This window comes from Protopterus annectens, chromosome 1.part2 (assembly GCF_019279795.1).
Source record: "Protopterus annectens isolate FY-2018-M chromosome 1.part2, PAN1.0, whole genome shotgun sequence".
Lineage (NCBI taxonomy): Eukaryota > Metazoa > Chordata > Ceratodontiformes > Protopteridae > Protopterus > Protopterus annectens.
In genome coordinates, this window is record NC_056727.1 from 1024843449 (window position 1) to 1024987627 (window position 144179).

The window sequence follows — 144179 nt, forward strand, 5'->3', positions numbered from 1 at the left end:
GTTTTGGAAGTGGGAGCCCCCACCGCTTAGTCTTGTGTGTACCCTGGGATTGAAGCCTGGGTGTCTTGCTGGTTCTGGATTTGAATTGAGAAGGCCTGGAAGAGGCAGGAAAGAACCAATTCTTAGAGGGCCAATGCCTACTAAATCTGGGAGGCTGTACTTGCAGGAAATATTTTACAGTTTGCATAGATTTAGCTTTTTCCTCCATCTTTGTAAGTACTTCTGCTTTGTTGCCAAACAGGCGGTCCTGGTTTAAGGGAGCATCCAGCAATTTAGCTTTAGCATGATCTGGCAAAGATTGCTCCTTAAGCCAAGCATGCCTTTTAAGTACAGACTCAGTGACAGCAGCCCTGCAAGATGCCTCTAGTGAATCAAAACCACATTGCAAAGTATGCTTTCCAACTTGTTCAGCAGAATGCATTAAATCCTGTAAATCTTTATTTTCAGCACAGTCAGGAATCAACATCATTTTCTGTTTAAGCAATCCAGTAATATGCTGCTGGTACTTCAACATATGAAACTGACAGTTTAAGGCTCTGATGGCTAAAGTTGCCAAAGTGTAAACCTTCTTAACCCATCTATCCAGCGCCCTGGAATCTCTATCAGAGGGGGTAGGATTTTTGGCAGTAGTAGCCTTAATGCCCTTGGGTCCCTGTGAAATGGTCTCAGGATCTGCAGCAGGATTTTTGAAGAGGAACTTGTGAGAGTCAGGAACACTGTAATATCTATCTGGTTTTCTGGGAGCAGGAGGTAAGGAGTCAGGGGCCAAGCTAGATTCCGAAAAGGCATCATCAACAATGTCCAGTACCGGCGGAATAGCTAAAGGCCTGTGTTGGGGCAGGAGTAAGAAATCCCTAAGCCTCTTTTTAGAATCAGAGTAACCCTGGCTTTCCCATTGAAAATTCTCCTTCAGCATGGGCACCAGAACCATGGAGCACAGGGGGAGGGGACCCCCCCCACTTTTGCAGATCACCTCTGCCCCTTTCATTTTCTCCCAGCTGTTTTTTGCAAGCGGTTTCATTTGTCGCAATGACATCAGCACATTTTCGAGTGGAATATTCAGAAGATGTTACAAGCAGGAGCTGCAGAATGGAGTATGTGTGAAAATGCCCCCAGCGGGGTACATCTGGTGGCTAGAGGCACTTAGGCTCAAACCCTGTACCTTGGGTACAGGTAAAAAGAGCCTAAACTCCCTAGCCACCATCAGTTGTGAATTTATCCCTCACATTTTTGTTCTGTTTTTTCTGGTTTGCAGGAGTGGTAAAACAAAACCTTTTATAGCAATTTTCTAAGGTTATAAAATCAGTATTTGAAATGTGTCCTTATTTTGGGGCTGTATTCCCCCATTATTGGCTTTGTTCTGTATTGTTGTGCTAAGAGGTTGAGAGGTATGGTGAGAAGTGAGGACTGAATTCACTAAATAATATGATAGCCATTTAAGTTTGTCTTCCTGTCTTTTAAGAAACTGGTGGTTTTGTTTAGTGGTATGTTGCTCTGACTATAGTGCACAGTGTTCTGGGTTCAAGACTTGGCAGTGAAATGCACGGTGGTAATGTTTTATGCAAGCAACTTTGCAAAATTATACACACAATGTTTAAAATGTCCCTGGTTTTTGGCCTTTTGCCCCCCCCCCCCCCACCACCACCTCCAACTGAAAATAAGTTCAAGAAGCTGTACAACATGCCTATGGCTTACAATACTGTGATTCTGTATTTATATATTGTGTGTAGTAGACTGTTATCATGGAAATGTTCTGAATAGGGCAGCTTTGTCATTATTGGTGCATGCATTTTGCTTCATTGCCTACTGGAAAAATGTTCAAACAATAAATTTAAAATACAATTGTGTGTGGAAGTAGACTGTTATCATGGAAATGTTCTGAATACGGCAGTTTTGTCATTATTGGTGCATGCATTTTGCTTAATTGCCTACTGGAAAAATGTTCAAACAATAAATTTAAAATGCAGTTGTGTGTGGAGGTAGACTGTTATCATGGATATGTTCTGAATAGGGCAGTTTGTCATTATTGGTTAATGCATTTTTGTTTCATTGCCTACAGGAAAAATGTTTAAACAATAAATTTAAAATGCGCTCTAACTTAAGTCTAACAAGTGTGCTATATTATACAAGGAATATAATTTAATACAATCAGGAAGGTGAATCAATGAATGCATACATGTATGCATGGCCCTAAAAATGTGTTTGAAAACAACCCAGAGGAGTGTGAAAAGCTCAAAATTATGGGCAAATGTTAAGCTTTACTCTTGTTACCAAAGCAATGGATGAAGGTAAAACAGTTCACACCACATTACCTTGACCTGGCCAAGCCTTTTGACACAATCCCCTACTCAGGTGTAGTACAAAAGATGAATAATGTAGCAGCAAACACTTACATCACCAGCTGCATTGTCAACTTGGCTCACAGGATGCAGGAGATCAAAACAGGGGAAGAGACCAGTCACCAATGGAGTCCCCCAGGGTTTGGTGCTGAGACTTTTTCTGTTTGGCATATACATCTCAAAAGTAAAAGGAAATACCAAAGAGCTTTGGCCAGCTAAGTTTGAGATGACTGCAAGCTAGGAGAAGTTATTGAATCCCCAAATGACTTAACCATCATGCAGGAAGGTTTGTCCCAAATAATAACTGGTGTCAAAATCATGACAATGCCCTCTGACAACTGATCCAGTTGTTTGGCATTGGGAACTGTGTGTACAGTGACCTAACTTTTGACCAACATGTGCCCAGAGTCATAAAGCCTTCCTATATTGCACATCTTATAAACAAATTGATTGTTACTAGATCTAGAGATGATGTTGTCCCCCTTTACAAAGCTCTCATTATTTATTTTATTTCTTTATTTATATATTTATTTATTTATTTAGTTATTTAGATGTGTTGACCGGGAGTGTCTGACTGGACATAGGTCCATTTTCAGCGACGGCCCGGGGAGAAAAGCTCCACAGTTAAAATAAACAGACAGTAGTTACATTGGATTACATAGCGATTAACAATTTACATAGCAATTACTTACAACATATTTACAGATGAAGAACATAGTGCATCAGTAGACAACTAGAATCTTTATCTGTGGAGTACATAACAGACATTAACAAATGTTACAATAAGAAGTTCCTGCTGTATAATAAGTACTAGGATTATGAGCATCTGAGCTTGCTATAATCAAGGTAGTTAGTGGAGTGGAAAGAAGGGTAGTGGTTGGATGGGGTGGGTGATATTAAATGATATTAGGTGATATTATTATCAAGTTGTCAATCATTTTGTATAATGCCCACTTTGGCATGCATCTGTACAGCCCCATGCAACAGTTGGAATACCTTCAGAGATACCTTACTAAAAGGATACAAGTCCTAAACAATAGGTCTTGCATGGACCACCTCAAAGATTTATTACTATACTCAGTATCCTACAGAGTGCTTTGAGGTGACATGACTGGCATGCAAAGCATCCTTCCAACATAATACAGATGGACCTACTGAACATCAGCAAGTCAAATGGCATCAGAAATACTCAGTCCAGGTATCTAAACTGAATGTTGTGGAGAGATGGATATATATCACAGAGGCTACCACTGTTCCAGAACAGACTATCCATAAAAATAAAGCAAAGCTGATCCATCCATATTCAAATGCAACATGGATCTAAGGATGGGTAATAGAAAATGTACTCCAGGATTTCCCCTCATGCCACTAATGGCTAGAGGCAGTTCTTAAATGCTGCATCCATTACATGGCCCCCTCAAATTATCTATGGTATGATCACAGTTGTTCTCACTAGGGCTAATACATAATTATCAGCCATGGGGATAGCTAAGACCAATCAGAAAATGTTAATTCGAGCAACAAAAGGGAATTGGCTAAGCTTAAAATGTCCTCCAAATGAACCTATGTTGTGGGAGCAAATAGTTATAAAACAATTACCCTTTTTAGTTCACTAAGTGCCCCTGTCACCCTCTGCCCCCCCCCCCCCCAGTCTTTAACAGCTTCCGGTGCCTATGTCCTTAAGAGGATGCAAGGTTTCACCAAAAGAGAAATCCTCTGGAGGGGAAGCAGAGGGAACAGAGTCCTCTGCATCAGAATCCTCATAAGTAGATAGGGGTAAATCCTGGTCATCAGAGGAAACATAAATTTCAGAATCCTGATCAGAAGAACCAAAGAAAATTTAGTCCTAGGTCTCTTAGAGGGGGAAGGTTGGCTTCCCCTGATTAAAGTAATAAGGTCTTCATCCATTCTTATCATTTGCTTTTTAGGCATAGAGGCTTAACCATGCAGTTTGGGCATTGGTTTTTGTTAGAAAAATCTACATGCTGCCTAGAAAAATATATTTACAATGTGTGCTGCTTAGAAAATATATTTACATACATGCTGCCTAGAAAAATATATTTACAATGTGTGCTGCTTAGAAAATATATTTACATACATGCTGCCTAGAAAAATATATTCACAATGTGTGCTGCTTAGGAAGATGTGTATTTAATCATTCAAACACATATAAGTTGTATGATCAAATATATAGAGAAATGTGTGCTTTAGTTAGGAATAAATGTACTTAAATCCATAAAGGTTAGGTAATGCATTTAATTCTGTCTTGCTAGAATAATAGAAGAAATAAACCTGCATATTATTGCTTGAAGCACAAGCTGCAGTGTAATCAGAAATTTGACCTTGGCAGCTTGCAGATGCAGTCTGGCTCATGTCTTTCAAGTAAAGATTATTTTGCAAAGTTGGAAAATAATAAATCTGTTTGCATGTGTGTCTTCTTTCCTGCCTCCACCAGGGAAGTAGCCTTGTGCGCACTATCTCTGATAGTGCGCAGCTGGGGACAAGAGAAACAAAAGGAGGCTTTAAGGAAGACTTACATCTATTGTATTTGAACTAATCAGAGAACCTTGAATTGGCTACATCCTCAGGAGGTCATCGTGACTGACCAGCTGTCTGCAAGGCTGCAACTTTCTCATGGGAAAAGGACTTTTTGAAAAACACAAAATCAGCACTTTTATGAATAACTATGATGTAAAGACCCTGTCACTGACCACACCAGTAAGGTGGGCAAAACTGATAATGAAATGTATATAACCAATGTGTTTTGGTCAATAAAGCAGTCAAAATTCTATACAAACTTTGTGTATGGTTTTTTGCCTCCTAATGTACATTAGTGATATCTGAGTTGCTCCTGCATTATTGTTTGTTATTAATTGACATTGTGTTTGAATAACTCAATGATTTTTACAGTCTGACTCTAACAAATTTATTTAACATCTTGGTCCTTTGGACCGGAATTCCCTTGGTAAGCTACAGGTCAGAATATATAGGTGGTATTGAAGTCTGCGCAGAAGAAGGAAAGACCTCCGACTGAATTGTCGTGCCCAAAGAGGCTGTCCACTTGTCTGATCTGTGGCCGAAAAGCGGAAAACTGGGTCCTAAAAAGCCTATCAAACATAAGCAGGAGGCTCGGGTAAGCAGAATTCCTCTCTTTGTTTTTGTTTTAGATCGGGGACCAGGTTACACTGTGCTATTGCTAAGGTTTGTGATAGCAGGGAGAGAGGTAGTCGAAGTATTGTATCTTGAGTCATAGATCAGGAAATAAAGCAAAACAAAGTAAACAGTCATTCTAGACACTACTGTGAATACGGGGAATAGAGATACCACGTGGTACAAGAGAAAGGGTTACGTAACAGTTCTGTTTTTTTTCTCTCTCTCTCTCTCTTCTTTTTTTCTCTTTCAGAGACATGGGAAATGAGTGCACTAAAGGGTCACGTGACCCGCCCTAACAGAAGATGCAAAATATATGCAATTACAGAGAGCAGATAATGTGAGATATTTTGCAACATGGGTTAACAAGTATGACTTTGATGGTAAATTGGATAAAATGGCATTAATAAAACTTTTAAGACAGTTAAAATCTGACGCAGAAGGTCAGGCAAAAAAGCAACGACAGTTGGGTGTTCCTCAAGCACATAGGTGGATTGAGGAAGCGAACCGAAGGAAACAGAAAAATAAAAATGCAAAGGCATTATTTTTAGACAAAGAGGATAATAATGTAATAGTAGCATCGGTCCCTCCCCTACCACGTCCACCGATGCCTTACTCAGAATATGAAGCGGGAGGGCGGGCTGACCCCCCCCCACGTTACCCAGAGACAACAGGGATATTAAGACAACCATTTGTAAGAGAACCTATCGGGACTAGATCCCGAACACGTCAAACACTTGTAGATGTTCAACCAAGCGGGAATTTATTAGATGAAGGTGAGGAAATCTGTCCATTAATAGAAGTACCAAACCCGCAGGCAGGACAGGAGGGCCAGGCCTCAACTCTCTTAGTATACAGACCATGGACACCGGAAGACATCCGAAAAGCTACAGAAGGAATTCCCCATCCAAAAATTAACTTTGAGAAATTTTTACAGGATTTACAGGGTATGAGATTAAGTTACCACTTAAATGGGGAAGAGGTAGAAAGAGTAGTTAGACAAATTTTAGGTCCAGACTGGCACATGATTTGTGGCACCTGGAATGCCCGTGACGCACAACACAGGCCACTCCTACATAGTGACGCAGAACTAGATACTAGATTGAAGGGTCTTACAGACCGCATTACTGAAAAATGGAAACCTAGGGCAGACTGGACTTGCATTAACCAGTGTGTACAACAAGATAATGAAACTGTGGATGCATACTATGGTAGATTGTTAGAATGTTTTAATAACCATAGTGGCATGCCTGTTCCTGAAAATCAAAAAAATGATAGTTCATATGAACAACAATTAAAGAATGCATTTTTGAAAGGTTGTATTGCCCCTGTCAATAGCTTCATCACGAAGCACATGATAGATCACCGAACAAGTAGGCTTCAAGCCTTGTTAGAATATGCTAGACATGCCGAAAAACATTTTAACAGTAAAAAGAAAAAGAAAACGCAGGTCTTCACAGCTGAAGACGGTGCGGAAGGTTTTGTAGTACAAGCAGCCAAAAAGGGCAAGCAAAATATTCAGGGTAACAAACGCTCTGACAAAAACTCAGAAATTTATGAGAGCAGAAAGAAAAAAGGTGAATGCTTCAATTGCGGTAAGAAGGGACATTTGGCAAGGGATTGCAGGAGCAAGGCACCTGCGGAAAAAAGGATAAGGAAGATGAGGATTGACTATATGACAGTTATGCTGCTCAGCAGTCTTCAGAAGAGACTAATGAGCAGGGGGATGATGTAAATACCTTAGAAGAAGCAGATGACATGCAACTGGATGTAGAAGTTGGGGAAAGTGAAGTTTTAGATCTGGCACTACTGAGCTTAGAGCTCTATTTAGCAGACACGAAGCCGGAAGTTACACTTCTGGTAGAAGGGAGAGAAATCAAATTTTTGTGTGATTCAGGAGCATCACGAACTTTGATACATCCTTCAAAGTTACCGAACACTCTGAGTCACCTGATTTCATATTAGTGAAAGCAGCAAACGGACAGTTGTACAGGGAACCACTTTCCCATGACATAGCAATAACTGATCCAGTCTCGGGCATGACCCAGAGAAGTAAAATAGTACTTTCTGCCAAATGCCCCATGAACCTATTAGGGAGAGACCTTATGCAACTTTTTGGCATAGCAGTAGTCCCTACCATGAACGGTATGGAGGCACAGAGACAAACTGACACCTTTGTAGTACGGTCGGAGGGGGAGGCTTATTATTGGTACAGCCAGGATCTGGTTACAACCGGACCAGGGGCAGTGACCGAGGAGCTGATGAATGTAGCCACCAGCAAGGTGCCTCCCCTCGATACTGACCAGCAACATTTATTACATTGTACCCTATATTATTGTAGCACACCAGGACCTGATAAAGAATACGAACAAAAGTTGTTCAGGAATCCTGCAAATAGACTGATATTACGGACCCTATATTGGGACACTGAGGGCAACAGTGTGGTGAGTTGTTCGTTACCTCAGGAGTTTTTGGAATTGTACAAATCCAATAAACTACCACACGTTAGCCTAACTAAAAACAAGAACGTTAGGTGGGTAGACTTGGGTGACAAAGTGACAGGATGGGAGAGACTAACTGACTCAGAGTTATCGGACTTAGGAGTACAGAAACAGAAACTGAATTGGTTAGCATAAGCACGCCCAGCTGTACACTTACAACAGAGTGAAGACAGCTGAATGGCGTTCTTGATAGAAGAAGAAGAAAAAGCTTTGAGTGAAATACCAAATGTTCTTTGGTCAACAGGAAAATCAGATGTAGGACTTATTCGTACAGCAGGGCCAGTAGTTATTACACCAAAATCAGCCTTTAGACCAAGAAAAAGACAATATCCTTTGAGCAAGGATGCAGAACAGGGAATCAAACCTATTATAATGGCATTACTCAAGGAAGGGATACTGGTGGAATCTTTAGATTCACCATGTAATACTCCTCTATTTCCTGTAAAAAAGCAAACGGGAATGGCGGATGGTACAAGATTTACAAGCTGTAAATGATGCAGTGATACCAAGAGCACCTACGGTGCCAGACCCACATACTTTGTTAAATGATTTGAAGCCGCAACAGAAATATTTCACCGTGGTAGATATTAGCAATGCATTTTTCTCAATACCTATCCACCCTGACAGCCAGCATTGGTTTGCATTTACATTTCAGGGCAAAAGGTATACGTACACCCGACTACCACAGGGATATAGTGAAAGTCCAACAATATTCGCACAAGAGATGGCTAGCAACCTGGCGGGGTTTTCTCCACCAGGGGGCAGCCAAGTACTACTTTATGTAGATGACATCTTGCTTGCAGCTCCTACCCAGCAACAGTGTAGGGAAGACACAATAGCATTACTGAAATTCTTAGCTGAGCAAGGGCATAAAGTGAATAAACGTAAATTGCAACTTTGGAAAGAACAGGTTAAATACCTGGGATATGTGATATCCAAAGAAGGCAGAACATTAGATGAAGAACGAAAAACAGCTATTTTACAAGCACCCAGACCAACTACCAAGAAAGAAATGATGTCTTTCTTGGGAACGACTAATTTTTGTCGAGTTGGATACCGAATTATGCTTTAGAAACGGCTCCATTGGCTGATTTAATATTTAAAACCAATGGCAGCACAAGAAACACTACACTGGAACACGTGAGCAGAGGCAGCCTTTTGCAGACTAAAAAAACTGATAGTTTCATCATTAGTTTTAGGGCTTCCGAATTACCATAAGAGATTTTTCCAAACTGTAGATTGTAGGCGGGGATATATGACGTCAGTACTGACGCAACAACATGGCGGCAAGCAACGCCCCATAGCTTATTATTCATCACAGTTAGACCCGGTGCCACGATCATTACCACCCTGCGTACAAGCAGTAGTCGCAGCAGCTATGGCAGTGCAAGCTTCAGCCTCAGTGGTGTTGTTTCATCCTCTCACGTTGAGAGTACCTCATGCAGTTGCAATAATTTTGCTGCAGGAAAAAATAGCATTTTTATCCCCTGCCAGACATCTTTCTTGCATGACCATACTATTGAGTCAACCCCATATGACAATTGAACGTTGTACAACATTAAATCCGTCAACGTTACTTCCAATTCCTGTGGATGGCATACCGCACAGCTGCCTACAGGAAATGGAACAAATAACCACACCCAGACAAGATCTTACTGATATACCTTTAGCTGACGCAGAGGTGACATTTTTTGTGGATGGGTCCTGTAGACGAGGTCCTACAGGGAAGAACCTAGTGGGCTATGCAGTAGTGACTGATGACGAAATCATAGAAGCACAACCCCTGCAACATAACCTGTCAGCTCAAGCAGCAGAATTGATAGCTTTGACGTGCTTGCACTCTAGCGAAAGGCAAATGTGTTAACATATATACTGACAGTCAGTATGCTTTCTCTACAGTGCATGTCTTTGCACAACAATGGAAAAACAGGGGAATGATAACATCTACTGGCAAACCGATTAATCATGCGCAATTAATTCTGAACCTGTTAGATTCTATTCAGTTACCCACTAGAATAGCTATCTGTAAATGTGCAGCCCATACAAAACAACAAGACAGAATTTCAAAAGGGAATGCTCGAGCTGATGCAGCTGCAAGCAAGCTGCCTCAGACCCAGAAACTGTGCTTTTAAATGAAGAACTACAACCTTCTGAGACTTTAGATTTAGAAATGTTAAAAACAATGCAGACATTAGCTACAAAAGCAGAAAAGCAAAAGTGGATAAAACGAGGAGCAATCCTTAAAGAGGGACTGTACATCTCCAAAGAGGAGAAGCCCATATTACCATCTAATTTATTTAGATATGCAGCTTTGTTGAGCCATGGGCAGAGCCATGTCTCAACAGGGGGGATGGTACAGTTAGTTAACAGAACATTCCAAACATATGGATTTACAATTATACACAAAAATTTTGTGCAACATGTCATATTTGTAGCAAACATCATGCACAGGGAGCATTTAAACCAAAGCGAGGAGTTTTCCAACACCACCCTATCCGTTCCATACTATTTGTATGGATTTCATAGAACTGAACAAATGTGAAGGGAAAAAGTACTGTTTAGTAATCATAGATATGTTTTCAAAATGGGTAGAAGCTTTTCCAACTAGAAATCCGGATGCAGCAACAGTGGCAAAGGCCCTAGTGAAAGAAATCATTCCTAGATTTGGCATACCGGAAAGAATCTATAGTGACAATGGGACACATTTTGTTAACCAAACGATACAGCAGCTTGGGAGATTTTTGGGATTTCTTTGAAAACCATTGTGCTTATCACCCTCAGTCAGCAGGACTGGTGGAGAGGTACAATGGAATTTTGAAAAACAAGTTGAGAAAATTAATGAGTGAGACTCAAAAGACTTGGATTTGCTGTCTGCCTTTAGCACTGCTGAGCATGAGAACTGTTCCAAATGTAAAGGGCTTGACCCCTTTTGAAATAGTGTTTGGAAGGGCATATTGTGTGCCACAATGGAAGGCCCTCATGCCTGCAGAGCTGGAGGCCGATGACTCATTAGCTAGTTATATGAAAAGTTTTAACAAATAAGACTGTTTTGCAGTTGAACTCTTTTCGGATAAACAAGAAACGAAACCAGAAGCCGTGCTGACCCGGGTCCTGGATTTGGCTGAAAATCATAAAGAGAAAGAACTGGGCGAGTCCAAGGTGGGAAGGTCCGTACCAGGTACTGTTGGCAACACCCACCGCAGTGAAAATCGCTGAGAGATCATCTTGGGTTCATTTAACCCATTGCAAACCTGTTAAGAAATTTAGTTTGGACATACCACAGGATCAGAATGGCCAGAGGCAGAATGAATAAAAATGTGAAACAACCCCAGAGACACTGGTTCACTGGCCTACTGATCATACACTTAATAACTATGTTTGTAGTAACCTTTTTGTTGTTATGGTTTTTCTTGCATATAACTACAGAAGTGAAATTAATAAAACGTGATGAAGGACTGGCCACAGACTGGCACCCAAACTTTAACACATACCTGGCTATGAAACGAGTTTATGTAGAGACTATGAACGTTTCAAATTGCTGGGTCTGTACTGCAATACCCACAGCATATGGAGGACTTTTGATGTCTGCTGTCCCCTTGGGAATAAATGCAACTTGGGAAAACCTGTTATTTGACACTGGTACTGTGAGATCACAAGACAAAGTGGCATTACATTTGCCTGTTACTCAGAAAGGAATTGTTTGTTTTGTTAAAATGATACACTCCAGGTTGGTTGGAGTAACTGTAACATAACTGTGTCTTACAAATGTTATATAAAACCTATAGACCAAGGTACTAGTTGCAGCACGAATTATGATTCATATTTAAGCTTGATGAAAACAACATTGAGAAATGTGCAAAAATCTCCTGAAATATATAGACAATTCTCTGTTATAGATAAGAAAATGTTTCATTCAGGGTTAACCCGCATCAGTACAAAAGTAGAAAACTGTTATTTTGTTTGTGGGAAAAAGCCTATAAATGGTTACCTGAGAATTGGTCCGGCAGTTGTTTTTGGGTTATCTGGTTCCAGCCATAAGACATACTGCGGAATTGCCCTGGGTAAAATCGTAATGTAAGAGATGTAGCTCACCGAGCTGAAAATACAGTCAGAAAACCTACTAATCCAGTGGGTAAGATTGAAGCAAGCTGGAAGGATCATTCGTCTGTGAAGGACAAAGAAAAATTGACCCATATGGACTTGAGTGACAGTGTTATATCCTGGGCTGGAATATTCCCAACCTATGGAGCAGTCAAATCGATTTGGGAATTGAGAAAATTGTCAAAACTTCTCGAAGTAATGAGCAATGCGACTTTTTCCGCTCTTGAACTTGTGACTGATGAGATGAATGCAATGAGAACAGTTGTATTACAGAACCGAATGGCTCTCGACTTCACCCTAGCGGCGAGAGGTGGTACGTGCGCGCTTATCAAAGAAGAATGCTGTGCGTTCATTCCAGACAACCAGCATGAAATCAATGACCACCTGGAGGTAATACAGCAGGTGTCAGCAATGGCAGAACCAGGCCCAAACCCACTGACGAACTTTTTCCAGAATCTGTTTGGGGGGTGGGGGTCGGTCCTTATGAACATTCTGATTGCAATTTGTGTGGTACTGCTCATAATTGGAGCATGTGTCTGCTGCGGGATACCCTGTGTGAAAAAATTAGTTAAAGAATTAGTTGATGTATCCGTGACTGAAACTATGTACCAAGATATAGAATTGAATTTATTGATACCGAGTGAAAGTCTATCTGAAATATAAAACAAATGACTTACTTAGCTGAAAGTCCTTGAAAGGAAAAGGCTAAGAAATGAACTAACACTGTTTATGTTTCAGGTAGTATTAAATGCATTAAAAGGAGGGAGAATGTTAGAAAAATCTACATGCTGCCTAGAAAAATATATTTACAATGTGTGCTGCTTAGAAAATATATTTACATACATGCTGCCTAGAAAAATATATTTACAATGTGTGCTGCTTAGAAAATATATTTACATACATGCTGCCTAGAAAAATATATTCACAATGTGTGCTGCTTAGGAAGATGTGTATTTAATCATTCAAACACATATAAGTTGTATGATCAAATATATAGAGAAATGTGTGCTTTAGTTAGGAATAAATGTACTTAAATCCATAAAGGTTAGGTAATGCATTTAATTCTGTCTTGCTAGAATAATAGAAGAAATAAACCTGCATATTATTGCTTGAAGCACAAGCTGCAGTGTAATCAGAAATTTGACCTTGGCAGCTTGCAGATGCAGTCTGGCTCATGTCTTTCAAGTAAAGATTATTTTGCAAAGTTGGAAAATAATAAATCTGTTTGCATGTGTGTCTTCTTTCCTGCCTCCACCAGGGAAGTAGCCTTGTGCGCACTATCTCTGATAGTGCGCAGCTGGGGACAAGAGAAACAAAAGGAGGCTTTAAGGAAGACTTACATCTATTGTATTTGAACTAATCAGAGAACCTTGAATTGGCTACATCCTCAGGAGGTCATCGTGACTGACCAGCTGTCTGCAAGGCTGCAACTTTCTCATGGGAAAAGGACTTTTTGAAAAACACAAAATCAGCACTTTTTATGAATAACTATGATGTAAAGACCCTGTCACTGACCACACCAGTAAGGTGGGCAAAACTGATAATGAAATGTATATAACCAATGTGTTTTGGTCAATAAAGCAGTCAAAATTCTATACAAACTTTGTGTATGGTTTTTTGCCTCCTAATGTACATTAGTGATATCTGAGTTGCTCCTGCATTATTGTTTGTTATTAATTGACATTGTGTTTGAATAACTCAATGATTTTTTACAGTCTGACTCTAACAAATTTATTTAACAGTTTTCTAGGCATGGAGCGAATTTTAGGCCTTGAAGGAGAAGATGGCATCAGTTTAATATGCAAGTCAGTAGGCCTGAATACACCCTCAGAAGCCAGTGCCTGCGCAGCAGCTCTGGACCCATCCAAGGTAGAGACATCCACAGGTTCCACAGTTGAAGCATCTCGTGGCATACCGGACTCCAAATGGGTCTCAGTAGAGGCCTACGAATCTGAAGTAGCGGGTATCAAGGGCTGTGAAAGCGCCTCACTGAGTACCGGTGAACTGGTGAGTAGCTTAGGAAAAGTGTTGTCCACAGCTTTGGACCTTTGTGGTCTGTCTCTGTCTTTATCTTTGCATTTTTTCAGAATGTTGGTAGTTGGGTGGCTTACTGAAGCTACATCTGGATAATTGAACCGAGTACCAAAATATTTAGAAGTGTAAATATACCAATGACAAATAGTTTGTTGCTTAAATAAGGCACAAAACTGGCAGCAAGGTACATCGTGGTCAGGGCCTAGGCAAGAAATACAGCACAAATGAAAATCTTTATGAGGTATTTGCTTTCCGCAAGAAATAAAATTATTGACTTTTACTGACATTGGTTTAGAGCAAGAAAAGGTTTCCCCAACGGGGTACTTAGCTTTAGTTGAAGACTTCGGTTCTGAAACTCGAAAATGAAAATTTCAGGAGTCAGCTGACCAGCACTTGCGAACTGCTTCTGCTTCAGGCACTGCACAGCAAGAAAGACTGATGTAATGGCATTGGCTGCATGCTTTATACCCCTGAATACCTGACGTCATGGAACATGAGACAGCAACTGATGCAGGACCCAAGACTTTGATAATCAGGCTGACTGAGGGCTACTGCAAGCAGATAACCCAAATGTGATGACTGCAACAGTTAAACACAAAGAACATCTGCAATCTTTCAAATTCCTTCTCTAGTAGGTGAAAGACTCAGTCACTTCCAACCATTGAACCACCTGAGGCCTCCACTCCAATTGTTAGGGTCCCCCTTGTAAATGATCATCATTGATGGGGGACCCTGATGGTTGGAGTGGAGGCCTCAGATGGCTCTACTCCCACTGTCAGGGTCCCCCATCAATGATGATCATTTACAAGGGGGACCCTGACGGTTGGAGTGGAGGCCTCAGGTGGCTCCACTCCAACCATCAGGGTCCCCATTGTAAATTTTCATTATTGATGGGGTAATTGAAGTCCTATAGACCAGGGTGTTATCAGCACATCCCACCTTCTCACCTTCCCTTTCAGTGCCTATCAGTCATATGTATATGGTGTTCTCCATAATAGTGCTCCTGTCTGCCTTGTCTGTGTTTTATGTTTCACTATTTCCTAATAGGATAACTGGGGTGTCTGCCATCCACAAGAACATAGTATCTCTCCCACTTCCCCCAGCACAACCCTCTTAATGTCTTCATTCTGTGTGCCCTTCATTTTTCCAGCTTTTCTGTTTTTCTCCTTTCCAACATAATAAAACACAAATCAGGGTGTCCACATAAGTTTATAAAAAAATCTTATAGCTTTTTGAGTTTACTGCTGGATACATGGGATGAGCACAGTTCTCCACAGATTCTGACAGATATTGAGTGATCTGTGCAGGTATGTTGAAGCCACATAGCAAAAAAGCCAAAATAAATCTTGATATTGTGTGTGCTTAGTTTCCACCAGATATAACGATACTAGTTATAATCCATTTTACCCTATTGAACATGGGAAAATCTCTTGTTCGCATTTCAGTGTAGCATTGAGGTTTTCCATAATCAGTGCAATTTATTTGTGCTTAGCTAATTTACATGTGGGAGTAGCTGTGCTCTTTACTGATTGACCCCTGTGCATATGTGAACTGTGGGACTACACAAACCAATGGCAGACTTGACATTTCTCACAACTACGAACACAAAAGAATAAGAATATTCAAATAGCTTCACAATGGTATTAAAAGACAGTAAATGTTGTTGTTCCTTTATGCCACTACAAACCAGTGTTTAAAATACATTATATTTGTATGGAATTCTAGACTCAGAAGCAATGAAGATGTTATCAGAATATTCAGCAAACTTTCACAAAAATGTAAAGGTAATATAGATATTCACTTACAAAAACAGGCTGAGAAATGGAATGCTATTCAGCCAGAATTACAGAACAAAGAGATCAGACTTGTCAATATGATCAGAATCTTTTTAAGGTGAATCGGTTGGCTTGGGCCTAGAAGTGCCACTGGGCATCTTGCATATCTTGGTAATGAACAAGGCTTTTATTGCAACTAGTGCCCATAACACATAGAAAATTATACTCCTCCTATGATAAAAGAAGCCAGTAATCTAGACAGTTTCAAGAAAATCATATAAAACTACATTGAGAAAGTATTTTAAAGTTTTGGTATGAGTAGCCTTTGCAAGAATTATCACTGCCAGACAGTATTTTTTATTTATTTTATTTGTTAATGAGTTCAACTCACTAGGCATTAAGTGTCTCATTTTCTCATATGGACCAGGATTTACATCAAGTCAAGTGACCTGATCATAGTAGCGCACTAATCAAATGGAGGATGAGGGAATGAAATCCATGTCTAAACAATGAAGCCTATTCATAGCTAGTAACATTGATCCCTTGCACTAAATTTTGAAATCAAGTAGTCATTTATATATACATGTATAAAAATAGTAAAGGGTAAGAAAAAAAATTAGGATTCCACTACAAAGTGGGGCTTTAGGGATGTTCTAACAAGTAGCTCAAAGCATTAAATAAATTGCTTCTATTACAAAAGCTGCTGCAATCCTTGGGCAACAATAGCAGCAGACTTTCATTTGTATGTTTGACCAGGAGGTTATATCACAGGTTTCATCTTAGAGTGAAAGGCAATGCTTTGACAGAGCACTTAAAGTCTGAAGAGACGGACTGGATGTGACACAAGAAGGGAGAATGATGAACAATCCTATTGGTAAATCAGGGATAATGAAGAACATCCTATTAGCCAATCAGGGTTAAATATTAGAGCTTCAAGCAATATGTTATTTCCGTATAACATTTTGTTAGAAGAGTATCAGATATAATCATAAGACACACACTGCACTGCTATATAAATTCTGACAGAAAAATGCAGTTCAAGCCATTTAAAACCAAAACACAACAAAGTATGAGATTCAAAAGACAGAGCAGATAAAAAAACTGCATAAACTTCCATTCATTTCTTAAGCTGTCCTAATGCATGGCTTCAATTTTTCCCCAGAAAAAAAAACAAAACTTTCAAAAACCTTTCTTTCATGTAGAAATGTCTGTTTTCTAAGACAGATGCCTGTAAAAAACTCAGTTAATTAAAAAAAATTAAAAAGCACTGTTAATTAAAAAAGAAAAAATACCAAGTTCAGCATATAACAACTGAACAGCACACTGCATGCATGATAAGTAAGCTTCAGACTAATTAAAAATGAAACCACAAATTAATTGTATAATAAGAAAAACGCCTTGGAGAAGTAAGAGTCACGGCTGAGATTTACTCCCATCTGCCATGAGCATCTGATCCCACAATATTCACCATCAGAATGAAACTTGATTGCTCAAAAGTACATCTATTCATAACTTCCACAACCCCAGGACATTTTTCATATTTTATTCATCACTTATAAAAACAGTCCTGCAAACGGGTTAATCATTTGGCTAAATTAAGTCTTTTAGCACAGTAAACCTCAGTTAGTGCTTCAAAAAAATCCATTGAAATGATATGAAGTCTGGAAGTGAATATGCTTCCAATAACAATTAGATAGTAAATAGTATTGTAGGTAGCTCAACAGAAACCCTGGGATAGGTCAAAGGTCACCATATTGATGCCCCATCCCCCAAAAACAGATCTTCAAAGCACTTTGCTACTTACCTCAGTACAGTGAGCTTCACAAGCATACACACTGTATGTCCATTCATTTACAAAGCTCCAGTATCCTCAAAGCTTCCTAAGTAAATGCCATTTCCTCCCCCTCAGCATCTGCCAATCATACCCCCTAACAGCTTGCACACAGGGCAGCTGACCACTGCACCTGGCCTAAGTTACATCACTGGTGGCAAGTTTCAAGAGAACGATTTTCATAGCACCTCCATCTTTAGTTTCTGAAGTAGCTGCATTATAATACAAAGGAAGATATAGCTTAACAATACTAAACCAAGGAAACTGCACACATTGCCCCAGTATCTCACTATCACTGGCACAAAGTAATCTCCTCTAATCTCCAGTGAATTAGTGTTTGTGCAGCAGCTTCACCAAATGTATTTAATGAATTCTTCTAGAGCTCAGTAACGTTTAAAACAAATTATTTTATACAACAGACACATATAAAAAGACAAGGAATATATATCCTTTGCCCAGTAGCTACTAACAATAACCACTATAATGCCAATCAGTCATGTTGTTTGACCCACTCATGTTAAAATTTTCCATTCAGATTCACCCTTGCAAGTAAACTGACATGACTGATGTGGCTGGCCGTCATTATATGATCTAAGACAGGGGAATTAAGACTAAGCTGTCTCAAGATTGACAGTTACTGTCAGAATGTCACAAACACATGTGAAGGTATTATCATTGCATTATTAGAAGAGGGACATGTAATGTTTAGATTAAAGAGTTCTGCTGTAATGTAAGGGTGCCAGTAGTCACTATTTACCTGCAACAAGACTAACAGCCTTCTAAATTAACCCAAAGAAAATGAGCATTTTAAGCATCTTAGTGAAGATGTGTTCTGAGTTACTGTAGGGCTCTCAAGCACATTCACTGGTAATAAATATGTGCAGAGTACGTATCTGACCAGATTATATATTATGAGCAGGTTTGTCACCTGCATATATGTGGAAAATGTGCATAGCCTCCATAGAATACAAGTAAAGGTTAGTTTATTATTTATAAGTCACTAGAACTCAGTGCAGGTACAAGCAGAACTTTTAGACAATCATCACATCAGGTGCACATATGTAATTATAATATTTGCATGTTATACAGCACATTGTATTTTATTGTTGTGGAAATCATTAGTTTCATTGTATTGCATTATCATACTCACACTTTCCAAGAATGAATGCTGTAACATTTGTATAAAACTACACAAAAGATGTTGCAAAGAGTATAGTAGGCTTAGAAAATTTAGTGAAATTCTGTGGGAAATCACATACTGATCTTTCCATCAGAAAATATTTTTCATATACTTAATCTGAAATAAACATTTGCTGCTGTCTGAAACAGGTTGTTAGATATTATACAAGCATATATAGAATGGCATAAATAACCTAGTTTTATTCACAATTCACAGTATTGTGGCATAAATACTTCAAGAGTGAACCAGGGGATGGCTATTAATCCATCAGTAATATGGAACTGTCTTTAAAACACTGATAAACAGCTGAAACCTTTTCATCTTGTTATTTAAAAAAGAGCTAGCAGTCCCTACTTAAACCAAGTATTGTGGAATGTTTAAAAACAAACCACCCCAATGGTCTACCATCATAAATAAACTATCCAACAAAAGAAAGAAAATAATTACATTATTTAGTAAATCCAAAACTGATCTTCTCCAGGAAAATATTAAAAGCATTCAAAAAATGGAAGAACACTGCAAAGTCCACTAAATGAGCCTATAAACTTAGGCTGGCCTCCTAAGTCAAAGATAATTGTAAACCCTTCTTTAGTTATGTTAGAAAACTAAAAAGCATATTGCATTGCTTAGAACTTGCTCACAATGGAGCCTCCCATTTTGATCTAACTAATATTGTCAATGTACTTGAAAACAAATGTAGTACCAACTTCATCTTTCTATTCAAGGCATAAAAATATTGGAATACCCAACTCCCACAATAATTTCTAATGATCATTTACAAAAAGTGCTAACCAAGACCAAAAATACTTCCTCCATACAACCTGGCAATACATCTACTTGCTTAACTAATAGTGCTAATTGTACCCTCACAGACACACTCCTCAAACTGTTTAACTTAGGCTAAGCTTCTGCTTTTGTCACAGATATGTGGTGCATATCAGTGATGGCCTTACAAAAAGTCCAGGTGATATCACAAATTTTGTTAGACCTGCCCCCAAACAGCCTGGTTTTGTGACAAGTAGAACCTGTCTATTTAATCTGGTAAATTACTTTGAAGGGGTTATGGAAGCTGTAGATAGTGGCCATGCAGTGAATGCTTTGTATCTTGGCCTGTCTAAGGCAATTGATACCATTCTCAAAAGCTAAATTCTTTAAAAATCGACCATTATGTGGTAAGATGGATATCAGACTGTCTGAAAGACAGAACATACACAGTGGGAGTAGCATGTGCTTCATCAGAAAATGTGAAAGAGACCAGCAGTGTCCCTCAGGGCTAAGTGCTGGGACCTCTCCTTTTTGGTATTTACTTCTCAGGTCTCCAAGCAGGAAACCAAGACCAATAACAAGGTTTGCAGATGACTGAAAACTGGGGGATGCTGTCAATTCACCCTATGATACCCAAGCCCTCCAAAATGAACTTGCCCAGGTTAACACTTAGTGTACAAAAAATGGGCTCAAACTAAATGTAAAAAAGTGCAGTTTCATCACTGTTGGTAGACAAACCCTACATGCATCTTACTGACTAGACAACACACTTCTACAAAATGATAATCTAGTTAGAGATCTAGGTACTTAGAATGATGGCTTCCTGCATTTTGAACATCATGTAACAACGCTTGTCAGGAAATCTTTCTATTTAGCCCAATTAATTGTTAAAGGAATAATACCAGGGTTTGAAGAAGTAATCGCACTCTTATACTCAGCATTGATTAGTCCAATTGTCAAGTACAAAACATTCTTGGGATACATGTCACTAAACATGTGAAACAATTAGAATGTCCCCAAATGTTTCTAACCAAAATATCACGTTCATACATTATCTAAACCTAGCAAGAGAGGCAGGAATCTTATGCCTTTAGTCAGTGTCTTATAAACATGTCAGGGGAGAGCTCTGTCTCTTCTAACACCACTACAGACCTGATTTTCCTGGATCGCCTGTTTCTTCTTCTTCTTCTTCTTCTTCTTCCTCTTCTTCTTTTGGCTTTTCCTGGTTAGGGGTCGCCACAGCGGATCACTGTCCGCTCTCAGGCAAGTTTAATGTCTGATATCTCCACTAATACTACAATTAAGGACCTAAATCATCATAGACAGATGAACAAAATATGATGGAAGGATGGTTTACAACCCAGTGTCTCCCAAACCTCTAGAATAAACTTCTCCTGCATGTTCAGCACTATGACTCATTATCTTCTTTAAATATAAACTAGCTGGCTGAATGGATATCTGCAAGCTTAATCCAGAACTGACCAGGAATGCCTTCTTGGAGAAAGGAGGTGCTGGTTGAGGGAGTGAGGGACGGAGGGAGGGTGAGTATTGGCAAGGGGATACTATTAAGGAGACACAGTGGCCTTGACATATCTATGGATCTAAGAACAGAATCTGTAAACATTAATTATTACTCTACTGCAAATTCTGTAGAACATTTTCTTACTATAGCAATTATCTGAAAAGGGGAAATATTATGAAGTCACCAGCCACTGGTACACTATATTGCTTTTATGTTCTTCTGATAATATGCTTATATGACTTTTATTTTTTCCTTATGAACAAGGGAACAAGAGAACAAGAGTTATATGCTAACAAAAAAAAAGAATGTTGGTTAGTAAATTGCAGAAAATGGTACTCGGGTGTTAGCAAGTCAGCAAGTACATAACAATATAATTGCATGCTGCATATCAGAAACATAGCTACAGTAGGGTGAATGGGTGAGTTGCCATTGGTAATAGGTGTTAGGGCATGAATGGCAGGTAGATTTTTTTCTCTACTCTTCAAATAAATATGAGGGTATGACAGAGTTCTGATGCTCCTCCCTTCTCTCATTAAACAAGAGTTCTGTTCTAAATAGGTATACCAGCTCAGAGAATGGTTCATGCATTCATAAGTTCATGGTTGTATACAAAGCTATCTACCACCAGGGTCTTTTTTAAGTCTTGCCTCGACCTTTTCTCTTTTCTCCTCAACTTATTATTGAGGGGTGCTCATCTTACTAATTGCTCCTCAACTTACTGTTGTGGGATTCCAGATTAGGGAGTACCACCAGGTGCCATATGAGATGGATTCTGTTCTGCTGTGTACGTAGATGGAGTACGCTAAGCTAACGGCAAAGGGGAAACCCCTCAACTACAATCAGGATGGCACCATCTTGGCTTGATGTCTTCTACTACTGTGGTAGACCATCAAAACATACAATAAGAAAGTTCAGAAACTTGCAAGGCACTACTCCTGTAAAGTAAATGGAATTACGGTAAACATGTTCACAGTTATAATATCCATGTCATAGAAGATACACCATAACTGATCTTCAACAGAAAATCTTCTTTCAGTGTGCAGTTCTGTTTCTATGTTAGAAAAAAAGGAACATGAATCACAAAGCAACTGTCAATGCAATATTAGTCTGCATGTTATAGGACACGAAGTTTGTCTTGAGCTAGAAATAATTAACAAATGATGAAATACACCATCATATCAGACAAGGATGATAAACTAGAAACACATGCACTTTATATTTTTTGACTTTGGGATGCAGATGCATATTTTTTATCCTTAGCTTCTCAGACTCTTGTATGCATATGACAAAACTAACTTTCAGGTAACTTCTAATAATCGCTGCTTTTGCAGTTATCTTTTATTCAGCATATTGCATTAACTGCATTCGTTTTTTGATTACTCAGCACTGTGTACCCATTAATTAACATATCTCCTACTCTTAATTAGTTCTCAGGAAATAATGACTCTCATTGCTTTCTTGTGCTCTATTTTTAGTAGTATTTGTTGATCTAAGCCATTTTTAGTGAAAAGTGCAGCTGCCACTAAAATGTGATGTATGTAGAACCTTGCTGTCAGTATCCTGACCTTCTGATTAGCTGGCACGCATGTAGTCCAAGTAGAAACCAAGTTAACATTCTTAAAATATAGCTGTGCTATGACCTGTCATTACATTAAGAAAACATTTCAGTAAATCCAGACAAAGAAGTCAGTACTTTGACCTCAAACTGGAAATTACTTGGACTTTGATGTAGTATTCAACAGTCTTAGTATTGAAAAGAAATGGACATGCAGCTTTATTATTACAGGAGCAGTTAGTTGCATTTCCTTGTTATAATTATGAATGACATCATTAACATTAACCCATTTATTTTACATTAAGAAAGAAGAAGTTCATATATAACCCTTTCCCATTAAAAACAGTCTGTGTAATGCTATTTGTGGAACTCTTTGTTCCCTAGATTAAATGTTAAGACATTTGTAATGCAATTGAAAAAAAATGATATTTATTTAATACAATGATTTATTGATTGATTGGTTGACTGACTGACTGATAGAGTGTCTGAGTGAAAAACTCATGTATATGTAATATACCAGAGCTAAGCAAAGTGATCTGGTAAAAAGATGGCCTTAAGGTCATTTCTTTTGTGTCTGCTTGTGGGAAATACCTGCACATATTGAGTAACTGCCTTGATTTGAAGGTAGAAATATCAGTGAAATATGTTTAAAAAATTTGTTTACTAACTACTAGTCCATTTGTACAATAAATAATAAAAGTGACCATTTAGGGCCCCCCTAAAAATATTATTAACTGCAGAGAGCGTATTCCTCAGATTAGAAACATACTATGGAAGAATGGTAGTATGTATTGCTCAGAAAATATCTGTCTAGTTGCATTTCAAATTCTCATCTTTATTGCAATAAGGCAGTATCACTTTTTTAAAACCCACTGCAATAGCCTTCTTTATCCTTGATCCCATTTACACCTGCTTTCTCTTTTTCACTTGTTGAGATAAGGGTTGGATGAAATAATTAAGAAAGTAAAGCAAACAGAAGTTTACATCTAATGAAACTTTGGCAGCATTATAATCAGGCTTCCAACTGAAATGTTGATAATTATTTTGCAGAGTCCCGAGATTCAAAAAGAAGAGCAAAAACTGCAAGAGAAGTATAGATATTGGACATAGCTCTTCTCCTTTATTTATTTACTTATTTACAGGTATCAAGCACCCCGGCACATATATATATATATATATATATATATATATATATATATATATTTCTGGTTTCACTTCATATACTCGAAATTCTGAAATCTCGAAATTTCAGCATTTTGAGTGCATGAAGCCAAAACTTCAGAATAGCGAAAATGCATAAGCGCAAAAGTGAATATATTGAATCCGCACTTATGCAGTGACGCTGTGTTATGGGAAGTGTTTGTTTGGGATGTTTGTGTTCAGACTTTCAGGTGAGTAAGTGGATGTGAGCATTTTTGAAACGTGTGTGTGTGTGTGTGTTTGTGTGTGTGTGTGTGAGAGAGACTGTAGAATGTGCATGTTTGTGTTTTTTTTTCTCTGTTTGTGCAATCTCGGAGTTAGTATATATAAGTTGGGGGTGTGGGGGGTGCAGTGGTGCTTGCCTCCCTGCTTATGTTTAATGTAGGTATGTGTATGTGTGATGTTTTGTTGTGTTTTTGTTTTTTGTGGTGTAGGTGTTGTGGTTTGTATGTGGTGTAGTGTCTGTGTGTTGGGGTTTGTGATTTCGGCGTTGTGGGGTTTCGGTGTTGTGATGGTTTCGCTTTCATGCACTCGAAATGCTGATATTCGGGATTTCAGCATTTCGAGTATATGAAGTGAAACTATATATATATATATATATATATATATATATATATATATATATGTGTGTGTGTATACCACCATCAAGATCATCATAGCGTAGAGAAAAGGGAATATTCCAAGAAATAGCAATCTCTGACTTAGTATATGTAAGGCCCTATATTCGACTGTTCAATCTCCATATCTCGGGCCCTCGCAAAGTGGGTCCTGAGATTGCAAATGGTTACCTACTGATCGCTGTTATCTTAATGGTATAGGTTTCCTTTTGGACACCAATAAAAAGAACATCATGTACTTGTACACACAATTAAGTGTTGCAGGTACAGTGATATACCTTGAAAACAAGCATGCATATATCCATCCATCCATCCATCTTCAACTCTTTTTCTCAAATTTTGCACACGGGGTCAGGATAACTTTTAACAGTAACAATCAGCTAGAACCAAGGTTAACACTGCCAGGATGCTTTCTCTGCCACAGTTGTTCTTTAATTGCACTTACTCGCACATATGCTTACACCTATAGCCAAATTAGAGTATCTAATTCACCTACTGTTTGTTCTAAGGTGACAGCAACCCATGCATTTATATCTGTCCATCTATCTATATATACACTGGATATATATATATATATATATATATATATATATATATATATATATATATATATATATATATGTATATATACACATATACATCTACTTCAGACCATTGAAATGTTAAAATATCAAGATGAGAAAAATGAAAGCTGATAACATCAAAGACTGACATTATTGAAATCGGAAACATCGAACCACGTACACGAAATTGTGTAATTATGATCACGCTGCAATCAGAGCACCGTCTCCATTTAAAACTTTCATCTAACAACAGAATGCCCCAGTTTCAATAGTTTTGCAAGGAGAAAATCCCACCTACAACCCCCATGTGGGAGGCTACACCCCTCACATCCCCCATAAATTATTTATACCAACTCTGAAATTGCACTACAGAGGGGTGAGGGTAAATTTCCCGATCCCCAGTGTGCCGCAATCTCTATTGCAAATGTTAAAAATAAATCTGTTTTTGTTTAACACAGTTATTAAATGCAAAAGCTGCTCTGATGATTGAAGAGAGATCTCCAGTCCATAGTACTGTGTACTACCTGACATGCACAGTACCTGGTTCGATGTTTTCAGTTTTGAAAATGTCAGTCTTCAATGTTCTCAGCTTTTGTTCATCTCATTTTAATGTTTTAAGATTCTATAATCTGGTGTTTTAATCCTTTCAGTTAGACCCATATATATATATATATATATATATATATATATATATATATATATATATATATATATATATATATATATATATATATATATATATATATATATATATATATATATTTATATGTACTTTGATTCACTGAAAACTCATTTCACTAAATTTCAAAACACACCAAATCACTGAAAGTTCAAATCACTGAAATCTCATTTCACTGAATCACATTTCACTGAATGTAAGTAATGTTAGGCCTAGAGGGTGAACTGAAATTCAGTGAAATGAAATTTCGGTGAATCAAAGTAGACCCATATACACACACACAGACACACACATATACATATATATATATATATATATATATATATATATATATATATATAGCAACAACAGTCCCAAAGGATGGAAGACCACAAAATCAGTCCAAGGCAGCGTTACAAGATTTCACAAGACAGCGTGGCAAAAACGCTACTCACACTGTCCAAAACAAAGTAGCGAAATGTTGCAGATATCCCAATGATTCATAGAACAAATACCAGGAACTGTTCAAATAAAATAGCCACAAATTTATTAAAACACAAAACGTAAGCGCTTAATAAATTGTTTTATTTTTAGTTTAAAGAGTCTTGTGGAGGTCAGCGATAGGAGTTCAGAGGGAAGTCTGTTCTAGTGTTTGCCTATGGAGTTAGAAAACAAAGAATCTCCAGCTGAGTTGTTGGATTTGTTGATAGTAATAAGTGGCTTATTGGAAGAGTGTAGGTTCTTGAGATTGTTATAGGGGGTGATGAGGGTAGTCAGTATAGGTGTATAGGTGGGGTAGTACAAGCTCTTATGGATAATAGTGAGTTGCTGAGATAGTATCTGGTTTTGAAACTCTAGCCATCCTAGTTGTTTTAGATTGTTGCAGTGATGTGTTCTAAAAGGAGATCCTGTGGCAAATCTAGCAATGGAGTGATAGGCAGTAGCAAGTTTGTTTAGGTTATTTTTTTCTGAGATTGGTGTATATGGGTGAGGCATAGAGTAAGGGAGTGATTAAATGAGTTCTAGCTATAGCAGTTTTGGGTGAGGGAGTGAGGAAGGGTTTGATTCTGTAAAGGGATCCCAGTTTATTATTTACTGTTTTTATAGTGATGTTAGTATGAGTGTCGAAGTTTAGATTATTATCTATGGTTATTCCAAGAAGTTTGGTGGTTATGTCAGGAGATATGAGAGTCCCATTGTTGGATGTAAGAGTAAAGTGAAGAGGGGCAGACCTACAAGTAGGAGTAAAAAGTAGGAGTTTAGTTTTTTTAGGGTTAAGTAAAAGGCAGCGGTTTAAAAACCATTGTTCCACTGTGTTAAATGCATTTTGTGTAAGGGATTGTAGCTCGGTAGGGGTATTAGCTGAGCAAATAATAGTGGAGTCATCTGCATATTGAATGCAGGTAGCATGTGGGATTGCTAGGTGGAGGTCATTAATGAAAATGGAAAATAACAATGGGCCTAAAATGGAGCCCTGGGGGACACCAAGGGAAATAGGGAGGTGAGAAGATAGGTTACTTTCCCATAATACTGCTTGTTGTCTATTTTCTAAGTAGGATTTGAACCATTGTAATGCTAGAGTATCAAGAGACAGAGATTTAAGTATTTCAATAAGGAGCTGGTGATTAACCATATCAAAAGCCTTAGATAAATCAATGAAGACAGAAGAGGAAAGGGTATTGTTATTATGGTTAGAATTTATACAATCTGTGAAGGAGAGTAGGGCTGTGGTGGTGCTGTGGTTAGGTCTAAATCCATGTTGACAGTTGGCAAGTAAGTTATTATCAATTAGATGGGTGAGTACTTGCTTATGGACACATTTTTCCATTATTTTTGCCAGTGGAGAGAGTAAGGCTATTGGTCTATAGTTTGAGATGTCAATGGAGTTACCACCTTTATGAAGGGGGATGATGTGTGAGATTTTCCAGATAGATGGGATATTTCCTTTGGTTATAGTTCTGTTTATGAGTATGAAAATGGGGAGGGCTATGGCTTTGGCACCTTTTTGCAGGTACTCAGCAGGTAGATGGTCAGCAGAGGGGGTAGTAGGTTTCAGTTTTTCTAGAAGAGAGCAAATGAAGGATGTAGGAACTGGTTTTAGCTGAAATAATGGAATAGGGTAAGTTGAAGAGGTGGTTAGATTAGGGGAAGTTGGAGATAATTGCTTAGCTAGTGTTTGAATGGTATCTGTAAAGAAAGAATTAAAGGCATTGGCAGTTTGTGTTGGGTTGTCTTGGTTAGAGCCTTGTGGGATAGGTGTTATAGATTGGCCTGGGTGTAGGAGTTTGTTGATGCTGGACCAAAATTTTTGTGGATTTCTTTGGTTAGTTTGTTTTAGTTGGATATAAAAGTTTTTTTTATCTAGCAGGATAGCTTTTTTAGTAGTATTTCTAAGTTGTCTAAAGGTTTGGTGGTCTGTTGAATTCCTGGTAGTGTGCCATTTTGACCAAGATTTGTTTCTGAGGAGAATATTCTGTCTAGTTGCTTTGGTGAGCCATGGGGCAGGTTTAGTGTTACTTCTAATAGAGCGTACAGGGCATGTTGGTCAAGGATGGATAAGAATGTGGAATTAAAGTAGTCAACTGCTTTATCTAGGGGGAGTGTTTTTAGTGGTGACCAATCACAGTGTTTAAGTTCTAGCTGGAAAAGTTCAGGGTTGAAGGATTTTTTAGTCCTGATTGTACGATATGTAGTTGGGTTAGGTAAGTTAATTTTGTGTCTGATGATATAAGTGAGTAAGTGATCACTTAGATCATCAGGGAGGGTTCCTGCCTTGTATGTAAGATGTGGAGAGTTTGTAAGAATCCAATCTAGTATACTTTCTTTGTTGTTGGTTTTATTAATTCTTGTAGGGGAGGTAATAACTTGAGAGAAGCCATAAAGATTAATGTGGGTGGTGGGCTGAGGGTACTGCAGGACTTCCAATCGATGTTAAAGTCCCCAAGTATTAAAGTTTCTTGTGGAAGATTGATAGATATCCAGTTAAGAATGCTTTCAAGGGTATTAATGTTATTACCAAGGGGAAGGTAAATACAAGCGATGTTAATGGATTTGAATTTGTTGATTTGAAGTTTAGTGACTAGGATTTCTGAGTTATTAAATATAGGTAGATTTATGTTAGATGTGGTGACTTGTAGATTATTTATATTGTATGCATATATTATTAATATATTATTAATATATATAATAATATATATATATATATATATATATATATATATATATATATATATATATATATATATATATATACTGTATGCATATATTATTAATATATATATATGTATATATATATATATATATATATATATATATATATATATATATATACTGTATGCATATATTATTATTAATATATATATATATATATATATATATAGATAGATAGATAGATATATACTTATATATACATATATATATATATATATATATATATATATATATATATATATATATATAGAGAGATAGATAGATATAGATTTAGATTTTTATAATTTATGTTTGGGGTCAGTGAGGAAATGTAGGCATCATGGGACAGCATAATAATGTTGCCAGGGAGTGTTTTTTGCATATGCACCTATATTCTCACTCCGTTGCATGCAACAATTCATTTGACAGGTAGGGGCCTGAATTCCATAGTGACACAGCCAATGTCCTTCTTCCTGAAGGCAATGGCTATCATGTGTCTCTGGCATCCATCATGACACACCTTCTAGATGTGCCCAAATGTGTGCCCACCCCTCAGAATGGGCATATAATTTTCTTTGACTGCACTGTCAACTGCCTGAGTCACTAATTTTACTTGATCACCTTGGCCTTCTTGATGTCACTTAAATGCTCATATATTCTTCCTTTAATCTGCCTGCTAGTTTTACCCACATAAAAGGCATAACAATATTGACAACAAAAAATATAAACCACCCCCTTGGATTCACAATTTTAATGACCTAGGGCTTTATACATCTTCTCATTAATAATAATATTTTACTTGGTCAGCAAATGGGAAGCATGCGGCCCTGTCTTTGCTAATGTAGTAATGGCCTGGTGGGAAACACAATTCTTGTCAATAGTGGGTATGTACACTCCTGGTCATATTATATTCATTTTTTAGATGATATATTTATTTTATGGATAGATTCTGAGGCTAGGTTGAAAGGAGTTTTTGAATATATACAAAGTACTATGGAATTGCTAAGGTTCACCCAACAGTATAACTTTGATAAGATCACCTTTTTGGATGTAGAGTTAAAAAAGGATAGGGAATGTGGAAGATACCTATCCAACATTCATAGGAAGTCTACTTCCTCTAACACCTACATTCACTACAACAGCTGGCACCCAAGGCCCCAGAAAAAAGCAATGGTGAACTCCAGCTGGTAAGGTTAGTTAGAATAATTTCAGTGACATTTATTGAATGATGAGACCATGTGACTGAAATGTTTAAAAATAGAGGTTACCCTATGGAATTTATATTGGAAATAGGAAATTAAGTTATTGTAAAAAGAAATGAAGGGGTTTATATGCCCTTTTTAGGTAATGTGGTGGGTAATGTGGATGTTGTTTACTGTAACAGGGAAATGGTGGGAGTTGAGCCTTTTATTTCAGGTAATTTTAAGGATAGTAAATTGTTTGTTTCCAACTTTTATCTCTGGATAGTTATGATATTATAAGAATTTTGGAGAGAAATTGTGTGATTTTTTTTCAGTTAACAATGATGTTAACAGAATGGTGGGTGAAAAACCATTAGGTGTTTTTATGAAAGATAAGTCTATTAAACAGTTACTAGAAAGACCAAAATCTAGAAACAATATATGGTCAAGGGGAGTATTTAAGTATGGAAGGTGTTCCCAGTGTTCCAATTTGCTGACCAAAGAAAATATTATTATTAATGGGAAGATGTATAAAGCCCTAGGTAATTTCAATTGTGAATCCAAAGGGGTGGTTTATATTGTTTGTTGTCAATTTTGTTCTGAAAAAAAAAAAAGAATGTATGAGCGTTTAAGTGACATCAAGAAGGCTAGGAATACCAATGGTCTTTACAGACTTACATCAGTATTTTCTGCACGTTTTTTAAATTTTTATAATTGAACAAATAATTAAAAATGAAAGGGGTTATTTCATGGAGGAAGACCTGAACAGATGTGAGTTAAAATGGCAGTTACTTTTGAATGCTATGGACCCACCGGAGCTTAATGAGAGTTGTACTACTACTTCTATATTAAAATTGAGATAATTTTAACTTATCAAATTAACAGTATATGATTTATTTTAACTTATGGTATATTTATTTGACAGTAGTAGTGTTTTTTAAGAAGGTGGTTATAAAAGAGTGTATAACACCTAATTTTAATTGGTGTTGGATTGATTTAATAAAAAGTGCTGATAGGTTATTAGTGTTTTTTAGTTACTATATAAGTGGAATGTGACATGTGAATGTTAGTTCTGAAGAAGTCTTGTTGACAAAAGCACTTAACTCTGGTATTCTTTGTGAATAAAGTGCAGTCGTGAAAATTTTGGAGTTGGTATTTCAGTTGTTTAGTTGTTCCACAGGACTGGGGTTTTATAGATAAATATTGCTTATTACTGCATAATCTGACAAATACATGGTCATTGCCCAGAAAAAATGCAAGCATTATTGCTTTCATTAGAAATAATGAAATCTAGTATACGGGTCTCTCGTTTTGGCCTGACATTAATGGGATCCCTACTATAATCATTTATTTCCCCCAAGCAGATGATTTACTTATAACCCTCCTCTATCTTCCTTTTACTTTTAATAGACAAGATGTCAATGCTTCTGAAATTCAGAATTTGTGCTGTCTGAGGAGGGTATTAAAATTAGGCAAAGCATCTGTCTTTTTGGGGTACCTTTGAAACTTTGCATATCATAGGCATACCTTCTTCTTAGTTATACAATTTAGAAGTAAAATAGAGTATCTTCTTTAATTTTCATATTCCAACATTAACAAATCTAAAATGAGGAATTCACGTTTTAATGTGGAATAGCTTAAACCTTAAAGTGGTCAGAAACTGGTGACTTTGTCTCAATATCCCAGTCACTCTTTTACAAACAAAACTCACTTGCATTTTCAACATCTGCACCAGAATTATGCATTTCTCCTGCCCATCCTCCTTATCATTTGTTTAGACTCCCTTAATGGCATAGAGTTGTCCAAATATTTTTGGCCTGAGACCATGTTACTTTTATCTGTAGAGTTGATAATTTATTTTAAAATATCATTGTACAAGCATTGTGTAAGCACTCTGAACATTGATTTATTCAAGTACAATCCATCCCTTCAGTATTTATGATTCCTGGTCCATGCGAGATGTTATAATGATTTATTTGTTCTTGCTTTCTTTTTTGTTCAACATTTCTGATATGACAGCTTTTGGCACAGGAGACAAGAAGACAGTCTCTATTTATTTTCCTTGCAATTCCTTTACCAAAGCCGCATCTAATTTCTGTAAAAACACTTAATTCATTTTCTCTACTTCATTATTTCAGACCTGAGTGATAACCTGACCACATTCCCCTTTATCACCATTTTTTCTTATTGCAGATGCCCACCATTAGCGGACCGGAGTATCGCTGTGGCGACCCCTAACTGGGAAAAGCCGAAAGGCACAACAACAACAACATTACATGCCCACCATATGGGTGTCTCAGGTTTGTTGGTAATTTTCATTGGTGATTAAAATGGTTAATTGATACTACAGTCAAACTGCAACAGTTTGACTATAATGAACATTTAGTATTTACTCTCTTTCTCCACAGTTGTGTGACTGTGGAGTTAGTATAATTAATTTCCCACATAAAAACAAAGTTTGTGGTTATGTTTGTGATTGCAAATGTAGCAATTTTATTTACATTTGTGATCACTTCAGTTTGATTTTTTTAGATGAAATGCAAACATTGCTTTCATTAGAAATGAACGAAAAATGTTTGACATATTTACTGTCAATCAAAGTTTATCAGGGATCTAAAGAAATATATTCATACCTAGCTAGCTAGTTAGCTATAGTTCTAAGTTTGAAATGTTACTGTTTTGTTATAAATCTTAAATCTTTTGAAAGAAATTGCACATTTTCAGAAAATTAACATTAAATAATCTGTACATTATAAGTTTTTGTTCTGAAGAGTCATAATTACACAGGAATTAAAGCACGGAGGTTCATAACCACCAGAGTTAATTGCAAAGAGAATGTACAGTATTGTGGTAGCGAAGTCCATCTGCAAAGTTTAGGTGAAATGCTTTAAACTTGATTGTTAGTTTAGTCTACCAATCTACCTTTTTAAGCAATGCAATGATGATTCGTTAAGGAAGAAGTAGTGAAAATTTGTGTTGCCCTCTAATATGTTGTATTTAGTTGTGAGACTGACAAGAGAAAAGATAAATCTATTGAGTACCTTCATACAACAGTCTCAGAGGAGAGAGGTAGTTGAGAGGCTTACAATGCTATTCCTGCATTAGATAGGGATAAATATGGTAAAGCTACCCTAGGCTTTGACTGGATGTTTTTATAAGATCTCAAACTTGTTCCTCAGATTTTGGCAAATGTCCATTTGTGCAGTTAATCTATTGCCATGTTGATCAGTTCAGTGAAATATCCCTTTTAGAGAATGGACATGAAGAGTTGGTTGTTCCAGTTTCCTACATCTCCTACTACAAAAATAGCACAGTGTGCATGTGCATGTGTAAAGGAAGAGCACAGGACCCTCCAGCATGAGTACAAGCTAATGAAAACCTGAGTCATAAGCCTCTTACACTTTATGTAAACAGCAATCCTGAGAAAAGTGGAGTCATGTTTAATAGTGAATAAGGTAAACGTAGTAACCAGAGGAGGCTCCAAGATTGAGCCTTAGGAAATCTCCTTACCCACGAAGAAAAACTATAATAATCCTAGTCAGCTATGTTTAATCTTACCTACAGGTAAACCATAAACCCAGGCAGGCAGGATTGCCTGCAGTATTAGTGCAACAGACATGTAATAAAATGGGAGGGTGCAATTGTGCTCAAGTCTTTGGACATATCTAAGTCAACCTTTGTTAAAGAACAACTCAGTAATAAGTGAAGAACAGTCAATAAGAACTTTACACTTAGTACCATAAATATACAAAATGCAAACCAATACTTATTTTAGTAATCTACCTGGAGAGCCGAGAATACATGTTTTATGACTGACCATGCAGTTTCTATTATCCCAACTACCTCATTTGTGATCAAAAAAAACTTTTTTTGCAATTTATCTTACTGACCATAACTTTATGTTTCTCTAGATAGAACACATCACCTATAACATCTTAGATAAGGTTTATTTTTGTTTTCATCTGGCAAGCTATTTAATTTGCTTGCAAATACATATTGGAGTCTTGAAAAATGCTAATGTTTCGTGTTTAGCTGTCAGTGTCCTTGCAGTGTTAGAACAGACACTTCACTCATTTTGCATAGGGGTCTTTTCCCTTTTTTAATAAACCAGTTACTTTTCTTCTGACATTCTAGTCTGCAGGAAGAATCGTATTCCATATATCTGTCAATTCTTTTATTTAAGATTTATGTACAATTGTCCACTTAAGGCAGAGAATACTAATGTTGTCCTCTGTATATAATTATTAGGACCAGTAATGGTTGTGTTTGTATATTTCGATCTAGAATACACAGCTGAAGCCAAATATGAGATCATAAAAATGTGCATGTATTTTTTATATTTCAGATTCCTACAGTACCTATTAACATACACTGCTATTTTAGTATATATTATTATTTGCAGCTCAAAACGGCACTTTATAGCAAGTTGTTTATTCCTCTTGAAATGATATGCAAAGGTAAATATACATTTTCCTCAACTGGAATACATACCTAATATACTGGTGACTAATAATCAAAGAAAGTACACTGCTGTTAAAATCAAATGGCTGTTCTGCACTATAAATAACATGTAATGTAATGTAGTTTTCAATGATCAGGAAGTAAAATGATTTAAAGGCTAAATAGGTGACAAATCTTGGCTTGCCAAAGTAAAATAAATAATTGAATACAACCTTCAGGGTTATAGTAGGTATAAATTAATACACTTGCTTGAGTGGTAGCTTATTAGGCTGTGGGTGGCAGCACTTATTTCCTGAGTAATGGTTTATAGTTACATAAATCACCATTTCTAAAATGCTAGATTGAAGTATGGCTCAGTGTGATACTACCAGTATATTAATCACATAACTAATAAACAGTTATTCTGCACTGTGTTCTTTTTAGATTTAAAAAACATTACCAAAAAGACAGCAAAATATACTGTGAACCTAGGATTACCCTTAATTCCTGGTTTAGTTTGCAGCAGTGAAATTATAATAAACTTTCCTCTTCAGCTATTACAAAACAAAGGACTGAAATATGACTGAAATTGTAAATATGTTGTTTAATTAGTACTTTGTTAGGTGAACATTGACTACAAATAAACTGACACATTAGATAATAGTCTCTACCCGATGCAAGCCCTAGTAGCCTACATGCACAAATTACTTCACATTGTTAATTCGGTAATGATCCTTCAGGATCTGCAGGCCTGGGTGACATGATCTACTTATGCACTATTACTTATTTCTATTTGCTGGAGTAGTTATTTCTTTATGTAATCATCCATGGGATAAGTAAATCATCAGTTCTGAGAAGTTATAATGAATCATAGTTAAAGGAACAATATTATAATATAATATGCAGAGAATTAATAGTTTTGCTGCAGTATACATTTTTCTTATTTCAAATGGCCACACAAAAATAATAAAGGGTCTGATATAAGCAGTTGAGTGGTTCCATTTTCAAGAGCTCTGTGCAAGTGTAAAGCACTGATAAAAACTCTCCCTTTCAATTATTATACTACCACAACTGAAATGTGATGGAAACTGAAGAATATTATTTAGCAGATTGCTATGCTAAATAAATGCCAATGGAGTAGACAGCAAGCATCCTGTTTACATACTACAGCATCCAGTGCCTTGAAAGCACTGACAGTATTAAGTGTATTCTTGTCAGGATTCTAAAGATAATGTTATATCAGTCTGGTAAAGAGTTTTAAAATTACAGGTACAGGCAACACTTGCTGTTCATCACTAAAAGTATCAGAATGAACCAGCTGAAATTCAAAATTTCCCAGTACTCAATTAAAATACTAAAAATCCTTGTGGCTAAAATAACCCTGCTTTGACAATTCAAAAGAAACTCAGATGACAATGTTGTGGTAGAGTCTTCAAGCTGTTAAGAGGCTACTCATAAAAAAAATCAAAGATATTATTGCAGTAAAGCAGTGTACTTAACACCTCTGAACTATATACTTTTTTCAGAATGTCCAGATTTTTGTCTTATACTTTTGGTTTGTCTGTCATAAAATTTGAAGGATTTTTTTGGCAAATCACTGAGGTTTGAAGTCAATAATAGTGACAGACATTTGAGCTTCAGACTTTATATCCTTTAGAAAATGTATACTAATGCAAAGCCTACTTCACATACTTTCCAAGTTTATAAAAACAATATTAAAATACATCCCTAATTTTCAGTCTATGCCAATCACCCATCATTTTTGTTTTTTCCAGATATCTTGAGCCAAGCAGTTGTGAAATATGCCTGACAGCGAGTAAGCTACATTCCTTATAGTCTTTCTTAAAGTAATTGATATAGCAGTAGTGCCTTGTAAGTTCAATAAAGTTAAAGCAAAGAGATCCCGCAGTTCTTCACTCTAAAAAGTAAAGTTCCAGATGCCAGCTGAGTACTTAAATTCTGTTAGATATGAGGAATATACCTTTAAATGCTAATGAGCTAAATTCAGTGATTAGCGTGTTGCAGGTTTAGAGGTTCATAGGTTCATAGATAGTTACTAGGCTATTGATCCATGAGGATCTTTAGAAACCGCAAGTTAAATGTCACAAGCGTATCTTGCTCTAGGGATCTCAGCCTAGCTTATGATATTAACAGAACATGCTGGAGAGATAGATATGTCTCCCAGAGACTGCCGCTTCCCTGGAACAGACTTCCTATTCAAGTAAAGGAGAGCTCCTCACTGACCCTATACAATCGCAACCTAGATAACTGGATGGGAGACTGTAAATCTGACTATGGGGTGCCACTAATATCACTCATGGACAGGGGTAGTCGGTGATGATCACAGACCTGCTCTGTCCATAAATTCATTCTGAGAACTACTCAAAAAGAACAAATGGGGATACTTGGGACTAACATGGCTAGACTTGTAAAGGCTGTAGGGCTGTTTGCCTAGTACCGTCCTATGAACCTAGCCCTGATAAATTCTAATTAAATTTTAAGCCCTTGTAATTTATGTACAAATAATCCATAATCAGACAGAACATTCACATTGCCCCTATCTATAAGGGACAAAAGTGTCAAACCAGTATTAAAGTTCAGAAATAAATAACAGAGACTATTACCTTTTAGTCTTGTGTCAAGAATAACACTTCAAGATGTACAAAGTACTTGTTTACTCCATAAACAGCACTACTGCCTACTAAAATTTTTAGACCGGTCTCAAAGAAAGAGGAAAGTACCTCATGTATATAGTTTTTCTTATCAATTTCATGCATGCAGAACTTTGATCTAACATAGCTTTTAACAAATAACATTTTAAATATTTTATGTCCTTGTGATCCTCACTTAGAGTTTCATGTGAACACTTGACAATATGCCTTTTTAAAACAGAATACCTGTGCCTAAGATTTATTAGCTTGCAACTTTTTTTATATTTGGTACCAGTACACACTATCTCATGGGTCTATGTTAAATCAGCGAATGCTTAAAATAGTGAACGCTGATTTATCAACCCCTTAAGAGTGAAAGCTGACAATCTTGAAGACATGGAACAGCATTTTTTCCCCAGGGAATTCAAAACACAAAATAAAGTGGGGGTCTTCACCCCCCACACTCAATGATGTTGGGGGCTGTGCCCCCCATAACCCCCTACTTAAATATACCAACTACAAAATCGCACCACAGTGGAGGAAATGGCAACATCCTGAAAACGGTCCAGCGATTTTTTTTTCCCTGGGAAAAAAAACGCCATTCCTTGTCTTCAGAATTGTCAACTTTCTCTCCTAAAGGGCAGATAAATCAGTATTCACTATTTTAAGCATTTGCTGATTTAATATAGACCCTATCTCACAGACATCCTTGCAAAGACTCATCCCCAGCCTGAGAAGGCTAGAGCATACTGTTGATTAATCTGGTTTCCATGGAAAACAGACACTTTTAAACACAGCATCCCTTAACTCCTTCAGCACTTACTTTGCCTTCAACTATCTGTCAATACAGAAGGGATACAATTGTAAGACAGTTGAAATATAAAGCTACTGCATATGTGAAACTATATCTTGCGTAATCATACATCTATTTTTCATTTGGCTTTCGACAAAAACGTATTATAAACATTTTATCTGACTCATTTGTGAAGAAACTACAAGTTAATATGCATTTTGTGAAGAATAAACATGAAAATTAATAATCTTCCATAGCAGTGTGCCCTCTGACACTATGAGTGTCATCCACAATTATATTTTGATTCTTCTTAATTTGATAAAATATGCTTCGGCATCATAATATTGATCATCTTCGGTAACTTTTTTATCATTTGCTATCTTTATATATGTCATTATGTGTGCAGGTAAGATTAAGCATTTTGTAATCGCAGCCTTTAAAACAGAAAATATTAAAACAACTAAAAGAATAATACCAATTATTGTAATGGTACCTTGTAATATACTAAACCATCCAAAAAGTGCCTACTGTTTAGCTGTACTGTCTAGATGTTTGGCTCTTTGCTCCGTGAAACTGGCTATCTTTTCTTGTTCATCATGATAGTCACTTGTTGTTCTTTCAGCATTTCCCAGTTAGGGGTCACAACAGCGGAACTCCGGTCCACTAATGATTGGCAGTATATTTTTATGGTACCATGGTGCCATCTCGATGCCCAACCTTCAACGAAGGCACGCCCATCTTACACATGTCTTTCGAATGCCACTCGACTGCAAGGAGGACATGCAGACTCTACACAGAAGGCACTCCAGCCAAGAATTGAACGGGAGAACCTCTTGCTGTGAGGCAACAATGCTACCGCTGCACCACTGCGGCTTACAATGACTTCCTATAAGGGCACATGACCATCCCCCCTTCGCAGTTGGCATTATATTGAGTGCCAGCTGATTTTGTAATACCACAGTTCAAATTTCAGTCATTAGTTGATTTGCTATCCTGATATGATGTGAAATACCATTTGCTACCTCCTGGAGAATTTCAGCAAGCATTGTGATTTGAAGCATTGTCCTTTGCACTCCATACTCAGGAGTAAAGACTGAAAATACTTACTCTTCCTATTGAATTATACATTTATTTTTCATTCTGCCAACTGGAAGGTTCTAGCAGGAGTGATATAGCCTAGAAAACAATATCCAGTCCAGTTTGTTGGCAACCATGGGTAGGCATGATCGCTGTATATGTAGTAACAATCCTCTATCATGCCCATGCCATGCCCGCAGTCATAGTTTTTTAAGTATAAAGAGTATAAAGAGTTCAACACACTTTCATGCCCAGTGTCATTGCATTTGCTGGCTCCCACTGGTACAGCCCCATTTCTGGCATAACATGTGTCTCCATGATTTGTGGTTACAAGCTGAAAAGACACAACCTTTAAAAAGTCAGTCACATTACACCAAGATAGATTAATGTCACTAAGTTCCTTTTCAGATATCAATTGAGATGCAGATAGTGGGTCTCTGCCTTAGAATGAAGTGGTATATGTGAACACACCCAACAGTTTGTTACATTTAAGTGCACAGCATACTGTAGAAGAACCAACAGGAAACTATTTTCTCTTGACGAGTTTATAAAAGGAAACAGCAACAAAAACAAAGTAGCAGTACCTGTTGCCACTGGATTAATTATTGACTGTCATCTGAGTTGATTTTCTCTCTTAATCCTTTACTCGGGAAGATGGGTCATCCTTTGTACTTTGATCTTCCTTCTCTGACAAACATGATTTGTCTGGGGCCCCCACATGATAATTTTTTCTACAATGTGTTTAATGTTTCCAGGTTGCTAGCCCTGCACAGTAAACTGCATTATAAGTGATGAGCAGGACCTGAAAAGGAACTTTCCACTTCAGACTCAAATAGTTCTTTCTCTGGAAAGTTTTAACATAAGCCCAATCACTGTTCTACAGATGGTGACAGGGCTGGTCAGGAGGTTGAGGAAGAGCTTCTTGTACAGTTCTGTTGTACTGCTGCAAGAAATGAATACGTTTTGTGTAGTAAGACAATATAGTATCATATGTTAGAGTTAATTCTTTATTTGACACAGTGGGAGTTGCTGGAAAGTGTAGATCAGTGTGCATATTGAACCTAGTCAGCCACTGTATCTAGGCAGCACATAGTCATAGAGTCATAGATTAGTATTAGGCTAACTGCCCTTGTGGACCATTTTAAGCCAAACCAATTAACCCTTGTGAGACTCAAACCCTGCACCTTCTGTTTGTAAGGCAAACACCTTAACCATTAGGCCACCCTCCCAACATGCATATACGTTACTGAGCACATGTGAGAGATCAGTGTCATTTTGTGTAGTCAGTCACTGTGAATGTAAGCCTGAATGAAGATGTATTTGTCTGTGTTAGAAGTCACAAGTCAGTCAGTAAGCATGTAACGTACGAACTATATTTGCAGGTTACAGCTTCTGATGTGTGCATGTATAATAAATGACTTGAATACTTACCCAGTCTCAGTGTCTCAGTTGAATACGCAAGACATGTGACATGGTGTCAGAAGTGAGATCCAAAGCTGAAGTGGCCTGCAAACCATGAGGCAGCAGTAGAAGTGGAGTAATATCCAGGAATGAACTTGCAAACAGAACAGTGTTTATCCAAAGTTACTTAAATTTATAATTTTCAGTCATCATACATGTGGCATAGAATTGAAAGTGTTCAAAATAATTTCTGAAATGTTTAAAATATATGAGATAGTGGCATAATATTTAAAATGTTTGAAGTAATCTCCAAAGTGTTTAAAATGTTCAAAAAGGCTAAAATGCCTGATTTTTTCTCAGTGTTTGACCATTTCACAGTAACTAAGCTTTTTCGAAGTGTCCAAAGTGTTCAAGGTATTTGCAGTGTTAAAGTAAAGCATTTTTGGAGAGGTTGTTGTGCACTTGAGTAAAATTACAAATACTAGGTCTATACTTATGTTTAAAAGAACTTTGCTGTTAAGGCAGAGGGATTTCACAGAACTGAATCATAGGTTCATAGGTTAGTACTAGGCTATTTGCCATTTGCAGGCCATTTTAAGCCTAGTGAAATTTCCCAACACAAAGGTAAGAATCAAACCCTGTACCTTGTGTCTGTGAGGCAGACACTTAACCATTAAGCCAACCCCCAATCACTGCTGTTTGATAATAATATTGCTGAGAATTGGCAAGAGTTGGAGCAAGAATATGATATTTTCATACAAGCTGCATTTTCTGATAAAGACACGCATGCAAGAGCATTTATACTTTTCAATTTAGCTGTCTCAGAGGCCATTGAGTGGGAACATTCATCTGTGTACAGACCTGCTCTGTATGCGGGGGAGGGGAGAACTGCCATATTGTGTTGCAGGCTGAAACGCGGGAAGACCCTGAGTGCTTAAAATGTAAATTTAGAGAAATGTGTAACCCTCAAATGAATATTAGAACAGGAAGGCACAAATTTTACATAAGAAGTCAAAAGCCTGGTGAATCTCTTGCAGCATATATTACTGACTTAAGAAATAAATCAAAACATGCAGATTTGGTGATCTATGAGATGAGTTGATAAAGGACCATCTTGTATGTGGTGTTTATAACAAAGCAGTGAGAAAGACTTTGCTTCAAAATAGTGAATTAACATTGAGCAAAAACATTGAGATTTGTCAAATGCACAAAATTACAGAAAAGCATGCAGATATGCTTACGAATGAGAAAAGCATGTTTGCAGTATGTTCTAGTGTGAATTTTGATAGTGTGCAACAGGAAAGTTAAGATGGAAAAAATATATAAACTGAAAGGCAGTACCACACCGGGTCTATATCAGATCATCGAAATGGCTCATTATCGCATGCCGTAACATCGAACTGCAAAACCCGAACCCTAACAATATCAAAACCTCAAAACAGCGAATGTTTTCCTAGGGAAAAAATTTGCTGTTCCAAGAAACACACACACACCACAAACACACTAAAAATCAGCAAGCCACACACATACATTTAAAAGTTACATCTAACCCTACACTACACTGCACATACACTACTATCTATCCGCTTACCTTAACCCAGACCTAACCCTAAGGTCCGTCACTATCGCACACTCACCTTACCCGCGCCCTAACCCTAACTCACTTAACCTGCCCCTAACCCCAAATTCTCACTATCGCACACTTATCTGATCTGCGCCCTAACCCTAACTAACCCAACCCGTGCCCTAACCCGAACGTCCGCACAATCACACACTTACCTTAACCCAACCCGTAACTTTCCACCACATTGCTGAAAACAGCAAAGCCACAACAACGACCAACCAAATTCTTTCCCTAGGAAAGAATTTGGTTTTGTGCAGCTTTGCTGTTTTCAGCATTCGCGATATTGGGTTCGATATTAGATCATTCGAAATTCTGCCATTTCAATTATCTAATATAGACCCTGCCACACCCAACCTCACTGCTAACTGTCACAATTGTGGAGGCAGTCATGAACCTAAATGGGAAAAGTGTTTAGCTTTTGGTCGGCAATGTCACAAATGTAAAAAGTGGAATTGTTTCAAAAGGCTTTGCAAGTCTAAAGTGTCACAAACTTATATTAAAAGAAAGTATCCAAAGAAGAAAGTAGATCAGATAGAGACTGTAGCAAACTCCAAGAGCTGTGAGCAAACTTTCTATGCTGATGGTGTTTCTGTGGTTGATGAAACTGTTAATACAATAGATTATCAGTTGTCAGCAAAGAGTGAAATATTTTGTACTATACAAATTAATGGGAAACCTGTGGAACTTAAAGTAGACACCGGATCTAAGTGCAATGTTATATCAGCACAAAAGTTTGCTAAAGCAAAAGCTGGTGAGAAACTTGATTGTGCAGTAGTTCTTTCATGCCATTCTGCTGGAAACAGCTATGACTTGCAGTTTTACATGGTCAAAAGATGTGAAGTCACTATTTGGCTTCAAAGACAGTATAAGAATGTGATTTATTTAATTTAATAAAGAGGTTCACCATGTAATTCTGAATAATGATAGTTTTACACAGAATATTTTTGGTGAAAATGCTGATATTTTCAAAGATGAGCTTGGTAAACTTCCAATCACATATTCCATAAAGTTAAACCATGAAGTAAGTCCAGTTGTCAGACCAGCATGGAAGATTCCAGTAGGAATGTAGAGTAAAGTAAAAGCAGAACCAGACAAAATGACAAATTTAGGTGTCCTTACTCCAGTAGAAAAAACAACTGAATGGGGATCCTCCATGGTCATAGCTCATAAGAAAAGTATAGATGATATTTACAGTAGAAGAGGTAGCTGCTCTCGTGACAAATTCCACAGTTTTTTCAGTCTTCGATGCAAAAAGGCCTTTTTGGCAAATTTTGCTGGATTGCAAATCTTCATTGTTAATTTAGAACACCAGTTGGTAGATACAGATTTTTAAGAATGCCATTTGGAATAAATTCTGCCAGTGAAGTCTTTCAACGTGCCATGGAACAAATTTTTTCTGGTTATCTATGTGCTGTTACAGTAGATAACATTATTGTTGGAGGCAATGGTGAAGACAAACATGACAGAAATCTCAGGACAGTTCTAGACCATACACGTGAAGTAAATCTCAAAGTGAATCCTCAGAAATGTAAATTCAAACTGAAAGAAGTTACTTATGTTAGACATTTGTTTACAAGTTCTGTCTTACAACCAGATTCCAAATCTGTCTAAGCAAACAGCAATAGTTGAAATGCCAGTTCCAGCGAATGTCACATCTTTACAACATTTTATAGGTATGGTCGACTATTTAGGAAAGTTCATCCCAGACTTGAGTGAGCTTTCTGCACCATTACGTGTGCTGACAAGCAAAAATGTAAATTGGTCTTGGCTGGAACAACACCAAAGAGCATTTGATATTCTGAAGCAGAAAACTGCCAGTCTACCCACATTGAGATATTATGATGTTCACAAACCTGCAACTCTTTCTTGTGATGCTTCAAGGTACGGCCTTGGCACAATATGTCTTCAAGAAGGCATGCCTGTTGCTTATGCATCAAGAACCTTAACTCAAACAGAGATGCATTATGCACAAATATAGGTTCTATATTATATAAACGAAGCATTAAAATGTTAACTCACCTTTGATCGACCTTTATTTCTCGAAGCTGCACAACATTGAATGGCCAAATCATTGATATTTGTTGACCGTTCTTTTATATATGCCCTTTTCCTAACTGTAGTGTGATCTCGGAGTTAATATATTTACCTGGGGGGTGGGGGCACAGCACCCCACATTTGGGTGTGTGGGTAATAGTGTTTCTTGTAGTGCAGTTTGTGTGTTTGGGCTACCAATTTCTTTCCCTTGGAATGAAATCGATGATTTGTGGGTTTGATGTTGTGCAGTTTCGAGAAATAGGGGTCGATCAAAGGTGAGTCGACATTTTAATGCTTTGTTTACATAATATAGACCCCAAATATATATATATATATATATATATATATATATATATATATATATATATATATATATATATATATATATATATATATATATATAGAAAAAGAACTTTTGGCAGTAGTGTTCACATGTTAGACATTCATTGATTATATTTATGGCAGACCTATCCAAATACAGACTGACCACCAACCACTATTGACAATTTTGAAAAAGCCAATATATATATATATATATATATATATATATATATATATATATATATATATATATATATATATACAGCCCCAGCTCAATTGCAATGCATGATGTTAAAATTGCAAAAGTACAATTTTAATATTGTTTACAAAAAGGGCAAATATTTTTACCTTGCTAATGCTTTGTCATGGGGACACAGACAAATGACAAAGCAGCATAAAAATGAAACAGCAGACTTTGAGATCAAGGAAGTCAGAAATTTGTCATCATCACAGCTTGATGAGCTAAGAAATCATACAGCTTCAGACCCAATTCTCCAGAAGCTGAAAAACATTATCAGTCAAGTATGGCCAACACGACATACCATTTTACCACTTGACATTCATCAGTATTTTTGGGTCTATATTAGATAAACGAAAGTTTATTTTACCAAACGCTAACATGAGTGAAAATCCCGGAACCCGAAACCAGAATTGTGAGATCGCAGTACAGTGAAGATGGGAATATTTGCCCTTTCCTTACTGTAGTGTGATCTCAGAGTTGGAATATATATTTAGCGGGGGGTGTAGGGGGAACAACCCCCCACAATTGCAGTTTCGAGTTCTGGGATTTTTGATAATGTCAGCGTTTGGTAAGATAAACTTTCGTTTATCTAATATAGACCCGTATTTTCCTTACAGAGATGAGCTCATTATGATGAAAGATGAAATCATCATGAAAGGTACAAAAGCAGTAATTCCTAAAGCATTACAAAGGAATATATCAAAATTTTGCATTGTACTCACCCAGGTACTGATTCAACCAAAAGAAGGACAGGAGTCATAATATTTTGGCCTTGTATGTCTAAAGATATAGAGAAGAAACTCTAGCATGCTCAATTTGCAACAGCACCAAACTGCATCAACAAAAAGAACCACTTCAGCTACACCAAATTCCTGAATTAGCTTAGTCGACTGTTGCTACAGATATTTTCGAATGGAATGGTCATCATTACTTGGTGTTAATAGACTCTTATTCAAATTGGTTTGAAATTGACCTGCTTCCTAACCTGACATCCAGCACAGTCAGTACAAAACTGGAGACATTTTTCTGTCCATGGTAGTCCGCACAGTCATGTCTAACAATGGTGCACAGTTTACTAGTCAGCAGTTCAAGAGATTTGCTGAGACATGGGACTTTGTTCATGTTACCAGTACTCCTGAGTATCCACAAGCCAATGGTTTAGCTTAACGTGCTGTTCATAGTGCAAAACACTTGTTGGAGAAGTCCAAAAGAGATGGTACTGATCCAAGGGAGATGGTGCTGATGTTTTTCTTAACTTACTTAATCTCAAAAACATTCATCAAGACAGCTTGCTTGGTTCACCTGCTCAAAGATTGATGTCCAGACAAACATGAGCAACTCTTCCATTTAGTTAATAATTATTAGTATCAAACACAAAGAATAATAGAGTGGTCAAAGCTCAACTTTTGAGAAAATGTCAGTCACAAAAGTTGTGTTATGGTAAGTATAGTAAATCCCTTTGACCATTGTTGCAAGAAGTTGTGAGAATGCAAACATCCAAAGGTTATGATCCTGTAGGAATCATGAAGGACATTTGTGAGGAACTGAGATCTTACATCATACAATCTGAAGGAATGGATTATAAAAGGAATTGTAGACATGTGTTACCTGTCTCAGAACCAGTGCCACAGTAGATTGCCTGTGCCAGTGACTCTAATTTCCAGAGTGACTTGTCAACTGTTTGAATTCAGGACAGTGTGCTTTCTTCAAACACCTCTGATGTAAACCCAGATGTTCCAATGTTTAATGAATCCACAGAGACTGTTTCTGTTGCTAAACCCTGTCAGGATTTCTATGTAAATACATCAGGTAGAATTTGCAAACCCAATCCTACATATACAGCAACTTGGACTTGAAATTAATTATATTTTGTTGAAATGTTGAAATAATGTCTAGCTCTTAAATATGCCTTTGTTCTTGTATTTTGCAATATTAAACAAAATTAAAAAGGGAGGATGTAGATCAGTGTGTATACTGAGCCTAGTCAGCCACTGTAGCTTGACAGCACGTGCATATAAGTTACTGAGCATGTGCGAGATCAGTTCCATTTTGTGTAGTCAGTCAGTGTGAATGTAGGTTTGAATGGAGATGCATGTGTCTGTGTTAGAAGTAACAAGTCAGTCAGTAAACAAATGAAGTATGAAGTATATGTACAAGTTACAGCTCCTGATGTGTGTATGTATACTAAATGACTTGAACACATACCCAACCTCAGTGTCTCATTTGAATACACAAGACATGTGACATAATGGCCATGGGTCTCCCCATTTATATCTCATAGGGACTCAATCTCCTTGTAGTTTTCAATGTACTGCTCATACTCATCAGTGTTAAGGGAAATGCCTCTGCCCAGTAAAGATTGGTTTTAGCACACATTTTTGAAATCTTATTTTTAAGGGTCCTATTGAACCTTTCTACTTATCCAGATGCCTGTGGATGGTTGAGACAGTGAAAACTCAACTCAGTACTAAAAATCTTACATAACTCTCTAGTCAGAGAATTGTTAAAATGAGTTCCCTGATCATTACTGATAGCACAATGTACACCATATCAAGGTATAAATTTAAATACAAGGTTTTTTAACATATGTTACAGAATCTGCTTTGTGACATGGGTAAGCTTCCACCTATGCAAAAAACATGCAAAATACCACCAATATATATTATGGACCTTTGGCATCGGGACAAAGTTCAGCTGCACATTAACAAAAGGCCTGGCAAAAAAAGCTCCTCAGTTAACACATATGCAAAGTATAGTACAATATTTAAAAGTTATTTCTGTTTTATTATTCTGACATAGTATGGTGATTCCTGACTCCTTATAATTTGTGAAGGTGGTGAGGAAATGCAGCATTATTGTAATTTGGCTGCCATTCAGTCTAGGTATCTTGGACTCTCAGCATTCGCTTGGGTGGACATTCTCCACTCCAATGTCCTGCTTCTCCACAATTAAAATAAGGTCCATCAGATGAGGCAGGAGGGGCACTGCCAGCTTATTGTTGCCAGTCAGCTTCACCTTGTTTCCCTTGACCAGCACACTTACTAAATCCTCTAGTAATTTCTATCCCTCTTCCCCTGCTTCTGCTTCATCCCCTTGGGGCTTCTAACTGTCTTATTTGCAAAGTTAGCAGCTTATCCTTAGTATCCTTTCCCTATGTTTCCTGATACTTAGTACAGTGATTTACAGCACTTAGTATGAACTCCAAATACTTTCTCTGCCAGTCTATAAGCACTTGTTTCATTTGACTTTGTATAGGGGCTTGCAGACCCTGTACAAAAGCAGCTGCAGTAGCTGGCTACACTTGTTCCTCTGGATATGTTATTCCTGAATGTCTAGCAAACACTACTTTGAGGCAGAACAAATAATCTGCAGGTGCTTCACTTTATTTTGCTTTTCATGTACATGCCTGTATCTTAGACCAATCTGTCCTAACTTGACAGACTTCTATAATTTTTATTTAGCAATGCTGCCCTTTTTTCTATTAGTGCATTCCCCGTCAGAGTAAAATCTGTTATTTCAGTCTTTTCAAGAAACTGTTTCTTATTTTATGTGAATTGACTATCCAAAGCAGCTGGTTTAAATCTGCCAAAGTGGCGTTATAACATTCTGTTTTAATTTTTAATTCCTCCTTAATCCTTAATGGATCTTTTTTAATATCTGGAAAACTCTTGGACATAGTTTGCATATCAGCAGGGGTCCAAGGGTGATAACCATGCTCTCTGTTATTAGCCCCTAATATTTCTCTAAGAGGTGCCAAAAGATCGTCTCCAGAGGCAACAGCCTTTTGTCCTACCCTGTTGTGTGAGCATGTGTGGTGGGCTATGGGTGTATCAAATACTGGTGATCCTGTAAGAGAGGTAGTGGCTTGTTGGAAATGAGAAGGAGATGATGAAGAAGAAGAAACCACCCTGACTGCAGATGCCTTTTCTGACGATTAGGATTGAACAGCGGAATTAGGCTGAGATGTAACAGTACTGTGATGGCCTGGTGTCCACTGGACAGTTGTCAGAAATACAGGGGGTCTGAGAAACAGCAGAATGTTGTACAGGAGCCGCCCATACCAGTATATCTGGAGGTGGGGATGCAGTAGCTGCTGGAGGATTATCATTCTTTTCTGAAGTCTCTGCTTTTTGGCCATCCCCAGTTTCTTCCAAACCTGCCAAGACAGGATAAAGGGTTCATTTTTTACTGCTCTGTGCTGCCAACTTAACCTCTTTCACCAGTTGTAGCAACTTCTTATTAGCATCCTGTAATCCCGTTAATGCTGATTCCTTTTCCCTTTTTGAAGCTTCAGTATGCCAAGAATAAAATACTGCCCATTGTTACCCACTTATCTTGTTTTTCTTTTTTTTCCAAAACACCCTTCAAGTTCTCTAATTTGTTCTTATAAGTTCCATTTAATGGAAATACTTCACCAGGGCAATTTTTAGTAAGCTGAAGACACTCATTCAAATACTTGCAACTTTCCTTTCCATAATTATGATACATAAAATATGCAGGTGTTCCCTTTGAAGAAATTTGATTTTGCCTGCTTAACTTTGTTTTCATTTTCCTTTTAAGAATTGCCTTGTAGATCCTGGATCCTGGTAATTCATAAAAAATGATTACATCAATTCACATACCATTCAGGGAGGAAAGGGTAGGGGTTCTGTAATTTTGGAATGATAGAGGAAAGGTTTTGATCAGCCTTTTCCCACAGCACCCTCTTGCTTTTGTCCAGTCAGAAGCTCAAAATGTACAGCTCCAACATTGCGATTGGGATAATGGGGCAGATAGGTACTGTGTCCAGAAGTTACCACTCTTTTGGACCCTCGGAGGGTACTTTTGCACAGTCTCACCTGCGTCCCAACATGCTATGGGCTCATAAACTTGTAACCAGCACACCCACTCCTATGTCTCAATATGCTATGGGCTCATGAACCTGCTTTATCTATACACACACACCTATGTCCCAGCATGGTATAAGTTTATGAACTTGATTATCTCTACACACATGCCACACAGACACACAGACACACAGACACACACAGACACACACACACACACACACACACACACACACACACACACACACACACACCTATGTCCCAGCATGTTATAGGTTCATGAACTTGATTTATTCACAGACACACACACATGCATACACACACACACACACACACACACACACACACACACACACACACACACACACACACACACACACACACACAAGCATACACACACACACACACACACACACACACACACACACACACACACACACACACACACACACACACACACACACCTAAGTCCCAGCATGCTCAGGAACTTGATTTAACTTTAACTGCTTTTTTACCCTCTCTCTCTTTCGTTTCACTCATACATTAAACAACAAAAAACATCTCTCATGCCTCTTACATTTTGGTCTTGAGGGTACCACCCTCAACACAAGGTGCCTCCTTGTGTTAATTTTCTCTTTTGTTGTATGCACATACACATTAATAAACTTCCCTTTATTTCCTGGGGGGTCCTCCCACTATTACTTTACAAATATCTAACAAGCAAACTCAGTTCTTCAACAAAACAGTTACTTACTCATTCCACTTTTTTAATGACAATAATCTAAGAGAGCAAAAAAAAAAAAAAATTTCCACAAATCCATTTTCTCCATTTTTAATCTAGCATGTTTCCACACCCTGAAATCCCGAATAGTTAAGTATCCAAATCTCTGACTATTCCATACAAAGCAAAGTGAAACCCCACTGCCATGCAACAATACCAGAATCCAAGTCTTAAGGCACCAAATACAGTTCAGAAATAAATAACAAAGAGTTTTACCTTTTAGTCTTGTGTCAAGAAGAGCACTTTAGGATGTGCAAAGTACTTGTTTATTCCATAAACAGCACTGGGAGACTTCCTACTACAATTTTCAGATCAGTCCCAATTAATAGAGGAAAATACCTGATTTGTATATTTTGTCTTATCACTTTCATGTATGCAGAACGTTGATGCAACATAGCTTTAAACTAATAATAACATTTTTAAATATTTTATGTCCTCGTGATTCTCACTTAGAGCTTCATGTGAGCACTTGGCAATATGCCTTTTTAAAACATAGCCCACCTGTGCTTAAGATTTATTGGCTTGCAACATTTTAACATTTCGTACCAGTGCACACTATCTCACAGACATCCTTGCAAAGACTCATCCCCCAGCCTGAGAAGGCCAAAGTGTACTGTTGATTAATCTGGTTCCCAGTGATACCTGACACTTTTAAACATAACATCCCGTAACTCCTTCAGCACTTACTTTGCCTTCAATCATCTGTCAGTACAGAGAGAATACAATTGTAAGATACTTGAAATATAAAGCTACTACTTATGTGAAACTATGTCTTGCATAATCATGCATCTAGTTTTCATTTTGCTTTTGACATAAAACATATTATAAATATTTTATTTGACTCATTTGTGAAGAAACTGCAAGTTAATATGTATTTTGTGAAGAATAAAGATGAGACTTAATAACCTTCCATAACACCAGGGATACATTTCCAGTTTCCTGTCCTTTTGCCCGGAGTACAGTTGAACAGGGTAATGGAAGTACTTTGTTTTATGTGGAGAGAAGGACAATTTCAAATAATTGGCACTCACTCTGGTACACATCTATCCCTCCAACATATTCTATTTATGTTGCAAAAGTGACTAAGATATCTTGAGTGGATTTTTTATGCCACCACTGGACTTGTGGAAGTGCACTACATCTAAGAGTTTAGGGTCTGTTGAGGTTCTGTACACAAAATGGAAATTGAAGCTCCATAACATGTGTGATACTGAGAAGAAGAACATTGCTTTGAGATGGCAAGCGTATATTTTATTTAGGACCTTGATTTTCTTGGTGAAAAAGTGTTGTTATTCAAGTTGTAAGTGTTTGGACAGGTACATATAGGTATATTCTCAATGATTAGCCTAATGAGTGCAGAATATGGTGGAAAAAATCCCATAACCTTACTGATTAGCTATGCAATGAAAGAAGACTTTCTTACAGTAGTGAATACATAGTGATCAAAGGGCAGTTTGTTCTCCACATAGGTTTCCAGGACACTAACTAGTCATCTGTGAACTTGGTGAGCCACAAACCTTTAACATTAGCTTTGAGCTCCAAGAAGTAAATGCCAAAGAAGAGTGGCTAATGAACTGAACTGTGGAGTACACACTAATGACAAGTTTTTAGTAAGTGTAGAGCCACCTAGCCTAATTTTCTGGGTTCTGTTTGTGAGTGAATTTTCTACTCAGTGAGTTACATAGAGATTAAGATTTAGCTGGAAGAGTTTTTTTTAACAATGTCTGAGTGTGGAATAGTGTCAAACAACTAGACATGCAATGTGCACTGCTTTTCCCTCATCCATTGCTTCAGTAACCATTTTGAGGGAGTCAACCAAGCCAACCTCTGAAATTGCAGAAGATGCTACTTAATCTACAGAAGTATGATAGGAACATGAAGCTTAGATCACACAGGGAAGTGCACGTAGCAGATGTACTAAGAAGGGCAGATATATTAGAGACACATGAAGAACTACAAGAAGAACTAAAACCTTTTGGATAATACCTAGATGCAAGAAAAAATAAAATAATATCAGAGGTGTACTATATAGACTTAGAAATGCAGCAACTGAAAGTCATTACAATTAAATCTTAAGAAAAATCTTCAGTAAGGAAAGACATTTAATTATGCTTTCTTTCATAGAAGGCATAAGTTGCGTCTAAGACTTAATGTTCAAAACTGTCAAAATAATATCTCTGGTCATCGGACAAAACAAATGCTTAAGACAAAACGGAGATACATGGTTTATATTATATGAATTTGTAACTAATTATTGGATCTGTCTGTGTCTGCTCAAAATCTGTCTGAAAATATACCATCTTTCCTATCTTACTACACTCTTACTGTACTTCTCTTACCCTGAACTCATTTCCTCTGTCTCCTATATAACAGTCATTCTGTATTCGTACTCTCGTTACATTGCTCTGAAGTAATATAACCTTTTTTTTTTTGCCTGGCTAATCCTTATTTCACTTTCTCTACTTATTTGCACTTAAACCTCAATTTTCTTTTTCTTCTGTCATCCTTGTACTCTCTCTCTCTTTATTCTATTAATTCTTCATCTCAGTCACTGAACCAAAAATTAATCCTTTTCTAAAATATTTATCTTTCACTGCTCTCTCTTTTTTTCATGTATATTTTTCTCTTCTACAAGGGAGCACTCCTAAAGAAATGTAATAATTTTAGATAACTAACCATTCACTGAAAGTGATATTGTTATATATATAAAACTGAATGCTTTTATATCTCTCTTTATAATTAAGTTCTCTTAAGATTGTACTTTCTTTCTAAATTGTCAAGGTACCATTGTCTGACAGTGTAAATGCAAAAAATAAAATGCTGTATTCCAGAGTCAGTCAAATATAGCTGCTATATAAATTGAACACTTTTACATCCATATTAGTGAGATTTCTTAGCACATACTCCATTTTGTCATGACACTACCACATATTCCTTCTGCATGTTTACTGAATGAGAAATTAGATGACACTCAGACACCTGGATCTTTTTATTTGCATACTTCATCTAGTATCCTTGATAGCAAAAAAAAAATGGTTTCTTAAAACTTGTTTTGCTAAAATACCTTATGTCATATTTTTCTATATTAAACTGCAGACCAGTAGTTTTTGCCTACTCACTAATGAAAAACATATAGTCATCTTCTTCTTCTATCAGCTTTTCCTGGTTAGGGGTCGCCACAGTGGATCACCTGTCCTCTCATGATTGGCAGTGGAGTTTTACAGCATCGAGTTGCCAGCCCAGTGCCCAACCTTCCACACAAGGCACACACACGCACACACTCACACCTAGGGCCAATTTAAAGTGTCTAATCCACCTACAGCATGTCTTTGTGTCTTTGGGATGTGGGAGGAAACCGGAGCACCCGGGGGAAACCCACGTGACCACAGGGAGGACATGCAGACTCCGCACAGAAGGCACCCCAGCCAAGGATCAAGCCAGAGAACCTCTTGCTGTGAGGTGGCAATGCTAACTGCTGCACCACCATGGCCGCCCACAAGCATATAGTCATCAATGTTCTTAAAATCTTTTTTTAAAAAGAAACAGATAAACCAGTTATGTAGACATCATTGTCATATTTGCTGCTCGGGTAGCTTGTATCTCTTGATATTAAGGAAAACTACATTACATAACATTGATAACATCGGTCCAAGAACTGAGACCTGGAGACTCCCACTTTTACTGGCAAGTAATCTGAGAGTGCTCCCTGCACAACAATTAATTGTTTTCTATCTGTTGATCATTCATTACTCCCTGTAATCAGGTATGGATTAAAGTTATTTTTAATCATGGACTTTAGAATTAGTGACTGTGATAGGGAGTCAAAGGCCTTAGACAGGTCTAAGTATATAATCATTGACACTAACCCCAGGTCTAATGCAACAGATAATGGATCATAAAATTCAACAAGGTTTGTCAGGATTGTTCTTCCATTTATAAGCCAAGACCGCTGAGGATAATCAGAAACATGAAAAGTAGATTACCTACTTCAACTGAATTACAGAAACCTTTTAATCAACAAAAAAGTAAAAGAAATGCTGAAAAGATCAGCAATACAAACATTCTTGTCTGGTAGGAACTATTGAAAACTACCAGACTTACAGGCCACAGATAAAGGAGGAAACCAGCACCCATGGTCAAATCTGCAACCTGAAGCTGATGTAGTTGGAAATGCAACTGAACCCCAATCTTATGTTGTTTATGGGGAACATGGTAACCTGTATAAAATAAAATTCAGGCATTTGTATAAGACAAATGCATCAACATTAAGGGTGAAGAAAGAAAAGAAGCCAGAACTGTTACTGCCAGTCATTTTATATTAAAACAGGGATCGCAAAAGCAGTGATAGTTAAAACTTGAAGACAGGGATGAAGTAACAGCCAAAGAAATTGAAACACAACTAAGAAAAGCTCCTAAGAGGAAAACCCAGGGTTTTCCAGTGGCTAAAGGTAATAACATCTTTGTGCAAACATTAAGCCCTGAGTAACAAGTATGTATATGCACATCCTGAACAGACACCAACCTGGTTAACAACAGGAAAAACAATTCTCCTAAACAATGAATCTGCAAGGTATCCTGAAAACTATAGACTGAACTTAACTTCTAACAATGTATAAACGATATACTTGAACTGATGCAGACAGAGTTTATAATCATTTAGAAGAAAACAATCAAGGCAATAGGATGAAAGAGTGACAAAAGAAAGTCATATGGAACAAAAGATTATCTGATATTAAATAAAGTCATAATAGAGAACTGTGAAAAGGGGAACAATCTAAGTATGGCATGGCTAGACTTAAAAAAGCATTTGACAGCATCCCACATTCAAGGATAAAGGAGTGCTTACAGGTGTATAAGATACACCCTACATTGATCAATTACATTACAGTGACCATGAAACAATGGCAAACCACTCTGCATCTAAGCTGTAACAAAAAGAAAAATTATTATCCCAGGGATAAAAATTCAAAGGGGGATATTCCAGGGTGTCTCTTTGTCTCTGCTGCTCATTTGTCTTGCCCTTAACCCGTTAAGCTGTCTACTTAACAGATCAGGTCATGGTCACAATTTAGCTCCCAGAAATCAGCAGATTGTAAAGACTTCTCATTTTCTTTTTCTGGATGATTTAAAACAGTATATTTCTTCGGATGAGGACCTGAGAGCACAATTGCAAGAGGTCAAACCTTTCTCAGATGATATATGAATGTAATTTCCTCTTGATATGTAGAATCGCCATCAGCTTTCCCTGTAGCACCAGGTGCAGGTATAATGAGTTCAAGGTCAGAACACAGGTAACTCAGGGTTCTAATCCAGCACGATTCACTTTTAGAGAGAACAGTTGGCATAATAGGTAAGGTCTTCACCTCCCATGCACAAGGTACAAGTTTCGATCCTGGCCTCTAGCAAGTGCATGTTTGTAGTTTGCATGTTCTTCCTGTGTCTCTGTAGGGCTGCTTCCACCTCCAAAAAACATTGTTTTCATCTCAAACTCACCAATGAATGGATCTGAGGCAGCAGCACTGACTCTCTGTGGTGCCCTATAGGGGGAATAGTTGTACAGACCAACTGTTTTGGGCATCTACTGTGGTGCACAGTATCCTCACAATAGGAGAACATGGATCACAGACTGTGTCATGACAGGGTTAGCCACTTGAAGGTGTAAAATATGGCTCTAGGTAATTCAGTCATGTTGACTAATGTCACCAAAATGGGTATAGGTAGTTACTGGTGATAAGTGGGTTGAGGACCTGGCCTACTCTGACCTACACCAGGGTAGACCTACACCTGCACAACTCATGTCATAAACTGAATATGTTGGCCATATTAGTTCTGCTTGCTCGCAGAATTATACTGAAACAATTTGTTTTTGAGTTTTATTTTTTCTGTAAATAGTAAGTAGTTGCAAAGTTTTAGTCTTACTGGTCTAGGTTAAATGTCAGTTTAAATGAGGAGTTTTTATCCCCAGTCCAGTCTGAAAATAGCTTCCATCCTGTACGGGTAAACCTGGACAAAATAATAAAAATGAATAAACAAAACTTTTCTGAGAAAGTTATAGAAAACAAACTTTGAATATAGATAACTTTTTATGCATGTTGTAGTCATCTTGTTTATACTACAAAAGTGATGGATGAAGCCCCTGAAACATTTATGCAAGCTTTGTGCCTTGAGTAAACAAAAGTCATCTAGTGGTTATCCTATGTGTCTTTGAAGTTCTACTGAACAAAAACACAATTTGCTTAGTTAGATTGTCTGATCTGGATTTACTCCCCAGTCACTGTTCTCCATAAGAAATCACTATATGGGAAGTTTCTAATCACACCCCTGCAGTGATTTCTTTGTATTTGGGTTTTCCATTTTTTGTGATTGTGTGACTATATGCAGAGCTGTCGATATACATTTGGGGCTGTGGGGGACTTACACCACAGGCAGTAATTGTTTATTTTATATTTCTTGTACAAGACTTGAGTTGTCAGGTGGTTTAAATAAGTGAGTTAGGTTACCATGCAACAGTGCTTCAGGGACTTACAGGGGAAAACCCTCGAGTTATATATCAACTTTGCATAAGGAGGCCTGTGAGACTGCCTGTCTTGTTGTATAAGTGCTTCTTACAATTCTTCCCTTATTTGAATGAAGCTTTGTTATGAAACCCCAGCCATGAGGCTGCATGACAGTATGGTGCTGAGAGTTAGTATATGACCACAGATGAATACTGGTGTGGAGCTGAACCATAATTTTGAGGGTATGACACCGCAAATGACTGCAGGTAGGTGGGGTAGCAGTGTGGGATCATACAGTACAGTTTGAAAAAACCTGACTACAGGCCTGAATCTAACCAAACCCATTTAACAAGCAAGGGCATTAGACTGGGTACTATTATTATTCGCAGGTTTGGTTTTATCAAAAATGCTTTGTCACCTACATTTTTTTTAAAATAAATAGATTCACATTCATTTATATGGTGATTAAAGGTCACCACTCCTGATGTGCACTGTTCATGCTGTCTTTTTTTTTTTACACGTGAATATCATTTATACAATCCTCAAGCAGTATGCCAGCAGTATTATTATTATTTTTTTTGAGAGGGGGGTTGATTTTTGCAGAAATAAATCTTCCTATGTGTACGAGTAACACATTTTACTAAATGGTGAGTGCTTTAAGGTGTTAATGTGTGCCAGATGATATTAGATGGGCAGGAATGATACCTCATGGTTGTACAAACTCACATGCATACAACTCCATTTTGCCTTTTCTAAACACAGTCAAGTTAGAGGCTAATTAATGGTATCTGCACATTCCTGCAGGACTCAGTGGACTGTTGCAGAGTGCTGCAGACTTCATGTGAACCCAATTCCAGATTCACGAGTAGCAGAGACATAATTATGGGGATAAGTTGCAGTACGCATTCGTATATTACTGAGAATTTATTTATTTTTATTTTTTCTTTGTTTACTGGGAGTTTTGGCTGGAGCGCCTTCTGTGTGGAGTCTGGATGTCCTCCATGCAGTCGAGTAGCGTTCAAAAGACATGTGTGAATGGGCGCGCCTTCGTTGAAAGTTGGGCATTGAGCTGGCACCTCAGCACCGTAAAAATCTACTGCCAATCATTAGCGAACCGGAGTTCCGCTGTGGCAACCCCTAACCGGGAAAAGCCGAAAGAAAAACAACAACTGGGAGTGTCCAACTGAGCTGGAGGCCCATTTTTAGCAGAGGCCCAGGAAGAAAAGCTCCATGTTATACAAAGTACAGATAGCAAAAATGTACACAAACTATGAATATAACCAAACGTTCCAAAAAATACAAAAATAGTACAACAATGTATACAAAGGTCATAGATAGGTAGTTTGTTCAAAACAATACGTGACATGGAATGTGTTTAAACAGTTCAACAAAAAGTCCTGTGAATCATATCTTATCAAGACATTAATTCAAGTAATGGGGTGTTTGTTTTGTAATGAAGCTCAATTTGTGCCTTATAAAAAAGTGCATATTTGTTTAGTTATAAAAAAAAAATCATTTTGCCCCTTATGCAAAAGTCCTGTGATAGACAGTGCTTAAATGAATCACCCTTTCTGTAGGAAGCAAGGAGTGGAAGAACCTGAGAATTACATATTAGATCTTAATACTTGATATTAGAAAATAGTACTTAGATACTGGGAAGAAGAATGTGATTGGATGTCTGAAGAGGGGTGAGGTGAGTGGTCATCCAGCGGAGGACAGGAGCTTAGCCAGGTGTTACGTAGTTTTTGAGAAGAGATTTGAAATTATTAATATTAGTGATGTTTACTATTAGTTGTGGGGTGGACTTACAGATCTTAGACATTTTCTGTGAGAAAAGAGATTTACCAAAGCTGTTGCTGGCTTTTGTGGTTATTAGTAATAATTTATCAGAGGATCTCAATGTTCTATTGATAAAGTATAGCTGTACTAGTTCTTTGAGAGCTGGACAGTTTTCTGGTTGTTGGATGATGGAGTAGACAATAGTAAGTTGGTTTAAGTGGAGGAGGTTGGGAGATTTGATCCAGTTTAGTTCTTGTAGTACAGAGCAGTGATGAGTTCTATTTACAAGGTTAAGGGCAAATCTAGCTATTTTGTTATAGCAGGACTCGAGTTTGTTTAGGTCTGTTTTTTTTTTAAGATTAGTGAAGATGGGAGAGGTATATAGTGATGTATTCTGGTTATGATCTGTCTGCTGGTACTGTTTTGCTCTGGTTTGCCATCAAAATGTAGAATTGAAGTTCGACGAATACGGGAATGCTGAATGTGAGTTGGTCTAGTCCCATATTGTCGAACTACAATTCTGAAGGTGTTCTACCCAGCGAATGCCACTGTGCATTCTCTCATATGTGGTCACCGTTAAGACTAGAGATAGCAGTACAGTGCGGATCAGGAAATTTGCCCTTTACTTCACTGTAGTGCAATGGATTATATAAGTTATAGGGGGCTTGCTCCCCCCTGCAAAAATGTGTATGTCAGGTATTCATACTGTTGGACAGCAGGTAGGTGCTAAGTGGCAGCAGGAATAAGTAACAATGTTATTGAAAATACCAAATTCAATACTGTTGGACATTTGTTTTTGTCATTTTAACCTAATTATTATGCAGCACATTGGTATTGTGAGTTGGTAATGTGAGCACTTTATGTTGTGAATGTTGCTGTTTTGATAGTAAACCTATAGAGAGCTCCAAGTTTAATATGCCTGTTTTTAATGGTTAAAGCTAAATGTTTATCAAATTTTAGTGAGTTATCAATCATTACCCCAAGAAGTTTAGTATGTTCTACTGGTTCTATTTTGATATTGTTAGATGAAAAGATACTGAATGGGGGGTAGATTTCCTTGTGATTTGCCTTTAGTAAAGATTATCATTTTAGTTTTGTTTGGGTTGAGTATTTGCTGTTGAGTAGAAATGTACTGTTCTATGTCAAGGAAGGATTTTTGTGTTATTTTCAAGAGTTTAGGAAGGGTTGGGGCTGAGCATATTAGGGAAGAGTCATCAGCACATTGAATAATGGTAGCATTGTTGATGGCAGTAGATAGTTTATTGGTGAATATAGAGAAGAGTAGTGAAAAGAGGATTAACCTTTGAGGGACACCCACTGAGACTGGTAGAAAAGGAGAGAGTAAGTTGTATCACATAACTGCTTGTTATTGGTATGTTAAGTAGCTATGGAACCAGGCTACTGCTGTTTGGGAGAGGTTTATGATGGCTAGTTCATTTAGCAGTTTTTGATGACAACCATATCAAAGGCCTTTGATATGTCAAGGAAGATGGATGAGACTAGTTGGCCATTGTTTTTAAGCTGGTTGATGGTATTGGTGAAGCAAATTAAGGCTGTTGTGTTGCTATGATTTGGTCTGAAACCATGTTGTGAGTTTGAGACAAGGTTGTTCCTTAGTAGGTAGCTTAGGATTTGCTTGTGAATGCATTTTTCGAGGCTTTTTGCTAATGGAGGTAAAATGGCTATGGGCCAGTAGTTAGGTAACTCTTTATGCAGAGGTATGGCATGAGATATTTTCCACACTTTAGGTATGTATTGTTCTGTGATTGACCGATTAACTAGAATGGAGATGGGGTATGCAATTGTGTCAGGTGCTGATCTGAGAACTTCATTGGGTAATTGGTCAGCAGCAAGACTGGTAGATTATATTTATTTATTTATCTGACATTTGTAGACCGGGTTAATCTGGCTGGGCAGAAAGCTCATTTTCAGCATAGACCCAAGGAGAAAAGCTCCAGAAAGGTACATACAGACAGTTACTTATAAAAATAGTCATAATACAGTAAAACAGTAATCATACACAGAAAAATAACACATGCAATATTTACATTAAAAAAATAGAAGATACTGTATAACAGAAACGATATTGTAGGTATACTCATTATATATTGTAATAAATGTTTAAGGAAAAATCTGTAGTAAACTTCAAGACTGAAAGAGATTTTTGTTTAGACTGATCTTAGGGAAAAGGATGGGATAAGAGAAAGGGGGTAGATAGAGAGTAGTGGGAGAGACAGAGAGGTGGGGTGATTTGTTAGATAAAGGGAGGATGGCTAAGTAGGGTCAGCAAAAGATGAAGACCAAGATTTGAACAGACAGTCTTTTAGTGTTTTTTTGAAACAGTTTGTGTTAGTAATTAATCTTATGTGTTGGGGCAGTTTGTTCCAGGCATTTGTGACAGAGTGGTTATAGAGTACTTTGCCAATGGTTTTATTTGGTTTGTAGATCTGAAGGAGATGTTGGTCAGAACTACGGAGTGTATGATTAGGAATATAGGATGTAATGAGGTTATAGAGAGCAGGACATGAGGGGGGTTGGTTTAATATGGAGTGGATGAGGTGAAGTTGAGGTAAAAGGAGTTGGTGATGAAATTCAAGCCAGTGAAGGGTTTTTAGGGAAAGGCAGTGGTGTGAGCGATATGGCTGATTGACAGCAAATCTAAGCAAATCTAGCAATTTTATTTTATGGACGTTCAAGCTTAGTCAAAAGATTTGTTTGCAGGTTAGCAAGGATAGATGCCGTATAAAGTAGGGTGGGTTGAAGGTAGGCTCGTGCCAGAGAAAGTTTGTCTTCATTTGTCAGGAATCTTTTTTCTATAAAGTAGACTGAGTTTTTGGAGGGTAATTTTTATGATGTTTTGAATATGTAGACTGAATTTAAGTTGATCATCGATTATAACCCCTAAGGTCTTGGTGTGGGGTACAACCTTGATGGTTATGCTGTTTAGTGAGGTGACAGTGAAGGTGGATTTAGGGTGCTGGAAGGATTTGGGGAGGAAGATGAGGAAAAGGAGGAGTTCAGTTTTGTTTGGGTTAAGAAAGAGTTGTTTGGAAGTTAGCTATTTTTTAACTGAGTGGAGAGAGTCTTGTGTAGAGGTGAGAAGGTAGAATAGATTGTCAGAGGTGGAAATTATCGTTGAGTTGTCAGTGAATTGTATTAAAGAGGGGTGAGGACAGGCTTGATAGAGGTTATTAGTGAAAATGTTAAATAGAAGGTGACCAAGGATGGAACCATGGGGTACCCTTGTAGAGACTGGAAGGAAAAGGAAGGATGCAGAGATCCATTTCACAGCCTGAGAATTGTTTGAGAGCTAGCTAGAGAACCAGCAGAGAGTATAGTTGGAAATTTTAAGGTTAGATAGTTTGGACAGAAGTAGGTTTTGAGAAACAGTGTCAAAGGCTTTAGAGAGGTCAAGAGAAAGACACGAGACTAGCTCATTGTTGTCACGAGATGTAGAGATACTGTATATAAAATAGATTGTTGCTGTGGCTGTACTGTTGTTGGGGAAAAAACCATGCTGGGTAGGAGTGAGTAGATTTTCTTGTACTAGATGAGCAAGTAGCTGTTTATGAATACATTTTCAAGAATCATTGAAAGGGGAGACAGGATAGCAATAGGTCTGAAATTAGAGGGGTCAGCAGAGTTACCTCCTTTATGTTGAGGAATAACATAGGAATTCTTCCAGATTTCTGGACTATGTTTTCCTGGATTGATCTGTAACAGATATGACCAAAGTTTAAGGTACAGGGGTGGTAAGTTATCGACAGAAGGGGAACATGGTTTGAGTTTACTGAGCAGAGATCTGATATAGAAAGTGGGGATGGGTTTAAGTGTTAAGGAGGTTGAGTGAGAAGATGTGATGGGAGAGATAGAGGGTTTGATATTTATATCTTTTTAGTTAATTATTGAATGGAGTCAATGAAGAAGGTGTTAAGAAGTGTAGCAGTTTGTGTGGCAGACCTGTTTGGAAAAGGGCTTGGTGCAGGGGGATTACCTGTGTGTTACAGTTTTTTGACAGTATTCAGAGTTTCTTGGGGGTTAGAGTGGGTGCTTATTTGTGGATTAAGGTTTTTTTTTTGTCTAGGTTGACATTTTTTTTTAAGTTGTGTAGTTCTCTGTTATGCTGATAATTGGAAGGGGGTGTGTGTTTATTCCATTTTTTCCAAGCACTATCTCACTTCTTCACGAGGGAGCAAGTGTCTTGAGTTAACCAAATTGCAAAGTTATATTTAATCATCATTTTTCTGACTGGAGCAAGGGAGTTTAGGGTGTTAAGAAATATGCTGTTGAATTGTAGAATGGCTTCATCAAGAGACAGATTAAGGAGGAAGGACCAATTAATAGTATAGAGTATCTAATTAAATATGATTTGAGTTTGTTAAGAAGCAGTTTTATGATATTGGTTTGAACTGTTTTGATAGTGAATGAGTTGAGGTTTTAGAGGGTTCCTAAAGGAAATGTTAGGATGTATTGTTGCCCTGATTTATTCGAGATAGTGTTGACTTTATGAAATTGGAATTAAATTGTGATGCAGTATTGTTGGAGGAGTTAGGGATGATAGGAAATGGGGTAGTAGTTTGACTTGGGTTAAGGAGTTGCTTTATGGTTCCCCCAAATTTCTGGGGGTTGTTTTTTTTTGTTGTTGTTGTAGTGAGCTATAGTAAATTTTTTTTTTTTGTCATTTTTGATTTTCATTTTAGTCTGATTTCCTAGTTGTCTGTAGGCAAGCACAGAGGGTTGGGATTTGGTCTGCTGATATTGGGACCAGCCTCTATCCCTCTTTTTGAGAATTTGCTTGATCTCCTGTGAATGCCATAGTATTTGTTTTGCTCTAACTTGCATTTTCCTTAGGAGGGCAATATTATTTAGAATTTCGAGGAAAGTTTGAATCAGTAGTTGCACTGCTGAGTCTAGTGAGAGTTGTTTTAATGGGGACCAGTTGAATTGTCATAGTAGGGTTTTAAATAAGATGGGGGAGAAGTTTCTTTTGTTTTGTATGTGTTTATAAACTGTGTTTTATACGGTGTCAGATTGGAGTCACACCAGATAGGTGGTCATGTGGTCACTCAGACTGTATGTAAGGCAGCCTGCATGCAGGTAAAGGTTGAGCTTATTTGTTAAGGTACAGTCAATGACAGTTTGTTTCTTATTGATTGTATTGACTCTGGCTGGGATAGATATAATCTGGGAGTACCCATACAAATTGATAAAGTTAGATGAAGATTGGAAGGGGCAGGTATTCCAGTCCAAGTTAAAATCTCTCATAATAGTGGTTTCTTGGTTAAATATAGTTGCTATCCAACCAAGGAGTTTTTCAGTTTTGGACTGGTTATTACCTGGTGGAATGCAGTAATTATCAAGTGTTTATTTGGATTGAGTTCTAAGTGAGAAATTAATAATTCAAAGTCAGAGGGATATGGTGGGGCATGGCCGAGGCATACTATGATTTGTGGGTTTCTGTACACGATGGCTATTCTACCTCCTCACTTATGTAATCTGTCACTTCTGAGTATGCTATAGTGCTGGGGAAGGATTTCAGCATCTTTTATATATGTGGTTTAAGCCTTGTTTCAGTTAGTAGGACAATATCAGGAGAGTAAAAGGTGAGGGTTGCATGGTATTTATGAATCTTATTTGGTAAGCTTCTAAGGTTCATATTTAAGAGAAGAGGGTTAGTAGTCTTGTTAGGTAGAGATAGTATGCTTTGAGTGAGGGAGTTGATGGATGAGGGAGGAGATTGTATAAGATGGGGCATGGGTTAGTATGTATATCACTGCTCAGTTTAAGTTGTAGTGGTTTTAGCTGGTGCTGGTAGATGCTTTTAAGTAATAGTTTTGCTATTTTATGTAATAGGTTTGGTGTTACATTAGTATGGGCATATCTGAAACAAAATACTTCTGTAATGTAATTGTTAAGAGATGAAAGGATATAACAATATTTGTAAAAGTGGGAGAGTGAGAAGGGGGCATCAGGATTCACTAGTGAGTTGTTGCATGTTATTTTTTGATTATGACATGAGGTGCTTTGGTATATAATTATGAGTAAGCTAAGTAAGACGGTGTGGCTAAGTAACATGGTGGTTAAACTGAGCTGTTATGGTGGAGGAAGAGTAACTAAATAGAGTGTGGGATTTGATGTGTTATAAGTATTTAAGGGAGGAGACACAGAGATTCTGATTAATAACTGAGGAGGTCAGTGATTGGAAAGTTTTCTTGGGGGTGTGTTTAGAGGTTAACTATAAGTTTAGTGGTAATGGTAGTGGGTGGAATTTAGAGGTAGGGTAGGGAAATGGAGTGAACTCCAGCTCAGTGAGGGCAAAGAGAACAGGCAGAGACAGACCAACACAAATGCACCTTGGACTAGCAAAACAACAATCAAGCATATAGCCCAGGTCAGTACTGCAGTAGCAGAATTTCAGAAGCTTCAGCTTTTCTACTGGGGGTTTCCCTATTTGCTGGGGCTTCCTCTATTCAATGAACACTTAAGCTAGATCAGTCTTTTCTCTTACATTTTTCTAAAACATTTCTTTAGTGGAATGCTACATCTGGAGTCAGTGAAAGGTTCCATAGGTTCACTGGTATTTGTATAGAGGGGGAAAGCAGCAACTGCAGAACACTAGGGACTACAGGATACTATAGTGTTACGCAACAGTGTGAATTAGTGGAGCCGTCCTGGGCTAGTGTGCATACCACTTATTGCTAAATGCAATTTATTTATAAGAAATTTCAGATTAAAATGTAGCACTGAAGAGGAAATACAGATAGGTCAAGTATACAGTTGCTTCCTGTATCAAGAACACTTTTTGTGATTAGAAGGAGGGTGGTGCACTGAAGGGATGTAGTAGGGGAGAAGTGAAATATAATAGAGAAGAGGGGGGAGGAGGAGACAGGTATAATTAGGGAACACTGTCATGCAAGTTAAACCAACCCTTTCAAATAATTACAGAATACTGTACAATTGCAGTGTACACAACACAGTGAAATATAGATTATATCATCAATTATGGCAATAAGTCAGTAATAAAATCCTGTAGGAGAGGTTGGCATCAATTGACAATACATAGAAATGCTATCACAATATCTACAGCCTTAGCCTTACATTCACAGTTCCAAATGATAGGAAGCCAAAACCAGGATCCACAACTATGTAAAAAGACAGTAATCCACAACAGCGATTTCAGAATGCAGGAACACCAACACCAACACACGAAAGTGAAATCCTTTTATTCCAACGTTAAACATACAGACTAAGCGCTTTCACCAGTTAAACTGGTATCATCAGAGTCTGTTGAAACACTAATTCATCCATACTTAAATAGCAAACCATACACCATGATTCACACAATCAGTCAATTAAATATTCCATTACTATCTTAAAGGAATATCTCTCATAAAAATGCAAGCAACCAATAAATGGAATAAATAAACATGAAAAATAAAAAAACAAAACAAAATAATATAGTAAAATATGAAAAATAAATAAATAAATGTATATATAAAAAATATTTAAATATAAATATATATATACATTTGTGTTAGTACAAAGTTATAATCTACAATATATTCAATATTCAATTTCATTTTACGATCTGAAGGTACTTGTTATTATTGATGTACTCATATCTACATATAAGAACATGCCATTAAAACAATTCCAAACTTTGCTTGACAAATACACAATTATACAATAAAATACTTGAACTATTTACATAAATACAAAATAAATAATCTAGTTGATTAATTGAATTCATAACTGGTTACTGTATATGTGTTGTCCCACAGAATCAAACAGTTGATACTTAATAATTAATAACATGTACAATCATACGCACTTCATATTATACTGGCTCTTAACTTTAAATGTGGTTTTAAAGAAATGTGGTCATTTAAACCAGGGAATCTGGTGGCATTTAATCTCATCTGCCACTCAGATTCCAGGACTGCCACCCTATTGTTTATGTCACCAGGGGTAAAAGGCATCACCCTGTCTATGATAAAAAACAGAAATTTAGTGAAGTTACTACATACCCCACTGTGCAAATATAAAGCATTGTGCACATCCCTGTTCCTTATACATCTAATATGCTCACAGATTCTTTCTCGTAACTTACGAGTAGTCATACCAATATAGTAAGCATCACAGGAAGCACACAATGCTACATAAACACAATTCCTTGTGTTACAATTACATAAACCAGGGCATGCCAATGTACGTCCGTAACCACCTACACATGTGCAACTCCCTTCAGCAATAAACCTACAAGCTTTCCACACTTACTCATCCTAGATCTATTGTAGCTTTTAATCTCCCTTTCCAAAATATTTTTAATGTTCTTTCCTCGACTATAGACAATTTTTGGATTCCCTCCCAACACTACACCACACATTGTTAAGGATTCCTGGCACTGCCTGGAGAGACTTAGAGCAGTAAGTGAAGTTGATGTGGAGTCCTATGGTTTTTTAACCATAGATGTGGTGAATCTTTTTTCAACTATTCCCCACACTGAGGGGTTGGAATTATTTCACGACAGTTTAATGAATAGTGCAAGTTTCGATTTAGAGAGGCTCAACATCTGTCTAGATTTCATGAGATTTATTTTGACAAGTAACTACCTAACATTTGAAGGAGAAATCTATCAACAGATTAAGGGGGTGGCGATGGGGGCCCATTGTGCCCCGGTCTATGCCAACCTGGTCCTATTGTCATGGGAAAGATGCCATATTTTATCTTCAGTTTTTAGGGAGCACATTGTGATGTACAGTAGGTTCCTTGATGACATCCTAATCCTTTGGAAGAGCACTGAAAGTGAAGTCATTGACTTCATGACACACATTAATCAAACTACTGAGTTTCTCAGATTTACATATACGTGGAACATGACATCAATTAATTATTTGGACATCTGTATTTCCAAACAAGAAGGGAAGCTTGTAAGTAATATCTATAGAAAACCGAGTTTTTCTAATTCCATGTTACACTTTAACAGCTGTCACCCCTTCCATCAGAGGAAGGGTGTGATTAAAGGGCAAATGGTCCGACTTTCAAGGTTGGTTAGTAACGACGAAATGTTTAAGAAAGAGATGTATACCTTGATAGGTTTATTTATTGAAAGAGGATATCCCCTGAATCTATTACTAAAAACAAAAAAGGAGATTTATAGGAAAAGAAAGACTGTGTACACTCCTATACTTAAGGGTTTAGACAACATGGCATTAGTACAAGGAAAAAATAAGGAAGTGATGGATTTTGAGAAAGACAGTCTTACCTTTGTTTTGAAGTTCAACAATATGGCCAATGAATTTTGTAATAGTATAAGGATTAATTGGAATCACTGTATCAATGAACAAACAAGAAAGATGTTGGGAGGGAATCCAAAAATTGTCTATAGTCGAGGAAACAACATTAAAAATATTTTGGAAAGGGAGATTAAAAGCTACAATAGATCTAGGATGAGTAAGTGTGGAAATTGTAGCGCTTGTAGGTTTATTGCTGAAGGGAGTTACACATGTGTAGGTGGTTACGGACGTACATTGGCATGCCCTGGTTTATGTAATTGTAACACAAGGAATTGTGTTTATGTAGCATTGTGTGCTTCCTGTGATGCTTACTATATTGGTATGACTACTCATAAGTTACGAGAAAGAATTTGTGAGCATATTAGATGTATAAGGAACAGGGATGTGCACAATGCTTTATATTTGCACAGTGGGGTATGTAGTAACTTCACTAAATTTCTGTTTTTTATCATAGACAGGGTGATGCCTTTTACCCCTGGTGACATAAACAATAGGGTGGCAGTCCTGGAATCTGAGTGGCAGATGAGATTAAATGCCACCAGATTCCCTGGTTTAAATGACCACATTTCTTTAAAACCACATTTAAAGTTAAGAGCCAGTATAATATGAAGTGCGTATGATTGTACATGTTATTAATTATTAAGTATCAACTGTTTGATTCTTTGGGACAACACTTATACAGTAACCAGTTATGAATTCAATTAATCAACTAGATTATTTATTTTGTATTTATGTACATAGTTCAAGTATTTTATTGTATAATTGTGTATTTGTCAAGCAAAGTTTGGAATTGTTTTAATGGCATGTTCTTATATGTAGATATGAGTACATCAATAATAACAAGTACCTTCAGATCGTAAAATGAAATTGAATATTGAATATATTGTAGATTATAACTTTGTACTAACACAAATGTATATATATATTTATATTTAAATATTTTTTATATATACATTTATTTATTTATTTTTCATATTTTACTATATTATTTTGTTTTGTTTTTTTATTTTTCATGTTTATTTATTCCATTTATTGGTTGCTTGCATTTTTATGAGAGATATTCCTTTAAGATAGTAATGGAATATTTAATTGACTGATTGTGTGAATCATGGTGTATGGTTTGCTATTTAAGTATGGATGAATTAGTGTTTCAACAGACTCTGATGATACCAGTTTAACTGGTGAAAGCGCTTAGTCTGTATGTTTAACGTTGGAATAAAAGGATTTCGCTTTCGTGTGTTGGTGTTGGTGTTCCTGCATTCTGAAATCGCTGTTGTGGATTACTGTCTTTTTACATTCACAGTTCCATGCACATGTATCTATCAAGCATGGCTACTTGTAGAAAAGCCAAACACAGTACAACTTAGTAATCTATTGTAAGTTTCCTTGTGCTTCATTTGATTGCAGCTAAATATTATAGTCTCAGCTCGCTTAGGTGACCAGATTATTTTAGGAGGGTCCAGCACCCCCAGACAATATCACTATCATCATGCCACAGTAATTACTGAACTTAGAGTCCTCAAAACATAAAATATGTGCAGAAACTGTATGTAGCTAGCAGTTGTTAAAACAGCTGAGCAGGAAAACAGGTATAACACATTATGTGAGGATTGTAGCACAAAGGAGAGTCGTATTCAAAACTTTTAACAGTAAGTTTAACTTAAATGTAGATGGTGAGCACACTCCAGGATGGATGCAAAAAGGGCACAGTAGATGTAGGGGAAGCTATTTAAAAATGGTGCCCAGGAGAATCACTAAGTTATATAACTCAGGTTACTGGCTAAAGCTCTTGCCACCCCTATAGTGCCTTTTTTAAGCAAGGTTCAGAGGACAAAACTACCATCGTAACAGATACAAGCATGCAAAATCTGAAGGTAATACTACTCAATGCTAGAAGTCTAAAGCTCAAAATGCATTCTCTCGAGGCACTCCTAAAAATGGAGAACACCGATATCTGTGCAGTAACTGAGACCTGGTTCAAGGCTCCAGAGAACACGCCTGCAATACCAGGCTACAACTCTTACCACACTTTTCGGCCACCAAACCATGACCGAAACACTAAAGGTGGGGGAGTGTCCATATTCACCAAGGATATTCACACCTCCCGGCTAATTGCCCAACACAATGTATATGAAATTCTCCAGGTGCAACTAGCACTAGGTAAGACTGCAATCCAAATTGTAGCTTGCTACACATCCCCCACCATGCACCAAGATTCTTGCTACACTACAATATTAAGCTACAAACAAACACCCTAATACTGGGTGATTTCAACTACCCTGCCATTAACTAGGAAAACTACTTGGGTACCAACAACTATTCCCAATGGTTCTTGGAATTCATAAATCCCAATGCCCTGGATCAATTAATCCATTGTCCCACCAGGGGCTCCAATATCCTAGACCTGGCCATTACCAAAATGGGAGATAGATGCACCACACCAGTGGTCATCCCCTCATTGGTCAGGTCTGACCATAAGCAAATCACCCTTGACATCCACATCCCACCACCACCCCCCAGTAAGGAAACATCTGTATAAAAAACTTCTCCAAGGCCAACTTCATGCTACTCAAGTCAGAAATGACAAATGTCATGACACCCATGCAGACGAGAACTGAAAGTTTGACTGCTGAATCCTACACTAAGGCACTGTATGAGCACATCCACTCGTGCATGAATCGTGCCATCCCAAATAGAACCAAGTCACTCTCCTCCAAAAAAAGGAAGCCAATCTGGTGGACCCCTGCCATAAACAAACTATACAACAGAAACTGTTGCAGAAAAGAGAAAAATCCCAGGATGCAAAAAACTTCATTACCAGCCTCAGTAAAAAGCTGAGATCCCTCATAAAATGCTCCAAAGCTAGTTAGAAAAATAAAATTGCCAAAGATTCCAAAGACAGCCACAAGGCATTCTATAGTTATGTTAAGAATCTAAATGGCAATGCTCAGATCTGCTCTGAGCTGTAACAGAATGGCATTAAATATACTGATCCCAAGGATATTGCCAATATCCTGACAGATCAATTTAGTGCCAACTTCACCCCTTCTTACCTTCTAAAGGGGCCATCTCAATACCAAAAGATTGCCAAATTCCAGTAATCATGGCCACACAGGTAGAAACTGCACTTTCCAAAGCTAAGAAAACAGCATCCACGGGACCAGATGACATCCCAGGCTGTGTACTACATGAACTACAAAATGAACTTGCACCTCACCTTAGTGTCATGTTTAATCAAAGCCTCACCTCAGGCTTCATGCCCACTGAGTGGCGCACAGCTACAGTTATCCCACTCCACAAGGGGGGATTCCACCTTGGATCCTGGGAACTACTGTCCCATCAGTGTGATGAGGCTGATCTGCAAGAGCATGGAACACATTATCATGGAACTTATAAACAAAGACATTGGCTACCTTCAAACACTGGACCGCACTCAGTTGGGGCTCATGAAGGGCCGATCTTGTCTCCTGAACCTGATTGACTTCTTCAAATTTTTGTTGTAGTTTTTACAAATTTTCTGTGTGACCTTTTTATTTATTGTTTTAACCACAGAGATAAATGTAAAAGGGCCTAATTTGCATGCAAAATGGATAACTAACCCTGAGCTTATGTGAATAAGTTTAACACCACCATATTAACTTTTGATTATTTGAGTTAGGCCACAAGTTAAATAGGAAACTACTATTTTTTTAAGTAAGAGAAAAAAATAGTAATATTGCAAATTAATATAAACAGTTCAAAATGATGTAAGAATATTGAGTTCACTTCAAGAAATGTTCGCTTTACTGCTGTGGTGAGAATATTACAATGTCTTTAGTGAATGCTGTAAAATTGTCATTTGTAAATAAAAAATCATTACAGCAGCAGTGGAAATGATTGGTTGTAACTGAGAAAGTAATTTACTTTGTTATCATTTAGACATTGCGTATACATGGCAGAAATGCAGTGATTTAATTGTGAAGTACTGAACTGACAAGGGTGTTTTGTTTGATCAACATAAATGTGACTTCACTGTGAGATTTCTGAGTGTCACTGCTGAATAAAATATGACAGTATGATGTAAACAAGAAAGTAAAAAGGGCTGGGGGAAGGATTGATCTGTTAACAGACTACTTACCTTACTATTGTGACTGCATTCATGATAGTGCAAATATTACAAATTTACTTGGCTGGACTGAGACCCCACATGTGTATACAGTTATGGAGTTTGTGTCACCTAACTTATTTTTGTTTATGAGGATGGCAGGCATGCTTCCATTGTTGTGTTGTTTAATTAGTACATCAAAACTTTTTTTGTTTGTGACTGAGGCATATATTTTATGTGCAATAATGATGAAAACAAACAAGAGAACAAGGCAGAGACAGAACAACTTCAACCATGATGAAGAACACATCCAAATGGTAGCCCTTTGATCATATGGCAAATGTCTGTTTGGAAAGGGGGTGAAAAGTAGCTGAGAGGACAAAAGCATAGAATTGCACTGTTTAGACACATGGAAAAGATCACATGAAACTGCAAGTGTTTCTCAATAATGCACTGTAACTAGCTGGGGGGGGGGGGGGGGCTCAAGCACAACAGATTTTGTGCAGGCCAGGTCATAGTTTATCTACATCTTTCAGAACCTTTAATTCAATTTCCTGGTCCCACAGCACTGTCATATCAGTGTCTGTAGGATCACATGCATTGAGTATGTCATGACATCAGATGAAGTCACCTTCCAGCTCTCTTGACACATACCCCTCTCAAAATCACCTGTACCATCACCTAGCCTATCGTTAGGAGATGTGTATGAGACAGTTCACATTGACCTACTGAGATCCAAGTGAGATATTTCTGTTACTTACAATCTGATGTTTACACACACACACACACACGCACACACACGCACACACACGCACACACACGCACACACACACACACACACACACACACACACACACACGCACACACGGGCACACACACACGCACACACACGCACACACATGGGCACACACACGCACACACACACACAAACATGACAATGTTAAATAAAGTAAAAAAAAGTGGACTGGGACTTAGGATACATTTTCTCTGTCTGCATTTCATTCTATTAATTGTACTGCTTAAGAAATTAACTGTGAATAGAAAGGTATATATCATAACATAGTACTTCAATTATTAGCACTATTAATGTTCTGTGCATCACTATGTTACAGCTAGCAGCTACCAACAACTTAGAAGTAGTAATACACAAGTATTCAGGGAAACACTAATAAGAATATTAGAGATTAATTTGATATCCTGCCATGTAAACAAAGATTGCTGCCAATTTATCCTCATGACATTTTTGTCTCTGATATCACAAATTATTATGTATGACAAAATAAAATAATCTGGTATGCAGTACCTTAACAGGAAATAGTTGAAAATGACATATTGCATAAAATAAAAAATATATATAATATGTTTTCATTCATTTGCAAGGTATGAACTCATGTTATATACTAAAGTAACATTTTTTACTAATTGTACAACATCAGAATATTCAGTACGTTCATACTTAGGGACACTACCTCTGCAGTATATATTGTGCAAAGTAGTTAAATATGTGATTATTCCTCATAAGATGCCTTACAACATCACTGAAAAGGAGTCAATGAGCACTAAGACATTACTTTTACCAAAAATAATATGAATACTTGTTCTGAAATAAAAAAATAATTATTATTTAAATATGAGAGGGAATATCAGAGGAACAGTGACAGCAGACCATGCACCACACCGCATAGTCCACAGGTATCACTGCATGCATCAGTTATACTCTGTGTTTTTTTACAAGAAAGGAAACACTAACTTGATGTCATAGGCCATAGTTCTGGACTAGATGCTGTCTCTTTACCTGTGTATCTGTATGTCATGCATGGACCGTCCCTTACTACTGCTGTCAGCTGGTCATCATTATTCATAACAAGTCTAGGACTGACAGCTGAAGAACAACATGGGTCATTTTGCTACCATACCACTACATGATCATGGTATGCAGAATGCAACATGCAGTAAACATCCTGCATGCAGTAGCTGGTACATATTGAAGGGCACAGCCAGACTTACACAGGCACCTTAAATGTCTCATCAGGAGGCCAAAGACCATCTCACTGACAATACTGTTCTGAGACAGGGATGTGGTATACATCTCCAGTGCAGCTCCTCTTGCATTTTTCACTTATGTCATGATCTATGGCTTCAGTGGAGATCCAACATCACCTGCAAGAAATAAAAAAAAAAAGTGAGAGAGAATGATGCAGATAGATATACAGACAGAGTAAAAGAAGCCATGAGGAGATGGATGAAGCATAGAGTATGACCCAAATGGCCCAAGACTGATTAGTGCCTCAGTGCTGGATGAGAATTGGAATATGTTACTGATGCTTACTTGCTCATACTACAGCATTAGTTTCCGGGGACATGCTTGACCCTTCTAAGCCATAGCAACACAGTAGTCTTCATGGGAAATGGGTAAGAATGTGTGTGTCCTCAGTGGAAGGCATAGCTATCCTTCACTTTGGTCATGAGAGGGATCAGGGGTGCATCCCTATATACAAAATGCCTTGATTGCTGCCTTAGTGACAGCCTTTGTGATCATCTGTCCCCCTGTGAAAAATGAATGGGCAAAATGTTCATGGGAGGATGATAGTCTGCAGGCAGTGGGGGTGGGGGATAGAAATGGTAAATGATATTAAACAAGTACAACCTATCCATATTTAATGGTATTTCAGATGTGAACAACATTTCACTGTTTCATAGAAGACTGCTTTTCCCTAGCTTTACCTCTGAATTACTCTGGACCTATTCACTAAGGGGTGATTCAGTGTTAGTCTGCTCCTTAATTAAAATGTTGAGGCTACTTGTAAGTTTAAGTGGAAGCCTTTTCTGCAAACCTCCTATATCAGCTGTTAGGCAAATGTATGGCGAAGAGTAAGATAAGGAAACAATGGCTATGAATTCGCCAGGAAGAATACGCATCTTTCTTAAATTCAGTGAAAATACACACAGAGTATCTGAAAGCCAGTTATTTTCGAATGCCTAACGTTTTGTACAGACAGTAATGCATGATGGTGAATAACATTCCAAACAATGTCTTTCTTATCTGCATGTGATGCGCTACTTATTTTATTTTTAATAATATTTCCATGAAGTTTATTACTACAAGTATTTTGTATACCCTCTACCTTACCTTTTTTCTCACTGTTTAAACATCTTGTCCAATGGTGGACAGTCATAATTCTTCTAACCAATGTATATAATTTCCCTTTATTACAATCTTATTTGGAGCAGCATGATTATTAAGAATGTTGTATGTGTGCATTTAACAGCAGTTCATAATAAACTTCATCTAGTCCTACAGACTGCTATTATAACACGTTTTCCCCAGTGCCCTCAACATCTAGGATTGTAATTATCTGACTCAAACTAAAGCACAAAGTATGCACAAAAATTCAGTTTTGTATCTTCCATAGCTAGAGAACTCTGCAACTTGACTAACAAAAGAATAAATATTTACAAAAGAGAAAAAAAGAAAAAAAATATAAATATCACCCCTTCTTTTAGTGAGACAAATTGCGTTTTAGCAGTATAGTCTAACAAAGCTCCTGGGTGTCATTATCTTTCCTCAGTATAATCTGACGAAACTCCTGGGTGTCCAAAAATTATGCTTCTTACTCTTTAGACAGGATTCATGAAAACATACACTTTGGATTATGCTCATGTACATGATGGGCATTGATGACCATGTGGTTTTATTTTAATTAAACAGCTCTATAAGTCACACTTGGCTGCAAAACAAGGGTAAGTGGCAGTATAAGCTGACAAAGGAATAAGTAAGTGAATTACATGCTAATGAAGGAAATCAATATGGTGGAGAGATTCATGAATGTATAAAACATGCACCTACAGGCCACACTCCCATTTAGCCTCAATTCCAATAGTCTTTGTTTTACACCCATGAAGACACTTAGAAAAAAAATGTTAGGATTCCTGCTGATATCATTAATCTGTATGTGCAACTGGTTTTAATGCAAAGTGATGCTGCTGTTGCTAGATCTCAACCTAGAAGGCAAAGAGTATTTTACCACATTTGGCATATCATGGACTTCATTATACCGAAATGATAGAGTGCAACATGCTGAAAAGGGATAGCTGATAGCAAATAGTCAACATCTTCAAACCTCCTGAGGCTGCTGGAAAATCATGGAGAACCCTTCCATGTGGAAGCCAAGCTATGTGCAGCATTATGTATATTAGCTACAGACATGTTTCAGAGACCCACAGAGGACATATTAGGAGTATCACAGGCCTCAGCCTCAAGAATATTATACCAATTTCTCCCTGGAGTGCTGCAACATTTAATGGAGCATATCCAAGAGGAGATAGCTACAACCACGCAATATTTCTATGCCATAGTACATTTCCCTGAGGTTCTGTGTGACATAGACTGCACACACACACATAGAAATAAAAGCACCAGCTGGTGAACATGGAAGAAGGTACATCAACAGAAAAGGCTATCACTCTGTTAACCACGAGGTGGTCTGTAATGCTCGGGGAATAATCTATATTGTGTGAATCCCACATATGGCACATCTGTGACCTGTATCTAAGATTTTCTGGGTCAATTTTTCACAAGGACATCTAGTGGGGGATGCAGGTTATGTGCAAGAAGCTTTGCACATGACACCCATGAGAAAACTACACAACTCCCAAACAGCAAGTTTACATTGATTCGCATGCTCAAATTCAAAGTATTACAAAGAGTATTTTTGACTTGCACTGGTTATGCTTCCGATCTTTGGAGGCACACAGGAGTGTGACCTAGCCACCTCAGCCAAAATATTGACAGTCTATGCCATGTTACATAGCAGCATCATTAAGAAGCAGTTAAATATGGACTACGAGACCAAGTGCTGCAGTTACCAGCATCACAGACATAGCAAGCAGAGCTAGCAGACACAGTTAAGGAGTCATATGAAGAACCAATAGCTTGAGATGAGCATGGCAGGCATAGTCATGCACAGTATAAAATTGCCCTGGCTAAGAGGCAGAGAACAGCACACACACTCACTACCTAAGTGAAAAGCTAATAAGCTAAGTAGAAACAAACAGTAGCAGTGATGCATTCAAATTATCAGCCTTTAATTACCATTGCCCTGGCTATGTTCTGTGAATATCAGACAGATAAGACTCAACTCCAGAGGAGGTAACTGGTATCAGTAGCATTGACCAATGTAAGTGATTAATCTGTAAAGACGAGATAAATGATTACCCTCATATGTAAGTACTGTGCTTCACTATGATAAAACATCACTCAACTGTACAAGAATGTCAGCAGTAGCTCATGAGTGATATATGCAACATAAATATGTAAAAACAACTAAGCTATTAAAAGATATAAAATAACTTTTCAAAGCACATGCAGACAGCCTTTGTGTGTAACCGAATCAGGCCCATGTCAAAACAGCTTCCACAGTGTTAAGCCATTTTTCACAATCATCCACACAGGTATATGATCAAGCATACTTATGTATCCCTATTCATCCTTGAGAAACAGAAAATGTAACATAAGTACTCAAGGCACAAATTAGGAATATGCCATCCAACAGACTAATACAACAAATATGTATTGACCAAAAACATATACATGGCCTACTCACGACTGTGCATGCTGCATATAAGTTGCCCAAGTTAGATATCCCAACAGTGACGAGGGCAATCTCAGTGTCATCTGCACAAGGTGCTGAGCAATCAGTAAGTCATAATTAATTGGCCTGATTTAATACTAACTTTGCAACAATTACAATTAGGAGCACACCTAAATAAAGATCTGTTGAACTTGAGCAGAATAACAAAAAAAAGTATAGTTTTGTAAGTTGAACTTACTATAACAGTAGATGATCAAATGATTACTGATGCAGCAACCTTAGTTATACAGGTTATGTCCTGTCAAGCATATAACAGCCTGCCAGTTTTCAAAGCTTATGCATACTTTCCATGTGCCCAAACTGTCAAGTAGCTTGAGATGAGATGACTAACATACACGTTCGGGTGCAAAGTCCTTCATAGCTTTCCAGACAGCAGAGAGAAGGAGGCTGATAGTGAAAGGACAATGCTAGGAACAACAAAAAAATAAATGTCCAGACCCTGGCATAAAAATACACCAGAAAACAAGGGGATTGAGGGAGGGAGTGACTATTGCAGCAGTGCTAATTCAAACTTCTACTATTATGGTAAGATCACCTTATACAACTGTACTATGTACATCATATTGATCACTTGTTCAAGGCTCCAGAGAGCACCCCTGCATTACCAGGCTATAATTCATAATACACCTTTCAGCCACCTAACCTGGACTGAAACACTAAAGGCAGAGGCGTATCCATATTCATTAAGGATATCCACACCTCCAGGCTAGTTGCTCAGCATAATGCATCCGAGATTATCCAAGTGCAACTAACTCTGGGCAAGACTGCAATCCAAATTGTAACTTGCTACAGATCCCCCACATTGCCCCAGGAGTCCCACTCATTTCTTGATACACTTGAAAATATTAGGGTACAACCCAACACCCTAATAATGGGTGATTTCAACTACCCCACCTTTAACTAGGAAAACTACTCATGTACCAACTCTTTTGCTCAATGTTTTCTGGAATTCATAACTTCCAATGCCTTGGATCAGCATATCCACACTCCCACCAGGGGCAGCAATATCCTAGACCTGGTCATTACCAACATGGGTGACCAGTGTTCCACCAGAGGTCAATTCCTCATTGGTCAGAACCAACCATAAGCTAATCACCCTAGACATCCAGATCCTGCCCCCACCAACCATTAGGGAAACCACCGTAAAAAATTTCTCCAAAGCCAACTTCACGCTTTTTAAGACGGAAGTGGCAAATTTCATGACACCATGCAAACAGACAATAGAGGTATGACTACTCAATCCTACATGAATGCACTTTATAAGCACTTACACGAGTGCATGGATCATGCTATCCCTAACAGAACCAAGATGCTATCCTCCAAAAAAAGGAAGCCAATCTGGTGGTCCCCTGCCATAAACAAACTCTACAACAGAAGAAAGAAATTGTTGCAAAAAAGAGTAAAATCCCATGATTGGAGGAACTCCCTGGTCAGCCTCAGTAAGAAGCTGAGATCCCTCATAAAATCCTTCAAAGCTAGTTACGAAAACAAAATCACCACTTATTCTAAAGACAACCACAATGCATTCTATAGCTATGTCAAGGAGCTCAATGGCAATACTCAGATCTGCTCCAAGTTACAGCACAATGGCACTAAATATACAGAATCAACTGATATTGCCAACATCCTGGCAGATAGATTCAGTGCTAACTTTACTCCCCTCTCATCCCCTAAAGGGCCCATCTCTATACCGGAAGAATGCAAAGTTCCTGTAATAATGGCTGCACAGGTAAACAACACACTCTCCAAAGTCAAGAACACAGCATCCATGGGACTGGACAACATCCCAGGCTGTGTTCTACATGAACTGCAGAATGAACTGGCACCCCACCTAAGCACCATGTTCAATAGCCTCACCTCAGGCTTTCTGTCCACTGAATGGTGAACAGCTACGGTCATCCCACGCCACAAAGGGGAAGCCACCACGGACCCCAGGAACTACTGCCCCATTAGCATAAGGCTATGGAATGTATTATCATGGATCTTATAAACAAAGACATTGGTAATCTCCAAACTCTGGACCCCACCCAGTTTGGGGTTGTAAAAGGCAGATCATGTCTCCTAAATGTGATAGACTTCTTTGAATCAGTCACCAAAGCTGTAGACAAAGATAAGGTGGTTCACACAGCCTATCAAGATCTCGCCAAGGCTTTTGACACCATACCTCACTATGGAATTATAGATAAACTCACTAAACTGGGTATAAATCCCTATGTCACAAGATGGGTTGCCAACTGGCTCACTGACAGAACCCACACTGTGAAAGTAGCAGAGTCCAAATCCGACTTCAGACCAGTGACAAGTGGAGTACCACAGGGTTCAGTCCTGGGTCCTCTCCTGTTTGGTATCTACTTTTCTGAAGTACAGGCTAACATAGAAGGTCTTTGGCTAATGAAGTTCGCAGATGACTGCAAACTAGGAGCCATAATCGAAACTCCTAATAATGTGGACATCCTACACAAGGGCCTCACGGAGACAGATGCCTGGTGTCAAAGCCATGGCCTCAAGCTCAATGCCAAATAGTGCATTGTCATCCCCTTTGGTAAAAACTCTGTACCCATGAACTACTACATAGGTGGTAGTCTACTTAACACTGAAAGTGTGATAAGAGACCTTGGGACACAGGTGGACAGTAGTCTCTCCTTTGATAATCACATTGCCACAGTAGTCAGGAAATCCTTCTACATGGCACACCTCATCACAAAAGGTTTCTCATCCAGAAAAAAAGTGGTCATTGTTCCCCTCTACTCATCACTCACTAGACTCATTGTAGAGTACAACGCCGCTTTTGGTATGTACCTCACAAGACATCTACAACAATTGGAAAGGCTGCAGAAATACCTCACAAAGAGGATTACCAGCCTCAAACAGATGCTTTATGCAGACCGTCTCAAAAAACTCCAGCTTTACTCCGTCGCATATTGCCTACTCAGAGGCGATCTCTGCCTAACATACAAAGCTATGTCAAACCCAGAGCTGTTGGACATGCTCCACTTAAAGAAATCCCAATCACTCCAAGCTACACCCTCTAGGAACCTAAACCTTGTCATTACAATAAACAGAACATGCTGGAGGGATAGATTCCTGTCCCAGAGACTTCCCATACTCTGGAACAAACTATCTATCTATATCAAAAAACCTCCTCATTAGTGCTCTTCAAGAAAAATCTTGATGATTGGATGGGAAATAGGAAATTCACCCAGGGGATCACCTCTGTGGCTCTGCTTGACAGGGGCACAGGAAAATAATTTTCCTGGGTGGTGAAAGTCAGGGTACCTTTTTGGCTAGGATTATATAGGCCCTAGGGCCAATAGCCTAGTACCTACCTATGAACTACTGCAGTAGCCTTAGCTATAAGGTAGATCACCATATCTGACTACTTTTAGAAGATGGAAAGAGAAGAGTCCAGAAGCTCCTGGGGAATGGTCCTAGCTATGCCTGATCTAGACCTAGAGAAGGAATCAAGCCTATAGTGATTTGTAAAAGAATGTTCAGAGGATCAAGTAGCAGCATCTAGAATACTTTTAGAATTCAAACATTTCCAAAAAACATGGATTAAGCAAGGCCCAGGTAGAGTGAGCTTTGACCCGGCCTGGAATAGATTTGCTACTGTGAGTATAACAAAAGGTAATAGCCTTAAACAACCATTTGGAAATAGTATGTATTAAGACAGCCTGCCCCTTCTTTCCTTCACAAGAAATAAACAATTGATCAGAAGATCTGAAAGATTTAGTTTTGTCAAGATAGTACCTGAGTTGCCTGTCGATATCCACAGTATGGAGTATACTTTCTCCCTTATTTATTAGCTTCAAGAAGGAAAGGAGGGAGATGAAAACTTTAACAAAGTAACCTCAAATACCACTTTAGGCATAAAATGAGAATTATTTCTGAAAGAAACCCTGTCCCTATGGAAAAAGATGTCAGGTTGACACACCATAAGAGCTAACAACTCAGATACCTTTCTTGCAGAAGTCACAGCAATCAATAAAACTGTTTTCCATGTCAAGAACCTCAAGTCATCCAGATTAGCTGGTAAGCTAGATCAAGTATTATCTTATCAGATTAGCTGGTACACTGGAGCAAGTATTATCTTCTCTAACACAAAATCAAGATCCCACGGAGGAGCCATTAGTTTTCTTGGAGACCCCTTTCAAGACCTATTTTCACAAGAGACTGCCTTGAAAGAGGAGGATCCATAGGCAAACATGCTAAAATAAGAAAGGCCATAAGACAGTAACTCACACAAATATTGTAAAACCAGATAACATGTAGACCTGATTAGGTGCTGGTTATATTGTTGGCACCAACCAGAAAACCTTTTCCATTTGCTCACATATGATTTTCTAATAGCAGGACTTTTTGCCTCTTTTAGTACTTGCTGGACATCTGAGGAAACAGATGCCTAAAATGAATTAAGACCCTATCATCCAGGTACTCAACTGACAATGATGTTGTTGGGCTGTATCAAACACCTCTTTTCTCGTGTGAGTAGATCCAGTCTGTGAGGAAATTTGTGGCAATTGCCCAAGACCATTTGCAAAAGGAGAGAGAAACACAGTTGCCTGGACCAGATAGGAGTCACCACAATGATCTTGGGAGATTCCTTCTGAATCTTCAGAAGTACCCCGGATATTAGTGCAAAGGGTGGGAAAACATACTGGAACATTCCTGTCCAAAGAAAAGAAAAAGCATCTGTCTCCCGGGCCTTCTTGCATGAGTCCTTGAACACAATCTTGCCAGATGATTGTTCAAAGAGGAGACAGAGAGGTCTACTCGAGGAACTTCCCACAGATGGATCAAATCTTGGAAGAGTTGTTAATCTGGTTTCCATTTGTGAGGGTCTGACATGGCCCTGCTCAGCTTGTCTGCCACACAATTTTGCTCTGATGGAATATAGAATGCCTGCAGAGTGAGAGTACTGTGAAGCTATACCCAAAGCTAATGTGGCTAGTCTGCAAAGGGAGTACAACCTAGATCCGCTTGCTTGTCGATGTACCAAAATACTATGGTATTGCCTGTAACCACTTGAAGAGGTCCCGGGGACAAAAGATGGTTCAGAAAGTTAAGTATCTTGCTCAGGGCAAGCAGCTCCCTGATATTTATGTGCTCGCATCTATCCTTGGTGTCCCACATTCACTGCTCCCCAAGTAAATTTCAAATTTTGTGTGGCAACTGACTGTTTTACAGCAGAGATGGAGAAAAGGATGTCTGGATTATCTGTTGTCTCCACCAAAAGATTTCTTTTCTGACAAACCCCAGCACTGGGATTTGAAAAGACAAAGGGTGTTGGTGCTAGAACCAAATAGTTTTGAGATACCACTGTATCCTTCTCATGTGGAGTCTTGCCAGGACTATCATGAGAATCATAGATGCCATGAGACCGAAAATCCTGACATTTTCCCTTCCAGTGAGTGAAGTCTGAGTGAAAAACCCTATAAATATATCTAAATAAAGATCTTTTGTTTCCTGTGGTAGAATATCTCTTTCAACTGGAGTGTCTAGTTGACATCCCAGGAACACATTCCTGTGTGAGAGAATCAAGAAAGACTTTTGAAAGTTCTCTTAGAATCCCAGCTTGTGTAAGAGATCTCTCACCCAAGAGAGAGATTCCTGACACTTTGAAAAATACCCTGCAAAGATAATCAAGCCATCTAAAAATAGAAAATGTGTGTACCCTAAAGCCTGCAATGAGGTATAACTGACACTGCACACTTTGTGAACACTCTTGGTGCAGTGGATAGTCCAAAGGGTAAGGCAGAGAACTGATAATGTGATCCAGACACACACAACTTTAAGAAATACCTGAAGCTTGGATGAATAGGGATGTGATGAAAAGCATATTTTGAGTCTAGTGTTACCAGCAAACTTAATAGAGGAAGAAGAGGTAAAATGTTTGAAATGATACCATTTTGAATTTTGGCACTATCATGAATATGATTCAAAAAGAAAGATCTAGAACTGGTCTCCAAGCATTTTCTTTCTTTGGTGCAAGGGACATCTTTGAATTAAAAAAAAAGAAAAAAAAAACATTCCCAACCTAGAAAGGAGGAACTAGTTCTATCACTCCCTGGGACAGTATATGATAAAGGATAGGTAGAAACACAAGAGTCTGAACTGGAGGGTGAGGAATGGCCCGCTGGAATGGAGGAACTTCCTCTCACTGCGTCTGTAACCCTGATGAATTATTTTCATAACCAACTTGCCTGAAACTATCTGTTGCCAAAGAGAAAAATGGAGATTCAGACTTTTGGAAGAAAAAAAAGCATGGGAAGAGGTCACAAGGTCTACTGAATATTCATTCAGACTTGTTGTACTCTGTTTGATTTTGGGAGGTTGAAGACTTGTCTTTGGAACACCTTGTCATTTCTTTATAAATGTCTGTCTACCTGAATTTTGTTGAGACTGTTTAATCTGTTTTTTGCCTAAACTGGATATGGAGACAGAAAAAGTCCTTTGGACAATTTGGAAAAGTAAGGCTGAAAAAACTTAGGGATTCCCTGGATCAACTTTCACCTTTCATCACACTTTTTGATTGCCTGTACAGCAGAAGGGACAAACACTAAATCTCTCTCCAAGGAAGAATTTAAAACCTCATTTTTATCATCATCCTTTAGGTTCTGAGAATGTAGCCTTGCAGACCTCCTTAAAGCAGTACCAGAGATCATAGCCCTGGAAGAAGTATCAACAAAGTCATATACATACTACAAACGAGTGGTGACCTGTGCAATTGAAAAACTAAGTTGTTTGAAGCAGATGTTTCCTCACAAGAAGAAACTGCAGATAAAATATTCTTCATGTTTTTACAATTTGTCAGAACAAACTTTAACATGAGCCTGACAATCTAAATTTTTGAAAATTAAAGTTGCAGAAGTATACATTTTTTTCTAATACACATTAATAATTTTACATCCTTATCAGAAAGAGTAGGATTGGATTTGATTAAGTGCTTAACAACAATGACATCAACTAAAGTTATAGCTGCTGGGTCAGGTTTGTAAACAGTGACTAAAATTTAAAAGACTAAGAGACTTCATATATCCTATTTGCCATTTTAGTGGTAGCTGGCTGACTATCAAGAAAACTGCAAGCAGTAAAACACACATCCTGTAAAGCAGACATAACAGGTGGAATTGGGTGTGTGTTCTGCAAAATCTTTCTTTAACAACTTACAGTGTTATTTGAGGGACTGATAAACTTCAGTGTTCTCTCACTGAAAATACTGGCACATTCTAGCAAAAGTCTTAGGGAAAGAGAAAACCCTACAGGGAGAATCAGACATTGAGTTCTCCTCTGAGTCTGAATCATACATCTGAGGAAAAATACTGAATCTGTCCCTTCATCTTCCTGTTCAGATTCAGAATCTTGAATCTCTTCAGGAAAACGGGAATCCCTGCTTTTTTTACTGGAAGCTACTTTACAAGAAAGACAATAGCCTGAACTACACCCTGATCCAGGCAAAGTAACCTACACCTATCCAAAGAAATTTGAGGAGTATATGCATGCTTGGTTTTCTGTTTATTTTTGACTGGAAAATTGGGTCAGCCATGTTATTAATGGCTGTATCTGCTTCCCCAGGGATGGACACAGCATTTTGATATAAAAGGGTAAACTTCCCTGTTCCCTCTCCCAGGACTAACAAAAGTGGCTCTTCGTTGCCCAAAGAGGAGACCCCAACAACCACAGATTATGTGGCTACCACTCTGTTCATAGTGGCTGCAGGTACTACACCAGAGGGATATGAGGTAAAAGATGAGTGATCAGAAGTACAAAAATGGCCACAGTAGACTCACCCACCTATAGCTGAGGCAAATTGCTAGGCTGCTGTGGTGTGCTTAACTTTGTTTTTCATGACTGAAAGAAGAACTGACTATGGGATAGGTAGTCTGCTGTATGGTGAAGCTGAAAATGGTACCTCTTTCCTGAGAAAACAACTAGCTGTTGCTGGTAAACACTACGAGTCCACAAACGTTACATTTTTGACAGAAAAAAAACCAGTAAAGGCACTTTAGAACACTATGCTAGTCCCACAAAAGAAAAATAAAAACTATTTTTCTATAGAAAAAAAATATTTTTGGTTACTTTATAATACTTTTAAATTGACAAGAAAAACAAGTGATATATTACAGTCTGAACAGTCCATCAACACAGCTCATTGTTACCCCCACTAGAGGTAGCAACATCCTTAACCTGGATATGGGTGACCGTTGCTCTACACCAATAGTCAACTCCTCCCTGGTTAGATCTGACCACAAACTAATCACTTTGGAAATCCACCCCCCCCCCCCTCGCAAAGGTAACCACCATGAAAAACTTCTCCAAAACTAACTTTGGGCTCGTAAAAACAGAGGTTGCTAACTTTACGTCACCCATGCAAATGAAAAATAATTGCATGACTGCCAAATTACACACCAGTGCACTGTATGAATACGTACACAAATGCATGGATCTCGCCATACCCAAAAGAACCAAGACACTCTCCTCCAAAAAAAGGAAGCCAATCTGGTGGTCCCCTGCCATAAACGAACTCTACAACAGAAGGAGGAAACTGATGTGGAATGAGGTAAAGTCCCAAGACTGGAAAAACTCCCTTATCAGCCTCAGCAAAAAGTCGAGATCCCTCATCAAATCTTCTGAAAGCTAGCTATGAAAACAGAATTGCAGCAGATAGTAAAGGCAACCACAAGGCCTTCTATAGTTATGTAAATAATCTCCATGGCAATACCCAGATTTGCTCTGAGCTACTGCACAATGGTACCTTCTATACCGAGCCAACAGATATTGCCAATATACTGGCCGACAGATTCAGTGCCAACTTTACCCCTCTCTCCCCCCACAAAGGACCAATCACAATACCAGTAGATTACCAGGCACCCAGTATTACTGCTGCACAGGTTAAAACAGCACTGTCCAAGGCCAAGAATACAGATTCTATGGGACCTGACAATATCCCTGGCCGTGTTCTACATGTACTACAGAGTGAACTGGCACCTCACCTGTGTGCCCTGTTCAATCACAGCCTCACCTTAGGCTTTGTCCCTACCAAATGGCACACTGCTACAGTCATCCCTCTTCACAAAGGAGGAGTGACTACAGACCCTGGAAACTATTGCCTATTAGCCTGACGAGTTTGATATGCAAATCTATGGAATGCATCATCGTGGACCTAATAAACAAGGATATAGGGAATCTCCAAACTCTGGATCCCACACAGTTTGGTTTTGTGAAGGGTAGACCATGCCTGCTCAACTTGCTCAACGTCTTTGAGTCAGTCATCAAAGCTGTGGATGAAGGCAAGGTGGTTCGTACAGTCTACCTTGATCTGGCCAAGGCCTTTGATACCATTCCCCATTCAGGAATCATAGAAAAACTCACTAAGCTAGGCATCAACCCCTATATCACTAGGTGGGTTGCAAACTGGCTCACAGATAGAATCCACAGTGTGAAAGTAGCTAACTCCAAGTCAGACTGCAGACCAGTCATGAGTGGAGTCCCACAGGGTTCAGTCCTGGGTCCTTTCCTGTTTGGTATCTACTTCTCTGAAGTCCAGGTCAACACGAAGGGACTCTGGCTGACCAAGTTCACAGATGATTGCAAGCTGGGAGCTATTATTAACTCCCTGAGTGATGTTAACATCCTACAGAAATGCCTCACTGAGACCGATGACTGGTGTCAGAACCATGGCCTTAAGCTCAATGCCAAAAAGTGGGTCATCACCCCCCTTGGGAAAACCTAGCTCCCTTGAATTACCACATCAATGGTAGTCCACTGAACACAAAAGGCATTATAAGAGATCTGGGAACACATGTTGACAGCATCCTCTCTTTTGACCACCACATTGCCACTATGGTCAAAAAGTCCTTCTATGTGGCACATCTCATTACCAAGGGTTTTGCATCCAGGAAGAAAGAGGTCATCATCTCCCTCTACTCTTCCCTCATTAGGCCAATCATTGAGTACTATGCTCCATTTGGCATGTACCTCACTAGATACCTGCAACAACCGGAGAAGTCATAAAAGTACCTCACAGAGAGGATCCTAGGCCTTAAACACTTGTCCTATATGGACAGACTCAAAAAACTCCAACTATTCTGTGTCTCATATCTCCTACTTAGAGGTGATGTCTGCTTGACTTACAAAGCCATGTCTGACCCATGTCTGACATCTAAAGAAATCCCAATCCCTCTGTACCGCATGATCCAGAGACCTCAACCTCATTACCACAATCAACAAAACATGCTGGAGGGACAGGTTCATAACCCAGACTGCCCATGCTCTGAAATAGACTTCCCATACATGTCAACCAGAGTACCTCACTGACTCTCTTCAAGAGAAATCTTGATGAGTGGATGGGACATAGAAAATTCACCCCTGGGGTCTCTCCAGTGGCTCTGCTCAACAGAGGCACTGGGAAGTAAGGTCGGCTGGCATGATGCCAGCATAATCCTATGGGCTAGGCTTGTAAAGGCTCTAGAGCCATTAGCCTAGTAGACACCCATGAACCTATGAGCATGTGCTATTCATTATATTACCTATGATGAAAGCAAGTATATAAATAAGCAAGCATTAGCTATCTAGTCTGTGTATCAGGCATAGGCAACCCTAAGTCACAAAGAAATGTGCAACATGCAGGGTGCAGTCATCAACATTTACACAGGGTGGGGGTGAGGAGTGTTGCAGGAGGCCAAGCCTAACACCAAAGAAGTGTGTGTGCGCGCGCGTGTGTGTGTGTGTGTGTGTGTGTGTGTGTGTGTGTGTGTGTGTGTGTGTGTGTGTGTGTGTGTGTGTCTGTGTGAGTGTGTTTGTGTGTGTGGTGGCATGGGCAAGATTAAGTGTATCATATGTGGGCCTGCAGGAACATAGCCTAAGAAGTAAATCTAGCACTACACCCAGGCATCCTATACAGGTGTAAGCTATACATGGTAAAGGGGTCACTTCATCACCATTTCACTCCAAGCATGTGAACTACCTCTGCCAGGATTTGCACTGCTAGTTCCACAGCCATGGTAGAAGTTGGGGTGATACCTGAACATGAAAGATGTCTGCTGGACAAACTCTCACCACAACTACATTCATGACCATGACCACATGGTCTAAGATGTCCAAGTGTGGTGGAAGTAGTACCACACAGGTGTGGCATCTGGCATGGACACATCAGCTAATATCTGACAATGTAGTAGCTCTTCAGCCATGTGAAGGTTGACCCTTCCCGGCAGACATAGTATTACAGACAGTGCAATATCCAGACATTCTGTTCCAGACCCTACATTATCCAGACTTTTTATTACAGACACTGCATTATCCAGACATTCTGTTACAGACACTGCATTATCCAGACATTCTATTACAGACACTGCATTATCCACTGCATCATTCATTTGGTCCATGGACGTATCCACACAGTTCGCAGGTCAGAATGCATGAGATACAGTGCTTTGACTATTTATCCCAAGGCCCTGGTAGAACTTGCTTATGCCTTCATAGCAGCCCTATACATATGTTGCATGGCACCAACTGACATACAAACATTGGGGGTTGGGCAGAAAGCATGCGTCCTCTAAGCACCTTTACTAACACCCGTGTGTGGTACTTCACCCTCATGATGGTAAGGAGGAAAATACACCAGGTCTGTATCACGTTGTTGGACTCTTAAAAGTTCGAAACTCATGTGGTCGACAACATATGACTGAACTTTTAAAAGTTTGAGCGTTTCAGTGGAGATCTCCGTACAGTGCAGAATGGGAAGATTTCCCTTTTCTGCACTGCAGTGCAATCTCGGAGTTGGTATATTTAAAGAGTGGGGGTGTGGGGGTGTGCCTCCCTGCTTAAACCATCCAGGTAGGTTTTTTCCTTTGGTTTATTTTTTTTATTACATTTTCAAACTTTTAAAAGTTCAATCATATGGTGTCGACCATATGACGTTCAAATTTTAAAAGTTTGATTATGTAATATAGATGCAAATTCACCAGCTCTATAACTGTAGTGACCACACTTCCCTGATAACTGTGATCACCCTTAACTTATCCTTTCTCATGGAGCTCCATGTCGTGAGTAAGTTGACTGTGTTCAAACTCTGGGGAAGGGATGTGGAAGCCACAACGCCACAACCTCAGTGAAAGACAGATCCTCTGCTATCTACACCAGACTGTGCCCCTTCATCACTGCCATCATCATCAGTGGCTACTGATACTCTAACCTCACATGGTAGGAGCTCCACAGTGCCAGTGGCAGGCTCACCTCAGATTATAATAATATAACACAAGAAAAGCTGATCATACATATACTACATAACCCCGAGTAAAGCAGTACTAGATGCAAGTGCAAGTAGAAGTCGAAGGCTTTTATTCCCCCAAAGGGAACTTATCAGACCAGCAAAGGAAAGCGCACGCTGACTGTTGATCTACAAAAGCCTCAGAGGAGTGTACTTTTCAATGGCAGTATAGCTCTGAAGGGCTTTGTGCCCAGACATGTATTCTGGATAGCTTAGCTTGAGCTGCTTTTCAGTTTGAGCCCGCAGAAGGTGCCATGAATCTTTGGTAACTAGGTGGCTGTCATATTCTTCACAGGATATAATCCATATAACTATGGTTACTGCAGATCAGTAAAATGATCAATAAAATGAACATGTGCAATTCATTACAATACTTATGATGAAAGCAAGTATATGAGTAAGCAAGCATTAGCTGTTTAGTCTGTGTATCAGATATGGGCAGCCCTAATTCACAAAGAAATGCAACAGGCAGAGCACAGTCATCAACATTTGCACAGGGTGGGGGTGTTACAGGAGGGCAAGCCTGACTCTAAAGAAGTGTGTTTTGTGTGTGTGTTTGTGTGTGTGTGTGTGTGTGTGTGTGTGTGTGTGTGTGTGTGTGTGTGTGAGTGTGTGTGTGTGTGTGTGTGTGTGTGTGTGTGTGTGTGTGTGTGTGTGTGTGTGTGTGTGTGTGTGTGCGTGTGTGTGATCATTTTAACAGCAAGTAGCGTTGTCAGGGCCAGTCCTGCCAGATGCAAAAAAGTCAATAGTAATTATTTATATCATTATAACATGGCCAAGATTAGATGTACCATGTGTGGATTTGCAGGAGCACAACCAAAGAAGTTGGGCTTGCACTACACCCTGGCATCCTGGATAGGAGTAAGTTGCACATGGTAGAGGATTCAGTTCATTGCCACCTCCCCTGACCACATGAAAAACCTCTGCCAGGAGCTGCATTTCTAGTGCTATGGCTCTGACTAGAAGTCAGGGTACTACCCAAACATGAAAATTGTCTGCTGGACAAGCTTGCTTCACACCTACATTCATGACCTTAACCACGTGGTACAAGATGTCTAGGTGTGGACACCTGAATCACTTACAGAGTGATGGAAGTAGTATCACATGAGTGTGGGATCTGGCATGGCCATGTCAGCTAACATCTGGCAATGAGGTGGCTCTTCAGCCACATAGAGGTTGACCCTCCACAGCAGATTACAAACACTGCATGATCCAGTGTGTCATTCATTTGGTGCATGGACTCATCTGCACAATTTGCAGAGCAGAGTCCATGAGATACAGTACTCTGTTTCTTCCAAGGCCCTGCTGGAACTTGTTGTGCCTCCATGTCAACCCTAGACATATGTTACATGACACCTACTGACATACAAACATTAGGGGTTGGGTGGAAAGAATGCCTCCTCTGGACACCTCTACTGACACTGTTGTGTGGTACTTCACCCTTACAATGATTACAGGGAGAATCTGCCAGGGTCTAAAACTGGAGTAACCACACCTCCATGATCAACTGAGTCACCCTCATCTTATACTGTCTTAGAGTTCTTTATGTCATGGCTATATGCAGGCATACAGTTTGTGCCCAAACTCTAGAGAGGGGATGTGGCAGCCACAAGCTCAGGGTCAGACTGATCCAATGCTACCACAGACTGTGCCTCTTCATCACCATCATCATCATCATCAGAGGCAAACAATACTCTGACATCAGGTGGTAGAAGCTCCATGGTGCCAGTGGCAGGCTCACATCAGATTATAGAAATAAAACATAAGACGAATTGAAATACAAGAAAAACTAATCAGACATATACTACATAACCCCGAGTAAAGCAATACTAGATGCAAGTTTTGTTTGTCTTTTCCCGGTTAGGGGTCGCCACAGCGGAACTCCGGTCAGCTAATGATTGGCAGTAGATTTTTATGATGCTGAGTTGCCAGCCCGATGTCCAACCTTCAATGAAGGCACACCCATTCATGCATGTCTTTTGTATGCCACTCGACCGTGGGGAGAACATGCAGACTCCACACAGAAGGCACTCCAGCCAAGAATCAAACAGGAGAACCTCTTGCTGTGAGGCAACAACGCTACCGCTGCACCACCGTAGCTTCTCCAATACTAAATGCAAGTGCAAATAAAATTTTCAGTAAGGTAGATTTAAAGATCAATAAGCTTATGTCCATTCCATTTGTAGGGGGTCATGGGACCTCAACACCAGATGTGCTTAGACAAACAAAATGAAGATGGATAGAGGTATGGTAACCATTGAACAAAAGATGACAAATGAAAAGCAACCTGTTTATAACTGGAAAAGACAATATTATAAAATATATCTGTATATCTATGTAGATATGTGAATGGCATCCCTGGACCATCAGCACTAGGTGCTCTTTGGTTATCTTCTATCTCTGCACCATATCCATCATGGCAATAAACAGATCCTGTGAGCTGTCTGTATGTCTTACAGTTGACAGGAACTCCTTCATCTCAATGAGAGGTGGTTAATCAGCAGGACCTCCCCCATAGCTCTCCTTTCCAGTGTAACAGCACTGGCTGTCTTTTTTGCCTTGGTAATCATATTACTGGTTTGTTGCTTGATAGCACTGTAGTCACAGCCATGGCCAGCCACAGCATTCACATCCTTGACCACCAGATACAGTCAAAGAATGGCTTGTCATCTAGGATTTTCAGTAGGAGACATCAGCCATGTTGACGGAGTGCCTGGACTATAACCCCATCTAAGTATGCAGGTTTACATAGCTAAGATTTTTTAGATGCCACCACCACGGTAGCATTGTTACCTCACAGCAAGTGGTTCTTCCATTTGATTCTTGGCTTGACTTGGGAGTGCCTTCTGTGTGGAGTCTGCATGTCCTCCCCACAGTTGGGTAGCGTTCGAAAGACATGCATGAGTAAATGGGTGTGCCTTCATTGAAGGTTGGGTGTCGAGCTGGCACTTCAGTGTTTCGTAAAAATCTACTGCCAATCATTAGTGGACCGGAGTTCCGCTGTGGTGACCCCTTACCGGGAAAAAGCCAAAAGACAAACAACAACATCTCTGCATGGGAGTAAATAAAACAAAAAAATAATACATGTCAGGCAAATCAGCGAAGGCTGTTTGCTTAAACAATGATCTACACTGGGAAGAAAATATCGGAGACTGCCCCTCCCTTAGGAGGCTGGCATAATGGTTATATAAATGAGTTACCTTCTATTAACTTCCTTTTTACATATTGTATTGACCACAAAGTCATTAAGGGTATCATCTCTAAGAACTGGAACATAATATTGGAAGATCAGGCGCTAGTTAAAGTAGTGGGACAACGACCAAAGTTTACATATAGAAGGGGGTTGAATCTCAAAAATTTGGTGAAGATGAGCGGAGTTAAAACCAAAGCTAGAGCTACTGGGATGGGGAAATGTGGTATGTGTTCTCAATGCAAATACATCTTGCCTGGGAATAAAGTAAATATTAATAATAATATTTATTTTATTAATGGTAAATATAATTGTGAAACCAGGGGCGTTGTGTATGTTGCTTGCTGCAAGAAATGTCCTTCCTTCTACATAGGTAAAACGGAGAGGACATTAAGAAAAAGAATTTATGAACATGTGTATGCAATAGGGAGGAAGGACTTAACTAATGCACTTGCAAGGCACATTACAGATTATCCAGAACACTATTTCTCCTTCATGATTGTCCACCAGGTTAAAAATGATATTAGGGGTGGCCCATGGCAGTTACACTTGGAAGAACAAGAGGTGTTTTGGCAAATTAGAACATCTGCACATTTACCGCCTGGTTTAAATGATTATGCTTCCATAAAATGTATTTTAAAGTTAAAAGCACTGCGGAGATGAACCTCTAAAAGCATTGTATTTAAACTCTTTAAAGTCTATTAATGATTGGAGTGGAATTAATTTTTATGAATTTGGTTGCTTTATTCTTAAAGTTTTTATAGTAATCTATTTTTAGTAATGTGTATCAAGTCTTCATAAAATTTTGGGTAAATTTCAAATTCAGGAAAGTTTATATTAATGGTATAGTTTTGTAAAGAAGGGCATTCACAAGGAATTCTTAGATGTTCGTATGGTTTTAATAGTTTTAATATTTATATTGTCGCACATCATCATTTGTGTTTTTTATAGCATGATTTTTGCGTGAAGCTTTTGAACAAATACTTTAAATATTGTTATTCATATGTATATGTACGTATATACACTTTTTTTATTAAGGATATAGTTATTTTATATATGTTGTTCGCACAGATATGCTTTTATTACATATTTTGCATATGTTCATATTTATATTTATATACACATACATTTCCATATGTATTCTGTAGCAATTATTGCTATGTAAATTATGGTAATTTTATGGAACTTTTGGTAATTTCTTAAATATAACATAACTTGTAATTTATGACTTAATAGTCAAAGGTAAGGGCTTTGTGGTTAAATATCTACCTAATAAGCATTTTGTAATATGATTTACTCTATTGTGCATGAGATTGATTGAGATATTTAGAACTATTGGGTGTTCTCTAGTATTCATTCCGAGCACCATTGTACGTGTCCGTAGTGACTTCAGTTCATTCTGTTACATTTCTCTACATTTATTTAGTGATACACGTATGCACATTCAAAAACATAGGAATATGAAAGATGCTTTTATGTATGTTTTATATTATAGAAATTAGGATCCTAAAGAAGCGTAATTTGTATTAACGTTGACCTATATTGAATTTCTTTAGCCGATGGACCAAAGTGTCTTGCAGTAGGACCGTGGGGACAACTTTTTAGAATAGCAGGTATTCCTTACTGAGCACCTAGACATGTGATGCCAATAGCAAATGGCGTGAGGTTTTACCTCGCAGCAGTAAATAGGTTATTGATGTTTTTTCGTGGAGTTTTATTCCGCTGATGAATGCGGTTTAAACATTTGTTGTTTATGGAGCTCTTGACCATAAAGGTATTGGATCTGAATATATGTAAGGTCCATGAGATAAGGAACACTGCAAGAATACTTTAGGAAGGAATTTTGGGCAAGTAAGTGCTGTACGGATTGCAAACGCTATACGTTTTGAGTTGGCGTTTTTTGGTAGTTTATTGGTAGTTTTACTGACTGTGCACTGCTGCAGTGTGATCATATATATGTGCCCTTTGGTTTGAAATTCACAAGGTTTTTTGTTTTATGAGGGTCCTCATAATGTTTCGAAATGTGATATGATGATTGTTTACATTGGATACTGAAAAAAGAATGCATTACTGGTTTTGAATTGCATCTGAATGTCACAATGTGCTTAATCTGCTAAGAGGCGATTAAGGCTTAATTTAATCTAATTTAATTTAATGAGCCCGCCAAAAGTTGTGTTATTTAAGTACTTTGAAATTACTTTATGTTTGTATCTGATGAAGCATAGTTTAACTATGCGAAAGCGCTCATCCTGTGTTTCCAATAAATGATTTTTTACACTTTTATCGTGGATATCTTCAGTTGGAATTGTGTTTGACTTGAACTTGTCTACAGAAGGTATTTGTTCGTGGTGACTGTTCTCATTTTTTGGATTTCATCAAAGTTTATATTAATGGTATAGTTTTGTAAAGAAGGGCATTCACAAGGAATTCTTAAATGTTCGTATGGTTTTAATAGTTTTAATATTTATAATAGTGTTAATAATTTTATAAAAATATTTAATGTAGAATACTAACTTATATATTTTGTAAATTAAGTGTTATGTTAATTGATTTATTAGTGCTTAACTGATTAATGTGGATGTATTTAAGCTGAGCAGCTGTGTGTAGTATTGTTTTAGTCTGAAGAAGGCTGGGGTATTTCCTCGGACGAAAGCGCTTACTCTATTAAACAGTCCGTGCCTTTGCTGATTATCTCCGCTTTCATTTTTTGTTTTGGTATTGGTTTAGTTTCGTTTTTGTGATTTGTATACAGTTTGCAATGTCTGGTGGAAACGGAATAGTTGGTCAGCAGATGGGGCATAATGGGGCTGTCTCACAGCCATTATTCTCGCAGGACAATGTGCGAGAATCCGAAGGTAATCAGAATTCCGATGAAGTGAATGCTTTGGGTAATCTAACAACCCTGGTGAATCTTTTATTAACCAGGGTGGAGGATTTATCGCAAAAAGTGGAAGGGAATGGAGAGAGGAACCTTTCTACACAACAATCAAGTACCATTGCGAACGCCAATAGCGTTACAACCACTGGTAGTCGTCTGAGGAACCTGCAGCCGGTACAGGAAGTCAATGACACTAATGGTGTTCCTAGGCAAATAGACAGCAGCAGAAGCCTTAGAAGTGGTGTTAACGAGTTCAATGGCCAGTTTAATGGAGCAACAAATGAAACGACAATACCGACAATGGCCAGGTTTCTTGCCAATAAAGATTTCTTTGGCACTAACAGCAACCCGGACGAAGTCTTAACGAATCAGGATGGTCCGGTGAGTTCTTTTAATGAAAAGTTGAACACATTTGACTATAAACTCTTCCGGTGTAGGAAACTACAGTTGGAGGTTGCTTACCTCCAGGAATGTATTGTTAAGAAAGTAATACCCAAAGGTTTGCGCCAATGGCGTTATCCTGCGGGTTTGGTTAACAATTCGGTGTATCATCAGGAATTGTTGGCCCTGTTTGATAAACAGGGTGTTGAGTTCTTAAAATCGTTGATTAACTTTTACAATACGGAGATTACCAGTTTGGAAGAGGACTTGGTACAATTAGAGTCGTTTTTGCAACAGCATGTTGATTTTATAAGGTACAAGTATGATTATTTAAGAATACTATCCAGTATTGAAGCTTCCATTTCTAAGTTGTTTTTAAATAAAAAGCGTAAAATGGGCAGAGACATTAAAGAGTACGCAAATAAAAAGGCTTATCCCCCTCCCCCTGGTGGTCAAACAGTGTCTTGGGGAAACAGGGACTCTCCTGTGAGTAATTCTGTTGGTACTAATGAGGACACTTTTGATCAAAATAAAGCGCCTGTACATAGGAGTGAATGTATTAGGCATCAAGTTAACAACATCAATATTAATAATGATCAAAATGTTAACCAAAATCAAGAGGAACAAGATTTTGATGCAGATAACAACCAGGGTTTTTCCAGGGTCAGGGACAGATCGAGCAACAACAGTACCAGGACAAACAACAGGGGTCATGCACAGAGGAGGAAAAGGGGGAATCAACGCAGGAGATAACATCCTTACTTAAGAAGGGACCTAGTGTTCTTACGAGCCAACAAGGGGACTTCAAGATCTACAATTATACAGTGTTAACTGTTGAACAAGCAGTTATTGACTTTTTTTCTAAAGGATTATCATTTGTCCCTGATAAAAAGGGTAAACTTGTTAATACAATTATAGATCTGAAGTTATTTGTACTCAAGTTGAATTTGGCTTTCACTTTAGGAAACACGCCTTCACTTCTCAATACGTATAGAGTGTCTAGTGTTTTTAATCCTCCACTATACGGGGCGTTGAATATTTTTGAAAAACTTTGTGAGATAGATTTATGGCAATGGCTGATTCTCACATACCCACTAGATTTATGAAATGGAATATATCTAAAAATGAGTTAGATTTCATTTCTTTGCTTAATGAATGTAAAATAAGGGTTATGAAGCCCGATAAGGGTGGGAGTCTTGTGTTTATGGATGAATATCTCTATGAAAAAAAGATGTTTGATCACCTACAAGCAGGTACTTATGTGAACTCTAGTTTAAATGAGGTCCATAGAGCTTATAAGAAGATCAGAAGTGTGTTAGATGGCCTTTTTTGGAAGGTAGTATAGACTGCAACATTCTTCATTTTTTAACTATGCCAGCACAAAGAATCCCTACTTTATTTGGCACTCCGAAAATCCACAAGAACCTAGTAGATCCCCCATTTAGGCCCATAGTGGATGGGAGAGGTTCTATCACTTATGCTTGTGCCAAATATGTTGATGGCATCCTTAAACCCTTATTACAGAATGATTCACAAATTTGTAAAGACTCCTGGGAGTTTTTGGAGAATATTAATAAAATTGAGTACAACCCGAATTTTATCTTTTTAGTGGTTGATGTAAGAGACTTGTACACTGTAATTCCTCATCAATTAGGAATAGAGTGGACTAAAAATTTTATGTTGCTTAAAAAGGCGGGCAACGAACAGATGTACTTAGATGAAATTCTCCTAGACTTGGTGTTATCCAATAACTTTTTAGTGTTTAAATATCAATTTTACCTTCAAAAAACAGGGATAGCCATGGGTTCCCCATGTGGTTGCAGTTTTGCAAATAATGTTATGGCATACTGGGAACATCAATGGTTATTTAATGAGATGTTCAAACAACATGTCACTTGGTATACCAGATACCAAGATGACATGTGTTTTTTATGGAAAGGTCATCTAAACCAAGTACCTGACTTTATAGATAGTATTTCAAGTATGACCACCTTTCTTGAATTCACTTATTCGATAGGGGTCGATGAAATTAATTTTTTGGATGTTAAATTAAGTAAGGATAAAGTTAATAATTCATTTAAATCCACGATTTACAGGAAACCTACCCATTCAAATAGTTATTTACACTTCACCAGTAGTCACCCCTTCCACCAAAAAAGAGGTGTTGTGACGGGGCAGTTTGTCAGAGCAGCGAGGATGGTCTCTGACAAACAGGATTTTATTAGTGAATGTGATAAGATTAGAGAAAGGTTTTCCAGTAGAGGTTATCCAGATATTTTAATAAAAGAAATTATGTATGAAGTGAAAGTTAAAAGGGAAACACGATATTTTAAGCCCCTTTTGGGTGGGGGTACTATGCAAGGATTACAGAAGGTAAACATAAATACGATTATAAATGAGTTACCTTCTATTAACTTCCTTTTTACATATTGTATTGACCACGAAGTCATTAAGGGTATCATCTCTAAGAACTGGAACATAATATTGGAAGATCAGGTGCTAGTTAAAGTAGTGGGATGATGACCAAAGTTTACATATAGAAGGGGGTTGAATCTCAAAAATTTGGTGAAGATGAGCGGAGTTAAAACCAAAGCTAGAGCTACTGGGATGGGGAAATGTGGTATGTGTTCTCAATGCAAATACATCTTGCCTGGGAATAAAGTAAATATTAATAATAATATTTATTTTATTAATGGTAAATATAATTGTGAAACCAGGGGTGTGGTGTATGTTGCTTGCTGCAAGAAATGTCCTTCCTTCTACATAGGTAAAACGGAGAGGACATTAAGAAAAAGAATTTATGAACATGTGTATGCAATAGGGAGGAAGGACTTAACTAATGCACTTGCAAGGCACATTACAGATTATCCAGAACACTCTTTCTCCTTCATGATTGTCCACCAGGTTAAAAATGATATTAGTGGTGGCCCATGGCAGTTACACTTGGAAGAACAAGAGGTGTTTTGGCAAATTAGAACATCTGCACATTTACCGCCTGGTTTAAATGATTATGCCTCCATAAAATGTATTTTAAAGTTAAAAGCACTGCGGAGATGAACCTCTAAAAGCGTTGTATTTAAACTCTTTAAAGTCTATTAATGATTGGAGTGGAATTAATTTTTATGAATTTGGTTGCTTTATTCTTAAAGTTTTTATAGTAATCTATTTTTAGTAATGTGTATCTAGTCTTCATAAAATTTTGGGTAAATTTCAAATTCAGGAAAGTTTATATTAATGGTATAGTTTTGTAAAGAAGGGCATTCACAAGGAATTCTTAAATGTTCGTATGGTTTTAATAGTTTTAATATTTATAATAGTGTTAATAATTTTATAAAAATATTTAATGTAGAATACTAACTTATATATTTTGTAAATTAAGTGTTATGTTGATTTATTAGTGCTTAACTGATTAATGTGGATGTATTTAAGCTGAGCAGCTGTGTGTAGTATTGTTTTAGTCTGAAGAAGGCTGGAGTATTTCCACGGCCGAAAGCGCTTACTCTATTAAACAGTCCGTGCCTTTGCTGATTATCTCCGCTTTCATTTTTTGTTTTGGTATTGGTTTAGTTTCGTTTTTGTGATTTGTATACATAATGGTTATATTGTTTTCCTTACAAACACAAGGTACAGGGCTTGATTCTCCCATTTGAAAGAAAGTGGGATAGCCTTAAATGGCCTGCAAGGGCAGCTATTCTAGTACTTACCTATGAGCCTACATATAAGCCTATAACGAATATGTATTTATGCAGGCATAATCAATAAAATCACTTGGACATAACTTATCTACCCAAATACACACATCAGACACATGAATATAACACCCCTCCCCCCATCAATAACAGATGTGAATAAGGGGAAAGAAATGTATTAGTCCAGAATATATAGATATCAGCATTACCTATTAAATAAGTGCACAAACTGACACTTTTAAAATAAAATAACATCATATATCCAGCTGTCTGTTAACAATCCTAAGGACTTGCAGGAAGAACTAAACGTTTGTATATAATACAATTCTAAGGAAATTTTGTAAAAGCAACTATGCAAATTGCATTCATCACTTTCAATATTCTAGGAAAACAAGATCAAGATTAAGTATTACTTGTAAAAAGCATAACATACAGTAACAGGATTTGTAATAAAGTTCACCAAAATGAATGAAATTGCTGCATTTTAACTCAGTCAAACAGCAGTATCTGAAGTTGCTGAAGCCTAGCAGTGTCCCTTGCTACATTATACATCTCTTAGTTGCAGGTTGTGCTAATATAGTGTAGATAACCCTCTGGGCACATTGAATATCTAAATCAGATATTAGCTTTTTATCATTCCTTAATAATTCAATCTGCTAAAAGTAGGTGTTAGGACCTACACAATGCAGTGCACATATCCTAGCAGAATGAGTGTGAGTATTCAGAACTGTGGCTAGCTAATGGCTTGCATGTGTGAATCATTAGCATTACTGCATGACTAATTAAGTGTTTAACATTCCTGCCACTGTAAGGTACATCTTCAGAGGGTGTTTCTGGGAGAATAAGCATCAAGGAAAGTTTGAGATTACATTGACTGACATATGCGATGACCTTTATGATACCTTTATGAAATATGCTTAAGAGTTAACTGCAACTTTGAGCAAAAAGTCTGTAAGTCATATAAAGTACAATAAACTTAAACATTTAAACATAAAAGTTGTAAGTGAATGCAAATTATAATGCAATCATGATAGAAATGCATACAAAGTGAGTAATGCTCACAAAAGAAAGTGAAGAATATCCTCTTGTGTTGTATACATTTGTTTGTACTGTGGCGTAAATCCATGGCTTAACTTGTGCTAATATGCCATCCATCCAGACATCTACTATGAAAAGACAAAGGACTAGTGTGAAATATGGGTATATTTCTCCCCAGATGTAAAATGTTAAAATTATAAACTTGAATATATGCACTCTATTGTATCTACCCTCATAGTATGCATGTTGATGTGGCAAACATCGTTAATCCTGTCAATGTTTCATGTTAATGCCATGGTTACATGATTCAAATCTAGAAAGTGGGATAGCTTTGTGAAACTAGGAATCCTTAATGTCCATGTTTTCATGGTATAAGACCACAGAGTTGAGAAATCATCACACAGAAACAATTTTACGTTTTTGTTTTTGGGCTTATCATTTATATGTTGCTTGGCTTTGCATGTCAGTGACTGCCAGAGATCACTAGCAGTGAATGACAGTTCAATTCTCATGCTAAAACTCAAACATTTAATTTGGAATGTCATCAGCAGTGTAAATGAAACTAGCAAAAGTGTGCTTCAGTCAGTACTCTGGGTAGTACTTGTGATGCCCCTGCCCTGGCCCAGTAATCAAGGAGCCTTAATCCTCACCACTAACACCAGTGAGGAACATGCACATTGGGAGGATGACAAGCACACACACAGTAAAGTACAATTTCCCTAACAGCCTGCATATCATTGCTGGAGCCTTCCTGTGTCCTGACAGAGTGCTCTTCAAACTATCTGGAGATATACAGAGCTAAGAATATTTTTCTGGCACTTCAGAGTTGTGTACTAATTGTTGCTTGGCTAATTTTATATCATTGCTGGCTGACTTCAGAGTTGTGAACTGTTATTTTTGCTTCACTGTATAGTTTTTCAGATCTCTGCTGAAGGTGTTGGTTTTTTCCTACCTACCCACCCTCCCTATTCCTGTCTTGTTGTTTAAATTTGGAGGCTTTTGCAGTTGCCCATCCCCACTGTAGATTTCATCTGGGACATTCTCCTAATCCCATCTTTTTACCTCATTCTACCTAATAGACTCCTTCTGCACTTGTTTTTAGTCAGTTTTAATTTAATTGCATTTTTTTAAACTGTTTGGTCTAATATTGCTACATACTCAAGTGTGCTAGCTTGCATTGCGTTTGAATTGTTTTTACTGCTGTTTTAGCTACTTTTCTGTATAAAAAAAAAATCTAAGCCTGTTTCCTACCTTTGCTGTAACTAGTGTAGTCCAGATTCAGATTTGCTGTATCCAGGACTGTATGTAAGCTTCTGAGCCCCCCAAGCTTTCTGTGTTGGAGGGAAGCCTTCTAGCTTATCAGTGGAAGTGGTAAGCACTAGGTAACCTATCTACCACATAATGAGTTGTTCTGGCCCAGAAATTGTAGTTACTGGCCGTTTGGGCAGTTTTTCCATCTCTCTCAACTTTCTAATTTAAAAGCCCACATTTACACTTGTTACCCCCTTTCTTGTAACTAGTTTAGTCCAGATACAGATTCTTAGTTTTAACACTTGAATTTGCTTATTCGTGATCAGCACTTGTTCAGAACTTGTTGTAAGCACTAAATAACCTACTAATTACTACAGCACTCAGCCTTCCTCATTACCTCGAGGAAAACAGTTTTGGTACTTACTTTCTTCACTTGCTTACAGAAAAACAGCTCTTGTACTCACTTTCCTTTATCTAGAGGAAAATAGTTTTTTATTCAGGCATGTCCAATGGTCAGCTCCCAGTATTCTCTCTTGTCTATCTGATGAATCTGGGCATCTTGGAGCAATGTAGAAATTGCCTCATGTACACAGACAACCCTCTCCTCCTACCACCCAACACTACAACCTGTGAGAGATGCACTTATCTAGCCAAACTGGAGGTAAAGCTCTCTCCAACCAAGACTGAACTTGACAGTCAAGAGGAAAAGGTAAACACTTGCACCACACCACACTCATCACATAGTCTCACTAAATCTACACCACCAAAATCCACACATAGAAACACAAAAACATTTGCGGAGGCTCTCAATAATAATCTGCTCAAGCAACAGAGACCTCCAAAGCAGAAATGCAAGCAACCTCCACCCCCCCAAAACAACCCAAATGACACATAGCCCGCATTCTCATTGTGCCACTCAATCACAGCCAATAAGGCAAAACAACATACCCAACACACTAGTCATCAGTGACTCTACAGTCAGGCACACTGATGTTCCACTCACCAGGCTAAACAAGGAGAAGGTTACTGTCAGCTGTCTGTCGGGTGCCAGGATCCGCCACATAACCCACGCACTCAGGTCACTCCACAACAAATACAAATATGACTCTGTCATTGTCCATGTTGGTGTGAACGACCTGAGATGTACCTCCCTGGAATACATGAAAAGAGACATGGAAGAGCTCTTCGATCTTGTAGCCCAGGCTGGTATGACCCTAGCCCTGAGTAGCATTCTGCCATTACCCAGAATTATACCACAGTACAAGGACAAAAATGATTGACTTCAGCAATTGGCTAAGCTTCTGGTGTCATTCTAATGGGATCCTGTATCTGTCTGCCTGGGATGACATGGTCAACAGACCACGATGCTTTGCCAGAGATAGCCTGCACCTGTCACCCCTGGGATTATGGATACTGGCTAAGGTTCTTACCGCCCCTATAGTGCCTTTTTTAGGCAAGGTTCAAATGACAAATTCACCACCATAACAGGAACAGGCAAGCAAAAACTGAGGGTGATGCTACTAGAAGTCTAAATCTCAAAATGCACTCACTCGAGGCACTCCTTAAAATGGAGAACATCGATATCTGTGCAGTGACTGAGACCTGGTTCAAGGCTCCAGAGAGGACCCCTGCACTACCAGGCTATAACTCATACCACACTTTTCAGCCATGTAACCTGGACCGGAACACCAAAGGCGAAGGTGTGTCCATATTCATTAAGGATATCCACACCTCCAGACTAGTTGCTCAGCATAATGTAGCCGAGGTTATCCAAGTGCAACTAACTCTGGGCAAAACTGCAATCCAAATTGTAGCTTGCTACAGATCCCCCTCCATGCCCCAGGATTCCCACTCCTCTTTTCTTGATGTACTGGAAAATATTAGGGTTTAACAAAACACCCTAATAATGAGCGATTTCAACTACCCCACCATAAACTGGGAAAACAACTCATGTACAAACACCTTCACTCAACGCTTTCTGGAATTCATAACCTCCAATGCCCTGGATCAACTTATCCACACCCCCACCAGGGGCGACAATATCCTAGATCTAGTCATTACCAACATGAGTTACCGGTTTTCCACACCTGAAGTCAATGCCTCATTGGTCCGATCTGACCATAAGCTAATTACCCTAGATATCCACATCCTGCCCCCACCCCTCCATTAAGAAAACCACAGTAAAAAATTTCTCCAAAGCCAACTTCATGCTTCTTAAGACAGAAGTGGTGAACTTCATGACACCCATGCAGATGGACAATACAGTTACGACTACTGAATCCTACACAATTGCACTTTATAAGCACTTACACGAGTGCATAGATCGTGCTATCCCAAACAGAACCAAGACCCTATCCACCAAAAAAAGAAAGGAAGAAACTGTTGCAAAAGAGAGTAAAATCCCATGAGTGGAGGAACTCCCTGGTCAGCCTCAGTAAGAAGCTGCGATCCCTGATAAAATCCTCCAAAACTAGTTACGAAAACAAAATTGCCACTGATTCTAAAGACAACCACAACGCATTCTATAGCTATGTCAAGAATCTCAATGGCAACACTCAAATCTGCTCTGAGTTACAGCACAATGGCACTAAATATACAGACCCAACTGATATTGCCAACACCCTGGCAGATAGGTTCAGTGTTAACTTTAGCCCCCTCTCACCCCCTAAAGAGCCCATCTCTATACTGGAAGAATGCAAAGTTCCTGTAATCACGACTACACAGGTAAAAACCACACTCTCCAAAGCCAAGAACACAGCATCCATTGGACCAGACAACATCCCAGGCTGCATTCTACACGAACTACAGAACAAACTGGCACCCCACCTAAGTACCATGTTCAATCATACCCTCACCTCAGGCTTTGTGCCCCCTGAATGGCGCACAATGACGGTTATCCCGATCTACAAGAGGGGAGCCACCACAGACCACGGGAACTACCACCCCATTAGCATGATGAGAATGGTCTGCAAGGCCATGGAATGTATCATCATGGAACTTATAAACAAAGACATTGGTAATCTTCAAACTCTGGACCCCACCCAGTTCGGGTTTGTAAAAGGCAGATCATGTCTCCTAAACCTGACAAACTTCTTTGAAGCAGTCACCAAAGCCGTAGACAAAGGTAAGGTGGTTCACACAGCCTATCTAGATCTTGCCAAGGCTTTCAACACCATCCCCTACTCTGAAATTATAGATAAACTCACAATATGTGTTGCCAACTGGCTCACTGACAGAACCCACACTGTCAAAGTAGCAGACTCCAAATCCGACTTTAGACCAGTAACAATTGGAGTACCACAGGGTTCAGTCCTGGGTCCTTTCCTGTTTGGTATCTACTTGTCTGAAGTACAGGCTAACACAGAAGGTCTTTGGCTAATGAAGTTCACAGATGCCTGCAATCTAGGAGCCATAATCGAAACTCCTAATGATGTGGATGTCCTACAAAAGGGCCTCACTGACTCAGATGCCTGGTGTCAAAGCCACGGCCTCAAGCTCAATGCCATAAAGTGTATTGTCATCCCCTTTGGTAAAAACTCTGTACCCATGAACTACAACATAGGCGGTATTATACTTAACATTGAAAGTGAGATAAGAGACCTTGGGACACAGGTGGACAGTAGTCTCTCCTTTGATAATCACATCACCACAGTAGTCAGAAAATCCTTCTACATGGCACACCTCATCACAAAAGGTTTCTCATCTAGAAAAAAAGAGGTCATTGTTCCCCTCTACCTATCACTCATTAGACCCATTATAGAGTACAACGCCCCTTTTGGTGTGTACCTCACAAGACATCTACAACAACTGGAAAGGCCGCAGAAATACCTCACGAAGAGGATTACTGGCCTCAAACAGATGCCCTACGCAGACCATCTAAAAAAACTCCAGCTTTACTCCATCGCGTATCACCTACTCAGAGGTGATCTCTGCCTAACATATAAAGCTATGTCAAACCCAGAGCTGTTGGACATGCTCCACTTAAAGAAGTCCCAATCCCTCCGAGCTACATGCTCTAGGGACCTAGACCTTGTCACCACAATAAACCGAACATGCCGGAGGGATAGATTCCTGTCCCAGAGACTTCCCATACTTTGGAATAAACTACCTATCTATATCAAACAAAGCTCCTCATTAGTACTCTTCAAGAAAAATCTTGATGATTGGATGGGAAATAGGAAATTCACCCCAGGGATCACTTCTGTGGCTCCGCTTGACAGTGGCACAGGAAAATAATTTTCTTGGGTGGCTAAAGCCAGGGTACCTTTTTGGCTGGGCTTGTATAGGCCCTAGGGCTGATAGCCTAGTACCTACCTATAAACCTATGAACCTTAAGAGCAGACAGAGATCACAGTTAGTCTGGGGCTGATTTCTCCCTCCCTCTCTTTCCAGTTCCTGAGTAAGATTCCCCACTGGCACAGCTATAGGGTTCAGATCTCAGCCAAGCAGTTAAGCCAAAATGTCCAGCACCCTCTCTGTCCAACCACTGCTTCGTGTCCCTCCCCATGTAGCTCACACACACACACACACACACACACACACACACACACACTTTGAGATTTGATTTATATACACACAGAGACTCCTGGGGAAGGCTGGCACAGGTTCACTAGCTATGCCCCCTTCTGCCCAGACTATAAGGTAGTACCAGCTGCCACTAACAATCCTTACTTATAAGCTCCTATAAGGCCCTTACCAAAGGGTGACTAATTCTACTGTGTAATGTACTATTATCCAAATGTAAGTGTGTCCAAGACTTTAAGGCTATTTAAGAGTGCCTGTACAGTATCACCAAATACATATGCAAGTACCCTAAGAGCTTAAACATCTTTATGTGATGCCCATGCCCTGGCCAAGCAATCAAGGAGCCTCAATCCTCACCACTAACACCAGAGAGGGCATCTCATATATGAGGAAAGGATAATAAATACACACAATAAAGTGTAATTTCCCTTAAGAGCACACAGAGAACACAGTCAGTCCGGGGCTGGTTGCTCCCTTGCTCTCCAGGTCCCCAATAAGCCTCCCCACTGGCACAGCTATAGGGTCCAAATCTCAGCTTAGTGGGCAAGCTAAAACCTCTAGTACCCTCTTTGTCCAACCTGTGCTTCATATCCCTGCCCAAGTAGCTGACACACACATGGACTTTAAGAAGAGTTTATACAACCACACAGACACTCCTGGGGAAGGCTGACAATGTTTCTCCAGCTGTGCCCCTTTCTTCCAGACTATATGGTAGTTCCACTTGCCACCACCCACTAATACTTATCAGCTATTCAAAAGCCCTTAAAAGGGTGACCAATTATTACTGTGCAATATTATTATCCAATTGGTAGTATGACTAAACAGTCAAGGCTTATTAGAGTGACTTCATACAGGATCCTTATATACATGCAATGTACTCTTAGAGCTTAACTTATCTCTACACAAAACAGCCACAGTTGAAAGGTTTTAAAATATTTAATAATAAATAATAAAAACACAAGATAATACTTCTTACTACACAGTGCTAGTCAAGAGTTCAGAGATCACACAGAAATACTTAAAATAATTCAGTAGTACAGTTCTGACATCACAGAAAAACACTTAGTCTAATCTTTTTAGTTTCTAGCTATTTCTAAAAGAAAACACACCTCTAAGATAACTTACATATGAAAACAGGCAGAGTACTGATGAGTTGGATGGTCAAGACAAAAATGCTTAATGCCTTCTGATTCTCTCTGTTTAAATTGCTATCTTTAGCCCTGATTCCCATTACATCATTTTTTACACTTTCCTGGTGTTCCCAGGCTAACAGATGCTACATTCTTATTATCTTGCACCTGCAGGGAACTACGGTCATAATAGACATTCCCCATGTAAACTCCAGTAATTATTCCTTAAGTTAAAACAATAGGCAGGATGCTTCATTCCAGACTTATCAACTCCAATTTTAACTTCAAAGGGACAGGCATGAAATAATTTTACCTTCAAAGGACAGACAAGAAATGCTTGACTTAGCTTTCTTTACAGCAGAGGGCAATGTTGCTACATTGTTTTAAGTTCAACATTTCACAACATATCCTTTCATTTTAGAAAACAAGCTTCTAGTTCAACATTTCACAGTATTTTCTTTCAATTAAGAAAAAAAGTCTGTAATTCAACATTCATATTTACAAATGACACAATTATGTATCAAATTCTATCTGGCTAGGCTGGCAGCCTTCATCTATCTTCACCCTGTCTTCACACTTTAAACAAACTAGCCACAATTAAAAGGTTTAAATATATTTAATAATAAATAATAAAAGCACAAGACAATACTCAATATCTCAACACAGTAACAACAGAGTTCAGAATCACAGGGAATACTTTAAAACAACATTGCAGGACAGTCTCAATTTTTTTAACAGTCCCTTAACATGTTTTTTTCTGAATGAACAGTAGATGGTGGTATAGGTATATCTTTACCTATGCATTTTTTAATATATTTACATTTATATATGTATTTTGACTTATGAAATCAAATAATTTCAAATACTGTTTGAGGTTTCTGATACAATATCATTCAGTCATTACATTTTTTGAACATGCACTTTAAGAACATCATGTTTTTCTTTTACAAAAATTTAAATTTACAATGTAAATTAAAACATTCTGATTGGTTTATGATAATTACCAATGGTTTAAATTTCTGGTTTTAGTTCCAGCCAACATCTGATGAAGTTAAGAAACAAAAACATATGGTTTGAGCGTTAATGTGTTTTAGTGGATTTAATAAAAGTGATTTTTTAAGTATTTTCATTTCCACACTGTGTGACTACGCTGAGAATTAAGTAACTGAACAGTTTCTGCTGATTGGGAGCTTTATTGTACGTGTCTGGGCTTCGTTTTTCTTTTGTGTTTACTGTTTTTTTGTGGAGCCCTTGCGCTTTATTTGGGATTTCACATTATATCCTTTCTTTTAAGAAAACAAGCTTCTAGTTCAACATTTCACAGTATTTTCCTTCAATTAAGAAAACAAGTCTGTAATTCAAAATTCATATTTTCAAATGACACAATTATGTATCAAAGTCTATCTGGCTAGGCTGGCAGCCTTCATCAATCTTCACCCAATCTTCACACTTTAAACAAACCAGCCACAATTAAAAGGTTTAAATATATTTAATAATAAATAATAAAAGCACAAGACAATACTCAATAACTCAACACAGTAACAACAGAGTTCAAAATCACAAGTAATACTTTAAAACAACATTGCAGGACAGTCTCAAATAAATACAGAAAATATCTAAACTAATCTTACTATATTCTTACCTATCTCTAAGAGAAATACTATATCTAAATCTTACTTGCAAAGCCAAGCAAATGCAAGTGCTTAATGGATGTTTACAGGTCCAAAGATAAATAAATGCACAGACTTTCTCTAAGAGATAGGTCTTAAATTACTATCAAACATATCTGCTGGGTTATCTCAGATTACATCATTCTTGTCACCTTTGCCTTTAGTTCCCAGGCTAACAAGAACTTAAAATATAACATCTCTGTATTTAAAATACTTATCTCTTAGAAATGTTGCCAAAAACTGGAAGTTGTAAAACTCTTAAACACGTTTACCTTGGAAACCTGTGATTATTACTGTTTCTAGACAATAGAAAGAATTTCTAGCCATAGACATTCTGTCTCCAAGCTGAGATGGATCCAATCATAAACAATTCAACTTATTTTCTTAGAGTTTTGCTCTTTTCCAGTAGGGTGCACTGTGGTTTTCCAGACCCACATGCTTGTCTCTTAGCCTGACTGTGTGTAACTGCATGAACACATGGTACTGCATTATCAGAATCATTCCCTATCTGGACATCTGCAGGGTGGTAGTTTGGTATCCTTGTTGTCTTGAGACAACCTACTGTTGTCATTTTGTTATTTCCACTTACTGGCCCTCCCATCTTTTGTTCCCCACCTTGCCTCCATGGACATCTATATGCTACATGGCCCCACTTGTTGCAATTAGAACATTTAACCCTAGGTCCTGGACATGTACCTGGACTAGTGGCTTACCCTGCTACTGACAGAGTCTGTTGGGGCAGTCTGGGCTGCCCACCATGGGTTCCCTTAGACCCATGGGCAGCACTGGGTGTCCCTGTCCTATGTAGTGATGCCCTGCTTGCTAGGTATAGGTCTCCCTTCTTCCCCAACTCATCTACAGTAAGGCATTGTCTATCAGCTAACCAGATTATCATGTCCTCATGTAAAGTGCTAAGGGCTTGTTCCCTCACCAAAAGGACTGCCAGCCCTTCAACAGTGGTGACCTGACATCCACTCACCCATCTATGAAAATAAATGCTTAGTTCAGCAACATATTCACTAACACTTTCATCTGCCTTGCATCTATGCTCAGAAAGCTTTTTTCTATGAGCTTCAAGTGTTAACTTAAAACATTTTAGCAAACAATTCTTTACATTATAATTTAAACAGTCATTATCAGACAGTTTGGATATTACAGTTACAGCTTTAGCATGGGGTAAGTGGGTCAGAAACCATACCCAGAGCCCTTGGTCAACATCATACTGTTTACATACCCTCTCAAACATATGAATGAAACTATCAAAATTATCCCCATCTGTAAATTGTGGAAGAATTTACTGACCTTTCTTGCTTCTGGGGTTTGATTACTCCCTTCCCCATTACCTCCATGACTCTGGTGAAGAGTCAGCACCTCCTTTTCATGTTGCCTCTGCCTCACCTTCTTTTCAGTGTACAGGTGTCACAGTTTGTCATTTTCCTCAGCCTTCAGACATTGCAGTTTCTCAGTTTCCTCAGTCTCTAGATGCCACAGTCTCTCTGCTGCTTCTATTTCCAAATGCTTGGCCACCAACTCAAGTCTATTTAACTCCAGATGTATTTTAAGTCCTCTGTGGAAAGGTTGAGCTGTCCATTTTCTGAGAGTTGTATACCTCCAGGGCCAGTCTGATTTTCCTCCTGGTTGCTATTCCCTGATGCAGCTGTGACTAAAGCTGCAATAATGTCTGCTTTAATTAGGTTGACATGCACCAGTCCTTTAGCCTGGCACATCTCAGCCAACTGGCTCCTTGTCAGCTTGCCATACTCCTCTGCTGACATGCTTGCCTGCTCTCCCTGACTAACTAAGCTAAAAAAAGAAATAAAACAATTGTGAAATAAACTCTGAATGTTCACTGCATGGCTGATTTAAAGTACAGAAACACCTTCAGTGATCACTATACGCAGGCTACAGGAATTCAATATCCACACCACTACAAGCCAATTAATACGTGATGTGGCTAACTTGCCACTATCAACCAATTAATATTTGATGTAGATATCCTACCACTGCCAAACAAATAATATGCGACACCCCTGCCCTGGCCAGGTAATCAAGGAGCCTCAATTCTCATCACTAATACCTGTGAGGGTCGTGTACATTGGGAGGATGATAAGTACACACACAGTAAAGTACAATTTCCATTAAGAGCAGACAGATCACAGTCAGTCTGGAGCTGGTTTCTCCCTCTCTCTCCAGATCGCCAGTAAGACTCCCCACTGGCACAGCCATATGGTTCATATGTTAGCCAAGTGGTCAAGCCAAAACCACCAGCATCCTCTCTATCCAACCACTGCTTTGTGTCCCTGCTCAAGTAGCTCACACACACACACACACACACACACACACACACACACACACACACACACACACACACACACACACACACACACACACACAAGATTTGATTTATATACAAACACACAGACACTCTTGGAGAAGGCTGGCACAGGTTCACTAGCTATTCCCCCTTCTGCCCAGACTATAAGGTAGTACCAGCTGTCATCAACCACCCTTACTTATCAGCTACTATAAGGTCTTTACCAAAGGGTGACAGATTCTACTGTGTAATGTACTACTATCCAAATGGTAAATGTGTCCAAGACTTTAAGGCTATTTCAGAGTGGCCTGTACAGTATCACCAAATACATATGCAAGTACTGTAAGAGCTTAAATATCTCTAAACAAACCAGCCATGATTAAAAGGTTTAACTGTATTTAATAATAAATAATAAAAGCACAAGACAATACTCAAAAACTCAACACAGTCACAACAGAGTTCAGAATCACATTCCATACCAGTAATGTATCACATAGTAGGAATTTTGTCAAAAAACAATGAGAATTTAATATATTATGGTAAATTGGGGCAAGCACATGGAGACATGCTTAAAGTTGAACATGTAATCATTTTTAAAAGTATATTTACACAATAACGAATTTTGGGAATTCAAATAAAGTTTGTGTATTATTTTTAAATTATAGTACATGCAATATGCATGTATGTATTGTATTTAAAGAGGTTTTTAATAATAAGTAAAAAAGTAATGTTTAAGGTTGTATAATGCATTTGCAACTATGGGTTATTATGAGTTTTGATGCCAAGGCTGTCAGTTAAATTTATTAGGTTTGAATAGTAGCACTTAATAGTATTTGTATAGGTTGTGCATATATGTATATATATATATATATATATATATATATATATATATATATATGAACTAATGTTACATTGTAAGTTTTTAAATAAAGTAGAAACAGATAAGGTAGTTTAATTAAGAAAGATAATTGAATTATTAACTAATGAATGTATGTCTATATAAAGACGTGATGTTTAAGTTTTATTTTGTCTGAGGAAGGTGGGGCACTGACCCCATCGAAAGCTATCATTAAATTGGAATTTTAACATTTTAACATTTAATAGCCTGTTGAGTAACCTTTACTGGCTTCACTTGCTTTTTGTGTGTTTTCGTTTAACTGTATTTAATAATAAATAATAAAAGCACAAGACAATACTCAATAACTCAACACAATGACAACAGAGTTCAGAATCACAGAATATACTTTAAAACAACATTGTAGGACAGTCTCAAATAAATACAGAAAACATCTGAACTAATCTTACCTATCTCTAATAGAAATATTATACCTAAATCTTACTTATAGTGCCAGGCAAATGCAAGTGCTAAATGGATGTTTACAGGTCCAAAGACAAATACAAAATGCACAGACTTTCTCTAAGAGATGGTTCTTAAATTACTGTCAAACATTTCTGCTGGGTTATCTCAGATTACATCAGACTTGTCAAATCTACCTTTAGTTCCCAGGCTAAAAGGAACTTAAAATATAACACCTCTGTGTTAAAACTATTTATCTCTTAGAAATGTTGCCTAAAACTGGAAGTCATAAAACTTTTAAACACTTTTACCTTGGAAACCTGTAATTATTTCTGTTTCCGGACAATAAAAAGAATTTTTAGCTGTAGGCATTCTGTCTCAAAGCTGAGCTAGACCCATCCGTAAACAATTCAACTTATTTTCTTAGAGTTTTGCTCTTTTTCAGTAGAGTGCACTGTAGTTACATTTTTAAAGCTCAGCACATAACATACAGTTTACTTACATTAGTAAGACAAGCATACAAATCATATTACTATTCACAAATAACATAGAATTATTTACAAAATTTCAGCTAGCTGGGCTGACAGCCTTCATAGTACTGATTAAGAAAAAGATACCCATTATATATCTTTCTATGTGGCTCAATGTTCTAATGCTGTAAGATGTGAGTAATGGAGCCAGTTATGCAGGGCTTGGTTCCAGATTTTGATATTTTACTTTAGTATTCACAGTTACAGAAGAAATGTTTGCGACTTAGAACCTGAACTATTGACAATAGTAATGGTACATTTTTATATGCAAGGTGCAATGAATATGGCTTGGGATAAAGTGTGAGAAACTGAAATCAGCAGTATGATGAATTTTAAATATGGATGCTTAATCAAAACCATTGAAAGTATATCAGAACAAGTAATCTTGAAGGGTAAAATACTGGCTTAAAACAGTCATAAATCTTGCTTGTATATGCTGTATGCAAAATGAACTTCTGTAAGCTTATGTGAGGACTCTTCCTTGATATGTGTCATTACATGAAGTCATGATGATGGGTAACAGAAATGCAAGTTATCATGTGTCAGGTACTGCTAAAAGAGTGAATGTTTCACAGAACTGACATAGGGACTGACTTCAATGCTAGATATTTTATAAGGCCCCCCACTTAAAAATTAGTGCATTGTTTAAATTGTACTTTTTTATTGTATAATTATCTACCTTTGCATACTGCTTGGCAATGCACACTGGTTACTGTCAGTTGTCACTAGCAGTGAATGACAGTTAATTTCTGAAGGCTTAAACTCAAAATATAATTTAGAATGCCATCAGTAGTGCAAATGAGAGGGGCATCAGTACACTTCAGTCAGCACTCCAGATACTAATGAGTGCAGATAATATACCTGTTATGTAACTTTCTCTGTGACACAATGTATTAATGCAGAGGCGATGCAGGAATGCAGGGGCAAATTCCAGACTGCAGAGAGTTTTTCTGAGTTGGTCAGAATAACTATTGTCACATACTTTTTATTAGTAATTGAACAGAGAACAGTCAAATTGCAAAATGAAAGTTGCATCACGACTCTGTAATGAATGCTAAATAAGTTAACTATAGTCTGTGTGAAGTTTGTTAAGCATACCAAAAATCATAGTTAATTTAAAGTAGACATACTAATGTATAATTGTACAAATATTTATTGGAATAAAGTATGACTCAATGCAAGTATCATTATTACGTGTGTAGAAAGGTTTGTCATGTAAAGTATTTATGGCCTGCCCCTTATCATGTTTTACTGAGATCGTTCAAAATCAATGCAAAGGAAATTGTCTTACAGAAATAAATAATTGGTAGCAAATATATGATCAATAACATAACAAATCAAAGTCAAACACATACAGGCCTGTCATAATTAGATATTTATGCATATTAAATTGCTACAATTCAACTTACAAGTTAAAGTATTAGTTCTCCTGTGGCATTAGCAGTTAATAAATATAATGTATCAGTTCAGTCTTCTTTTTAGCCATGGGTTGAATTCCCAGATGCTATTAGTCACAGTTTGCAAAGTATATGTCCCACTAGCATATTATGTCCCAATTTATATAACTGTGTCTATTACTAACTCTGCTTATTGCCAACATCATGGAAAATATCATGTCATATCTGCAATTCCCAAGAGTATATGTATAATCACCATCCACCATACTAGAGAGCATGCCAGAGGTGACAAAAGATAATTTCAGATGTAATTCAGATATCATCAGCAAAAAACATTTGATAATTTCTCAGTAGAACATGTGCAAATATAATGAGCATCAAATATGGACAAGTAAATACAGTTGCCAATGAGCTCTGTCATTCTACACAGGCTGGAATATGTGAGATCTGAATTGAGCACAATTTCCTGCCATATTTCCAGATATAAATCAGAAAACATGGCAGATAATGGTGAGGATGGTGCTCCATTTAGAGCCCAAAGATGATGTCAGGATGAGTCCTGGATTTTTGTACTACAGCAGTAGGCATCTGCTGCCGGACTAAACCAAGACTCAGTACAAGGCTGAGGCTTTGAATTGCTTGGCCAAGGCAGTCATCAGTGCAACTGGAATTCCACACATAGGTGGGCAATGTTGTCACCATTATAGTGACATGAAAAGTGCAAGCACTATCCCCAGAGCTGATAGGAGGCAGAACTTCCAACAGCTGATGAGATGTCTAAGTATTATGACCTATCACCAGCCAATAAATTAGCATGGATTGCCAAGACATGCATCATGTCATTATACTTTTTTTTGGTTTTGTTTTTCTGTACAGATACTGAAGAGATGGCCCATTATAGGGAGGTGCATCAAGAATGATTGGCATACCTCAGAGATGCATGGGGTAAGAATGTGCAAGTAAAATCATAAAATACCAGAAAGGTATTTAATTTTACCAAATCTCAGGGCATTAATGCATATAAGCTTGAGACACACACAACTGAGTAGGCATACCTTACCTATGTATCAAGCACGCATGCCTGCTGGAATAGCTCTTGATCATTGTATTAGGCAATATGAAAATTAACTGAGGGAAGTGTGAGTTCAATTCCAATCAGCAACAATTGCCTTTTATTACAGAATAACATAAAAATCTATTTTCTGCAATCATTAACTAACATTATAACTTCCATCTCTGTAAATGGATTTCTTTAATTGGAATGTATATATCATATATATATATATATATATATATATATATATATATATATATATATATATGCCATAGTCACCTAACTGTTTAACTGTCTATAATAACAATGAGATGGATGCGTTTTATGGCACATTTATGATTTCACATTTGTATCAAAATGTGCTAAATGTTGCCATATGTTATTGCATATTTGAATATTTTTGAAATATTAAAATTACATTGAATTGATGGTATTTTTTTATATGTTTTCTCTCGAGCTCTACCCTCTCTCTTGCTCACTCCTTTTATCAACATAACTCCTGCTGCAACACAAATGACCATTGGGAGGAGTGGAGCTAGACTGACTACTGGGGGTTGGACTACCATACCTCCACAGGCTGTGGTGGTGCTAGTATAGGCAGCACAGACACCCAGCACTTATGAGCCTTAACCTGTCAGTGTTGTCTCTATAGCTCCTGCACTTTCTGCACCAACTGCGTCAGGTAGCTCTGCCCCAAAGTCTGACATAGTGGTACCCACTTGGAGTAGAACTAGTGCAAGTGACAACTGCATCACCAGTCAGGATCTGACAGGGCTGTTGGAGAACATTATGAAGAGAGGCCTTAGTACCTGAATCAGCAGAACTAAGAAAGTCCTGCATTGAATAGGCAACTCTATTCCCGACCCAGTACTGACCCAGATATCTGTGGCAGGAGACAATTTTGACAGTTATGAGGGTAAGGTCAGAATTCTCACTTTACTCATACTGGACAGGGATCTATCTCGATGTCCCCTAACTGTCTTCAATCATGGGGTCCCCAACACTTTGCGTACATCACTATCCATGTCTGTTGTTTATGTCCTATATGTCTGTGCTTGCTACCTAACCTGCTCTACTTAACTAGCCTTCTTATTCATGACCACCTTCCTCAAAATTTGTCTCTCTACAATTAAAAAAATGGACACTGGCCCTGGAAAAAAAATCACACTACATACATAGCTCTCCACTTCTCTTCTGTGTCTTCTTGACACACTTGATTTGATCCAGTTCACTATACAAGACTATTCTTTTGTTAATAATAACAACATAGTCCTGTAGTATGCTGAATAAGGTATCACAGCTCAAATGAACCTCGGACAGATGTAAAATCTTTTTATTTTATAAAAACATAAAAAACGAACCACTCAAGTTAAGCGCTTTCATCTACCACATGTAGACTTCATCAGAACACCATTATGGTAATCAGATCAGTTTAAATATTATTAGACACCCAGTGGGAATGGACAGTCAATGAAAGCAAATACATTACATATTCATTCGTTTCAGATGTGATACCTTATTCAGCATACTACAGGAATATTTTGTTGTTATTGAGTTGGGTATTTGGTGTACTGCTTTTAACTATTATTTTGTTGTAAGCCACTGCTGATGGGGTGACTATCTAAATTCATCAAATTATTGTAACAAGCATGCATTTCTCTTGTAAAGAAGTGGATAACTATGGTCTTGTCCCATCACAATCCTGCATATTCCCCCATGTCCTACCCTCTTCTTGCCCCTGTTCTCACCACTGTCCTATCAACCCATTTTCACACATCTAGTCTGGTCCAAAACAGAATCACACACAACACACATGACCAGAGATGGCCCATGAAAAAATTTCAATTTTTGTCCTAGACATTTGTTTGATGCTTGGCACCATGCACTAATGGTAAATGCCTGTAAATGATTTGTCTATAGCAAAAATGGAAGATTTTTTCATCCAAGTACGCTAGTATGGTTATCATTACACAACTGTGTTTAGCCCTGCTGTGCTATTGAAATATAGACTGATAACACTATGAGGAGACAGTTACACTTACATATATATTAACCTGCTGTATGCAATATACACCTTATGGGATGTTACAATAGTCATTACTTTGATGAAACCTGATGCCTACATTCTCCTTGCTGCAATCATTTTCACTTTAACTTCAAATGTGTGCTTTTTAATGCATGAAGCATGACTTCCTCGTTACCTTAATAAAACAAACATTTAGCGCTTTCGTCCCTCAGGTCTTCATCAGTAATGTGTTTGTGAACACAGTTCCTGAGCCTCTTAGTGTTTATTGGTTTAGTGCAGCATTGTGGTTCTAAGTATGACTTCCTGTTTGGTCTCTTAAGATGATGTTCTTGTCTGTAGACTGCTTTTGCATAGTGTTAAGGATTTGAATCCAGAAGTATTTCAAATATTGTTACTTGGCTTTTTCACATTATTATTATGTTTGGAACTGTTGGCTACATATGTTATTGCCCCATCATTTTCCTGCTTATGTCTTCATCCTTGTTCCAGCATCCAATACCTTGCTCCCTATTTCTGAACACTTTATTGTACACAGTATGACAAAATTATTACAAAACCAAACCTCAGGTTAACACACCACAAAGATTGCCAGAACTTACCCATAAACAAAAATATTTTTAATTTTTTTCTCCCCCTCCCCTCTTACATTTCTTCTGGCTCATCAGTTTTTGTCCTCGGTATTTGCATGATGTCCGGCATGGAGCAGCAATGATAACTGATGGTAAATGACAGTTCATGTCTTATGGCAAAAATGGGTGAGTATTTTGGCTTCAGTCACATTTGTCTGCTACCTCTAGTAGTACTGTTCTTAGCCTTGCTGGTCTACAGAAAGTCAGAATGATGGTAATATGAAGAGGCTGTTATTATATGTTTAACAGGATGCAGAGTTGAATGTATACCATTTTGAATATTTCAGTTCTAGCTACTGTTATTAAGCATATCACATACAGACACCCCTGCTTTATGGTGTTTTAATAGTTCCTTCATATGTTTGTGTTTTAGCACCTGGCATTTGCTTTGTTTTATCGTGCAGTCAGGTAATGATCATGTCTGTAGACTGTTGATGCAGATTGGCAGGTGTTTGAATCTACCATAAGGTCTAAAATTATGAATATTATCATTTGTCATAACATTTTGCCCTGTTTGATTATGGATACTTAAGCTGATCCACCAGCAATACTCTGCTCAGGCCTTTATATATTTCACAATCATCACAAACCTGCTCATACCTTACCAGCAAAAAGTGCAAGACTTCTGGTCAAATCAAGGATTTACGTGGTGATAATATACAATTCTATGTACAATTTAAAAATCTTGCTCCTATACAAACAGAAGATGTTATGATTTCATCTTTAGTACTATCATGCACTTTCTGAATTATTTCAAATCTGACATGATATAAACATGTGTACTATCCACAGATATACAGATAGTATTAGTATGTACCTGTATTATCCATATAATGAATAATGTACTGCAGTGATTATGACACGTAAATGATGACACAGAAAACATTAAAATGACACACATCTGTTATGAAATGTCATAGATTCAGATTTGTTTATATGTCTGTGCCACTTATTTGCAGAAAATGTGGCATGGAGCACCATAGACCACTGTTAATTCTCAATCTAAGTTCAGAAACTCAAAAAATAACTACGCCTGCACTAATACTTTGCCATTCACCACACAAATGAGGGTGCCAACACTTGACTTCAGGAAGTGATTTTGACAAAAAAAAAGTAACAGCAGTGGCTTGTATTACCTGTTTATTTTTAATTGTTTGTTGTCCTCAAGAAATGTGGAGCTCACTGCGATTTTGTCTAAACACTACATAATGCTAATAGTGTTTGCATGCCGACACATCATATTTGCAAATGATGTACAATGGTGTGGGATCTTTGCAGGCATACTTTCTGAGTGGTATTAAGTAATGTCCTTTCACATTTTGAACTTGCATGTTTTGTATTTACATTGCATACTACACACGCACATTGCAAAATATTCACAGTGAAACATGGAGTAATGAAGATCTGCATACAATGATCTTAAGCTGAACAGTCAGGAAAGCTTGGTTGTCACTCCACTGTTTGACATCTATGATTATCATCCATCATTGACATAGTCAATACACCATAATGTGAAGCAGCTGCAATTCACTCATAGTACCACAGTTCCCACAAATGAAAGAAAATATAACTTATCTGAGCAGTTTGTCATTACTTGTGATCAATACATTATTGTTCTATTGTTTGTCAAACCACATTCCTTTTCAGTCAAAGGTGTAATGCAGTCTATCTGCTCTGCATCAGACTGATGATGCCAACCTTTGAAATGTGCACTAACATGTAACCAGTCTTGTTCTATCAATATACTCTAATTCGTGTAACTAAATTGGCAGGTGGTTTGAATCCAACAGTGAATAACTAGCATAAAGTATGTGTCTCTATAGACAGAATTGGCTTCACCCACAGATCACATATACATACACTTCCACTCTGGAGAAACATTTACACTGAGAGAGGGATCCCCCATCAATTTCTTCCCCTTGTAACACAGACAATTGTTTTGCAACACACTAATGATGTCATTCTTTCAAATGTACATTATCTCACACTTGTAATCTGACATTTCTTATGGCACTTGTGATTGATGCAATGTAATCTGTACTGTGTAACTAGATACATAGGTTGTTCAATCCAGCAATGACTGACTAGAATGAGTCCGTGTGTGTGTGTGTGTGTGTGTGTGTGTGTGTGTGTGTGTGTGTGTGTGTGTGTGTGTGTGTGTGTGTGTGTCTGTGTGTCTGTGTGACTGTTTCTAGTGTTAGGTAGGAATGGCTTTATCTTTGTAGCTGATGTGTAGCTTTACAATGGGAGAATGTTCGCCCACCACTTTCACTTCCTTTTAGCACACACACATCTCCTTTGCCAAACAGTGGTGATGTCATCCTTTCAAATGTGTTCTAAATCGCAGTTACAGTCAAACTTCTTGCATGGTGCTTGTGGTTCATGCAATGTCCCCTGCCTTGTGATCTGAGATTGGTAGGTGGTTTGACTCCAAATATTAATCCATAGACACACTTGTATCAATGTGTGTGTGTGTACCAACTTGTATCAGTGTGTGTGTGTGTGTGTGTGTGTGTGTGTGTGTGTGTGTGTGTGTGAAAATCTACATAACAGTAGGAATGCTGTCACCCATTGATTTGATGTGAAGATTTACACCTGGTAAGAGCTCTTACAATAATTTTTATCTCTTATAGCCCAGACAACTGATGAGGCCATTTATTGAAAAGTGAGTTATATCAGCTTTGTAGTAAGACATCTCCTGTGATGCCTGAAAATCATACAAAGCTCTTGAGCTTGTGGAAATAGGTAGGCAGGTGTTTGAATCTGTTATTCTCTAAATATTGTGAGTGTAAGTGCTTCTATAGTCACAAGGATGACTGGATAATCCAGTACATCTGGTTGTGTACACCTACACTCATGCAAGATATTAACGTGGAGAGAGAACTCAAACCACTCGTACATTCAGTTTTGTAGTATGCATATATCTTGCGATGCAGTGATATGCCTTCAAATATTCTCTGTCTCACAGTTGTAGAAAGATTTTTCCTGTGACACATGCGATCTATACAATATCATTTAGCTTGTATACTTAGGTAGGTGTTCAAACCCAGCAGTGACTGAAAATTATGAGTGGGTGTGACTAGGATGCTTGATTTCCACCACAGTTCCAATGTGCAGATTTATAGTGGGAGAGCCCCCCAATTAGTTTCAATATCTTTTAGCCCAAATAGCTACTTTGCACCACAGTTATGATGTCTTGCCTTCAAATATGTTCTGTCTCACACTTGTGACAAAAATTCCTCTGTGGTGCATATAGTTAATGTAAATTTAGCAAGATGATCGACTCACATATGCAACTGTCCAAATCCAAAAGGACAACATAAAATGAGTCCAATGACATGAACCAGTGCTTCATCCATAGGTTCTTAAGTGTTAACTAGGCTAATGACCACTAGGGCCTTTTTAAGCCTAGCCATGCATCCCAAATCTCTGTTAAGTTCTGGTATCCTTGATAAATGTAAGCAGGGGCTTGAGAGATGAAGAATTTCTAGGCAGCCAGTGTCCATTACAGATATAGGTGCCAAACCAGTGCTGAATTTCCTGTTCCCCATCCAATTGTCCAAGTTACACTTGAATTGGGTTAGGAAGTAACATAACTTCACATGGATGGGGAACGTGATCCAAAGAAGGGATAGTTTCTGTGATATATATCTGTATCTCCAGCAGGATCGATTTATATCACAAGCAAGGTTTAAGTGTTTAAAATGGGTAATTCTGGTGCTGTTTGTTTTGCGGACATGCAAGAGATCCGTTAGAGTGAGGGCTGACATTGCTTTGCATGTCAGGCATAGATCTTCCCCAACAGCCTGTAGGAGACAGAATGCAGGGACAGGGCCTTAAGGCAGTCTGCTAAGGACATGTTACTTACATCTTGTGTTCTTTTAGTGAGGAACCTCTGCGGACATTCCAATTGTTGGTTATGCCTGGTTAGGTACATACCAAAGGGGGACATTGTACTCAGTGATGCCATATACAGTGGAACAATGACTTCTTTGTACCTAGATGCCATACTTTTGTTTAGAAGTTGCACAGCATAGAATAATTTCCTCACTACTGTAGACACTTGATGGTCAAAGGCAAGATTACTGCCTAAATGTATGTATTCCCAAGTCACTGACTACTGGGTGAAACTCTTTTTATCTTTTTAGATCTAGCACAGGTCTTTCAATACATTGATAATTCCATGCCATTCAAATAGGAGTTCTGTGACTGGGAAGTTCTCTTGTGGTACATGCAATTAGTGCTGATTTCTATAGCATGTGTACTTAGATGGACATTGGTTCAAATATGGTAGTGTGTATGTCTAAAATATTATTTATGTAAATAATGGCTTACCCAACACATACTGACATAACTCACCTGCATGTGTGTAAACAGTAATATAGCTAAATCCTTTTGATCCATCAGATGAATTTTTAGTGGACAGATAACCATCCAAGACATTTCTTAGTTCACACTTTGAAGTGTGTCCTGAGACCTGTATATTGCACTTTCTTGTGGCATAAGCAGTTAATACACAGTTCTGTAGATTATGAAGCATGCTAGACAGACATTTGAAATTGGAAAGGTATGAGTGTCAGACAAGAGTGGCTTAACCCAAAGAACAATTATATAGCACAGTGACAGGACCACATTTTATGAGGTTTCAGACTCCATAGTCCAAGTTAGGGAAACCATAATATTAGACAAATATACTGTAGTATAAATATTATACTGCTGTCATCCCTTCAAGTGTGTTATTCATGGCACATCATATATGTTTCTTTCTGTAGCATCTTTGACAGATACACATCACTATGAGGTCTGACCACAAGCACATGTTCAAGCCTAGCAAGGTGTAACTGCTGAGTATGTAAGAAAATACATACAGGCATTTACTGCCCCAAAAATAATGTATATTACTCCATGACTTAATGGAAACATTTCCTCATGCTTTTTATTATTTTGTTGACAATATAGGTTTTCAAAGACAGTAATGACTCATGTATCAGTTCTTGATGTGTGCCATGTTGCAAAGATGTCATAGAATATGAATGGACCTGTGTTAGGATGCTGTTTTGTGATTTTATGGTGGGTAGTAGATGTTATTGCATTCTCTGATATACTTTCTGCATAATGATGCATTAGTTGAGTTCCATTTAGCACTCAGACCATTAACTAATCGATGTTGTGAGTCAGTATTGTCATTTGTTCTTATCTGTCAACATTTACTGGGATTAGCCTTCAATATCTTGGCTCTAACAATGCCCACACAATAAAGATACTGACCTATGAGCACAGGGTAACAATTGTCTCAGGCCAGTATACAGTTGTTTGAGAAATGACCATTTGCAACAGTTAAATTAATAACAAACAATGTTTCACCTGTTTGTGATATATGTTAATGCACTGTCATACAGGTGTTAGTAATGTGTTCAACAAGGCTTACTGCAATGCAAAATGTAATCTACAACATAATGCTATAGTGCATTCAAAGGTGTAGTTTAATATACTTTTGTATTTCAATGTGTATTATGTTGCATTTGCAGCATGAAGGACAGGAATAACATGATTGATTACATTTACAGAAATGCAATATACTCAAATACATATAAAATGACAGGTGATTCATGCATTGCATAGGTGATGTCAGTATAAAACAGTGTTGGCATGTATGTTTCTCGGACTAATTTTTCTATGGGTTACCTATTCTTTTCTAATCTCACACACACTTACATACATCATATGCATAGGGATATTGTGATATTCTTACACACACAATCCACTTGTTACCAAGGTTCATAAGAATATTTAACCCCCCTCCCCCAAAACCTATTGTTTCAGCGCAGGGCTTATCCCTTGGGTGTTTACATCAACAGACTTTGACACCTTTTTTTCAGTGAACTGCACATATTCTTTTATTCTTGTGATTTATTTAGAGCAAATCGCATGGGACCTATGGAGTGATAATCTTTATTGTTTAACCATTGATGTTGTAAACGTGTTTGCATGTATTCCCAAGGAAAAAGAAATGGAGATGTTTAATTATGCCCTTACAATTTGTGAATTTTTGAGAAACAGTAACATCTTCTTACTGATGAATTTAAAAGAGTTAGTTTTGTCCAATAACTTTATTTATTTGGAAAGTAAAACATAAACAGATCAAAGGAGTTGCCATGGGGGGTGTCATGTATCCTATATTATGTCAATACTTTACTTCCCTTCAAAATGTTATTCTTATTGTAAAATCCATTTAAAAGTTCTTGGACAACCTTTTTATCATTTGACATGGTGCTATAGAAGAATTACATCAGTTCATAGATTATATTAATAACACAAGTTTGTTTTTTAAACATACTTTTTCTTTCATTTCTGAGACTATTAATTACCTGGATATATCAATTAATAAGGGTAATGAGGTTTTTAGAAAGCCAACCTTTTCAAATGCATATTTGCATTTTAATAGTTTCCACCCCTTTCATTACAAATTAAATTTGTTGACGTGCCAGTTTGTTAGAACAGCATGGATGATATCTAATAAAGATCAATTTTTAATAGAGATTAACAAATTAGAAAAAAAGTTTTTTGAGAGGGGATAACCACAATCCCTTAAAAAGATAAGTCAGGAGATTATTGATGGATGGGAAGTTAAATATGTGCCCTTATTAGGACAAGGTTTAAAGAACCCAACAATGGACATTTATTGACTTCCATCCCCTCTGGGATACCAATAAAAAGCAAGTTTTATGTCTTGCTCCATCTTCATAGATGGTAAGAGTGGCATCTGTAAAATCCATTCTAGCATATCATCCATCAATCTTTACCTTCCTGAGTTCATCTTTGGAGAGTGGTGATTATATAGCAGTGTAGTTCTTCTTAATCACTTTTATAAATTCTTTTACCTGCTCATCTATATCTTTCATAGAGGTCTCAAATTTAGCATTTAACTTCTGCATCTCTCCATGTATTGCTTATTTTCTGCCTGTCCCTTTATGGCCATCTCCTTGTTAATAATAGTAGTACCCAGGTTAGCTGCTACATAACTCTTGCTTCTGTTTTTTTTTTTTCACTTTTGACTTACTCAGAGATTAAACCCAGTTATCAGTCTGTTGTGTTTGCTATTGATTAACGACCAGCTGAGCTTGTAAATCGTTTAAAAATTTTACAGTTAGGAAATTTATATAATATTGGTATTTATGCCTCAAGAACCAATGTTTACCTCATGCTGTTCAGTTGAAGCCATACTGGAAGTATGTTGTTGTACGTTTTCTAACTTAGCATTATTCTAATTCTCATGAATTTCATGTAGACCTTTTAAGAAATCATTTACTAGTGCTCACATTCAATTCATTCAAAACAAATGAATTTCTTCCTTCCAGAAGTGTCACAAAGCTCTGTCTTCAACATATGCATGGAATGTCCAAGTTATACCATAGTAGTACAGAACCTCTAGACATAGTGGTTTATGTCACTACTTGTAGCAATGAATCCAAAAGCAAGAGTTCAAATGAGAACAATACTTTGAAGGGCTACTACTGAGTTGTCTTGAGCAGTTCTACAGTACAGCACTACAACTGTTGGCATACGTTCTGGACAGTGTACTCGAAAATAGCAAAAAATGGGTCAGGGTCAATTGTATATAGACATAGCACACACACAGCTGTTGTGTGTGTGGATATACATACATCATTGATACAGATATATTATCATTACTACAACTGACAAAGGTGCGTCTGTGGTCATTTGGGAGTGAAAATAATGCGAGATGGAGGGTTGCAATAAGCTGAGTAATATCATAAAGCACCAGAGATTATCCCTCACTCTGACTAAAAATCATACCTGAATTTGCTAGTCAAAAAAGTCATTTTTTCAGATGTTGAGAGAAAAGAGTTGTTTGCAGATGATCCAGCTAAGCAACATTTCTGTATGTTTCCCAAAATTCACAAACAGAATTACCACGTTCCATGAAAACTAACAGTGACTGATTACATAACTGGATCTTGGTAATTGAAAGGTATGCATATAGTAAGCTCATCACATCTGCAGTGATAAATCCCTTTGAGTGATGCTGCTCTCTGCTGAAATTTACCCCTGTTGGATTAATTAACACACTTATCACTCTGATGGCTACTGAAGGTGTAAGACTATATTCTGTCACAATAAAACTTCTTTCATTGTTGTGATTATTACAAATATTCCACATAACCTCATACAGCTACAGAATTACCTAATGTCTTCATCATCTTTTCTAGTTTTTACAACCTGGTGATGCACCTCCTAGATATAGTGCACCTAATTGTTTCTTTCAGTTGACTGGTCACCAATTTACAACAGTACCCACTACCACACTGACTTCAATCTATAGAATTCTTACTTCAACACAAAGCAACTTGGTCATTCCACTAAAGGAGTCATTATAGCTATCCATGTACCAGGGATCACCCCCACCATTAGGTCTTTAATGAAAAAAGAAATAATGGTTGTATGGTTTAAAGAAGGGATATGCAAGGCACTACCTAACAAATTCAATTAGTTTCAATTATTAAAACATGTTACTCAAATCACAATTAAAAAAGCTAAACTGTAGGACTTTAGATCTCTACATACAGTCCATTTCAGTAATCCAAAAACTTATTGCAATACAATAAGATCCCTTAGTACTAATAAATTAGTCCACACATTTTAAACTACTTCAGTCCTATCTTCAAACCAGGCTGAGGAAATCTGTGCTAATATTTCTCTCCGTCAAACAGCTTATTGCATCGTTTGCCAGTACTCTACGACATCCCTTACATAAAACACTTGAATATGCCTCTATTTATTTCAGTCCTCTATCTGTCAAAATGGTATAGAGGCATCCTTGTGAATTTAATTACAAATTCATCTTACTGTTTTGACATCCTAAATTACCTAATACTAAAGCCAACTTAGGATGTTAAAACAGTAATATGCATTTGCTTACTCAATCAAATATTCTAGATTCCAGATTTCTATCCTACTGGAAACCTTTTCCCTTTAACTAAATATCAGAACTATCTAGGTGCTACACTTCTGTGTTGACACACCTTCATTCAACATCATATAGTTGAGAGGTTATCTGAACTCTTGGCACATATCTTGAATGCATCCTTATAGGTTCATAGGTTCATAGGTTCATACTAGGCTATCTGCCCTAGGGCATTTATAAGCCTAGCCATAGTGTGTTTGGCTTTCGCCATGCATTTTAAATTAATTTTGCTATGCCTTTTTTTGAGGTTAGTATACTGTGCCTCTGTCTAACAGTGACACAGAAGTGATAGCCGGGGTAAACCTACGATCTCCCATCCACTCATCAAGATTCCTCTTGAAGAGAGTCAATGTGGGACTCTGCCTAACCTGGACTGGGATTTTATTCCAGAGTGAAGGGAGCCTCTGGGTTATGAATCTGTCCCTCCAGCATGTCCTATTTCTTTCAGTGCTGAGGTTCAAGTCTCTCGAGCGCATAGCTCAATGGGATTTGGATTTTCTGAGGTGCAGCATGTCCATTAATTCCGGGTTGGACATGGCTTTATACGTCAGGCACAGATCGCCTCTGAGCAGGCGGTATGCCACTGAGTAGAGCTGGAGTTTCTTTAACCGGGCAGTATATGGCATCTGTTTGAGTCCTTTGATCCTCTTGGTGAGGTACTTTTGGGGTCTTTCCAGTTGCTGCAGGTGTCTGGTAAGGTACATCCCAAAAGGGGCATTGTACTCAATTATGGGCCTGATGAGGGATGAGTAAAGAGCCACGATGACCTCCCCTGATCTAGATGTGAATCCCTTCATGATTAGGTGGGCTATATAAAATGTTTTTCTAACCACTTTGGTCACGTGGTTGTCAAATGAGAGATTGCTATCAACTTGGGTCCCCAGGTCCCTAATGACTTCTTCTGTACTTAATGGATTACCACCTATGTGGTAATTTGTGGGCACTTTGTTTTTATAAATGACTATACACTTTTTGGCATTTAGCTTGAGGCCATGGCTCTGGCACCAGTTGTCTGTTTCTATGAGGCCCTTTTGGAGGATGCTTGTGTTTGGCTGGAGAGTTGATTATGGCACCCAGTTTGCAGTCATCTGTGAACTTGGTCAGCCACAGTCCTTCCGTGTTGGCCTGTACCGCCGAGAAATATATACCGAACAAGAGAGGTCCCAGGACTGAGCCTTGTGGGATGCCACTTGTAACTGGTTTGGAGTCTGACATGGCTCCAGCAATTCTAACCATGTGGGTTCTGTCCTTGAGCCAGTTTGCAACCCATCTAGTGACATAGGGGTTTATATTTAAGCTGGTGAGCTTATCTATAATGCCTGAGTGGGGTATTGTATCGAAGGCTTTTGCGAGGTCCAGGTAGGCTGTGTGGACCACCTTCCCCTCGTCAATGGCCTTGGTGACTGTTTCAAAGAAATCAACCAGGTTTAAGAGGCAGGATCTGCCCTTAACAAAGCCAAACTGGGTAGGATCCAGTGTCTGTAGGTCCCCAATATCTTTATTTATGAGGTCCATGATGACCCTTTCCATAGCTTTGCAGACCAAGCTAGTCAGGCTTATGGGGCGATAGTTTACAGGATCCATTGAGGCACCACCTTTGTGGAGAGGGACCACTGTTGCTGTACGCCACTCTTTGGGTACATATCCTGTAGTAAGGCTGAGATTGAACAGTAGTTTTATGTTTGGGTTTAGCTCTTCTTGGAGTTCATATAGGATGCAGCCCGGGACACCATCTGGTCCCATTGATGCTCTGTTTTTTGCTTTGGAGAGGGCGGCTCTTACCTGAGCATCTGAGATGTCAGGGGGGCAGCACTCTGTTGGGATAGATATTTGCCCTTTTGGTGGGGAGGGGGGGGGAGTTTGCACTGAACCTGTCAGCTAGGATGTGGGCAATGTCTGTGGGCTCGGTGTATTTTTTGTCATTTTGGACTAATTCTGAGCATTTTCTTCTCCTTTAATGTAAAACGATCTGGTACCTCGGCAGTTCGCCTTCAAGGATCACAGTTAATTGCTACACAGTAGTACACAATTGATTATATAAAAAAGTTCCCTATGCCACTAGTGTGGGAACATTTAGATGTGGCTCTTGTAGTCTCTGTGATAGAATAGTCAACATTAATTCTATCAATAACATTAACCATACCCCCAGGCATTACTTTAATTGTAAATCTATTGGAGTTGTGTATGCACTTACTTGTAGCTGTAATAACATTTGGTATATTGGACAAACGAAAAGAATGGTCAGAGTTAGGATTTTGGAACATTTAAGGGACATTCAAAATTTAAATTTACTTAGTCCTGAATCTAAACATTTTTTTGAAACTCATGAGGGGAAACCTGATAGTTTAAAATACGGAGTTTTGGGGAAGCCCTTCACTTGTAGTGGTGATAATATTTCTGAGAAGCTATTAGAGCTGGAAACTAGGATGATTCTGAAGTTTAACACTCTGAAACCTTTTGGTTTGAATTTAGAATTGGGCATTTGATGGAGTTTAATTAACTTACTTCATTGACATTTTTTGAAGTAATTGATGAGTTTTTTATTTATTTCTTGTTACCACTCCCACAAGAGGGGAAAATTAGATTAGTTTATGGTCTGATCTTACCAGTGAAGGATACACTTCTGGTCTGGAGCATAGTGCCCCCATGTTGGTGATGATCAGGTCCAGTATGTTTTCCCCTCTTGTGGGAGTGGTAACAAGTTGTTCCATAGCATTTGAGTTTATACATTCTAGGAACCTTTGGGCTAAAGTGTTGGAGCTAGAGTAATGCTCCCAGTCTATGTTTGGGTAGTTGAAGTCGCCCAATATAATGGTGTTTGGAGAGATCTTCATATTTTCCAGTATTCTCAGGAAGGCCGAGTGGGGTTCCTGTGTTTGGGGGGGTGGTCTGTAGCAGGCTATAAACTGGAAGGCAGTTTTACCCACAGTTAGTTGCACATGGATAGTCTCTGATGCTTCGTGCTGTGCCACCAACCTGGAGGTGTGGGTATCTTTGACGAATATTGATACTCCCCCTCCTTTTGTGGTTCGGTCCAAGTTTTGGAGCCGAAAAGCATGGTATGAGGTATAACCTGGTAGTGCTGGGGTGCTCTCGGGAGCTTTGAACCAGGTTTCTGTTACTGCACAGATATCGATGTTCTCCATGCTAAGGAGAGTTTCGAGTGCATGGATCTTGAGGTTTAGACTTCTGGCATTGAGTAGCATTACTCTTAGTTTCTTATCCCTTGTGATACCTATGGAGGTGGGTTTGTCTTTTGAGCCTTGCCTAAAAAAGGCACTATGGGGGTAGCAAGAGCCTTTGCCAGTATCCGAAAGCCCAGAGGTGACAGGTGCAAGCCATCCCTAGTGAAGCATCGTGGCTTTTCGAGCATGTCATCCCAGGCTGACAGGCATTGGATCCCCTTTGAATGACACCAACACTTAAGCCAATTGTTGAAATTGATCATCTTGTCTTCATATTGTGGCATCATTCTTGGTGAGGGTAAGATGCTACTCAAGGTCAGGGTCATACCGGCCTGGGCTTCATGCTCAGAGAGCTCCTCTATGTCTCTTTTCATGTAGTCCAGGGAGGTATGTCTCAGGTCATTCACACCAGCATGGACAATGACTGAGTCATATTTGTACTTGCCTTGGAGTGACCTGAGTGCTTGTGTTATGTGGTAGATCCTAGCGCCCGACAGGCAGCTCACCGTGACCTTCTCCTGGTTCAGCCTGGTGAGCAGGACGTCAGTGTGCCTGACGATAGAGTCACCTATTACAAGTGTATCAGGTGTGTTGTTTAGCCTTAAGGGCTGTGACTGTTCGGCACACTGGCTTTGTGAGCTATGTGTTGCACGTGTTTTGTTTTGGGGTAGCGGTTGCTTGGGTGTCTGCTTTGGAGGTCTCTGCTGCTTAGGCAGATTTTTATTTAGAGCCTCCGAGTATGTTTTTGTGTGTTTATGTGTTTGGTTTGTTGTCGTGGTAGGTCTATGTGAGACTGGAATTGTAGTGAGTGTCGTTTCCTTCTCCTCCTGACTGGTTACGCCAGTACTGAGTTGAGAGAGCTTAGCCCCCAGTTTGGCTATATGGTTGCATCTCTCACATGTGTTGGAATTTGTTGGGAGGAGGAGGGGGTTGTCTGTGTACATGAGGCAGTTGTAACATTGCCTCAAGATTCCCAGATTCACCAGCTGGACCGGAGAGGAGATTGACAATTGAACTTTGGACATGCTAGAATAGTATTGAGAATTCCTTTATAATTGAAAAAAGGGCCAATGGGGAACAAGGTACTCAAGGGGAGTTTGTGAGGGTGTAGTGCTTTTAATTTTTTAGACCTGACTTATATAACTGGAATACTTCCTCCCTGTTTTAAGCATGCTTTAGCCCTCCCTTTACCAAATGATCCACACCCTAAAACCACCTCATACTTCATGTCTACAGCAAATCTCTGATGCACAGCAGAAATTATGAAAAAGTTCATATGCAATCAAATTCTTCAAAGCTTTCAGCCTTACACCCACCTCAAAAACATGATGTTTGTCTAAAATGGAATACACTAAGTGCTATTTTTTGCTCTTATCTCAGAAATGTAGTAATGTACCCAAATGTGATAAAAGGTTTATAGACAGGAACATTTTTTAGGGCTAATGTGAGCCTTTGAAATTAAATGCAACCTACTATTCACCAAATTAGCATTCTACAGTTTCTCTTCTGTTTACACATGGTTCAAGAACTATTCATAGAACAAAACATTATGTATATGTCGTAAAAATGATTTTCCATCTTACAGTTCTGTTAGCATAGGAGTACAACAAAGTTCAGTCTTAGGCCTCCAATCTTTATCTATTTATAAACTATTTTGAAATTCACCAGACCTAACATAGTGCTATGTGCCAAAAATAGTATTTTGAGACAGTAAATTGACCAATCAGGTAACACACCATTGCAGAATGACTTCTCCATGATTTGTAAATAGCCTATCCAGCATATACGCTCTATAAACTCAAAATCATCAATCAAATATTCTAGCAAAGAGATTTCTATTCTACTTAAAACATTTCCCTTTTACTAAATATCAGAAACATCTAGGTGATATTTTAGATGACACACTTCCCTTTCAACAACATGTAGACTTTGCAACAGCTAAAGTTTGCTTACAACTTACAGTTACAAACAAATATTCTAATCTAGTAACCTCTGAAGTTTATTATTCAATTGTCAGCAATTTTCTACTGCCAAAGCTTGTATTTGCACTACCTATAATTTCCCCTAAGTCAGATACATGAATGCTTTACTTCAAATTCATCTTATGCTTTGTATGGCAGTCCAGGCATCAGAGTAAACAGACATCATTTCTCCCTTGCTGTCTAAAAAAAAAAGCTTTATTCAAGTTTGCACCAATGTCTTGGAAAGTCCTCCTTACTCAGATTGCTTCCTTGCAAGATTTCCTTCAGTTTAAAAATCATGTAAAGGAACAGCCTAAAATGACTGTAAATGCTCTTGTTTTAAAGACAGAGGTTAACTCCAAATAGCTACTGCTGAGCTTTGTCTATAGCCATCTGTAGCAGTTGTAGTCACATAATTAATTTGTCATATCCTTAGCTGTGTTTTTAAATATTTGTCATGCTATATATTTGCTTGTCTTCATTCTATGTTTCCTGTCTGTGTTGTGCTACCTTAAGGTGCAGGGTGAAGAAGAAAAGTGTCCAGTAACAAACTTCAATGAAAATAAATAAAATAAGTATGTTGTATAGTAATAAAAAAAAAAGTAGGAACAAAGCAAAACTATGAATAATGGCTTGACAGAATACAATGAGGAATTAAGTAAATTACTCAAATTATTGTCAAAATGATGCCTTAAGTATCTTTTTAAATATGCAGTTTGATCCTTACACCAAATAGATGTACCGTGTAGCTAAAGGCAAACTAAAACAGACCTGTTTACATAGGGATATATAATGAGTATAGCTTTATTATTGCTTGCTTCATTTCAAGGTTTTCCTTAGATACTTGCAATATTCTGATGTAATTTGCTTCAGTTTGGATAAGTATTTAGGAACCAGTAATGATTACTCTGACAGCAAATTCATTAGCTGTAATAATACGATTTTCTTGGGATTTCACATCTTGATCAGAATCTGCACTCATATAGCCTACATGAAGAGCCCTAGACCATAGAAATCAATACCATTTATGTAATCTGTGAATGAAATTTAAAAAGCCACATGCTCAATTATTGTTTCTGCACCTTGCATTTCTTAAGTAACTTTTAAATAATTGAAAAGAATTCCATTTTAACACATTTAAGCATCCAAAAATATGTTGAAAAGTGGTACAAAAATTAAAATATAAAACCGATGAAAAACTTGGCCATGTAGAATAATGAACAGAGAAAGTTATATAATCTTCTGAGACACTCTAAGAATTATTGATGAAGTAAGGGATGGAATTACAAATACAGTGAAAATTAATCAGAAAATGTAGTTTGTTCATTAAAGAATATTTTTCTTCCTGTGCCAGTTATCTATTTATCATGCCTGGTAACCGAAGTAAACCTAGCACTACCCCTGGAGGAAATCTGTTAAAATTATATTGAAAAGCAGTTCCACAAAATGTCTACTGGAGAGCAAACTGAAAAAAATGATAGTGAGTGCATTATATATTACTTTTCATATGGCTTTAAGAATGAAAAAGTGAATGAATTTAGATTATGTCATCAAGATGTATATTTTAATAGTGTAACTTTGGCATGTATTTATTGTCTCTTAGCATTTTATTTAGAGATATATTTGTTTGGTTGTTTATTTCTTATTTGAATTTGTTAACTGGGTGGGAGGTCTGGACAAAAGACCCTTTTCTGTCACGATACAAGTCATGGATAAAATACAGTTACAAAGAACTTAACCACAGGTTAGGAGACTTGAATGATGGAAGATATTAACGTTTAAAATTAAATATTTACAAATTTGAGGAATACATAGCCAATGCAATTCACTTTGTACCAGATCCTCTAAAATAAGACCAAACCACATTGCCTTTATTAATTGCAGCCATATTAGAACAAATGCAAAGAAATTGAATATGCAATGATAGTAAAGGATAATACAATAAGAACAGCCTTGCACTAGGTGACATAAAGAGAGCCGTCAACTCTGTTGACCTTGTACACCAAAAACCTGCTAGGTACATGTTCACCAAGGACTACAGCTTTAACACTTGTTCTTACATTGGAATTACACCAATACAGTCTCTTAAGCCAAGAAAAATGGGGGGGGGATGACAAGAGTGTTGGGATAAATACCAACTCCCAATGACCCTTAATGAAAGACGGGAGGGAGGCATGGAGGATGTTACTCTGTCTCTCAGCATAATATGTGAGCATCCTGTGAGTGAGATGGGCTTAAAAAGCCTTAACAAGCCACCAAAATGACATGGATCTCATTGACCAACCAGGTGCAGCCCCCCCCCCCTTTCCTGAGAAAACTAATTTATGAGCTCCTGAACTAAGACAGAAAGAAAAAATTCTCTTCAGCCAATCTTTGGTGAAATCAGGTAACCTGATTGTTTAGGCCCAAAAACTAATTGCCGAAAGATGAATTTGGATGGTTTTGACTGCTTCTTTTTTTAAATGCACCTAGAAACCAGTAGCTGACAAATAATGTCGGAAGATCATACTCTGCTAGCTGTGGGTAACTTTTCCAAAAATTAACAAAATGGAGCAATAGAGGCACCATACATCCTCTTAGTGCTAGTCACCTGGGACAGTGAGATCAAGTGAGCTGCAACTCCTTGCCAATCATCCAAATGGACTCTGGAAATGACATAGGATATTTGCATGCCTTGGGGCAAGTTCTCCAGATTTCTAAGTCTGAAAGTGATACAAGCAATCGGCTAAAACATTAATCTTACCCAGAACATGAAGAGCTCTAAATGAAAGATTAATTGTCAAACTCTGTAACATGAGCTGTCTAAATAATGATGGAATACTCTAGGAGATCTAGATGTTCTCTTGTTCAAAACATGAATTGCTGCCAAATTGTTGCAATGGAAAACCAACTTCCTATAATCTAAGAGGTCACCCCAAAACACCAGTCCAGCTAAATGGACATAAGATCTAAGAATATCATGTCCTTATTCACCTGAGTCCCAGATAAGGATGGGCATAGGGAAGAAAACCATCTGCGCTGACAGTAGGCTCCCATTCCAAAAGCACCCACTGAATCAGTTAACAACTGAACTTCCGTTGATGACATCCAATCCTTCTGTCAAAAAATGATCTTATTGTACTGAGCCAAAAAAAAATCAAAATGGATGTCTTCCTTAACCCTTTTAGCCAATGCTGACATTTTTCCCCTTTTAGTAAATTAGAAGGGCTCCCAATGAATGGCCTGCCCAGAGCAATTGCTCTGCAGGAAAAATTAAGCAGGCCCAACAATTCCATGATTTGGGAAATTCTAACCTTTTTAAAGCCTAAACATTGGTGAATTCCCTCCTTCAATTTTTGAAACTTATCTAGGGAAAGACTGAACGTAGCGTGTAAAACTCTAACTCCTAGAAACACAAAAGGGAGGGCTTTCTGATTTCCCTACTAACAGGGGAGCCCCAAGTTTTGTACACAATTGAGAAAATGAATTCAAAGCCAAACAGTTCCCTGCCCTCCCTTTAGCAAAGTATAGAAAATCATCCAGCAGTACACTGTCAGCTGCTCTGTAGCCCTCTGTTGCTAAATCCAATATAATGCTGAACTAAATTTTTCAAATGTGGAGCAAGCGACCTAATATCCTATTAGCATGGCAGTCTCCATGAAAAACTCCTCATCAACCATCAGCCACAGGAAACACCAATCTTCCAGATGTATGGAAAGTAAACAAAAGGCTGACTTTGTATCAGCCTTCTCTAGTCAGGGATCATTGAACTCTCTAATGATGTGAATGTTGTCCTCCAGTCTAGTGTATTTGACTTGTGCATCCTCCTTGCTGATACTGTCATTAACCAAACAGCTATCAGGGAATGACATAACATGAATGATTCTGTAATGACCTGAGGACTTTTTGGTACTATGCCCAGGAGAGAAATCTGAAGGTGAGGAACAGGTAAGAAGAAAAGGGGGATCAACACCCTGCATGCTGAAATTTCCTTCTGGCAGAGTTCCTTCCACTTCTTTTCTTTATCATGTATGGAATGCAAATTGTGACTTATGCAGAACTGAGGCACTGCCATAGGATTCCAAGAAAACCCTGAGAAAACCCTTCCAAAAGTTCTTGCTTTAACGATTCATTAGAATCACCTATCACCAAGTGAAACAAAATGTATGCCTTCACTGGAAATGGAATAAGCATTTATATAGCTACATGGAATCAGGAATAGCCAACAGGGCTAAATCATCCTCTGCAATGAAGATTAAAACTGTCTGGTGGACATCTGCAATAAATAAGCTCTATAACAAAAGGAAAAATAATTGCTGTCCAAGACCAAGAAGGAGCAGGTACCCAAATGGAAACAATGTCTCCTTAGCCTGAACAAGTAAATAAGAGCACTAGTGAAATCCTCCAAACAAACTTTGAGTCCAAATTGGCTACATCTACTAAAGACATTCATAAGGTCTTCTTCACATATGTCTACAACCTCAAAGGAAGCACTCAGATCTGTTCAGAACTAGTGGTCAAGGACACCTCTTATACAAATGCCATAGATGTAGAAAACTTGCTGGCTGACAGATTCTGCAAAAACCTTACCCCTCTGTGCCCCCCATCAGTAAATCAGGATATCCCCAGTACCTGCTCCCTTCCCCTTATATCTAGGGAACAGGTCATCACTTCTCTCTCAAAGGCAAAAAATACAGCCTCCATAGGACCCGATAAAATCCTAGGCTGCATCCTACATGAACTCAGGCAGGAACTTGCAGCACCATTAGGCACCCTATTCAACCAAAGCCTGAGTACAGGCTTTGTCCCAGCTGAGTAGAGGACAGCCACTGTCATCCTTTTACACAAAGGTGAAGCATCCACTGATCTGGGAAATTACAGATCCATCAGCCTAACTAGCCTGATTTGCAACGCCATGGAATGGATTACCATGGACCTCATTAACAAGGACATTGGCAACCTCCAAACACTTGATCCCACACAGTTTAGCTTTGTCAAGGGGAGATCATGTCTGCTTAACTTGGTTGAATTCTCCGAAACAGTCTCCAAAGCGATGGATAAGGGAAGACAGTGCACATCGCCTACCTTGACCTGGCCAAAGCCTCTGACACAATTCCCCACTTGGGCATAATAGATAAACTCTTTCAGCTAAGCATTAATCCATATGTAACCCAATGGGTAGCAAATTGGCTAACTGATAGAAGCCATGTAGTCAAACTAGGGGAGGCCATCTCAGCCAGTAGACCCCTAACAAGTGGCGTACCCCAGAGTTTGGTCTTGGAACCTCTGTTATTTGGGATATACTTTTCTGAGGTGCAGGCCAAAACCAGTGGGTTATGACTTATCAAGTTGCAGATGACTGCAAGTTGGGTGCTGTCATCAATTCCCCTAGTGATGTGAACATCCTCCAGGAGGGTCTCACTCAGACAAATGACTGGTACCAGAAACAAGGCCACAAGCTGAATACTAAAAAATGCATCATTATTCCCTTTGGGGAGAGTGACGTCCCCACAAATTAGCACAGTAAGAACAACATTGTGAGCACGCAATCAATCATGAGGGATTTGGGCACCCAGATTGATAGCAGCTTGGCTTTCAACCGATATGTTGCTTCCTTTGTACGGAAAGCCTTCTACATGGCCGACCTCATAACTAAGGGTATCTCATCCAGGGACAAGGAGGTCATAAGATCCCTGGATTCTTCCCTTATAAGGCCTATTATTGAGTACAATGCTTTCAGCATGTACCTCGCAAAGCACATGCAGCAGATGGAGAGACCACAGAGGTTCCTCACCAGGAGAATCCAGGGCCTCAGACATCTATCATACAAAGATAGGCTAAAAGCCCTATCCCTCTATTCAATTTCATACAGACTCCTCAGAGGTTACCTCTGTGTGGCATGCAAGGTGATCACAGACCCCACCTTGATGGGACTACTGCATATCCGCAAGTCAAGCTACACTCGAGTAACCTGCAAGCGCAGCCTCAACCTGGTCTGTGACATCAACAACACTTGTTGGCGGGACAGGTTTGTGTCCAGAGATTCACCATCTATGGAATAGACTCCCTCTCCACATCAAGCAGATACCTCTTTACCCCTTTTTAAGTGCAACCTGGATAACTGGGTGGGAAACAGAAACTATACCTCAGGATTCTACCCTTGTCCCTGCTGAACAGGGGCATCGGGTGCTGATTTGTCTAAACATGGGTAAGCTCTTGGCTAGGCTTATAAGGGCCTCAGCCCACCAGCCTAGTAACCTCCTATAATCCTATAATCCTATGATCTTATGGGACTGGCAAAAGGAGTCCCCCCTTGAACTGCAAAAGGGCTGAGAATACATAAGGGGGACTAATCGGTGAGACCCCAGCAGCCTGCCCCTTCAGTGCTACCATATTTGGTACCCCACCAAGCCTTCCTTTGCCCAAGATATTACAACAGGATGCTCACTTACCACAGCATGAGCAAACATGCTGGAAATGACACACTGGCCAACAGCAAAACTTGTTATTAAAGGCCCAACATGTTTTCTACTTACTGTGACTTTCTTCCACAATTCCTGGAGGTCAAGCCGAGTTCATGTCAACCATGACACTTAACCAGGTGTCCACATGCCTCTCCTCCCACTTATTGGAAGGGATTGTGGCTCTGAGCCTCCTAAACTTCTGCTTATGCCATACCCATGAAAGCCCCACCAAACCATTGTGTATCCTTAACTGACCTAAAATAAACAAACAGGGGTAAAGCACAGCTAGGGTTGCTCTCAACTAAGATAGCCCTACCACAAGAAAAAACAGAGACCTAATTATACCAGTTGCATGCCCAAGCCTTAACTGAGTGCATCTACCCCAGGACCACCAGGGCTGTAATTAAATCCTTATTATGGGTAATTTAAGCATCACTGAGAGATTGAATACCCTCACTGTCGACCAAGTTGAAAATTTCCACATATTCCCCTTTAAAACCTTGTCTTTCAATGACAGGGGTAAAAGTTAAATGATGACAGAACCTAGGGAGATAACCTTATCTGCTTCACCCGGGTTGACTGTTGCAGAATTCACTTGAGTAATACTTGGCTTACAAAGAAATGCATGTGAAACATCATTGGAATCCACAGATCAGCTTCCTCTAAGACCTTTTCTGTGTTGAAATCCCTTCCCTTCAAACAAATCAAACTACCTGACCCTATCTACCTCAGAGAAAGTGTCCAGAAAGGTACCCAGATACTCATCAACTGATTGTGCAATACCTGACTCCTCAGTAACCAATTCTGAAAAATTATCTGCCACCTCAGATGGCTCTGCAGGAACTGGCACTACACTGGAGGAGTCACCCGATCCTGCCTCATATCGCCTTTTCCTTCCCTGTGTTCTGGGGTGCTTGGAGAAGCTCTGCCATCTGTTCCTGTATCACCTATTTAATTTGTAATCTTTTCCCTGGTTCCTTCCCCTTGGGCCTGGTCTATGTCCACTCAGCTGCCACCTCTTTGATAACTGCTTTGGCTTGAGTCACTAGCTCTTCCCATCTTGGCTGGAAATCTGACATAATCTGATCCTTTACAGGAGGAGTTACAGGCTCCCAGACAAAAAAAAAAAAACATTTCTCACATTCTAATCTCCAATTACACCAATCTAAATCAATTAAAGAAAAAACAGCTAAGATATAAAACCACAAGGAAGTTAGTTACCAGCCAAACCATGGAAACTACAAAACAGGTACTCTGGATATAATCCCTAAACTTACAAGTACACGAAAATACACCAGCCAGCACTCTTAAAGGCTCTATCCTTAAAAAAACAAACAAAAAAAAAAAAATAAGAAAAAAGTCCATAAAACTCTTAGTTTATTGCCACATCAGGTAGAAAATACACATCCAAACACCAAAAGGTGTATAAAGCATACCAATTTCAGTTAACAGCCTTCATCCGTGCTAATTAAGAGTGCTGGCTGGTGTATTTTCGTGGATTCATTACCTTTTGGGCCTGGCACCTTGCCGTACTTGTGTGGGGGTTAGATTTAGCTGTGTATTTTCATGGATTCATTACCAGTTGGGCCTGGCACCTTGCTGTACTTGCGTGGGGGTTAGATTTAGCTGTTAAACTTACAAGTACAAGGTAAAATTGCAAAACTGCTCACTGCACCTGCCTGAATGGCAAAGACCAGATCCTCACACCAGTGCCCATGTTAAGGGCAGGGATAACAGAATTATTTATTTATTTTTTTATGATGGCCTTAATGGACAGGTGAGGACTTAAACTAATAGACAGTAGCTATGGTTACAAAAGTAAAGTATTAATTAATGAAAATAAAAAGCTAGCTATGTTATTAAAAATGCACTGGGGTGGGCACATGTACATAATAAGAGGCAAAATGTAAAACTAAACTCCTTACTTAGAAATATGCACAATATATATTTTTATGCAACTAACCTAAAGGCAGGACTATGATTGAAAGAAACTATGTATAATAGAAGTTATGTACTTACCATAACGTTCCATGTGAGTTGTTTATCTCGCCTTTATTCTCACTGATGGGTTGGAGCCGATCCTCGGCTCCGACATGGCCGATAGCAAGCTCAAGGTTTGCCAGTACCTCGAGAACAGCCCCTTATCCCACCATGCACTGCTAGAATTACCTCAGATCTTGTTTGCTGTGAATAATAGTCTATACATATATACAACCCATACATACTGTCTTATATATATCTACGAAGAACAGTTCCCAAAGGGAAAGAGAAATATGGAATAACCAGGATGGCACTAGTCTCTAAGTCAACAGTCAGCCAGGAGGGGGAAGGAGGGAGGGACGTGAGAATAAAGGTGAGATAAACAACTCACATATAACGTTATGGTAAGTACATAACTTCTATATGTGAAGTTGTTAATCTCGCCGATTATTTTCACTGATGGGTAGCGTCTCTAGCACCCTCAACCCTGAGTGGCTCATGGGAGTATGTTCTTCAGTACTGTAGAACCAAAAGAAGACCTGTCCCTAGAAGCCTTATCTACTTTGTAATGTGAGATAAAGGTATGAGGGTTAGACCAAGTGGCTGCAGCGCAAATATCATCAAGGGGCAATTTAGCTTGAAAAGCAGAAGAGGTAGAGACAGCTCTGGTAGAATGAGCTTTTGGTTTGTGCATTAAAGGCATGTTCACATTTTCATAAACAAAGTATATACAATCAGATAACCATTTAGATAAGGTTGTTTTAGCCACTGGATTGCATTTTCTTTCTTCTGAGAAGGCTACAAAAAGTTGATCTGATTTCCTAATATCCTTAGGTCTGTCAAGATAAAGTCAGAGCTGTCTGTGAACATCAAGTTTGTGAAGCATATATTCTAAGTTGTTAGAGTGGTTGGGGAAGAACACTGGTAGTTCAATGACCTGATTGATGTTTGATTCACAATAGACTTTAGATAAAAATGAGGGGTTTGTTCTGAGATACTCTATCAGCATGGAAGATCATGTAGGGTGGTCTGATGGATAATGCTTGAAGTTCTGACACTCTGCGGGCAGATGTAATGGCCACAAGAAAAATTGTTTTCCATGATAAGAATTTTAAAGCACAAGAAAAAGCTGGTTCAAAGGGAGGAAGAATACGTTGAGGCAGCATAAGGTTTAAATTCCAGGGAGAAAAGGGAATTTTGATCAGAGGTCTCATATGAAGAACACCTTTAAGGAAGGTTTTGGATAATTTATGGCTCATAATATATGAGCCATCAAGACCAAGGTGAAAATTTGAGATAGCAGCGAACTGAACTCGAACTGTAGCAGCTGCTGCCCCTTCCTTAAAAATGTTGTCAAAAATTCCAAGATCGAAGATAGCGGAGCTCGAAAAGGGTCAATGTTCTGCACGTTGGCCCAAATTGAGAACCTTTTCAATTTGCTGCCATATAATTTCCTGGTAGATGGCTTGTGAGAGGACAAGAGAATCTGGCTTGTATCTTCTGAAATTGAATGAAGCCTGGCAATTAGGAGAAGTGGATTAGCCAAGCAGTCAGTTTCAGGGACTGTAGAGAAGGATGAAGGTCCCCTGACAGGTGCGTCAGAAGGTCCGGAACTGGGTCCAGGATCCATGGATCCTTCAACAGATGTTGGTGAAGAAACAGAAACCAAATCTGTCGAGGCCATTAGGGGGCTATGAGTATAACCTTCCTTCTCAGCGATTTAACTTTCTGTAGAAATCTGGGTATTCATGGGAAAGGTGGAAATACATAAAAGAGACCCAGGGGCCAATCATGTAAAAGTGCATCTCTCGGGGGATGACCGGGAGGTGGTATCAGGGCAAAGTAGCTTCTGCATTTTGAATTGATGTGGCTGGCAAAAAGGTCACAGCAAGTCTGGCCCCATGTGTGGAAAATCAACTCTGCAACCTGTTGATTGAAAGACCACTCATGAGGGAGTAATATTGCCCTGCTTAGCTTGTCCGCTATGAAGTTGGATTTCCCCGGGATGTGCGTTGCTAACAGAAAATGCTGGGATGACACAGCCCATTGCCAAACCCTGAGGGCTTCTCGACAAAGGGGGTAAGACTTGGTTCTGCCCTGCTTGTTCAAGTACCGGACTACTGACATGTTTTCGGTCTGAATTGCAATAGTCCCTAGAGGGAGAGAGTCCTGAAAGTACTGCAATGCCAGAAGTACTGCTCTCAGCTATAGAACATTGATGTGCAGATGTGATTCTTGATCTGTCCATGTGCCTTGGGCAGTCTTTCCCTGAAAATGACCCCCCCCACCCTATCAGGGAAGCGTCCGTGGTCACAATGGCTACTGGGTGGGGGGACAAAGGGTCTCCCTACTGTAACATGAAGAGAAGTCAACCACCACCGAAGGTCTCTCCTGCAAGAATCTGTGATAAGAATCATGTGGTGCACTGGTAGTTTCTGGTAAGACCACTGAGTGAAAAGAAGCCATTGAAGGATTCACATATGCATTCTTGCGAGTGGTATAGCCAGGATTGCTGCCGCCATCAAACCTAGTACTTTCAATACCTCCGCTGCTGTAGCTTTGTTCTTTGACACCAGTGATCTGACGTTTTGGAAAAGAAGGGAGACTCTTTCGATAGGGAGATGTAGAGTGGTGGTTGAGGTATCTAACTCTGCTCCTATAAAAATGGCATGCTGAGATGGAGATAAGGCAGACTTTTTGA